Here is a 144,179-nt window from a genome sequence, read left to right as displayed (position 1 = left end):
GGCCAGGGGTGTAGAGGGAGCTATTTGTTTAAGCACCGGATTGGCAAAACAGGAGAGTAAACCAGTCTGCCTTGATCTATGAATTAATGTCCGGGACTCTCACGGTATCTGCTGCCCGCAGCTGTTTTATAGAAGGAAACCCTCCTTCACTTCATGATTTGGCTGCAGCATCAGGAGGCAGCGGGACGTACTCGGTAAAGAGCTGTGCCTTTTTACGCACCGCCTTCGCTGTGTTTAACTTAATCAGAACAGTTTAAGAGTGACTGCAGGCTGCTACGTGTTAACCACACACACATCTACACACATCGAACTGCCCGATTACTCCCCCTTTTATTAGTTTTATGAAGGAGATGTCCAGTCAGTCACCAAGGCGCATGTGTATGTATGTGCTCTGCTCAGCTCAGCTCTGTGTGTTCGGTGTGTTTGTGTCTGTCCGACACCGGCATATATGCGGCTGTTCCCAAAATAAATGAGTTTAATCTTAATCTCGATGTAGTGCTAAATGCTGTCGGGAGTGCACCGGAACGAACGACACTATCATAATATCTTCTGAAAACAAATGCCAGTGTCACACACACACACACACACACACACACACACAGGCGACCGGAGATCTCCTTCATAATGCGCCTTCTCCTCGTTTTCCCAGCATTCACTGGATTATCCGTAAATCATACAATCAAAACCAAAACGTTGATTTATCTGTTTTCCCGTTTTGGTTTAAAAACTGAATAACGTCGGTTTTTTGGTTTTCCGAAAAACCAAAAAACAACACCGGTTCTTTTTTAAACTTTGTTAATATTTTTTCGATGCATATTATTCTAGTATTTGTTCAGGCTGTTACATACAATTAGCCTCTGTTGCTAAAATTGACAACCGGTCCGCGATTTTTTTTTAATGTATCTACCGGTCCTTGGCACAATAAAGGTTGGGAACCCCTGTACTAACCCATCATCCAAGGGTAGTTTTCACTATAAGTAAAAAATTATTTTTGGACGGACACTATAATTTACAGTTTTTTACTATGTAAAATCTGAATTTTCTTTAAAATAAAAAACATCTATATTGATTCTGACACTTCTACATCCAACTCACAGATGTAACCTTGCTTTGATAAAATAAATTATTCATATAACCCTTTTAGAAGTTAAGTTGTAGTCATTTGTTTTGGGCATGTCATTTTCGAGCCTGAAACATGAAAAACAGGCTTGGTGCTTAACAGGTTAACCTGTTAAGCCCCACGGACCCGCCGAAGGGGCTGAAACCACAACATCTGCAAGCAACAGTGTCCGAGGGCTTCTTAATATTTAATAAACTATGAATGTTTTATATCCATGTAACGGGAAGAAACTCAGCTAACTTTTTTTTTTTTTTTTTTCAAAAAAAGCCACAAAGCTAGTGCTGAGCCTTACTGCACAGAAACTCACTCATAACCAGTGTTGGGATTAACGCGTTACAAACTAACGCGTTACTGTAACGCAACTACCTTTTGCGGTAACTATTATTAATAACGTTACTAGTTACCTATTCCCATTCAATAACGCCGTTATAGTTACTGTGATTTAAATGGGTGCGTTACTGCGTTACATTATGTGATCCAACTGAACCGAATCTCCCTGCGGATGTAACTTACAGGCGAATACAGTGATGTCCTCTCACAGTACCATGGAAAAGTGAAAGTGACCAGAGAGGAGTGATGATTGGTTAACGCGGGGTAACATTTCAGGGTAAGCCAATCAGAGACAGAGTTGGGCGGGTCTTGCCTTATGGGGAAAATACACAGACACACAAACACTTGCTAACACACACACATACACGGCAACGCCCACCACCAGCACACACACAATGGCAGATGCAAGTATCAGCGAGAGCAGCAGCGCATTTACAACTTGGAGATATAACCACTATTTGTTACGACTGAATTAACGGGTTTGAACTCAAATGCACGACTCACACAGGTTTTAACAAAAAAGGTTTATTTCAAACCAAAGCTCTTCTACAGAGGTCAAAAAACAAATGACTCTTAACGAGGAAAAACAGTTTCAAAACAAAGTCACTCTTAATGAGGAAAAACACTAACAAAACAAATCTCAGAAAACAAGACGTGGCTCAAAGCTCTGCTTGAGATTTTACCTGGCATGATACACTTGTGGTTAGTCACAGGAAACGAAACGAACTGGCACAGGACAAAGGGAGACGAGGACAATAAATACACCAGGTAATGGGGAACAGGTGGAAACAATCAGGGGCGGGGTCGACAATCACAGGTGTGGGAGACACACAAGGAAAGGAGGTCAGAGTATCTGAAACGAGAGGGAAGGTTACTATTAAAAGATAAAGGGGAAAATCACTAGACAAAGACAAAAACACTAAACTAAACTAACATAATTTGCGAGAGATGACAGTACTCCCCCCTCTAGGGCCGACTCCTGACGGCCCAGGAACCTGAGGGTGCTGGCGAAAAAAGTCATTAATGAGAGTCTGATCCTCGACAAATCTTGATGGGATCCAGGAGCGTTCTTCTGGTCCATAACCCTCCCAGTCAACCAGGAACTGTCTCCCTTTGCCTCTGTTCCGGACCTCCAACAGGCGCTTGACCGTATAGACCAGGCCGCCGTCGAGCATTCGGGGGGGAGGAGGGGGTTTGGCTGCGGGAACCATGGGGCTTTCCTTTAGCGGCTTCAGTCGTCCCACATGGAAAGTGGGATGAACCCTCAGAGACCTGGGTAGACGAAGACGGACAGAGACCGGGTTAATGACTTTGGTCACTGGGAATGGGCCTACGAACCTAGGTGCCAATTTTCGTGACACCACATGAAGGGGAAGATCCCTGGTAGAGAGCCAGACCCTCTGGCCGGGTCTGTATTCCGGAGCAGGACGACGCTTCCGATCTGCAGCCACCTTCATGCGTTCCCCACTCCTAAGAAGAGCCCTGCGGGTGGCGGACCAGATCCGGTGACAACGCCGAACCAGGGCGTGGGCGGACGGGACTGTGACTTCCTTCTCGAGATCCGGGAAGGTAGGAGGTTGATACCCATAGGCAGCCTGGAAGGGAGTCAACCCAGTAGGGGCCGTGGGGAGCGTGTTGTGGGCGTACTCTACCCATGTGAGATGCCTGCTCCAGGAGGAAGGATTCTGGGAGATGAGGCAGCGGAGCCCAGTTTCTAATTCCTGATTAAGGCGTTCGGTCTGGCCATTGGACTCCGGATGGTACCCGGATGACAGGCTCACCGACGCCCCGATGAGGTTGCAGAACTCCCTCCAGAAGCGTGAGATGAACTGCGGACCCCGGTCCGAGACAATATCTTTGGGGAAACCATGGATACGGAACACATGCGTCATCATGATCTCTGCCGTCTCTTTGGCAGACGGCAGCTTGGGTAAGGCAATATAATGAACCATCTTAGAAAAACGGTCCACCACCGTGAGTACGGTGGAGTTACCTTCTGACACCGGGAGCCCCGTGACGAAATCCACGGAAATCTCAGACCAGGGCCGGCTGGGAACCGGGAGCGGCCGGAGCAGCCCCATCTGTGCCCTGGAGGATGTCTTGTTGCGGGCGCAGACAGGACAGGCCTCCACATACTCTCGGACCTCACGCTCCATGGATCTCCACCAAAAACGTTGCTTGATAAAGAATATGGTCCTCTTGATCCCAGGATGGCAGGTGAGCAGCGATGAGTGAGCCCAATGGACGACCTGTGGACGTACAGTAACAGGCACAAACAGACGGTTTGGCGGACAACCACTAGGTGCCGGGCTCTCACCGTTAGCTTGCTTAACCACAGACTCTATTTGCCAAGTGACCGCCCCTACCACACGGTTCAGTGGCAGGATGGATTCAGGCTTCTTGGCAACCGGCTCGGGGTCAAACAAACGGGACAGGGCATCCGGCTTGGCGTTCTGGGACCCCGGCCTGTAAGACAGAGTGAAGTTAAAACGGTTAAAAACAGAGACCATCTTGATTGGCGAGAATTTAGTCTTTTAGCCTTCCTAATGTACTCAAGATTCTTGTGGTCGGTCCATACTATAAAAGGAAGCTGAGCCCCCTCCAACCAATGTCTCCATTCCTCCAGAGCAATCTTTACCGCCAACAACTCACGGTTCCCCACGTCGTAGTTCCGCTCTGCAGAAGAGAGTTTCTTGGAGAGAAAGGCGCAGGGATGAAGTTTGTTGTCTTCCTTGGACTGCTGTGACAGGACAGCCCCCACCCCTTCATTTGAGGCATCAACCTCCACCACAAACTGACGAGTTGGGTCGGGGATGATGAGGATGGGGGCTGAGGTGAACCTCTCCTTGAGACGGCGGAAAGCCTCCTCGGCCTGAGGAGACCACACAAAAGGCACCTGAGGGGACGTGAGAACATGAAGGGGAGAAGCAATGGCACTGAAACTTCTGATGAAGCGCCTGTAGAAGTTCGCAAAGCCCAGAAAACGTTGCACCCCCTTGCGGTTGTCTGGCGTAGGCCACTTAGCCACCGCACTGAGTTTGGCTGGGTCCATCTGGATCAGACCAGGAGCTATGATAAACCCTAGGAAGGATACAGTCTTAGCATGAAACTCACATTTCTCTGCCTTCACATACAGTTTGTTCTCCAGGAGTTTTTGGAGGACCTGACGTACATGGTGAACATGAGAGTCTTTGTCAGGTGAGTATATTAAAATATCGTCAAGATATACAAACACAAAACGGTTTAAAAACTCCCTTAAAACATCGTTGATGAGAGCTTGAAAAACTCCTGGAGCATTGGTGAGACCAAATGGCATGACGAGATACTCATAGTGCCCTGTGGGTGTGTTAAAACCGGTCTTCCACTCATCCCCCTCACGAATTCTCACCAGATGGTAGGCATTACGCAAGTCTAACTTGGTAAAAATGTTAGAGTCTTGAAGTTGTTCAAAAGCAGTAGCCATGAGGGGGAGCGGATACCTGTTCTTTACTGTAATGTCATTTAAAGGAGAATAATCAATGCATGGCCTAAGGGATCCGTCCTTTTTTCCCACAAAGAAAAAACCCGCCCCAGCCGGGGAGGAAGACGGGCGGATCAGACCTGCACGAAGAGAGGTGTCAATGTACTCCTTCATAGCCTCCTTCTCAGGACCCGAGATGGAGTATAACCTACCCTTCGGAATTGGAGCCCCAGGTAACAGATTGATGGCACAATCATACGGCCTATGAGGAGGAAGGGAGGTGGCGCGCACTTTACAAAATACCTTGGCCAGGTCATTGTAACAGGGAGGAACAGAAGTTAAATCTGGGGTTTGAGTATTAGTAACTCGATCGGTACTACGTTCCCCAGAAACCCCTCCAACTGCCATGTTTCCCAAACACTTAAAACAATCCTGTGAACACTCCTGCCCCCACCCCTTAATTTTACCTGACCGCCAATCAACATAGGGGTTATGCTTGGTTAGCCAGGGAAAACCTAGGATGAGAGGATGTTGAGCAGAATTAAACAGGTGAAACGACATGAGTTCACAATGATCATCAATTATGATAGTGACAGATTCGGTCTTGTGTGTGACATGAAATAGAAGTTTGCCATCCAGAGCACTGGCTTTCAAAGGGGATGACAAAAGTTCAGTTTTAAGTCTCAGTTCATGTGCTAATCCCCAATCCATCAGGCTTTCGTCAGCCCCAGAGTCAATTAATACTTTTTGAGAGTTACTTATTCCATGGCAGATTACCTTTATGTTGGTCAACTTGCGGGAAGGAGAATCTGCCGTAGAAAGACGGCTCACCAGTGCCCTCCCTTTCACTGGTGAGCCCCGTCTTTTACCGGGCATCCAGAGCAAAGATGACCTTGTTGGCCGCAGTAAAAACATCTTCCCTCCAGCAGGCGGCGCCGCCGCTCCTCCATAGACAGCTTGGCACGTCCCAGCTGCATTGGCTCCTCGGCCTTGTTGGGAGACGCTGACCTCTGGGATGGAAGGAAATAGGAATGTGGCATGGCAGTCTCCTGAGAGTGAGAAGAGTAGGGGTGCCCTCTAGGGTGGAAATAGGGTAGTGCAACCCTGTCCTTCTCCCGTTTCCTCTCAGCAAGTCTATTATCAATCCTAATGGACATGGCAATGACCGAGTCTAGTTCCACAGGCAGCTCCAAGGGCGCCAGCTGATCCTTAATAGGGTCAGAAAGTCCATTAATGAAGGCATCGAACAAAGCAGAAGAATTCCAGCCACTATCGGCCGCAATGGTGCGAAATTCCACTGCGTAGTCTGACACACAGCGTCTTCCTTGACTTAACTTGTAAAGGACCCGAGCTGCTTCTCTGCCTGGGGATGTGTGGTCAAAAATGTTCGTCAGGGAGTCCGTAAACTGTCCCAAAGACTCGCATATCGGCGAGTCACGTGACCATTCAGCCGTAGCCCACGCCGCCGCTCGTCCGGTGAGATGGGAAATCATAAAAGCCACCTTGGATCTCTCTGTGGGAAAGGCTGTCGGAAGTTGACTATAATGTAGGCTGCAATTCACCAGAAAGGGACGGCAGTCATGGGATTCCCCGGAAAACTTCTCAGGCGGAGCCAGACGGATTGACACGGTGTGGGAAGCGGGCGCCGGGTCCGCATTCGCTTCGGGTCCGGCCGGAGGTGGGGGTGAGGGCTCAGCCTTGAGGTGAGTGAGCAGGTGGTGAACCTGCCCCGCCAGGTGGTTAATCTGGTTTGTTACAGATGACTCGAACTCCCTCTGGCTGTCTGTGACGTGCGATATTCCCTGCTGGATGGCCGTTAAATGATCCTCCTGTTGAGCGAGGCGGCCTGCCTGAGAGCGAAGCGCTGATTTCAGCTGTTCAGAGTCGGCTGAGTTCATGTTTTGGCCAGTTCGTACTGTTACGACTGAATTAACGGGTTTGAACTCAAATGCACGACTCACACAGGTTTTAACAAAAAAGGTTTATTTCAAACCAAAGCTCTTCTACAGAGGTCAAAAAACAAATGACTCTTAACGAGGAAAAACAGTTTCAAAACAAAGTCACTCTTAATGAGGAAAAACACTAACAAAACAAATCTCAGAAAACAAGACGTGGCTCAAAGCTCTGCTTGAGATTTTACCTGGCATGATACACTTGTGGTTAGTCACAGGAAACGAAACGAACTGGCACAGGACAAAGGGAGACGAGGACAATAAATACACCAGGTAATGGGGAACAGGTGGAAACAATCAGGGGCGGGGTCGACAATCACAGGTGTGGGAGACACACAAGGAAAGGAGGTCAGAGTATCTGAAACGAGAGGGAAGGTTACTATTAAAAGATAAAGGGGAAAATCACTAGACAAAGACAAAAACACTAAACTAAACTAACATAATTTGCGAGAGATGACACTATTTTCAATTTGTGGGGATAAAGGACGCAAAAAATATTACGGTCAAATGTAAACTGCAGGACAGAAAGCATTGTCCACATCGAATAATAACAATGCCAATCTCCTGAAGCACCTAACTAATGTACATGGGGCTATAAAACTAGTCTTACTGTGCCACAGAACAATACAAAAACTTGTATTTTTATTGTTATTATTTTTAAAGTAAAGTAAAGTAACTTGTTACTAGTTACTTTTATAATTTAGTAACTAATAAAGTAACTAGTTACTTTTTTGAGAGCAGTAACTATAACTATTACTAGTTACTTTTTAAAAGTAATTTGCCCAACACTGCTCATAACACCCTTATTACTTATCTTAGCTGCACGTCCAACCCATCGATTTGCATCGTGAGAAGACACAGAATCGATCGGTACCTACATTATCATTCCATGATAAGAACTCGCGACTTTATAAACAAAAACAGACATCAAAACATGTGGCGCTAGGTTGCTAAAACGGCTAAATGGCTTACCTTTGTCGTTGTCTGGTCAAAAGTGGTCTTCAATGGCATTAAAACGATAAAAACGCTGCTGAAGTTGATCCATAGGTTAATCCAATGTGTCTGTGTCCCTTTGAAATGATTTCTGATAATCCATAAACAATAAACCGACTTTCCCGTTTTCAGATGATGTACGAGAGATAGGTTCGCTCTGGCCAAAACTGCATGCGCGAAGCCCCCACTTTTTTTTGTTAACGTTGGTGTGTATGTGAAAATCCCCCTTCGATTCTATTGGTTCTAACAGTTAAAAAGAGATGTCAATCACCAAAATCGACCAATGGGTTCCAGAGAAACGGTAAAAACGCCCTTTTCCACCCAAATCACCTCAGAGGTGGAGTGTTTTTGCTAAACCTCTCTAAAAAGGTCAAATGTAACTTGTTTTGCATCAATCTTGATACAGGGTACTTATTATATGTTGTACTTTGGATTCCTAAATCTTTTAGTCTACCATCCCATCATTCAAGGGTGGTTTTCACTATAAGTAAAAAAGAATCTTTGGACGGACACTAAAGTTTACAGTTTTTTACTGTGTTCAATTTGAATTTTCTTTCAAATAAAAAACATCTATATTGATTCTGACTTTTCTACATCCAACTCACAGGTTTATCATTACTTTGAGAAAAAAGATTATTAATTTTCCCCTTTTAGAAGTGTAGTTATGGTCATTTGTTCTGGAAATGTCATTTTCGAGCCTGAGACCTGAAAAACAGGCTTGGGGCATGGACCCAGCGGTCTAGTAGTTAATAAAAAACAATAATATCAAAACAAATTATTACTACTAACTTTATTGTGAAATTAAAATAGAATGGTAAAAGAATAGTTTCCGGTCTATTCTGAGGCCCGATCTCTGTAGATAAATAAAGAACTACGACAGATGTGTAATATTTAATGAAGTCAAACCATTTATTACAATGCATTCATGTGGTGACTTTCAAAGAGTAAAGCAAGCACTGCTGAATAAAGTATGATTTTATCTTTTACGAAACGTTTTTTTTTATATGGAATGCAGTTGGAGGTCAACCAATCACAGAGCTTGAGGACTAATCACGGGGTTTGTCGAGCAAAGCGGAACGATAGCTGAGGATTCTGGGTAGTGTAGTGTCTTCGGCCATCCTAAACTCTGAACAAATATTTGTTTCTCCGAATCGAAGGGGAAAAACACAAAAGCATTGGACACAATTTAAACCAATCAATGTTGTGTAATTAATAAAGATAATCTGGTGTTTTTGAGTTGATGAGTAGTGCAGATATCACTGTAAAATCAATCGACAGTAAGGAGAATACTTACTTCCGGTTGTAAAATCCTCCGTTATCCAATGGGAATGGACGCTCACATTGCCTTTAACTGCCGCCGACATGGACCGATGCGGTGCTTCCCTGAGCGTCAAATACCGCCGCCGATGGGAATACATTGCAATCAGTTGAAAGCTCTTTGCGTCCGTTTATGAAGCTGAAGGAGACTCGGCGCGTCACAACTGCACGCCAAAGGACCCTGACCAAGCGTCGCTCCTGGACGTTCAGGGAGTGAGAGTGTGTTGGAAATGTGCAGAATATGACAGTTTAATGGTGGAGGTACACATATTGATAGATGTCTTGTAATGCACTGTTGAGGAACCTGCAACCCAAGTTTTTCATTCATTGCATAACTACACCGTAGTTGTGTATATGATATGTCAATAAACCTTAGAAAATCTTGAAATCTTGAAAGGGATGTGCAAAATAGACATTATATACAGTCTTTAATGAACGATTAGAGAATAACGAGTAATGAATATGCTTTATAGGGATCTGCAGATAAATGTTTAGTCTTTTAAAGCACCAACTATCAAATATCTCGCCTGATTGTTGGCACTTGACAATCACCTCCCCTGAATTTTACTCAGGTGTAACTAAAGTCTGATTTAAGGGTTGTTTATATTTCACATCATTCATCAGAATCTGCAAAGTAACTAACATAAATGTAGTGGAGTAAAAATACCAGGTTAACCTCTGAATTGTAGTGGAGTAAAATTACAAAGTAACAATGAGCTGTCATGTGGGTATATATTAATGCTGCCCATTATGGACACAAGCGATTTTCACCCATTTATTAATTATATGTTTTACATTTGATAACACTAATGTGATTAATACTGGCAACTTCTAATTGTGGGAAAAACGAAAACGTTCCCAGCAGAGACGTCCCATAGAACATTTTGCGAAATACAATAGCCAGCATGTGTAGTTTTGGACAGTCTGCCGTGGTTTCGTTACATTTCAAAGAGCTGTTTGACGCTCGGCGTAACCTTGGCGCACTGCCACTCCAACATCCAATCCCAAAACTTGAAGATTAATCACGGGGACTGTAGTCCCAAACGATAGCTGGGGATTATGGGTAGTGTAGTGTCTTCGGCCATCCTAAACTCCGAAATGTTTTTCGGATTTCATATCGCATTAACACCATATCCCAACATCCAATCACCGAGCTTAAACCATAGCTGAGGATCTTGGGTAATCAGTTCAGTGGGTGTGTATCACATGTCTGTTTCCTGTTACTTAATTTGAAATTCAGTTCCTGACGAACGCCAAAAAAGCCCGAGATTATGGAATTAAACAAATAAATAAAAACAAGGATAATTGTGTGTTATTGTTGAGTAAATAACAGTGTGTTATTTAGAAAATAATAACAAATTAGAAGGAAAAAAAGATTTAAAAAATACAGATTTCAGTATTCTGAGGCTCTGAGCCCCATTTATTTTCCTCACAGACGGCAAAAAAAGTCCGACATTATACGATTTAAAATAAAAACAATAATCGTGGCTTTATATTGAGTAAGAACATGTTTTTATGAACCACACAGCTTCCGGTCTTCCAAGACCCGACCGGACAAAAAGACGTGGTGCAGGCACGAAACATACTACCAATAGAAATACATTGCTTTTAAAATCGTTCTGTGTGACACGAAAAAAAGGGGAAAATCGTGTTGGTGAATACGAATCAATAGATTACATGTCGTGACTATAACACGAAATGCCGTGAGACTGGGTTGGAACATACAGACTTTTCAAGCTTCCCGGACAGCCACATGATTTAACCGCAGATTGAAAACTTTGCAATGAAAACTAACATTTGTTTTTACAGCAACAACTTAATCCTGTTAAATGTCTGGCTTCTTCACACAGGAACATCAAATCCTCTTAAACACTTGAGTGCATTTCCACCAAGATGCCAGGAAAGGGTTTTTATGAGCTTTACAAAACAATAACCGCATACTTCTGGACTTTTTTAATCTCCCATCTCCGGGTTGATGGGTACATGAAACATGTTTGTTAATACCTTTATAATTGTATTTGCTTTGAGCTCAGAGAGAAACCCAGACAGTCTTTAATGCAGTTAAGACAGTGACGTCTCAGAGGATAATATGCTGCACAAGAGATTTATTTGTGTTGTTTTTATTTGAATCCTATGTGTAATAAGGATTAAGACAAACGTGTTGTTGTAGTTGCTTCCTCAAAGGCATTACCAGGCTTGATGAGATATTTGTTTATCCCACAATGATTGTTTAAAAACCAGTGATGGAAAATGTGATAGGGATGTCACAATACCATAAGTTAAAAGGGCCCTTGTTATGTTTATGCATGGGTTTTGTTGTTGTTGTGTTATTTCCTGTTGTTTGCTCCTTTTACCCCTCACTACTCTGTCTCTCCTTCTCTGCAGGGCTGGTGTGTGACAGGGGGCGTGGCTGGTATTCTCCTGGCTGCAGAGGAGGCACACCTGTTCCCACTCACATAATCACCTGCTCTTTAAGAGCCTGGCCCTCACCTCACTTCTCTGCCAGAGAATTCAATGCTGTTCGACGATCCAGAGTGCCTTTCTGCAGCCTTGAGTCTTGTTTTGTTCACTTTGCAGTTTTTTGAGCAACTTTTTGAGTTTAGCCTGGGACGTTTTCCCTCTGCTTTGTTTTTGGACCTTTCTGCAGCCAGCCAGCTCCCTGTCTTCAGTACCTGCCTTGGCTTATTATTTATTAAACACCTTGAGCTTTACTTGTGTCTGTCTCTGCTTTGGGGTCCAAGAATCCATACGTCACAGCCCTATTATGATCATTTCCAGGTTCATATTTGCATTTAGTTCCTCTACTGTGGCATGTCTCCATGCTTTATTGTTCAAAAAGCTTTTCATTTTTCTCACACTGCCTGTGCTGCAGCACCTCTTTTCACCCTCTGTCTGAAACCAGAGCCCAGTCTGCTCTGATTGGTTGACTGCTTAGTATCATGGTAAAAACAAAAAAATAAATCCTATGTACTTCAACATACACAGTTAAAAAGGCCATAATTGTCACGGAAAGCGGAGCAGGGTGGACCCAAAAGCAAGACACAGAAACACTTGGAAGGAAGACTCATGCCCCTTATACACCAACGCGTTTTCAGGGCCGGCTCGGAGCTAGAGCCTGAAAAGTACCGTTTTTTCCTCTTCACACCGCAGCGGCGCCGCCTCTTAGCTCCGGAATCCGGTTCGTTTCCAGCTCCAAAAAATTGTCGGTCTAGAAGCAAGATTCCGGAGCTAAGAGGCGGCGCCGCTTACGTCTCTCTTACGTCGAGGCGGGGGCAGGGGCATGGGCGGGATCAACCTCCTGAACAACAACAAAATGCCTTCCATTTCGTTTCGTAAGAGCATAACCAAAGCGAACAGCGCTTCAATACAATCGGCCATTGTTGTTGTTGTCGATGTGAGGGATTTCGGCGCGGTTTGGCTTTTATGAAGCAGGCACGTAAACGGTTACGTCATGACGCAAACGATGAGGCAATGACGCAGTACCACCCCGGCTCTGTGTGGTGTGAACAAAGCGGGAGCACAAAAGGGAAACCGGAGCTGAACCAGAAAAGCTCTAGCACGGAGCTAGAACGGGAAAAGCGCTGGTGTGAAAGCCGCATTAGACAAGAATATACATATATTTCAGGAATCAAGAGAAGGGCAAGGCAAGACAAAGCAAAACCAAACAGAACGGGACGACTTACAAAGATCTGACAAAGGCCAACAGAAGATAAGGACTTAAGTACAAGCAGAATTATTCACATTGTCAAGACACAGCTGGAGAGGCCATGTGAATCAGGGTGGGGCAGACAATCACACAGGCGGGAAAACGCAATTAGAAGACCTATAAACAATAATGACAAAGACAGATCATAACAAAATATATTCATCATTAATATCCTTTTTTTATGCTGTGAAAACTACATTTACTATTCAAGTTTCTCACCATTTATGTTTTAAAAGACTACATTCAAAAACACGTCATAATATATTTTTAAACGTACATTTAGGAGACTTTATTCAAACACCTGTGCATTGTTTTATTTTGTGTGTGGAGACTTTTGTAGGACGTGTCCGATAAATTAGTCAGTACTTTTAAGTCTATTCTAAAACTTTGTTTGGAAAGTTTATCCATGATTTAAAAAAATTATATATATTTATTGTTTAAAATTATGCCCTTCATGTACTGATAATCTCTTCCATTCATGGTTGTATTTAATTATATATTTATAAACTTTTTGTATGGAAGAGGATTAAGGCCAAGTGTGCATTTTGTTTTATATTTGACCAAACGTTTTTTAGTTATGAGATTAAAGTCAGAATTATGAGAAAAAAATGTCAGAATTCTGCGAGAAAAATAAATAAATCATTAAAAGAAAAATTTGCATGAGGCACTTTCTACTTCACATTAGTAAGTGTTATATGAAAAGTTAAAAAGTAAATTTTTTAATTTTGAGCTATTTTGAGCTGCAGATCTTATGGAAACTCTCTAAGTGTTAAAGGCGTAACTCTACTTGAGTGTAAAACACGTTTTGACTAGACTTGTATCATGTTCAAAGTCTAAGACATGTCTTTAGGGGGTAAAATATGATGAAAACAAAAGTGTGGGTGGTGAGGATTAATCAAAAGTGAAGTGAGAACATCATGAATAACTAAAGATGTCACACAGAGTTGAAGTTTTTTGGGGATGTTTCTTGGGGCGAAGCTGTTGATGATGGGGAATATATAGTTTCAGGAGCAAAGTTTCCGTCAGATTGATGCTTAGAGGAGCGGAACACAGCTTTGAAGTGTGGACCCCTGAGAGAGGAGGTGAGGACGTGAGACGAATCAGAAACAAAGTCACTGAGTCAGAGTCATTCCCCGCACTCACTGATCACAGCAAGAAAAAAACACACGACAATAACACAAGTTACTCATCTTTATGGCATGACCAAAGCTTTGTATGCATGATGACAACTTCAACTGACATCGTTACAAACAAATCTGGAACAAAAGTGGAATTAACGTGAGAAAATCATGAGCAAACAAATTCCACGACAAAAAAGAAGTCATGATTTCTTATACCTGCCAGTTTCCCTTCAAAATTGAGTATATGAATATTGATGTTTTTTTAATTTAAAGGACACCTATCATGCTATATTTAAATGATATATTGTAGGGCCATACCTATATAAGGTATATTTATAAGTTTCTGTTTTCAAAATACCAAACAGATCATTCATTTTAGCCAAGCCTCATTTCGCTCCATGTGCTGTTCTCCAGCCCTGTTTTTGCAGGGGGCTGATTCTGTGAGCTGCAGCTGACCACGCCCCCCTGCAGGAGAGGGGAGCGTGCTCTGATCAAGTCAGAAGAGGGGGAGAAAAATAGATCTCCGTCCTCCGTGTTTTATTATATTATTATATAGAGTTGTTATTCATTTGTTTTAAAGCTCAATAAATAACAAAGAAGACCTTTGACCGGCACTTTTCTAATTTTGTCCGGAAGATTTCAACTTTAACGGACATCTTGACCGGCGAAAGAAAACCTAACTGAAACTCTGCCGCACGGTCCCCTCGTTCCTTGGAAGAGGCGGAGAGGTGGGTGTTTGTCATCTGCTGGTGGACTAACCGGAGAGAGTTACAGTGCTTACCTCGACGGGGAGGGATTGCATTGAATTACAGCAGCAGGAGCAAACACTTGCCTCGGGGAGGGAGAAAAAGAGCCACAGCGGAGAATAAACAGAAGGGGAACCATGGCAACCATGCACGGGAAGTCTTATTCGCTGCTTTTGTGGCAGACTACAGCGCCACTTACAGGCCTGGCATATGTACTACAGCGTCTCCAGCGCTTTCGAGCGGCAATGGCCGGCCGTGGCCCAACCCCACATTCCCCTGATAGGTGGAGAGTTGGCCCAATAGCCGTAGCGCCACTGTCCTGACGTCAGGACAGTGTTCAAATCTGGATCAGTTTTTATCAGATCCGTTGCAGCCCCTTTTTTAGAGATTTGGGTATGGAGGAAAATAGAGAGGGTTGTGTTTTCTGACACTTGGTGAGTTCCCTGGAACACCGGGGACACATATTCATGTATAAAAGATGTACAAAAGTGCATTTTGCATGATAGGTCCCCTTTAATTATGTGAATTATAACTTTCGGATGAATGATCCTCCATCATTTAGATGTTTGCTTATAAAACACTTTGATACGTTTTGTTATACCATCTGTCTGAATAAACAGCCTTTTAAATGTCACACAACAATACCCATCCACTTTTGTTTGCACATTATTTTTCACACTTAGGCGGTAATGTTTTCCCAGAGTGAAGCTCCAAGTTAAATCCCTCTTATGTTGACAAATGTTACACTTAAGGGGCAGGGAAGAGCAAACCGAGAATAAAAACCTTTGCATGAATTTAATCATGCAGATAGGTTCATATCGAGCGATGAAGGGTGAGCAGAGGATGCAGAAACCAAGTGTGGCTGCAGGATGACAGTCACATGAAATTAGACCTGAATGGTTATTGTCTCATTTCACACGGGCCATTAAGGTTAATAACACTTAATCTGCATAATACATGAGGCAAAGGCATTTTTAATTATCTCAAGTTGTAGTCATTAATAATTAACAGGTTGCTGCACGGCGTGAGATCATTTACTGTCTCAGGATTTTACTCTCACTTTTGTCTTGAAAGTAAGAAAAAACATAAAAGCTAAATGTAGCTACAGTTTGAGGCTACAGTTAGAGGTGTTAGGTAATTTAGTAAATGTACTTAAATACAAGTACAATTGAGAGTCTTGTACTTTACTTGAGTATTTCAATTTTTTGCCACTTTGTACTTCTATCCCACTACAATTCAAAGGTTAATTGTGTACTTTTACTCCCCTACATATATTTGTCCCTTTACTTACTTTACAGATTTGGATTAATGATGTGAAATATAATCAACTCTTAAATCAGACTTTAGTTCCACCTGGAGTAAATTCACAAGCTACCCTGCAGTATACAAAGTCAAACTAGCTGCACCTTTACCAGCTTTGAGAACACTTTCATGATCAATCATTATAAAACATATCATATATATTATTCTGAAATGGACCAATCTGCACAATCACTACTTTTACTTTTGGTACTTTAACTATATTTTGATGCTAATACTTTTGTACTTTTACTCGAGTAACATTTTGAATGCAGGACTTTAAGTTGTAACAGAGTATTCCTACACTTTGGTACTTCTACTTTTACTTAAATGTCACCTATTATGCAAAATCCACTTTTTCATATCTTTTACACATAAATATGTGTCCCCTCTGTTACGGCCCGGCTCTGGGGCTATAACATAAACCGGAGAGTCGAGACGAGGTTTGACAATATAACAATCGTTTATTGATAATAAACAAATAAATGAACGAAGCCAGCAACAGGTCCCCCGAGGCTGGCATGGAGAGAGTAAGAGCGAGAGCCGAATCAGGTTGGGCTCTCTTCTAGTAGGCTTCTAGCAGGTGCAGCTCATCAGGCAAATGCCGGCCTCACAGCACTGGATCCTGCAAACACACACACAGAGCCGACGGCACCCCTCGTGGTGTGGAGGGGTCGTCACACTCCTCCCATTAAGAAATGAGTTCCATAGGAACACCGTCGACCCAGGCTACCCAACAGGACCCTCTTCACACCACAGTGAAAATCTGTTAACACAACACATTTATTTTACTTTTTGTATTTTCATCTGCACTCCAAAACAGTCACACCGACAACTCCCCACCCGTAGTTCTTCCACCTTCCTCCTCATTTTCTGATTTAACCTGCTCAGACTTATTTTTCACTTTTTTATTCTTCCATTTCTTCTTCTTTGTGTTGTTACTTTTGTTTTAGATTGTTCCTAATTCACTTCCATCTTCTTTACTATCAGCTGACTTTTTCCTCTTTTTCACCTTAACCTCTTCTCCCTCTGGTGTTTCTAACATGACCCCACTCTTTTCCACTTTGGACTTTGTCTTTTTTTTTTCACCATCTACAGGTTCTATGGTTTTCTTTTTCTTTCCTTTAACTTGCTCCTCAATCTCCTCTGTGCTTACTACTAAATAATGTTTTCGCTTCCTGGCTTTCTTCTGCAAATGATCCTTTACACCATGCTGTTCTTCCTCATGCGACAACCATTTTCTCACCCTGCAGCAGATAGCCCCCGGTGGCGCTATTTCCATCCTCGGTGGAGAGAATCGCATCAAAGAACTGACTGAGGGACGGATCAGCTCTCTGCTCCATCACTAACTCACTGCGACACACAGATAACAACGAGTCAGGAACAACTACAGAATCCACCTCACTCACCTCTTCACCCTTCTCTGATTCCTCCGGTGCACGGCTCATAGCCTGTGTCCCAGCACAAGCTACAAACACTTCAGGGAAGCACTTAGCGTTTTCATCTGGGTTACCAGTCACAGTGGGTGAAAAAGTTACTATAGGAGGTGATGGACCCTCAGCCCACACACGACTGCCAGCCAGGCCGTTCCCAAGGATTACACACCTTCAATCGGCAGTACAGGACGGACCCCCATGATGACCTCACCCTGCACCAAACCAGAGTCAAGCACAACAGAATGCAGTGGAACAGGTACAACCTTCATTCCCATACCTCGCATCCGGACAACGTCCCCAGTTCCAGAACTGTCCGAAAACGGCAACACAGAGCTCAGAATGTATGAATCATACGCAGCAGTGTCTCTCAAAATGTTTACCGGCACGCTGATGTCACTTCCCACCAATGACACGTATCCGTCTTACACAAATGCAGAAAAATCAGGTTCCCTCAGCTTGCATGGCTCGCTAACCTGCTGACAGGGAGAGATGACAGGTAAGGGTATCACAGACACAGCACAAGCAGCAGAGTTAAACTGGCCCCCATTCTTGCCCCTTCTGGCATTAGCTTTGGGGCAGTCAGCTTTCCAGTGCCCTCTCCCCCTGCAGAAGTTACAGATCTCCGATGGGTCAACTCGTGGCTGACCTCGCATCGCACGTTCAGCAATACCCAAGTGTGCATGAGCTTTCTCCTCCCATCTACCTGCTGCACAATACATAACCTTAACTGTTTGGATGTGTTCACATGTTCCAGTCAGGATTTCGTCCAAACCACAGCACTGAGACTGCTCTTGTAAAGGTCTTCAATGACATCCACTTAAACACAGACAGTGGCAGAACTTCAGTGTTAGTATTATTAGATCTCAGTGCTGCGTTTAACACTGTTGACCACAACATATTACTAGACCGACTAGAAAACTGGGTGGGACTTTCATCAACAGTTCTAAATTGGTTTGAATCCTACTTAAAGGACAGAAACAACTTTGTTTCTATAGGTAAATACAAATCTGAGTTGACAAATATGACATGTGGGGTTCCTCAAGGCTCCATCTTGGGGCCTCTTCTCTTTAACATCGACATGCTACCACTGGCTCAGATAATGAAAAACAACAAAATAAGTTACCATAGCAATGCGGATGACACACACATTTACATAACCATTTCACCAGGAGACTATTCTCCAATTAAAACACTGAGTAAGTGCATTGAACAAATCAATGACTGGATGTGTCAGAACTTTCTCCAATTAAACAAAGACAAAACTGAGGTAATGGTTTTTTTGGGAGCCAAGGCAGAACGTATAAAAGTTAGCACTGAGCTTCAGTCTGCAATGTTCAAAACAACAGATAAAGCCAGAAATCTAGGTGTAGTCATGGACTCTGACCTGAGTTTCAACAGTCACATTAAAACAATTACTAAATCAGCCTACTATCACCTGAAGAACATATCTAGGATTAAAAGACTAATGTCACAGCAGGATTTGGAAAAACTTGTCCATGCTTTTATCTTCAGTAGACTGGACTACTGTAATGGTGTCTTTACAGGTCTCACTAAAAAATCTATTAGAAAGCTGCAGCTGATTCAGAACGCCGCTGCTCGAGTCCTCACTAACACTAAGAAAGTGGATCACATCACTCCTGTTCTGAAGTCTTTACACTGGCTTCCTGTGTGTCAAATAATTGATTTCAAAATACTGCTGCTGGTTTATAAAGCACTGAATGGTTTAGGCCCAAAATACATTTCTGACCTCCTGCTAAATTATGAACCATCCAGATCTCTCAGGTCTTCAGGGACTGGTCAGCTTTCTGTCCCCAGAGTCAGAACTAAACATGGTAAAGCAGCGTTCAGTTATTATGCTCCAAATATCTGGAACAAACTCCCAGAAACCTGCAGGTCCGCTGCAACTCTTACTACTTTTAAATCCAGGCTGAAGACTTATCTTTTTGCCGCTGCTTTTAATTTAAACTGAGCGGTTGTGTTTCGTTTTTGGTTAATGAACATTTGGGGCTAGCCCAGGGAATCAGTGTCTGGGGACTTTGTCCTGGCTGATTTTCTCTGTGTATGCTGCTCGGGACGTATGTGCCATACAAGCGCACACAGCTCATGTTCGGAGAAACCTTAAAGAAAGGCATCAGTAAAGTGGAACTTCTGTGTGAACTATTCATATCTTAAACGGCACTGTAACTTTTGATTCATGTACTTTTTATTCATGTATTTTTTCTTTTAATGTTTCTTTTATTATCTTTTCTTTTTAATGACTGTTTTTAAATGCCTTTGTCTGAATGTCTTTCATTTTTGTATAGCACCTTGAATTGCCTTGTGTTGAAAGGTGCTATATAAATAAACTTGCCTTGCCTTGCCTTGCCTTGCCTTGCCTTACTTTCAAACAGCCCCAAATCCGTCAGATTTGCTTTAACAATGCCTTTGATATTTTCCTTCATCCTTTTATCACCCACCTCCAAGTTAAAATGTTCGGCAATATGGACCAACTGCTCACGTGAAAGGCCCTCTAGAAGCTCCTCCGAAGGCGGTCTCAAAAACTCCTCCACACTATTCATCAGGACCACACTAACTTCCCTACACCGTGAAACTATTACGCGACAACACACTGCGCTGCACGCTACTTACACAGTCTTGACGGCACCGCGGTCCGTCCCTCTATCTGCCTCACAGGAAACTAGCTAAACTCACCCCCAGTCTTCAGGTGTTACAATTTTTCTCGATTGCTAACACACATTTTTTTTATTGATTGCTCAGTTTCTCAGAACACTAAACACATTTCACAAAACCCCACACCCAAATTGCAAAACACCTCATGTCTCCTGCGAAATGAAGAACTGCACTCAAAACTACATAAACACTTACCAAATGCAAACTTTTGCACCACATATAACACACTTCATTCATAATACTAGATGGTTTGACCACCCAACTACACACTGCTGAGCATAATCTAAAGCACTTTCATCTTTTATGGGCTATGCTCTGTACATAGAGGTTTCTGCACAGAAAGATTGCTTGAGTATACAGAAATACAGTAAATGAAGAAATACAAATGAGTTGTTGAATGAAATCACATTTTATTCAAAAATAACATTGTGTAACATGCATCTCAGCACATAGTTACTATGCTTCGGATCTCTCTACGTGTGATGGCATTGTTTGCCAAAACCCAGTTTGTAACTGCTGCTTCCTGTGCCTCATTGAAAATCCGTAGCCTTCCACCTGCACCTCTTTTTTTCTCAGTCCTTCAGATAAACAACAAAGATATAGTGGTTGGTCAGTGTCTGTGTTGCATAAAAGTAAGTTTACCACAGTAAATTGTGCAGGATCTTTGTAAAGTTATAGTATGCAACATGCCAACAATTCAATTACAGTAATGAAGTAAATACGTTTCACACAACAGATATAAGCACTGATATATCATGAATTATGCAGAGCTAAAAACTGGTAACTAACCTGTTTTCAAGTCTAAGTGTCCGGATTACAGAGGCAACAGTACACCGGCTTAGATTAGGCTGAACCCTCTGTCCAGCCTCTCTCATCCTCAAACCATGGTTGATAACATTTCATTTCATTAGAGAGTATTCTTCTTTGTCCACGTCCTCTCCCTCCAGCTCTACCTCTACCTCTCATTCTTCCTCCTCTCACTCTCAGCCCAGCTCTTCCTCTTCCTCTTGCTCTTGCTTCCATGTTGGCTTTCATTGTTGCTGTAAGAAAGTATTCACCTGTGGTCTTTTTATAGTGCTAACATCCTGATTGATGAGCCAACAATTATGCTATCAGGTGTTTGGTCAGGTGGAACGTGTTTCTTGATCATGTGTGAGGCATTTTGAATATCAGTGTTTTAAACCTGCTAACACGTGACTTTATGTCAGATTCCTGTGTCTTACGTGGAGAAACGTGTGCAGTGGTTTGCAAAAAGTGCCATGTTGATTTGCAAATTGTGTGAAAAGCTGAAAACGTGTTTAGAGTTTTGGAGATTTGAGCCGATGTTTTGCTCTTTGAGTGTCAGTTAAAATAATTGTGCTTTATGTATCATTTTTAGTGTGTTAGCAATCGAGAAAAACTGTAATTGTGGCGGGTATTTACGCACTAAAACCCACAGGCCCGGCGAGGCACCCAGCATCTGGCCACTCCACCCGCAGCCTTGGACGTGCTCCAGAGCTAATAGCTCTAACCACGTTCGCACCCCAAAGGGAGATCGTACTGCAACCTAACAGGGACAGAAACCAACGGTAACTAAAGTGACTGTGCTTGTACTCGCTGCCATAAATAAATTCCCCGTGCATTAGCTTTACATTACATTGCATGGCGACACAACAAAACAACTGCTTCACCTATCATACCGAAACTGCAAAGCACTTACCCTTGTCCCGCTACTCCCAAACAATCAGCCGCACTACGCGACAACAGCTGTGCGTCTATAGTACATCCCCAACAACGGACATCCATTCACAAAACGTTTTCCCAGGTTCAAAGCAACGAGCCCCCATATGTTACGGCCCGGCTCTAGGGCTATAACATAAACCGGAGTCGAGACGAGGTTTGACAATATAGCTGTAGAGGCTAAGCCAACGCTTTAAGCCTCTGGGGATCCGCTATGTTGGCGTAATTGACGCACATAAAGTTTGCTGCTGAATAAAAGTCCGAAACAAAGTTTCCAGTTCGATACAGTCCATTTATTGCCTTTTCACTGGTTTCCATTTAACTTGCTTCTTTCTCTCATTCACCATACACGATATTACGGTTCACACAATACCTTTTGCAAATGTTTGTAATCCCGTGTTTGTGTGTGTGCTCCGTGTGTGTGTGTTCTCCGTGTCTGGTCCGTGTGTGGTCAAAAACTGTATGGCCTTCCGGCGGAACCTCTAACCACAAACATAGGTTCCTACCTTTATACCCACAGTGTTAATTGGCTCCTACAATAACAATCGTTTATTGATAATAAACAAATACATGAACGAAGCCAGCAACAGAGGCCTGTACTACGAAGCTGGTTCAACCTAACCTGGATATGTTTGAGTTAGCCGGTTGGCCTAATCCAAAACAGAAATAAATGTTTTTTAAAATATTATATTAAAGCAGAAATGAAAACCAATTTTACCGTCTTATCACCAGATTAGCTCAAACATTATCTAATAAACAGTCTTATTGTTATGCGTCTCATTTATTTATCATACACTGTGTACACTGCACTTTTGGGGACACACTTGACTAATATAAGCCTCTCATGTAAATGTCAATGATTTTGAACTTGTCTGCGTGGGCTCTCTCTCTTCACGTTGGCAAGAAGGAAATGTATATGCTATATATAGCTGCTTCTGAGTTGGAAAGCACACTAGCCAATTTCCTCTTATTTTGTTATGTGACAGAATTTGTATGTGTATTTAAAAATCATAACCTCTTGCACTTTATCATCCTGCATGAACACAGTTTTGTTTTAATGCAGCTGTCACCAACCCACTCTCAGGAAACACAGCTTTCCTTAAAGGGGCCCTATTATGCCCATTTTAAAGGTCAAATGTCATGGCCATTTCTACTGATCATAATTCCATTGTTGAGGTCTACTAGAATAGATTTACATTGTGCAATTTTCCAAACTCACATTGGTTTCTCATACAGCATCTCTGTATAGTATGGGTATTCACTCTCTGTCCTAAACGGCTTGTTGGAGCTCCTGCCCCCCCTCCCTGTGAGCCCAGTGTGCTCTGATTGGTCAGCTCGCCCACTCTGTTCTGATGAGTCCACCACCCTTACAGCGGAACATCAGTGATTATGTGTTACAATGGCGTTAGCAACCAGAAATTGACACCAGTAATGACAAACAGATGAGGGGGGTCTGGGTGCCGTGTTGGCGGGACGTTGCGCGGCTCGCTGCTGTGAGGAGGGGACAGTGTGAGCTCTATTACTGGTGTTGTTTCCTGGTTGCTGCGTGGGGTCTGCGAGACAGCGAGACATCGCGAAACTCAGCCTGAACTCATCCTGAGCACCATGGACCCCCCCCGCACCCCCAAACGCGGCGCACCTACAGTGTAAGCGCGCCACAGTTTCGCCGCTGCGAGGCTCCACTAGCCTGAGAGAGTGTGTGTGTGAGGAGCTTTTTGAAACGTACATGTTTCAGTTAAAAACCATGAATTACTGCTGTGACAAGTCTGCAGGCGAAAAACCTTTTAAAATGCGTGTTTTCTGAATGGAGATCGGATCGATCAGGATAAACTAACCTGTAGCTGCCCCGTCCAAACTCACAACAACGGTATACAGACATAAATAAAGCAGCGACTGTATTCACCATGACACAGACAGTCTGTGGTTTGTTCATGTTTAACTTTTGTCCAGTTTCTGAACAGATATGAGGAGCTGTGAGCTCTGAGTGTTAACAGCTAACGGCTGATGTTTCGGGACATGTTGCGCTGTTGGGTGCTGACCAATCACGAAGCGTCATTTCTTGACTGGCAGCAAAAACAACCAATCACAGCAGTGCTTCTCTGGCTGGCTCTGTCCAATCACAAACAAGAAGTGTTCTCCCTAAAGGAATACCCTTTCCGTATAAGTTGAAATGCTGTGGTGTTTCCTGAAATGCTGTTTTGACTTGCACTTCAGGGCCACCGTACAAAGGAGTTCAATGGAGGTGTTTCAGGGGGGGGGGGGGAGAGAAACTCCCTCTGGAGGGAACTTTGGAATTTTAGCCGACATTGTGCAGATTTACATGCACAAAAACCTAAAGCACACTACAGGAAAGGGAAAACCCAAAAAATAATAATAGGGCCTCTTTAACATAATAAAAAAACATCTCAAAACCTGCTTTTTATATAACAAAGTGTTACTTTATTTTACATAGGAGAAGCTTTCCTCTGCAGGCTCGGCTCCAAGGACCATTAGCTGGTGGAGAAGTGCTCCATCTGGGTTTAAAAGCAAAGAAAGCCAACACCGCAGCAGCAGGTTATTTCTTGTTTTTTATTCATCACTGCGCTGGCCTGCAGGGCTCTTATATCATGTTAGACTGGAGATGGAACGGATGAAAAATGAATAAAAAAAGACAGGTTTCCCGTACATTTCACATGCATGGGTGGAGAGGAGTGTGTGGGTGGATGGGATGATGGGATGCAGAGAGGAAGAGCAGGAAGAGGAAGAATGGATATCTTTCTTTTTTTTTTAACGAGGGGTTTCTTCACTCCAGGGACACCTATCCGTCTGAACACGGGAGAAGAAGAAGAGGAGCAAAAGGGTTAAAAAAGAAAAACAATAAGAAGAGGGGGGTGGAGGAAGAATGGATGGAGGTCCAGATGATTTCCTGAGAAAAGAGTAGTAAAAAAAACCAGTGTGATTATCTGTGTGTTGGATGCACACATGTATCATTAGGCGTCATTAAGCACAAATTACACACAGGAAGAAGGAGACAGATGCTGCTTGTTGGCACATTATTTTCTGTCTTCCCCCCCCCCCCCCCTGCAATCTGCAGCCGGGGGGGGGGGGGGGAGGGGGAGGGAGAAGTGAGGGAGACTTAATCTAATACATGTGTAGTGTGATTAAAGCACCACTGTTGACATTTCAGATGAATGTGAGGCTCAGGGAAGAGGATATTAAACGCAGGGAATCGGAGAAAACGAGGCAGGAGAAGAGGCAGAGAAAGGGTTAAAAAGTCCAAATCTATCACAGGGAGATCTCCCTCCCTCTCTCCCCCTCTTCCTCTCCCCCCCCACCCTTCCTCTCTCACTGCTCGCTGCCTCTCTCTCTCCACCTGTTAGTGCGGACCCCTTCACATCCACCTGTTTGTGTAGGAATCTGCTCCACTCCACATTCAAAGGTAAGGCATGTTTTATTGTCAGCTGGAGGGATTGCTGCTCTTTTACCGCTCTGCTTTTCCTCTTTTAAATCACTTGTCAGAGGAATTTGCTTTTCTTTTATTTATCTGTCTCCTCCTTTATCTCCGTTCTCGAATGTTATATGTGCAATTCAGCAGTGGGAAGTAGTTCTTCTACTCAAATACTGCACATTGTAATGCACTTTACTTTTCAGTGCTTTTTCTGTTCATTTTATACTTCTGTTTGGAAAAATGGACCAAAATTGTTTTCTCGTCTTAAAACAAAATGCTATGTTTGTTATCTTATCTTAATTTATAGATTCAGCATTTTTACAATTGCTTCAGGTATTTGGTTGTTTGTTTTGCCTTTATTATGTTGTATTTTATTGTCTTGATTGTGATATATTTTTCTCTTTTTGTGTGGATATTTAGTCGGTTTTTGTCATTCTTGTGTTTGGTGAGTGTATTTTCTTTGCGCCATAAAGGGGTTTATCCTGAGATAATACATTTCTAAATGTACTATATTCAGAGGCAAATTAAGTTCCTCCACTACAGTTAGGAAGCAGTCCTAAAAGTCCTAAAAGTCCTAACAGTGGCTTTTAGTCATAAATCAGCTTAATTGTTACGTATTTCCCGATTCATTAAAATTATCTGTTCGGCTGATTATGTACAACTGTTGGTTGAGTGGGGCCATTTTCTCATAGAATATATGTAATTCCCAATATTTACAGGGCAAGGTTTCTTAAATAAAACTGATAGGCTACGTTTGCAAAAAATCCAACTAACTGTTTAACCAGAGGACAATACAATGTATTATGTATTGTGTATTATGTATTATAATGTAAAGATGTTGTAAAATGTTGTAATAAATGTAAGTCAACAGTATAAATGTATTCCACTAGCATTGAACAGGTAGACCAGGGGGCACGAGGAACAGGATAAGAAACACAGGTAGTACCTCAGGGAAAACAGACGGGAACATAGACGGGAACAAATACAACAAACTGGAAAAGAACTCAAGGGAAGACAGGCCTATAGACCAATCACAGAGACAAGACACTGCTGGAGGGGAGGGGGGGTGAAACACAGCGGCAGCAGGTAGACACAATCAGACTATCAGGCGGGAAAGCACAGGAAGTAAAACCAGACAAGGAGAAAAGGCATTTCAAAATAAAACAGGCAACAAAAACACCAAATCATGACAATACCAACTACTAAACTACTTGATAAAGTGTTTACAGCTCGTTTTGCTGCCTTTAAGACACCAAAACAACAACCATAAAGAAAAAGCAGTAACATCTTATAGTGCAGCAATAGTCTTTTATATGAAAGTGAAAGTAAAGGACTTTCTGCTGAATGTCTTTATAGTACCAAAAGCTAAAGTATGTTGGGTTTATTTCTTACATTTGGGCATTTACACTTTGAAATTGACTTCCTTTTTAAAGCCAGCCTCAAGTGGCGATTCAGTGAACTGCAGTCATTTATTTTGACTGTATAAAGTGGTATTTTCATATTTTTGTAGGCGACTCTGAATTTAGCATCTCTCTGGTTCACAAAAATCCAATAGAACTTTTCCATTGGATTCTGGATTATTGCAGATAATACGCTATACATGTTTATCATACTTACACGTTTTTCAGCAGGATCATTTCCACATACAGTATTAACACCACTTTTATGATTTTTGAAGCGTTAATGCAATCTCCAAAGCTAACATTAAGGTACTACTTGACAGTCACATGATCTCACGTCACCACCGCTAAGCTAAAAGCGGCTAATGTTTGGCGTGATGAAGTTTAGACTCAAAACTACACTAGGCAAATATATAATTTGTTACATTCCACCACTAAATACCAATGCAACATATTTAAAGACGATATATTAAACAATAATCAGGCAGAGGCATTTTAACATTTCCTGGTTGTTTATTGGTTTTCTGAAGATCTTTTCATTTCTCAGAAAATACCTTTGACACTTTCTCCCTTTCTCTCGGCGAATACCTCTTGAAACCAGCCGGTACCATCAGCTCTGGGTCACTGTATTGGTTTATATGCAGCTGTTGCTTGGTGTGAATTGTAATGCGCTGTTTTTGTGACTGGAGGGGTTTTTAAATTCCAGGGACAGAGAAAGGTTTGGCAGGAGAAGTGAATTAAATTCTATATTTTTTTCCCTGTGTTTTCTGCAACACCTGTGGTTGATTATCCATTGAACCAAACAGAGCAGTGTGTGGTCTGTCAGCTCTCTGTGGACAATTACTGTTTATAACTAAACTAATTATCACCAACAACCTGTCCAAGGTGTTCCCAGTGCATGCTGAAATGAATGAGTAATATTAATCTTTATTCATGTAATATGTCTTCAACTAAAATGAAATCTTGAAGGAGTAGAAATCACTCAGGTTTTTACAGAATCCCTAAATCCCTTTTTAGGGAGGATTTAGGCTTCCAGGGAGGATGAATTGATTCAAATTTCATGTGAGTCAGATGGATTTTGCAGTATTATGGTGCAGGCGTCACCTAAATTAGGTTCCAAAAATGTATCTAATTTATAAAGGTTACAGATAGAATATCAATAATGTTATATTAAAGATTGGGTCAAAGTTATTTTAGGCAGAAACGGCTGTTGTTTTCATGGATGTTGGGATATGAACAAATTGTGAGTTGTATTACTTTTACTGATACCTCTCTCTGGACTACGGATGTAGTTTGTACATCCCCCGGGTTTACATACAGTGCTATGAGAATATCATATGACAAACAAGTTGAAATGATTTATGACTTACTTGTTAAGCTGAGTAGGAAGACCGTTTTTCACTCTCAACTCTTTGCCTCCTCTGTCAACGAGCCTCTTTTACCTGGTAGTTTAAAAAGGGACTACCTGGGGTTAGCTTCTGTTAGCTATTTTGTTGCAAAGTTCTCAAAGGCTGTGGTGCAGACTTTTATTTTCCTTAAATGGAAAACATGACCTGCCAGCATGCTGCATATAGTGATGTCCTGTAGAGATGGGCGAGTCCTGATTCATCCGGATCATTAACCCGGATCCTAGAAATGAGCTGGTCGTGATGAGTCTCCCCTCTCCATTAACCCGAGTCCTTGAGTCCCACACTTGGTGTGACGTACAAATTAAAACTATAAATTGCGTCACTCGCTACTCTCTTTATAACATGTAAAATCACATTACAACGTACCCCAGTCCATCTGCCTACCCTTTAGCAAGTATACAGGATAGCTGCCTGCCAGAAGTTATCGTTTGGCTCAGGGGAGGGGACGCGGATCAGTGTAACTTCCTGCAGACTCGTGGGGACTCAGAGGAGCCGACGGCTCCTAACCGTAATAGCATAGCAGATCCAGAGATCCATACTCTTCATGTGCACGAGCATAGCCCCTCCTCCAGCACCCGGCTCCCGCGCTATCAACAGCAGACTCGCAGACTCGCAGATTCGCAGATTCGCAAATCCTGACTCGCTGTGCAACACACAGCAGAGCAGACTCGTGCGGACTCGGAGCCGTAACCATATAGCAGCAGATCCAGAGATCCAGCAGACTCGTCCTCATGTACGAGTCAACAGCAGACTCAGATTCGCAAATCCTGACTCACTGTTCTGCAACACACAGCAGAGCGGACTCGGAGCCGTATATAGCAGTAGATCCAGAGATCCAGCAGACTCGTCCTCATGCACGAGTCAACAGCAGACTCAGATTCGCAAATCCTGACTCACTGTTCTGCAACACACAGCAGAGCAGACTCGTGCGGACTCGGAGCCGTATATAGCAGTAGATCCAGAGATCCAGCAGACTCGTCCTCATGCACGAGTCAACAGCAGACTCAGATTTGCCAAATCGCAAAATAACCCTTTTTTTTGTGATCAACATTTTTTATTAAAGCAAAATACACTGTGTAGCGGAGGTTAATATAACGTCAGTTTAATAGATAGATAGATAGATAGATAGTACTTTATTGATCCCAAATTGGGAAATTGTTGTTGTTACAGCAGCATAAGGCATTTTACAATAAAACAAAACTACAAAATATACAAGAATAGAAAGAAAAATAAAATAAATAATAATAATGTCGAAATAGAAAATATACATGCAGATATTACATATATATATATATATATATATATATTAGGGCTGTCAAGTTAACGCGTTAATAACGCGTTAACGCAAAAAAAAATTAACGCCACTAATTATTTTAACGCGATTAACGCATGTGTATTTTTTGTCCTCGGCCGCCGTAGTTTCAGAGCGCATCGAGTGTAAAATACCATCTACAAGCTGATGCTGACAGCCCCGCTCCTGCCGCCCGCTTGTGGCAGACTACACTTCCACGCTCACTGGCAGGCCCGGACTGGCCATCGGGAGGACCGGGAGGGAGGGGGTGTGTATGTGTGGCGCGACTCGCGCGAGCGAGGCACACCTTACGTGTTGATGTTGTTGTTAGCATCTGGTGCTAGCTAGCTGCGCTAACGGATATAAGGAGCTGTTTCAATGACATTTCGCCGACAACTGCGCCGAGCACTTGACTTTATGCAGGTAGCCAGACAGTGGGACATTGTACGAAAAGTCAGCACACTCAGTACGCGCAACATGATTGCAGCGTCCAGGCAGCTCCCATTCGAGCATATATGCCTTGAGCTGCACATAGCTCCAACGATCCATCACAGTGTACACACACACACACACACACACACACACACACACACACACACACACACACACACACACACACACACACACACACACACACACACACACACACACACACACACACACACACACACACACACACACACACACACACACACACACACAGTATTATTGTATGAGAGAGGTTCCAGGTTGAATTGAGGCGAATATTTGTAATGTTCAGAGGTTGTTGTGTTTAATATTCATGAGAATATTTGTCATTATTCAAATGATAATAAACAAACATATAAAGCATATTTGTCCACTCATATGTTGATAAGAGTATTAAAAACTTGAAAGATATCCCTCTAAGGTACATTTAGAACAGATAAAAAATGTGCGATTAATTCGCGATTAATCGCGATTAACTATGGACAATCATGCGATTAATCGCGATTAAATATTTTAATCAACTGACAGCCCTAATATATATATATATATATATATACAAATATATATATATTCAAAATATATGGAATAATAATATGCTCGTGAAATGCAACAACTTTTCGGTTTCACCGATAGGATTTCTACGGTCTTGGTGATGCTGACTCATATGACTCAAATGACTCGTATGATCCGGATCTCTTCAATGACTGACTCAGAAGACCCTGAGTCCGTAAAAGGATCCGGATTTGCCATCTCTAATGTCCTGACCAAGCCCCCAGGAAGTGAGTCAGGCATTGATGCAAATGTGTTGAAGTGGACAAACGGTGGTACTACACTTTGTGTCAGTCCGTGACTCCATTTTACATATGGGAGAGAGATGTCTGTAAATCGGCAGATTTCTTGTTTACGTAGATGAACTACCCAGTATGAACCCTTCAAATAGCCTTTATTTAAATCATTAGGGTCTAAAATGTTGAGCCAAGAAAGGCCGTGACACAGTGGATTGGAGGCGGGGCTTCAGGAAAACGTAAGTGCAGTGCACATACTCTATGGACCCCAAGGATCCGATGGATTGCCGCATGAAGTATTTTTGTAAACTGACCTGGAAGTTAGCGTCAAAAATACAAAAACCAATGGGATTCCCTCATTGGATTTCTGTAGACTGCAGAAACGTTTATGATACGTACCATGTTTTTGTTCAGCAGGATAATCTCCATATTTTAAAACCACTATGACATTTCGGACAGGTACTGTAAATGTAATTTGCAGAAATAAAAAGCTAATGTAATGTTATACACAAACTACATGCCGGTAGCATGGCTGCACATCACCACCGCTAAGCTAAAGGTGGATGGCGTTTAGTAGTTTATTTAGTCACTTGTTAGCAACCGTGGTTTTTATGACCCTTTGAAGCTTCGGACATTCACGAGTATCTAATGTCGTAGAGCAAAATGTGAAGATCTCCTAAACTTGTTTTAATCACAGACCTTATTTCAGGCTTCTAACCACAAACACTTTCAAACAAACATTGACATTGAGACAACGAAACCGGAAGTGGAAAAATGCTAATTATTTTCGGATCTTAGGACTCATTACAGCACCACTCTTTACATCCATGGTGCAGACCAACTCTTTTCACTGTACAACTAACTTTGGGTTGATACATGTAATCCTTTCCAACCTTTCCGAGTTTTGCATATAGGAGGGCATCAGTTTCTACGTGACACTCCGAGATACTAGCAATGCTACTATACCTGCCCCTTAAACATTTAATACAGATATTATTTTACTGGTCTATTTCTCATGATGTTTGCGTAAAATGTAACCTAGGTCTGATGTCACCTCTTTAATTGTTTTATTTATTTATGCCCTGCCAAATTTTGTGATGGATTTATCAAAGTCATCCAATCTTAGTGAGCACTGTACTAGAATGGTTTACAGCTCCTGTTTGTATCTGCATCTCTTGTATTTTTGCGAGTCACTAACCAGAGGTGTGGACTCGAGTCACATGACTTGGACTCGAGTCTGACTCGAGTCACCAATTTGATGACTTTGGACTCGACTTGACAAAATCACAAAACACTTGCGACTCGACTTGGACTTGAACACTAATGACTCGGGACTTGACTTGGACTTGAGCCTTCTGACTTGAGGTGACTTGATGATTTAATTCAGGGGTCTCCAACACGCCGATCGCGAGATGCCGCTAGAAGAGCAGACTCCCGTCGGGGAGAGCAGAATCTTCAGCCGCTGCAACTCTTGCTGAGAATCCATGCAGGCAGGGGCGGGACTTTATTTTGCTGAGCCACCATGCGGCCAATCATATGCGAGGACACACTAGGATCATACCATTATGTGAAAGAAGGGTGGGGGGCAGACGCTCCAAAGACAGCAGGTGTAGTGGTACAGGCCAGCTACACAGAGCCACGGGGAGACGGGGAGCCGGATTTAAATGCAAGCGCGTCGGAAAAAGTCAAGAAATTTGCGAAAACCGAAAAGCATCTGGCTGCATTTCAATGATATTGGAGAAAGCAAAGCTGAGTGCAGGATTTGTAAAATGAAAATAACCTTCAGAGCAGGGTTTTTTTTTGGTAACCACTCAGGATTTATTGCCAGAGGTGGGAGAAGTTCAGATCTTGTACTTGAGTAACAGTACCAGAGTGTAGGAATACTCGGTTACAATAAAAGATCCTGCATTCAAAATGTTACAAGTAAAAGTACAAAAGTATTAGCATCAAAATATACTTAAAGTACCACCTGCAGAGGGATCTAGATTCAGGTGTTCTTTTCCCCATAGAGACGCCTCGCTGCACATTATCCCTTGCATAAAGATAGATTGTGGGTCCCTTATAACATGCTGTACACGGTGGAAATAAACATTCTGGTCACCTTAACATCAGGGATCTTGTACATTAAACTCCTTCTGAATCAAACCGTCACGGTAACCTTACCTTACTGATCCCTCTTAAAATAGAAGAAAAACACGTTACTTTACCAGCAGAGAGAAAATGGATTATTAAATTATTAATGTGACTAATAAAGAGCAGTTTGATTATCAAGTATTATTCTGTTGATCGATGTCATTACATTTGTTGAAAAGCACATAAGGACTTGTTTAAGACTCGTTTTGTCAAAGTTTAGGACTTGGACTTGACTTGAACTTTCCCATCCTGACTTGAGACTTGACTTGGACTTGAGCGCAAAGACTTGAGACTTGACTTGGACTTGAGCGCAAAGACTTGAGACTTGACTCGGACTTGAGCGCAAAGACTTGAGACTTGACTCGGACTTGCAAAACAATGACTTGGTCCCACCTCTGTCACTAACTACTATATATTGCATTGTGAACCGAAGTGACATGATGCGCCGATGAAGATGGCCGCATCGTCTTTGTGCTCCTCTCCAACTTTGCCCATTTTCGTATTTTGTACATATTTATTTTACTTTTGCCATTTTACTTTTAACATGGTTCGCAACATGCTAGCCGACCGCACCTACTCTGCCATACAATATAGCAGAGAGGAACTTCTTCAATTGCGAAACTTTGTGGACAATAATAACCCTCCGACAAACAATGGAGATTCACCATGGCTACCTGTTGCTGTTCTACCTGAGAGACGCAAGAAGAAGACAAAGCGCGGGTGCCGGGCCGGGCTGCTGGTCAGACTGAGGAAACGAGAGAATCGACCCCCTCTTCCGAGTATTCTTCTGGCTAACGTTCAATCCATTGAAAATAAGCTAGATGAACTCAGAAGCCGGATTGCTTTTCAACGGGACATTAAGAACTGTAACGTGTTAATTCTCACTGAGACTTGGCTCAACCCCGCTATCCCGGACTCCGCCATTGTCCCTGATGGATTCTCTATTTTTCGTCAGGACCGGACTGCTAACTCGGGGAAAAGTAAGGGAGGCGGTGTGTGTGTAATGACTAACAACAACTGGTGCTCAGATGTGAAGATTATTTCATCGGACTGTTCCGCACATCTAGAGCACCTCATGATCTCATGTCGGGCCTTCCATCTGCCGAGGGAATTCACATCTGTTGTGATAACAGCAGTGTATATCCCCCGCAGTCGCTCGCCGACAACAACACGGCACTCGATCAGCTGTTTGGGATTATTGATAAGACCGAGACTTCACGGCCAGATGCGGCGTTCGTTGTGGCCGGAGATTTCAACACCGCCAACATGAAGAAGGTTTTGCCAAAATATTACCAACACATCAGCTGCCCGACACGCGGGGGAAACATACTGGACCATGTTTATTCCCCTTTCCGGAATGGATATAAGGCTCTCCCTCGCCCTCCCTTCGGCAAATCAGACCATATCTCACTACTGTTGTTGCCTGCGTACAAGCAGAAACTTAAAAGGGACAGACCGATAACAAGGACAGTACAACGATGGAGCGAGGAGTCAGATGCAGCACTGCAGGATTGCTTTGCATCTACGGATTGGAGTGTGTTTGAGGACAATAACATCAACACACACGGACACTGTCATCTGCTACATTGGGAAATGCATCGATGACGTGGTACCGAAGGTTTCTGTACGGACATTCCCAAATCAAAAGCCCTGGATAAACTCCGATGTGCGCTGCAAGCTGAAAGCGCGCACTATCGCGCACAGAGCTGGAGATTTGGAGGAGTACAGGAAGTCTAGGTATGATCTCCGGAGAGCAATTAAAAATGCAAAGAGACAGTACAAAGAGAAGGTGGAATCTGACTTCAAAGGCTGTAACACTAGGAATATGTGGGCGGGACTAAGGACAATGACTGACTACAAAGGAGCAGCGGGGGGTGCTGCGGGAGTGTCTGCGTGCGCATCTCTCCCAGATGAGCTGAACAGTTTTTTTGCACGCTTTGAGAGCAGCCGGGCTGTGGAGGTACAGAGGGTCCAGGAGCTACCCTGCCCTTTTGTTTTAAATAGGGCAGATGTGTGTAAATCCTTTAAAAGGGTTAACCCATACAAGGCTCCTGGACCTGATGGCATCCCTGGCCGTGTTCTCAGGGTGTGTGCAGTTCAGCTGGTAGAGGTGTTCACAGACATCTTCAACAGGTCCCTGCTGCAGTCTGTAGTCCCCACATGCTTCAAACATTCCACTATCGTTCCTGTCCCGAAAAAGACAATCATCACCTGCCCCAACGACTACCGCCCAGTAGCACTCACCTCCACCATAATGAAGTGCTTTGAGCGGTTAGTCAAATCATTCATCACCTCCTCCCTCCCTGAATCTCTGGACCCCCTGCAGTTTGCCTACAGAGCAAACAGGTCCACAGACGACGCCATAGCCCTCACCATCCACACTGCCCTCTCACACCTGGACCAGAGGAACACATATGTGAGAATGCTGTTCATTGACTACAGTTCAGCATTCAATACCATTGTGCCCTCCAAGCTGGCCATCAAGCTCAGAGACCTCGGGCTCAACAGCGCCCTCTGTGACTGGATCCTGAACTTCCTGACGGGCAGACCCCAGGCAGTGCGGGTGGGAAACATCACATCCTCCACCCTGATCCTCAACACCGGAGCCCCTCAAGGCTGCATGCTCAGCCCTCTCCTCTACTCCCTGTTCACCCACGACTGCGTGGCCACACACAGCTCCAACACCATCGTGAAGTTTCCTGCTGACACGACCGTCATCGGCCAGATCACCGACGATGACGAGACGGCGTACAGAGAGGAGGTCGAAAACCTGACATCTTGGTGCCAGAATAACAACCTCCATCTCAACATCAGCAAAACAAAGGAGCTGATTGTGGATTACAGGAAGCAGCAGGGAGAGGGACACGCCCCCATCGCCATCAATGGGACTACGGTGGAGAGAGTCAAAAGCTTCAGGTTCCTTGGGGTCCACATCACTGAGGACCTGACATGGTCTCTTCACACCACCACCATCACCAAGAAAGCTTGACAGCGGCTCTTCTTCCTCCGCAGGCTGAGGAGGTTCAACATGGACTCCAGGATACTCTGCAACTTCTACAGGTGCACAATAGAGAGTATCCTGACTGGCAGCATGACGGCCTGGTACGGCAGCTGCACCGACCTCGATCGTAAGGCTTTACAGAGGGTGGTGAAAACTGCACATCACCAGGACGGAGCTGCCATCCATGGAGGACCTTTACTCCCAGCGGCTCAGGAAGAAATCACTACGGATTATCAAAGACCCCCATCACCCCAGCCACAAACTGTTCTTTCTGTTGCCGTCTGGCAGACGTTACCGCAGCATCCTGGCAAGGACAAGAAGATTCGGAAACAGTTTCTTCCCGCGGGCAGTGAGACTGTTAAAAAATTGAACTGTTGAAACAACTTCAAACATTCATCTGCTACTCAGTAGTATGTATCTAATACCTAATATATATATATCATTCCAATAACTTGTATATAGACTCGTACTGCACTATTCCACATCATCACTTTATTTTATTTTATAACTATTATTCTTTTTGTATTGCTCTTGGTCTTATTGTTATTATGTTATTATGTTGCATTGTTGGAGAAGCCTGTGACATAAGATGTTCAACTACATAATTACTCTGTAGCTATGTCAGATTGACAATAAAGAACCTTGAACCTTGAGGCTGAAAGGGACCCAGTCTAAATGCAGATGGGATCATTATTCTACAGCCATTACATTGTGCAATCAACATTAACTTGATAATGCTAATTTCAAGCAAAATATGATTTCTGGCCGCTTTGAGTAATATTCAAGTACTGGCATGATATGTGAGGATGTGATCCTTTAACCACTTCTCCTCACCCTTTCCTCACCCATCCCTCTCACAGCTGTCAGTCAGTGTTCAGAGGAAGAGGACTCACGGAGTAATGCAGAGAGAAACATGGAGACATGTCTGCAGACAGGAGAGATGAAATTAAGGGAGACACAGAGAGAGGTGGGGGAGACAAAGAGAAAGGATGAGATGAGTGAGTGTCAGGTGAGATAGACGGGGGGTGAGGATGCATTTCATGTCTTCATTAGCATAAACTCCACAGTGCTTTCCCCTCAGCTTAACACTCCACTGCTGAATCTCACAGTAATCCCACAGAGACTGAACATCAGTCACTGGACGGACTCCGCGTTTCACTTTCAAGAGGGAGAATGTTGCCGCTGATAAACGCTGCTGCATGAATTAAACATGAACACAGCAACTCTACACCTGAAACACCCACCATAAATAAATGCACTCAATGAAGTCATGAATAATAAGAACAAATTCAAAGTTAGGAGACATATTGATAGAACATTCTAGTTATTGGTTTATTGAAAATACCTGTCCATCTTTGCTCCTACCTTCACCTATGGTCAAAGAACGATACAAGTGGATGAAATGGGTTTCCTCCGGAGGGTGGCTGGCATCTCCCTTGGGGTTAGGGTGAGGATTTCAGTCCTCCAGGAAGGAGAATAAAGCTGCTTCTCCTTTAGTAGAAAGGAGCCAGTGGAGGTGGTTTGGGCACTTGGTATGGGTTCCTATACCCCGGATAAGCGGTAGAAGATAGATGGATGAATTTTTGGAAATGACATTTTTTATATTAAATGTTTACAACATCTTAACTTTTGCATATTTTTGGAAACAAAGTTTAGAGAATATTGCAATGTGTAACCTAGCTTCAGATTTGCAACTTCTTATTCAGCAGTTTAGGGAAATGTATGCTAAGCGACTGATCCCACTTTTTGCAGCTTTTACTGGTGTAAAAAAGCATGTTAGGTAACACCTTAAAGAGCAACTTGCAGGTTGGAGACCCCAATGAATAAATGTGTAGGAAAATGATGTATACACACTAGATTTTCCCAAAAATATACATAAATATACTACAGTGACATCTGGCGTCGTTTTTGTAAGACATTTTTACTTCCGCATAAAAAAAAGACCACCCGTGTGTGACGTCACATCAGAGAGAGCGGCCGGTCTAACGTATTAATAAACATGGATCACAATGCTAGTTTTGACACAGAAGAGGTTGAAATATATATTCGTATGCATATGACGGACCACAACCTTATAATTATGAGCCTGCTAGGCATCCAAGAGATCAGGAGCAGCCAAGGATTAGAAGAAATAACGGCCATCTGAGAGAAATGGAGCTGTGGTGTGAGGAGAACCAGTGGAGAACTGGGCAGCTGTCTTGGTGAGTGACCGGCGTTAGCTACAGTTAATGTTAGCTAACGTCGGTCACATCACAACATTGTAAAGTTAGCTATCATATATCAGGCTATAACTAAAGTAGTATTGATAATATAGTAACGTTACTGGCAGGACTGTTGATACTGATCCATAACAGAAACTAATGCGCAAGTATCAGCCGTATCTCGCGTTACCTAATGCAACTCCACACTACGTCTGTGTACCGGAGGGGAGAGAGAGAGGAGCGAAGGGGGTGAGAGAGATGTAATACGGTTTCCTGATAAACGTTTTGTTTGATAGGTGCTTGTGTGGGAAATGCCAGCCCATGGCCTCAGCTGTGGAGAGTATGTGCTGCAGGGAGGTGGATGCACCTCGCACAACGCACCCAGGAACGAAAGCTAGCTCCGGTCCTTTTCCTGTTAGGGACACTGTGGACTCGATGTCCTGACAGGCTGGAGTTTATGCAACCTGCACAAACACAATAGCTCACCATGATTAAAAATGGTGAAATGCAATGTCAAACTACCGAAAAAATACCAGCTCACTAAATCACAACCGCTCAAACCAACTACCAACTACTACCGTGAATTGGGCAGAGAAGGAGTCCGAGAAAATTGCTCCCCTATGTGACGCGTTTGACGTATGACGTTAAAAAAAAACTGTTTTTAGTAGCAGAGCTCAAAACGGCTACTTTCCCCTCTGAATTCCTGCCCTTATGTCTCGTAAAACATATCAAATCCTGCATTAACTTTTTTAATTGTAATTTTCAGGCAAGGTTAAGCATACATTTAGTTAAAAAAAACAACCTGCAAGTTGCTCTTTAAGTCTGTCTAAAACCAATTTTTACTTTACTTTATATTTACGTAATTGAAAAAGAAGGGGGATTACACTGCTGTTTTTACATGTGGAACACATTGGAACAGGTCCATGTTGAAAAAATATTATACGTCTGGATTAGAATTTCTCAAAGAGAATAAAGGTTTTCTCAAACCAAGTTTCTGATTTGTGGAACATTGAACCTATTTTTGAAATGCAGAAACGGGAGAGCTGTCAGAAACTTAAAAGTGGGTTTCTGACAGCCTTAAGTCTTAACTTAAAATGTCTAACATTCTTTTATATACCCGCAAGACATAAGGCAGGATCAGTTGCTCTTCATTTCAAAGTTCATTTCCCTTAACTGCTGGATAAGAAGCTGCAAAAACAGAAGCTAAGTTAAGCGTTGTGGGAACATTAACACCTCACTGCCGCGGGGTCCTGGATTGGAGGGAAATTGTCAGATTCACTACCATCACTCCCACGCCCCTCTTACGCCAAGCACGGCCTGCCAGGGACAGATACAGTATGTCGTTGCTGCTCTTCTACCTCAGTGACTTCAGATCAACATCAAACTGCATCTGGATTCTGTAATAAACCTGTGACACTATCACTAATCTTAAAAGACAGTAAAGACGCCCACAGGCTCGATGGAGAAAAGTCATTCAACTGGTGAAGGGGAAATGAATCGGAGAATGTAAAAAAGATTACCAAAATGAAGAGGTGTGAATAATTGGGTTATTGATTTAAAAGGGATTCTGGATTCAGTACGTTGAGTGGAACATTTCAGGATATACTCCAGTCCTGTGCGCTTATAAAAGTGGCGTTGCAATACAAAAACAAATGTTTTTTTTTATACCAACACAGGTGGAATTTAAAACATCTATTTTGTATCGAGCCACTATTGCCTTTATTGAAGTGAAAGCGTTGCAAGGGTCCCCCAATACAGCGACCAATCCCCAGTGTATGGGTCACCAGTTCCACCAAGTGAGCTGTATGTCTGCCAGAAATGTACGATTCTTGTTACCAAATTTATACCATTGTAAAACGAGAACAATAATTACAATGTTATGCAAAATACTCTCCAGGTACCCCTGTAGGGTCTGTTTTAGACATGACCGGGAACATGTTGCCACTAATAGTGTAGTGTCTTTTCAAAGTGAAATTTACGCCAAAAAACTTTATTTTCTTAAATAACCCTCCGCTTTGAAATAAACTCCCAAATGCTGTCCTGGGAAAGAATAAGACATACAGAAACATAATAAAAAACACACACTGCAAAGCAACAAGCTATTTGAACTATTCACTGCTTTTAAAATGTTTTATTCATAAGCAAAAACACAGTTTTAGGGAAAGATTGTGGTTTTCAATTTGACTGCCATTGTTAAAGAACTTAGCAAATGAAGGTCAAATACGTCATACATTGCCTTTGGGTTTCACATGGTACACGAACAACAGACTCCTTGCTGATAGTCCAGCATTTGTCTACACTCCCACGCGCCCTTAACTGACTTTCTCACTCATATTGAACATCTGTTCTCTGAACGTTGGATAATGATGCAAACAGGAGGTACATTGGCGTTAGTTTAAAGCCTGGTATGTCTCACACAGACTCTAGAGCAGTGGTTCTCAAACTTCTTCTGTCATTCCCCACTTTGAATAGGTGGGCCTTTTCAAGCCCCACCTGTTCCTCATCGCTCCAATAAAATGGTAGGCCAAGCTTAAAATTGTCAAATGTATCGTTCTATAACAGGGGTCTCCAACCTTTTTTAGGATGAGAGCTGCTTTCAAAAAATAAAACAAGTCGTGAGCTACTTTTACTCCTCTTTTTTGTTTTTTTGCAGTGTATATATTTAGCACATTTTAACATTATTATATGCTTACCTTTAACCCGTTTTCAGTGTTTACTAAAAGAAAATGTATGCAATTTAATTATTTTAACCTGCTTTATTTGGGGGTGGACCTAACCTCCTTTAGGGGGGTCCGGGGGCTTGCACCCCGGGAAGATTTATTTTTAAATGTTGAAGTGAAATGCATCAATCTGGAGCACAACATGAATTGATGGATACAGCTCTCAACACTCAGATGAAAGGGAGCTGTATACTTTTCAATAATCCAAACATCTTTAGAATATGATCACAACCAATAACAAATCATTTCAACTTGTTTATTCTTATCTTATGTTACCTAGTTAGCATTCTTTCTTTTTATTTATGCATATTTTACTAATCACTCTCCTTTTAAACAGTTTTTTTTTTTTTTACTGTCCTATAGTACACATTGGAATGATTTCTTACTTTATTTTACTAGGCTATATTAAATAGATAAAGGTGTGCTCTCTAGCTCTCTCTCTCTCTCTGTCTCGCTCGCTCACAGAGGCTGTGTGCTCCTCCGTGGCGATGACGGCTTGCGTTAAAGAATAATAATAAACATAGACCTATTTGTAAAGTGGGGGGACACAAACGGGATTTCAAAAAGTGTCACGGTTAAACTCCTTATGAAGTGGTGAGGTGCCGCTCCACATTGCTTTTCTTCCCGACTGCAACGCTGTTGTGTGTGTGTGTGTGTGTGTGTGTGTGAGAGCGTTTCACATGTGTGTATGAGACATTTGTACATATGTCTGTAAATGATTTTGGTTTCAGTTGTGTTTGTGTGAGCAGGCTCGGATTGGCCATCGGGAGATTCGGGACTTTTCCCGGTGGGCCGCTGCCGTTGGTGGGCTGCTGCCTTCGGTGGGCCGCTGGCTCTGGCATAGGTGGGCCGTGGACTTTCACAGCGCCGCTGCGCTAGTACCGCATCCGCCGCCGCAAACACAGCGGCGCTGTGAAAGTCCACCGCCGTTGCCGATTCCGGCCTGAGGTCCAAATAAAAAAAAAAAATATATATTAAAGAAAATATATTTAAAAAAAAAGAAAGATAATCTCCCGTCCATTCACGACCCACCTATCACATCTCTGCGCCCCACCAGTGGGGCACGCCCCACACTTTGAGAAACGCTGCTCTAAAGGGTGCGTGCATCAGCATCAGACACCAAGGGGCACAGAACATTTGTGGTTAATTGAGTTGTGAGTAAGAACAGGTTGCAAAGGTCACACACTGCAGGAATTATTGTTTGTTGAGAGTTACTCGCAAAGGGTAAAGAGTTTCTTATTTAGAATTATGATTCAGGCAGAAAGCTGGAATGGCAAATTACTCTGCTGGAATATAAAAAATAATGGAATCGTAAAACTTTGTAACATGGACGGTGATTTAAAAAGTTGTGAAACAAAACAGAACGTTGTTGCATTAAAGTCCGAGGTTATAGTATAATATTTTTTTTATAGACCTTGTTCTGTGTCGCCAACTGCTTGTAGCTGATTAAATAATTACTCTTGTAAACTTTCATCTTGGAATACCACGAATCAGCTCTTCTGCTCAAAAGCCCATTAAAACCCTTTGAGGGAAGAATCCTGCAAAACTCAGCACGTTGTTTTTTTTAATAGGGTGGGTCACTGATATAGGAACACAAACTAAACGTTTTAACCAACTTCAGGCAAACCAACATGCCTTTCTTTGTCCTCAGTGTTAAAAATGCATGCGTAGGAGACTGAAATCATGCATAAAAAGATACTCGAAACGTGAGTCATTTTCAGTTTCCCACTCGCTCCGTTCACACTTTGTATTTTAGATATACTCCAATGCTCTGCTTGAGCCTCCCTGCTGAGCTTTTAAACAGTTGCACACCAACATCAGCGTCTCCCACTGTTTTAAATCGAATATTTCTGAAGATTTGTCATCTCCTGCCAGTGAACACGAACCAGGCAGAGTTTAGGAGGGAAATCAGGCGAAAAGTCGGATAATTGGAAGCAGCTGTTTAACCTTTTTAGCTAACGAGGAGTCACTTGTCATCTATATTAACATGATCAGTAGAGAAGAAAATACTCAACTCAAATCTACCTTTTTTATATTGATTAATCATTTGTCAAAAGAGATCAATAGACAGAAAAACATTTTTGGTGATGTCTCAAACATAAATATATGACATTAAGGACATGAGGAAGCAGTGAATTCCAATAAATGGAGTCCGGTAACATCAAATGTTTTCTTTCCCCCTCAAACTTAATCACAGGAGTAAGTATTCAAATATTTAACTTAAGAACTAATTGTGATACTAGGGTAAAGAAATACTCGAGAGCAGAAGTCATGTATACAAAATCTTGATTTAGTACAGGTAAAAAAATCACCAAATGTTACATTACGTAACTAAAGCAAAAGTATTTGTCAGGACCTCGACACAAACTGATGAACCCAAATGCACGACCCAGAGACAAAGTCTTGAATGTAATGAAAAAAAGTGTATTTATTTTTAACAGATCAGGTAATCCCTCTTAACAGAGTAGGTAGTGGAAATAACAAAGGAGGAAAAAACTAACGTAACAAAAAGAGGACTTAATAAAAACGTAAGCCTAACAAAATAAACAAACATAACAAAACCTGACATGAGTGAAAAGCAATCCTTTCAGAGCTGAGGCTTGGCACGATCATTCGGGGAAACAAACAAGACGAACTGACACAGGACAGGGGAGAGACAGGACTATTTAAACATGAGGTGAGTGGGAACAGGTGGAAACAATCAGAGGCGGGGCAGACACTGATGATGGCGGGAAAAATACACAAGGGGAGGAAGAAAACAGGTCCTGAAATGAAAGACAAGAGGTAAATACAAAATTAAACAGGAAATGACAGACAAAATACTAACACATTTGACGAGACACTACAGTACCCCCCCCTCTAGGGAAGACTCCTGGCGGCCCAGGCTGATCAGGACGACGATCTTGGAAGTCCCTGATCAGAGTCTTATCAATGATAAGTGCGGGAGCTACCCATAAGCGCTCCTCAGGACCGTATCCCTCCCAATCGACCAGGTATTGACATCCCGGCCCCGTTTGCGGACCGCTAGTAGCTTCTTGACCGTGTATACCGGGCCCCCGTCGATGATCCGGGGTGGTGGAGGGGCCTTGGAGGCGGGAACCAGAGCGCTCTCCTGAACAGGCTTGATTTTGCTGACGTGGAACGTGGGGTGGACCTTGAGAGACCTGGGGAGTCAGAGACGCACCGCGACAGGGTTTATAATGTTCTGAATTTGGAAAGGACCCACAAACCTTGGTGCCAACTTCCTGGAAGGAACATGTAGGGGCAAGTCTTTAGTGGACAACCAGACTCGCTGACCCGGTCTGTAGACGGGAGCCGCACGGAGGGAACGATCTGCCGCTGCCTTCATCCTAGCGGATGTCCGAAGGAGTACCTGCCGAGCTCCGGCCCAGACCTTCCGACAACGTCGGACCATGGCGTGCGCAGACGGGACTCTGACCTTCTCCTCATTGGCTGGGAACAGCGGGGGTTGATATCCATAGGCGCACTGGAAGGGGGAGAGACCTGTAGAAACTGAAGGAAGAGTATTGTGGGAGTATTCCACCCAAGTGAGTTGGTCGCTCCATGACCTCGGGCTCTGGGACACGAGGCATCTGAGGCAGGTCTCGAGGTCCAGATTTAGGCGTTCTGTCTGGCCTGGACTGGGGGTGGTAGCCGGAAGACAGGCTGACGATGGCGCCTAGGAGCCGGCAGAATTCCCTCCAGAAAACGGAGATGAACTGCGGACCTCGGTCGGACACCACATCACTGGGGAAACCATGAATCCTGAATACATGGGTTAGCATGACCTCTGCCGTTTCCTTGGCAGAGGGAAGTTTAAGCAGAGGGATAAAGTGAACCATTTTGGTGAATCGGTCTACTACCGTCAGGACGGTAGTGTTACATTTAGAAGGTGGTAGTCCGGTGACAAAGTCCAGCGAGATATGGGACCAAGGCCGTTGGCGCACGGGCAGAGGCTGAAGAAGACCCATCGGAGCCAGGGATGAGGTCTTGTTACGGGCACACACGGGACAGGCAGCCACATATTCCGTCACCTCCTTCACCATGGCTGGCCACCAGAAATGCTGTTTAATGGTGAACATCGATCGCCGGATACCTGGATGACATGTGAGCTTAGAGGTGTGAGCCCAGTGGATTACCTTGGAGCATAACGACTCAGGGACAAACAGACGATTATTCGGACACCCACTAGGTGCTGGGCTCACAACATTAGCCTGCTTCACATCATTTTCTATCTGCCAGGAGACCGCCCCAACCACACAGTTTAGTGGAAGGATTGCCTCTGGTTCCTTGGCAGTAGGCTCTGGCTCATAGAGTCGTGACAGTGCGTCTGGTTTTCCATTCTGAGTACCCGGTCGGAAGGAAATTGTGAAGTTGAATCTGTTGAAAAACAGAGACCAACGGGACTGACACGAGTTAAGTCTCTTGGCTTTCCTGATGTACTCCAAGTTCTTATGGTCTGTCCAAACAATAAAAGGTTGCTCCGCCCCCTCTAGCCAGTGTCTCCACTCCTCTAAAGCTGCCTTGACCGCTAGCAACTGCTTGTCACCTACGTCGTAGTTCCGCTCAGCTGAAGACAACTTACGGGACAGGTAGGCGCAGGGATGCATCCGGTTGTCCTTGGTGGATCTCTGGGACAACACTGCTCCTATTCCCACATTGGAGGCATCCACTTCCACCACGAATTGTCGCTGGGGGTCTGGGACGGTAAGAACAGGTGCCGTGGTAAATCTCTCCTTAAGAGTCCTGAAGGCGGTCTCGGCCTGGGGACTCCACTGAAACGAGACTTTGGAGGAAGTGAGATTATGCAGGGGAGCGGCAACAGAGCTAAAGTTCCGGATAAACTTTCGATAAATGTTTGCAAACCCTATGAACTTTTTCTTGTTGGTTAGTGTGGGCCAATTAGCCACAGCACTAACCTTGGAAGGGTCCATCTGTACCTGGTTGGCGGTTACAATGTGTCCCAGAAAAGAAACGGTGGCTGCATGAAACTCACACTTCTCGGCTTTGACGTACAAGTGGTTTTCTAGTAGCTTCTGGAGGACTTGACGAACCTGTGGAACATGGGTTTGACTGTCTGGGGAAAATATTAATATGTCATCCAGATATACATACACAAATACATTCAAGAAGTCTCTTAGAATGTCATTGACGAAGGTCTGGAAGACAGCAGGAGCGTTACATAATCCAAAGGGCATGGTCCGGTACTCATAATGTCCACTGGGGGTATTAAACCCCGTCTTCCACTCGTCCCCTTCTCTTATCCTGACCTGGTGATAAGCATTTCTGAGGTAGAGTTTGGTAAAAATCTTAGCGGACTGAAGCAGTTCCAACGCTGATGACATTAATGGCAGGGGGTAGCGGTTCTTTGTGCTAATGGCGTTAAGTGGGCTATAGTCAATACATGGCCTGAGTGAGCCATCCTTTTTACTCACAAAGAAGAATCCTGCTCCTGCCGGTGAAGAGGAGGGACGGATGATTCCCGCTTTCAGGGAAGACGAGATGTATTCATCCATGGCCGCTCGCTCTGGTCCGGAGATGGAATAAAGGCGTCCCTTAGGAATGGGTGCGCCGGGTAGCAGATCGATAGCACAATCAAAAGGGCGATGTGGAGGTAGTGACAGAGCCTTGGTTTTGTTAAAAACCTCTCAGATCGTGGTAACATGCAGGGATCTTAGACAACTCAGGATACTCATCATAACCATTAACTGGTATATTCTGAGTTTTTACCGGACATGATGACTGGGTGAAGTCTGATCGCCGGGGTCTGCGTTATAGCAGGGCGAGGCGGGTTAGGAACACTACAATTTTGCTCACATTCCCCTCCCCATTCCTTAACTTGGCCTGAGCACCAATCAATGTGTGGATTGTGTTTTTTTAACCAGGGGAATCCTAATACAAGTGAGTGCTGAGGGGAATTAAATAAATGAACGGTTTTCGGTATGATCAGTGATTTGACACATTAGTCTGCCGTCCAAAGCTCTGGCATTGATGGGGTGGGCCAAAGGAATAGCCTTAAAGCTCCCATGTCATGCTTTTCCGGTTATTACCCGTCCCCTTGTGTGTTATGAAGGTTTTTATGCATGTAAACGGTGTGCAGAGTCAAAACCCTCAAAGTACACCCTGTAGCGAGTAAAACTCTAACACAGAAAATACCTCCCCAAAACGCCTCGTTGGAGATACGTCACTGCCCATTTGATTCTTCCGGGTACCGCCTGATGTCATGCGGTACCCGGAACGAAATGGACCAATCCCGAAGAGCTATGGCCACACCAGCAGCGGCGTGTTCCTCCTCCAGAGGTTCGAAGAACCGGCATTTCACAGACGAAAGCTTCCAAAACATTGCCCAGTTTGAGGCCGGATATGCATAGCTTGTTTGGACCGTTTGGAGCAGGGGAAGATCTGGGTATACAACCTGTAAGTTTGGATTGTTATTTGTGTATTTATCAAACAAGACTGTTTAAATGTGTAAACTGTGTTGGACTGCTAAGCCATTGACACAGTGCTAACTGTGCTAACTAAGTTGCTAGAGTTTCCATATATCAACTCTAATATCAGCAGATGGCCTTGCATACATGTATCTCATAGCAGGAGAATGTCTGCATTCACACACACGGAATACTCATACAGTATACTGTACTGTGATTTACCGTACATTGTGACCGTACATATACTGCATGTAGCTAACGAGGCTAGCTGTATGCTAGCGCAAAACAATGTATTCATGCAAGTTACATAGTATGGTAGCAGAATACCCGTATACGATTGCAATTATAAACACGTTATTGCTAGCCTAATATGAACCACTAGCTTTTGTTCATAGTAGTTTTATTACACTGCATTATAGTTGCCTTTCCTCCAAGCTAACGTTCATATCGTGTTAGCTACCAAGGTAAACAAAGCTAGGTTAGCATATTAGCAGGCAAGCTGTTCATTACACAACTACTACTAACGAATCTAAAACAACTAAGTTTCTCTAATATTTTGTGATTTGCATTTGATTTCGTCCAGCCAGATCGGACAATCCATGACGTGCTAAAAGGCACTTCTACTACTACTGAGGCGTCGTGCTAAAAGGCACCGCACCGACTGTGCGCAGGCAAGATGCGAGGAGGAGGAATGAATGATATACCGTGTATATATGTATATTTATGTTCATTTTGTACATTTCTAAAAATAAAGTTTAATGGAAATACTTAGTAGGCCTATCCTTTCTTCCCTGAATTCATATATAGCAAACCATGATTTGATTTCTCATCAAACAGTAGTAGTTTATAACGGGTAAAAATAACTTACTCTTTGTTATGAGCGGCTCGTAGGCCACAAAGACAAGGAGACATACACGAGTTTACAAAACCACGGCACATTTATTGTGGTAAATGCAGAGATAGGTGGTTGAGAGGATCGCAGAGTTAGTCTTCCTGCAGCCGCTTTGGAGAGAGACTGGGGCCGTAGTGTCCGGAGGTGTCCGTGATCGTGCTGATTAGCCTCTTCAGCTCCACCCCATCGTAAGACAAAGGCCCTGGGGCCGTCACACTCTTCTATAACAACAGTTAAAAATATATATGTATATAAAATATACGGCTGTGCCGACGCCATGATAAGACTGATGTTACGCTGAGAGCAGCCGGGAAAAGCACTGTTAGACATGGGCGCAGCCTCTCTGGTGGTTGACTAATCAGAACGAGTGGCCGAGCTGACCAATCGGAGCACACTAGGCTCACAGGGAGGGGGGGGCAAGAGCTCCAACGAGTCGTTTAGTGGAGAAAGTGAATACTGCTGAATACACATGCTTGACAGAGATGCTGTATGCGAAACCAATGTGAGTTTGGAAAATTGCACAGTATAAATCTATTTTAGTATACCTCAACAATGTAATTATGATCAGTGGAAATGGCCATGACATGGGCCCTTTAAGGTTAAGTAGTTTGGCTAGCTCCCAATCCATAAGACTCTCGTCGGCCCCAGAGTCAATCAGTGCCCCTAGTGTGTGTTCTTGGTTACTATCTATGAGTGTTACCTGAGTAGGTGTGCGTGGAGGGTATTTCGAGGGGAATTTGCTCACCAGCGCCCTCCTCATAGCCGGTGAGCTTGTCCTTTTCCCGGACATGCGGGATGCTGGTGACCCGGAAGTCCACAGTAAAAACAGCTTCCCTCCTGTAGTCGGCGCTGTCTTTCCTTTGGGGAAATCCTGGTCCTTCCCAGCTGCATGGGTTCCTCCCGTGGCGCTGTTCCTGGAGTTGCAGAATCCGGCGGAATCCGTGAAGAAGAATTCCCAGGAAAACGCCCCTGGTGACTTGGAGGTCTAGGTGTGGCTCGACGCCTCCCTCTCCCTCTCTCTGAGACGATTATCCACTCGAGTAGCCATGGAAATTAATGTTTCCAGGTCTTGAGGCAATTCCAACGGAGCCAGGCAATCCTTTATGGGATCTGACAGTCCGTTCATGAACGCATCTATCAATGCGGGAGTGTTCCAGCCACTGTCCGAGGCTGCGGTCCGAAATGTTATGGCATAATCTATGACAGGGTAGGAGTGCTGATTTATCTGCATAAGAGTCCGGGTGGCCTCCCTGGAGGTTGAGGTCTGATCGAACACCCGGCTCATTGTGTCGTAAAAAGCGGAATACGACCTGCATATGGGAGAGTCTCGAGCCCATTCAGCCGTGGCCCATGCTGCGGCTCTGCCGGTGAGGTGGGAGACCATGAAGGCGACCTTGGCTTCTTCGGAAACAAACGCTGCTGGATTGTGTTTCTAATGTAGATCACACTGGACCAGGAACGTTCTGCAGTTTCCAGACTCCCGGAAAACCTCTCTGGTGATGCCAACCGAAGTGGAACAAATGCTGAGCGAACCTCGGCCTGGCCAGCTGCAGGATCGACGGGAGGTGGCGCCGTCGGCACATCTGGAATCTCTAGACGGGTGAGGATCTGTTGAAGCTGTGTCGCCAGCTGATTGTTAGCTGCTCTTGATGCTGGTGAATTAAACTGCCTTGGGCAAACAAAGCAGTCTGGAGCGCTTTTGGGTCGGCTGGGTCCATTTTTGGTAAGTTTGTTCTGTCAGGACCTCGACACAAACTGATGAACCCAAATGCACGACCCAGAGACAAAGTCTTGAATGTAATAAAAAAGTGTATTTATTTTAACAGATCAGGTAATCCCTCTTAACAGAGTAGGTAGTGGAAATAACAAAAAGCGCTCACAAGGAGGAAAAAACTAGCGTAACAAAAAGAGGACTCAATAAAAAAAGTCCATGAAGGGATAATGTGTGAGTGGATGGGAATGTCGAACAATATTGGACTTTCATCCAGGAGTTTGAGTCTAATACTCAAAGTCCACATTGACTTATTTTAATGTACATCCAAAATGGGGAAAAAAGTAAATGCATATGGGTTTCAGACAACTTTATTACATGGATCACGTACGAATGGATTTTGTAAGTCGATTAGATCACGTATAAATTGTGAGTAACATGTAGTTAGATTGAATGGGTTGCAATTGAATTGATGACAAAGGTTACATATGAGTTAATTACATAGGTAGCTTAACATTTTATTTAGTGGGATAGATACAAATTTAATTATTTGGGTACACATTTTCAACACAGGTTACACAAATTCATTACATGTGTTGTGTACGAATTGATTATGTGGTTTACGTACACGTTATTTACATTAGTTACAGATAAAATACGTTTTTTTTGCTTCTCTCAAAAACAAGATGCAGTTATAGTTACATACACTTTTAGTTTAAAACAACAACCATTTCTGTTTTCAGAGTTTGGTGCACTTTACGTAAACGCCTCTTGCTGAGTTTAATGGCTGTTACTGCAATTGTCATTCCTAATCAATCCAGCCTCTATATTTGTCACACATATTCAATTTATTTCCTCAGTCTTACTTGTCAGACACTCGGGTCTCATTGGACACCTGCCGTCAGTTTTCTGCTGCGGGACTCAGAGGCTGCTGTGGGGATAAATTATGTCAGACTGATTCAGGAAACAAAAAAAGATTGATGTGGGTTTCCATTAACATCAGGAATCATTGGTGGAGTCAGCACAGTTTAACCATGAAGACTCCCTAGAAACAAAGAGGAGACGATAAATTGTCAGATCAACACAAAGTGATTGCTTATGTGTCTGCCAGCTTGATTCTGAGCTCCAAAGCACAATACTAAATGTAATGTTCTGTCCCTAGGGGTCTCTGTATTAAAACTATACCATACAACTCAATTTTTAGTGTACATATCTATTTATATTACTGCTTAGTCTTTAAACTTGAATTTTGCAATCTTTGTATAACCGTGGATTGACCGCTTTTTGAATACAATTTATTAATTTCATAAAAAAGGACCAATAATCCCAACCTCTGTAGACTGTAGATTGACTCTCTAACACAGTGGTTCTCAAACTTCTTCTGTCATTCCCCACTTTGAACATGTGGGCCTTTTCAAGCCCCACCTGTTCCTCATCGCTCTAATAAAATGGTAGGCCAAGCTTACAATTGTCAAATGTATCGTTCTATAACAGGGGTCTCCAACCTTTTTTAGGATGAGAGCTGCTTTCAAAAAATAAACAAGTCGTGAGCTACTTTTACTCCTCTTTTTTGTTTTTTGCAGTGTATATATTTAGCACATTTTAACATTATTATATGCTCACCTTTAACCTTTGTGTGCTGTTTGGGTCTGTGGGACCCGTTTTCAGTGTTTACTAAAAGAACATGTATTCAATTTAATTATTTTAACCTGCTTTATTTGGGGGTAGACCTCACCTAGGGGGGGTCCGGGGGCTTGCACCCCCGGGAAGATGTATTTTTAAATGTTGAAGTGAAATGCATCAATCTGGTGCACTTTGAGCACAACATGAATTTATGGATACAGCTCTCAACACTCGTATGAAAGAGAGCTGTATACTTTTCAATAATCCAAACATCTTTAGAATAACAAATCATTTAAACTTGTTTATTCTTATCTTATGTTACCTAGTTAGCATTCTTTCTTTTATTTTATTTTTTTACTGTCCTATAGTACACATTGGAATGATTTCTTACTGTATTTGTTACAACTAGGCTATATTAAATAGATAAAGGTGTGCTCTCTCTAGCTCTCTCTCTCTCTCTGTCTCGCTCGCTCACAGAGGCTGTGTGCTCCTCCGTGGCGATGACGGCTTGTGTTAAAAAATAATAATAAACATAGACCTATTTGTAAAGTGGGGGGACACAAACGGGATTTCGAAAAGTGCCACGGTTAAACTCCTTATGAAGTGGTGAGGTGCCGCTCCACATTGCTTTTCTTCCCGACTGCAACGCTGTGTGTGTGTGTGTGTGTGTGTGTGTGTGTGTGTGTGTGTGTGTGTGTGTGTGTGTGTGTGTGTGTGTGTGTGTGTGTGTGAGGCTGAGCGTTTCACATGTGTGTATGAGAGATGTTTACATATGTCTGTAAATTATTTTGGTTTCAGTTGTGTGTGTGTGAGCAGGCTCGGATTGGCCATCGGGAGATTCGGGACTTTTCCCGGTGGGCCGCTATAATCTCCCGTTCTTCACGTCCATTCGCGACCCACCTATCACATCTCCGCCCCACACTTTGAGAAACGCTGCTCTAACAGAAGATAAAACATGCAAATACTAAAAGTGAGACAACAAGGACAATCTGTTATTTTCTCCAAGTATGGGTCTCGGAGAGAAATCAATTTGTAAATCTAGAGTTTAGGGTAGTGGTGGAGCAGTGTGGGATCATGGAGGGTTCAACAGTCAGCTTCTCCCAATTAGGATTAAGGAGGAGTACTCCCGGACACCTAGCATGTGAAAATGTTTGCGAAAAACGTGTGTGAAGTGTCCAAAAACTGAGCTATGGCTGTGAATCTGGACGTCAGGACAGTGTTCAAATCTGGATCAGTTTTAATCAGATCCGTTGCAGCCCCTTTTTTATAGATTTAGGTATGGAGGAAAATAGAGAGGGTTGTGTTTTCTGACACTTGGTGAGTTCCCTGGAACACCGGGGACACATATTCATGTATAAAAGACGTACAAAAGTGCATTTTGCATGATAGGTCCCCTTTAAAGTAATACAAAGTCAAACAACACAACGTCACATGTTCTTGGAATGCTAGCTCGCCGTCAACTCTCATCTGTAGTATAAATGGAACCATGTGCACGTTCAGGTAATAAGGTTTACACACACCAGACGTAAAGCACATTTTTTTGTGCAGCGCAATTAAATATGAAGTAGTTATTACCTTAAACATTTTGATATGTTGTCACAAAAAGTGATGGTAAAATAACTAAGAAAATAATAGATGGTAGATAGAAAATAGAAAGAAAAGATGACTTGAGCTGCACAAATAGATTTAAGTGCTTTGTTTTAACCAACAATTGTGCAAAAAAACAAAATCACTTGGATGTCCACACCAAAAACAGAAAGAAAAAATATAGATATATACAGCTAGCTAAAACAAAGTTTCTCGGGTCTCTTGTCTGCTATACAGCCGTCGTCAGACTGCAGTGGGGTTTTGAACCTGTGCTCCCCTGATCCCAACACCAACACACTAGTCCACTGCGCCACACGCCTCCCTAAATCTGTTAAGGAGAGGAATATTAGGTTACTCTGGTACTTTGGAAACCATTTTGATGTTAAGTATGATTCAAATATAAGCTATCTTAAACTTTAAAATGAATTTGAGCGATTATTTCACAAAATTGTAGTGGTTGCACTCACCACAATTACTACAGGCATTAATGTGTGTTTGAAAGTATTGTACTCAGTGTGTGCATTTCACCATGTGCCATAAGCAAAATAGTGACAATGTCTTCATCACATGTAATTAAAAACAAAGCAAAATGTGTTATTTGGGGTTCATACCGCTCTGGAAAACAAGATTGATTCAGCTGACTTGCTGAGATTAAACAAATGTGTTCGGTTTCCAGTTGAAGTAGGATTTTTGGCCATGGTTGATGAAACATTGTTGGTATCTACATCTCTTCTCCGGCACAACTGTGTGACAAGTGAGTGAAGTGGTACAAAGGGAAAATTAGTTTTGCAACTGGCGGGAACACATCCATTAAATGTTTACATACTCATCAAAGCAATACCTCTCTTTATATTGTCTTCAGCTGATGAAGTTCATGTCAGATGATAGAAAGCCACTAAATTGACCTGGTGGTGACACATTGGGTAAACTTGTGTTTGTTTACCTTTAGACTCTATGACGTTGCGGAGAGGAAAGAAGCTCAGCATCTCCATCCAGGAACACATGGCCATCGACGTTTGCCCCGGCCCCATCAGACCCATCCGTCAGATCTCCGCCTACTTTCCCCGCCTGTCCCCCACCTCCCCCGGCCCCCTGTCCCCGAACCCCCCCACCTCCCCCCTGACCCTCAGCCCTGGCTCTGTGGCCTCGGGGATGGGCGGGACCCACCTGCTGTCCCCCCTGCTGGCCCATGGCCGGCCTGGGGGGGGCTGCTCTCTGTCGCTGACCAGCAGCGTGGACACGTCGGTGGAGATAAACAGCGACGACAGCGACGACTGCAGTGAGTTTGTGTGTGTGTGTGTGTGTGTGTGTGTGTGTGTGTGTGTGTGTGTGTGTGTGTGTGTGTGTGTGTGTGTGTGTGTGTGTGTGTGTGTGTGTGTGTGTGTGTGTGTGTGTGTGTGTGTGTGTGTGTGTGTGTGTGGTGTGTGTGTGGCTGGCTCTGCATCTAAACACACTTCGCATCTTATGCATGACTCAGCATGTCTTCATACTAGACTTACAGGAATGTTGTAAAGCAACTCTTTAAAATCTCTCTTAAGCCTGTGTTAACCACATACCTTATTTTATGGTAATAACCAAAAATCCATAAAAAAAACGAATTGACTTCGAGACAAAAGAACAGCTAGCGCTAAAATGCTGACTCATTTCAGGGTTTTAGGGTTAGGCTCTTTTCACATGAATGCAACTGGGTTACATATTTTGGTTTAGCACTAGCAGCATTCTAAGCAAGTATTCATATTTTGTGAACATTTACAGCTACACTACACAGTTCTAAAACATTAGAACCAACATTCATTAATGCAATGCAGGACCGCCCCAAATCAGGCTAAAGATAACATGACGGGTGGTGTTTATTCTCCAGTAAGTGCTGTTGAACTCCTGCAGAAGTAGAAGTAATGAGATATAAAAACATTTTTCACAAAAAAAACGTTAATTAATTAATTGTGACAGCCCTATAGAGTGGTGCAGTGATGACATATTTGTGTAGGTCGAACGGAAGTAAGCATTGCAATGGCTCCATAGACAAGAATCACAGGGATATCCCCAGAAAATAAACTGGTGGACACATGTTTATGATACTTACACATTTTGTTGAGCAGGATAATCGCCACATTTACACCAATTTGGAATTTAGACGATAAACAAACTACAGCGCGGTCACTTAATCACTGCTAAGTTTAAGGCAGCTAATGTTTGGCTGGATGACGTTTAGACATTTCAATTAGTCATTTGTGAGACGCAGAGGTGGGAGAAGTATTCAGATCTTGTACTTGATTAAGAGTAGAAGTACCAGAGTGTAGGAATACTCTGTTAGAAGTAAAATGTTTCAAAGTAGTTCAAAATGTTACTCAAGTAAAAGTACAAAAGTATTGGCATCAAAATGTACTTAAAGTACCAAAAGTAAGTTGTTAAAGTTTATGACGTTCACCAAAGAAATAACACTTCAGCTCTAAAACAGAAGTACCATCACAAAATTATGCAATGCGGAAGCGGCCTGTATAATGCTAAACATTTAGATGAATAGTTGCGCTTGTTGTCACGGCTATTAACCCTGCAAAGGTGGAGGTGATTAAATGATATTGTTATTTTGTCTGCTATTGTGGCAGCTCTAACTAAACTTAAAAAATATATTGAAATTAAAAACCATTTAGACACAATTTATTTTAACATAAATTGAATATACAACATTTTGAATATTACATTTTCTCTTTAAATAGTTCTAAAATTGGACAGAGTTTGGTTTGTCTCCCACGAAAAAGGGATATGCTGTTCTTTGAATAAGAACATAAATGCAAAGCGTGAGATACATTTAAAAAACAGCCAACTGCTCCACCATTACGCCAATCACCATGTGGAGGTTCTATTGGCCGGTTGGTTTTTAATCTCAGAGGATGGAACGATGCTGCAGTGGGATCGATAAAGAAAAACAAGAGTCCAATTTATCTGACCAGCGTGGACACAAACAACCCCAGACTTCAGCTCAGGGAAACAACTCATGAATAACACATGCCTTTAAGTCCAAATAGCATGAATAATGCTCACAAGCACACATGTGTTTCAGTGGGAATACCTCCACACCTGGGGGGGGGGGGGGTCACAGTAAGACGAGGCAACAGATAACATGATGCCTGCTGCAGAGACTCTGGAGTTACAGCAGTGTCTTTGTGAATGACTGAAGTCCAGCAGGGAGCAAATCACTCCTTCTGTCTCTCTTTGTCAAGCTGCTCCAGAATCTCAATCACATGGAGTCCAGATATGTGATTGAGATCCACTAATTAAATAAATAATGGATTTATTTCTTTAATCACAGGCATTCATTATCAGATTAGTTCTGCAGTCGCTGATACACACACGACAAGACAAATATACTCGATTTTGAGTTTTACACTGTAGGAGAAAGACTCCCAAATAAATGCGTGTGTTTTGCGGCTCTGTTGTGATTGCCTCTTGGTTGTTTTCCGTCTCTTTGTGTTTTTTGTGGGGGTTTTTGGCATCTTTTCCTGGTCGTTTTTTGTCTGTTATTAGTCGTTTTGTGTCACTTTGTAGTCATTGTGTGTCTCTGAGGTCATTTTGTGTCTACTTGGTGGTTTTGTTCCTCTTTGTAGTCACATCCTTGCTGCTGTTTTGCATCGTTCTGTCTCTTTGTGTCGTATTGCTTTCGTTTTTCAGCTTGTTGTTGTTTTTATAATAATGTTCATCAGAATTTGACAGTCAGTCATATTACTGGAACTAGTTGATCAAATCAAATACACTAGCAAAGAAAAAAAGATCTTTTCTTTTTATTAGTTTGAGTCCTTGGTGCAGATATGATTCCTTTAGATTTCCTCTGCAGTCTCAGATGTGATCACTCCGTGTGGTGCAGCGCTGCGTTTGTTGGTGCATGATGTTTTTACAGCAGATCCAGGCTGTTAGTGTAGGTGGGAGGAATTAGGAACATAAGCATGCAGTGGAAAGTGCACTCACAGCTTTTTGTATCCCATTTTGTGTAGAGCACTGCAGTGGAGTCAGCAGAGGGAAGCAGCTTTATCTCTTATTGCTGCTGTTAGATGAAAATCAGACGTCTGAAATGCATTCTTATCTGCAAAGCACTATCATTAGCATGATCACTTACACTACACGTCTAATAGTAGTACGTGAATACTGTCTGCAGTGAGGGGGAGGATATTTGACATCTACTGTCAATACACACATTTCGTTTTTTGTAATTTTCTCTTTGCCTTTGGTTAGATATAAAGTCATACAATAAAACACCCTAATACAAGCATAGACACAATCAAACTGTCTCCGAAAGAACAAAATGGCAATTAAGATCAACAGCAGGGACATCAAATATGCATGCTGTATAAATCCAGCGTCCCACTTTATCTTTAATTCAACAAACAGTCTGATCTGGTGAGTCACAGCAGCATCCACAAGTGACGTGGAGATGTAATGTAATAGTGGTATAACGCTTCATATAGAGGGATAACAAGTACATAAACAAATCAACTTGAACTGATGATTAAGTGAATGCATTTAGTAATGAGATTAGTTAGTGTTTTCAGTAAGTATGCCCCAGATAATGCTGCAGCTCTTTTTAGTAGTTTTGTGTCTGTTGACTGTTGTGTGGCCATTTTGTTTGTGTTTTCTTTGCTGCTGATTTCTGTAAATGTGCCCTCTGTGTCACTTTGTAGTTGTTTTTGGTCTTTGTGGTGTTTCCTGTGTGTCTCTTTGGTATGTGTTATTGATGGACATTTATTTGTAGTCACTTATCCTATGCAACAAAAATGTAAGAAAAGGACCTCACTAGTGTAATTAAGAAAAAGCTACTCAAGTTAATCCAACGTTTCTTTTCAGATGGAGACACACAAATGACTACAAATGTCTTTTGTCTTTGTCTCAGTCACTCAGTAGCAAAGTATTTCATAACGTTCTGGATGTTTCCGATGCTGGGGGTTTTGCCTTTCTTTGTACATGTTTTGCATCTCTTTTTGTGTGTTTCTTTGGTTGTTTTATGTCTTTTTCTTTTCTTTTTGTAGTTCCTTTGCATCTCATTGGCATCTCTTGTGCCTTTTTTTTGTGTCTGTAGTTATTTATGTAAATGGTATGCATTTTATAAAGCGCTTTATCCAGTCTTTGCGATTCCTTAATGCACTTTACACTTGGGGTTACTTGGGGTTAGATGTCTTGTCCAAGGATACATCGACGTGTTGACTTCAGGGGCTTGTGTCTCTTTGTAGTCATTGTGCTTCCCTTTAGTTTAGGCCTTTACACAAAAGTCTTCTTTATTATCTTATTTTTTTCACATATTTTTTCCACACTGTCTTATTGGCAAGAATACTTTCCCGTAGAATAAAAAACATGTTAACATAAATGACAATTTCCGGAGTTTCACAGCCCTTTGTGGTCATTTTGCCTGAATTTGTGTTGCGTCTCTGTGGTCACTTGAAGGACTCTCCAACCAGAAGTGAAACAGTCCCTTCAGATGCTTCTGGCCCTTTCTCATTTATCTAATTCCCCTCCTCGACCCCTATCCTCGTGTCTTAGTATTTTATTATGTGAAGCACTAAATGGTTTTAGAAAAATATCGACTCTTTGTTTGTAGATATCTACTAAACTAAAGCAAATAAAGAGAGTAGGCCTGTTATATATATGATGTGATATATATTATACACACTGCTCTGCTTTCTGCACGGACCTCACAGCTGTTCTCTCTGTAAACATCGCGTTGCGATGAAAGCAGTTAATAAAATAATATCCAGGGGATGCATGCAGAGCTGTCATTGGCTGAGATAAGTCCGGCCGTGCGTCACGACTCTTTTAAACATCACTGTTGCTGGAAATACATCCGTGGAGCATCCGCGGACTGGCGCGGAGGACCCATCAGTGTATCCTCGTTTATAGCTCCTCCAGAGAGCCTCCTCGACGCTCGATCCTCGGTCCTCGAAGTGCATTTAGAGAAATGAGATGTCCTTCAACATGGCGCTCTGAAATCCAGGTCACTACCGGAGGGCCGAGGATTCGAGGAGTCGAGGAGGAGAAATGAGTGAAATGAGAAAGGGCCTCTGTGTAGGATAAACAGAATCTGAACAGGAAGTGGGCGAGCCTCCAGGTTGACAAACACACCGCAGTGTAAAGAAGATTATAGTTTAGCATAAGAATACAATGTGTTGAGTAAGCAGAGGTTTGTTGGTTTTATGAGAGCTGATGCCTAAAATAAATGTTTTAATCCCTGTGAATCACATCCTGTATGTGCGCTCTTATATAATCCACTGGAAGAACACCAGGTTGTGTTTGATGTATGAGTTTATACATTTACACACAGTTTGTGTGCATGTATGTAAGGCGCCCTGACACATGTGTTTCTTCTTAGAGGATTTTCCGTGTTGACATGTGATGTGTTGTGTTCAGATCCATGTGGCAGCTGCTCCATTAAATTGGAATTCTCTGTTCCTGCTTTGATTTTATTCCGACTGATTTTTCATATCTTTCTTCTGATGCAATGCTTTTTTCCTTTAATGAGTTCTGTCCTTCCTTTGTTTTTCCTCCTCAGCCGCTCTGGGAACGCTGGAGTTTGAGCTGAGGTACGAGCAGAGGTCCAGTGAGCTGCACTGCAGGCTGCTGCGCGCCAAGGTAACACTCTGAAGAGATGAGTGAAAACTGCTTCTGTGAGCAGGGATGTAGGTTGAGCTGCAGAGTGGTTTGTAAACCTTGTTTTCCAAGTGGTCTGGAGTTCCTCCATTGGACATTTTTTATTGCATTTCCCGCAATCGTGCACAAAATACTGTGACTGTATAGTTGATAAAAAACACAAAAGGGAAAATGATTCGATAGTCTCAGCATTTTACATTTTAAAAGTGTTTGTTAGAAAAATATCACTCATCACCGGCAAATCAGGATATATGTATTTATTATCCTCTCAAGAATGGAAGTAGTCATCACATACAGAGCATTTGGTACAACTAGTTCCTGAAAACAGTGTCCTTCACATGCTGATATACATATGTTTATATACAAGAGAGGGAGTTACACGGTCACAAGACGGAGGACTACCGGTTCAAAGCAGTATACAATGTTTAGTTCAGATTAGCTCCACGTCAGAAATGATCATGCTTGTCATATGTCTATCTCCATAGAGGCTGAATCATCATGTTAATCACATAGCTATGATATGCCTAAAACAGTCCTGATGCTCTTCTAGGTAATCATACATCCTGTCATGTTCACAGCTACAGTTGGGATACCTTTGTTATCATGTGTACTCTGATATCGGATGAGTACATTCAGAATTTCCCCAACAGCACGGTTTTACATCTAATTTTGAAAGTGTAACGGATATAAGTAATACAGGTGATCTGGAGTCGCTCACTGAGAATATTTTGCCTTTTTAATGCATTTCCTGCAAGTCTTCACAATATGCTATCACTATAGTGGCATATTCATTATTCCCCATAATTACTTTGAATCTTGTGCTTTATACTTGCTATCATTGTGGCATAAGCCGTTTCCTACTTTACTGCCGTATTTTTCACTATAGTCCATCTTCCTTTTCTGATATTACAACTTGTGTAGCCTATATATTAATGACACATGACAGCTGGTATAAAAGAAAACAATTAAAAACTATAAAAAAACAGAAAAAGCTTACTCCGCTGAAGCCTATAGTCTGCTGCCAATAGTGAACAATTGGATAGAAAACGTGTGGTTAAAAATAAACATGTTACAAGTATGCCTGGTTAAATCTGCATGACGTTTATAAATACATGTGTGGTCGCATTCGTAGTCACTTTGCGTTCTTGGCGCTCCTGCTTCTGTAATAACTTTCTACTCTGACAACTTTCCATTAACTGTTATTGCTAGGTTTATCTTGCCCTAGCCTCTGGACTAAGCCTTCCCACGACTCTTGGTTCCTGGTTCTGTCCAGAAGTAGATAGTTGGGACCGCAGTTAGTTGGACCACATTTTTGGGCCAAGTGCTATTGCCCCTGCAGCTAAATCATGAGAACTGGTCTGCATTCGGGGATTGGATCCAAACCAGTCCAAGAACCACCTCTGTGGAAAAGGGGCTTTGTAGAGCAGGTGCAAATGATATCTTATACAATGCTAACACACATGAAGTTAATATTACATTTCAGGAGGGGGGTGACATTTTTAGGTATTTTTTAAGTGGTAGGGACGGATCCCCTATCTTTCCTACCGTATATCATGGCCATAGTTCAACAGCCTTGATCTGTACATGTACCAACTACCTAATGTTTATACATAAAGTAGATCTGAAATGAAAACACATACAAAATCAATTATTAAATTATGTGACACCACCGTCCACAAATTAAGCATTTCTTCTTTCATTGTGACATATTAAACATATGTTCTGCTGTTTGCCCTAACGATTGCTTGGTCGCATGGCTCCTAAGATTAGCATTCACGAGAAAACCGTAGTTATGATCCACTACGTATTCTCAGGTCCAGGTATTTGTTTAACTGACATTTCATTTTACTTTTTTCAAATCATTATGCTCATCCGATTTTATATACTGCACGTGTTTTGATCAGCATTTGCAATTTGTATCTCGTATTAGTCATGGACGAACATTTTGTTAACCAACATATTTATCTAGTCCCTAGTGTCTTAAAAGATACCTTATTAAGCCTCTCTGGACTTTAAATCTGTTGTCGATTTGCTAAAATACATGAACCGTGTGCACTCTAGTAAACCTCTAGTTGAATTCCTGTTTGTTTACCAAAGATGTGCGGAGTCGGATTCAACACATGAGAAAAGATAAGATCTTTCCATTGTTTTGGGATTTTTTTCCCCACTAGGTGGTGTTTTCTTTAACACCATACCTAACCCTCAAACCTGTCTTTGAGCCGGTCTTTAATCAGGCACCTCGCCTGAATCCCAATCCAGCTTTATTTGATTTTGCAGCTTCAAAACAAGCCTTTCCACCACAACAAGGTAATAACACTGGCACGAGAGTCATAATTCAGAGAAAACTGCACCACAGCCCGAATTTAAGTGTCAGAAACAATATAACTGAGCACTGTTAGGAGACAACAGGCTGCGCCACCATAAATCTGCAGCTTAGGGACAATTCTTCAGTGTGTGTGTGTGTATATGTGTGTGTGTGTCTGCTCCGTGGTGATGTCTGTACCATAAAATGGACACCTGCTCAGAAGCTCTGCTGTTTTTTATCCCACCTGCAGGAAAGCTCCCTCCACCTGCATAAGTACTGTCACATGATTTACAAGAATGAACGGTCTAACAGGGTACAATGCTGTTTTTTGGTTGAAACAACAGGATCTTATTATCAATTATTCTGCTTATGCCCTGAGACACTATCAGGATTTTATAAATATTTGACACTAGAACCTCCTTCAAACGTCACTAGGTGGAAGGGATATAAAGGAAATGTCATGTCTACCCATCTCTTATAATTTTCTAATCATAAATCTATCGATCATAAATCTATCTATTAGATTTATGATTAGAAAATTATAAAAGTAGGGTAGACATGTGGAGATTATCCGGCTGAACAAAACGTGATCCGTCTCTTAAATGTGTGTCAACCACAGACCTTATTTCAAGCTATTTTCCAAAATCCTATGGAGAAATTGCATTGCGTTTTTGTCGAAGGAACCGGAATAAGTTTCTTTCGGGTTTTAGGACGCGTCACTGCGGTTCTCTATGGAGAGAAAACGTTATTTAGCCATTCCAATGAAAAAAAACGTTATTTAGCCATTCCAGTGGAGAAAACGTGCCCTTTAGGGAGTCCTTCTTTTGATTGGGAAAACGCAATGCACTGCCATACATATACTGCTGCGCTACATGCTATTAAACCTTCTGTGAGCTAACGACCCATTCCCATGCAGCTGGTGTCATTATTTTTCCTGCCCCTCAAACAGCCTCAGTCCCCCACTGGTTTGACATGTAGAGCTTCACAGTGTATTAGAGAGGGTCCTGAACGAGAGTCGCATGTGACAATTATCTCATATCCTTTTCATGCTTTCGACACATGAACTTAAACAACTGACTGTTTTCTTGCTCTATATATATATATCCCTTTATGTGTAGTGTGTATGATTCTGTCTGTAGGTGTGTGTGAGAGGAGATAAAAGGGAACTGTGTGTTAGAGGTTGAAGGATTTATATGCACGATCCCATGTGGATTTAATCATGTCCTGCAGGGGAAGTGAACAGAGCACACACCATCTATAGTTTGTTTGTAGTGTGTTTCTTTGAGGATCCACATGGTGATTACACTATGTCTTTTACATTAGATTAGATGAACTTTATTGATGCCAAAATGGGGAAAACAGTAGGAAGATACATTAGAGTTTTTCTCAATAAAACAATATAAATGTAAAAAATAGGTAATAGACCAACAATTCAACAGACACTGGAATGGAATAACTGCCCTACATGTAGAAATTGAGTTTTAAGAAAAGTTTGGAGTGGTCTCTTAATTGTTTTTCAAGTGTGCAAAGTAGATCCAGTTTTTAATTCAAATCTGAATGGAGTGAGGGAGGGTACAATATGTGCAAAAACATCATGGTTAATGAAAGGGAAAAACAGAATGTAATCTGCAGTGTTACTGACACAAATACAATGAGACTCAGATGTTTTTTCTGCAGTTTATCACAAATGGAGTGCAATAGAGCCACATTACAGAAGTGATCCTCATTATCTGGGAGAACGGGAGATAATCTGAGCGCCCGCTGTCCCCGAGCTTTGCCTCCTTTGTCTCCTCCTGTGATTTCTTTATTTGAGGAGCTACTTACATGGTAATGATCTCCCTCTGTGTTATCGAGGGAAAATCGTAGTTTCAGACCCGAAGGGTGAGATTAGCTCCACCGCCTGCTGTGAGGAGAGATTTTGAACAGTTTATAAATGAAAGCTAATCTATTTTTCAGCTCAATATACTGATAATATAATGAGGAGACTTTCAAAGGATTTCATAGTTTCTTCCCCTGGGTCAATTTGTTGAAATATCTACACTTCATACAGTATACTGATCTTAATCTTCTTAATATGTGCACGTTTTCTTGACATTTATATTTCAATTATGGCTGTACGGTGGCCGACAGGTGCAAACAAGTGATGCACACAGCCTGGGACTGAAGTGTTTGATGTTCAGGGATTATAAAGTTGTCACTGTTTGCAGAGTTAGCCTGTTTCATAACTAATTGTTTTGTCAGTATATTTGAAATTAGTTAGCTTACAGCAGATCTGCAATAAAAGCAGAAGGAATCATGACAGTGACAGTTGGCCTCGAACACCAACTTTTTAGTGTCCCTCCCTATAACCAATGTGTTTTGAGTTCTTGCAAAAAAGATGTGCGGCGTTTTTGAATCCGCAAAACGTCTCTCCATATGGAAGTGTTTGGGGCCGTTATACTCATACACTGAACATTCAAAATTGTTTCCCTCAGTCGGGTGGGGTCAAAGGGTACAGATGACCGCGGCCCTAGGCCCATGGAGGCCCATTATGGTGATAATGCTACTCTGTTAACAACAAATCAGTGTTTAAATCGACAGCTAGTTACCGTTAGCTGTTAGCATAACAAACCAAGGTTGCATTGTGTAACATGAGTTCAAGCTCTGTTAAGTAAACAAATTGTATTGGGCGATGGTAAAGTTGTGTTCAAATGTAATCTTGTAAAATGTAAAAATGTTTTGTGAACCTAATAAATGTCCATATGGCACAGTCATACTTGCGCAAAGTAAAAAAAGAGTATCCTGCATGTGGCCCTTTTAGGACATCTCTCAGTTAGACACCATAAGCCTCGCCAGTTGTAGTTTGAAATCATTTTTGACTTAAAGGGTAATGGCTGCCCTGACGCAAATCCCTCCAATGCATATCCAATTGATATCCTCCTCATGCATCAAAGGCATGGATCGCACGTCATCGAGATACTTTGATACCAAATAGTTTACATTTGTCTCCATATATCATGTTAATTAAGATATATAGCTGACATTTAGCATGTAACATTTAGCATCTTAGCAGCTGTTACATTACATTACATTTGTTAGGTAATGTGGAAAGGGTAGGACCCAAATGCAGACTTCAAAAAGGAAAAAGGTCTATAAACAAAAGGCGAGCTTTATTCCAAAGCCGATGAGCACAAAAACAAGGCATGAAAAAACATAGATAGCACAAGGTAGCGAATACAAACAAAACTGACATGGAGGGAGACCCCCGGCGGGACAGGTGTCGGCGGGACCCCCAACGATACTGGACGTGGAGTTGGCAGGACCCTCAGCGGAACCCCCAACGGCACAGGACATAGGGTTGGCAGGACCCCCGGCAGAAGAGTAGTCGGCGGGACCTCCAACGGGACAGGACATAGGGTAGGCGTCGGCCGTAGAGCCAACAGGACACGGGGGGCTGGCGTCGGCCGGAGAGCCAACAGGAGACGAGGTGCTGGAGTCGGCCGGACCACCGACAGGACACGAGGGGCTGGAGTGAGCCGAACCACTGACAAAACACGGGGGGCTGGCGTCGGCCGGGGAGCCAGTACTGGAGCCGAAACTGAAGCCGGAACCATGGCTGCTGGGGCCAGAACTGGGGCTGAAACCATGGCTGCTGGGGCCAGAACTGGGGCTGAAACCATGGCTGCTGGGGCTGGAACAATGGCTGCTGGGGCCGGAACTGGGGCCGGAACCATGGCTGCTGGGGCCAGAACTGGGGCTGAAACCATGGCTGCTGGGGCTGGAACAATGGCTGCTGGGGCCAGATCTGGAGCTGGAACCATGGCTGCTGGGGCCAGAACTGGGGCTGGAACCATGGCTGCTGGGACCAGAACTGGGGCTGAAACCATGGCTGCTGGGGCACGGGCTGGAATCCTGGCCCTGCGTCTCTTAGAGGCCTTTTGGAGACGCCGTGGACCTCCAACAGGACAGTAGTCGGATCCCAGGAAAGGGTTAGAGGCTTGAGAAAAGCTTCCAGGACTACATGTCAAATGTTGTAGCCACTCAGGCAACAAACCCCTGAGCCAGGGCTTGCGAGCAACCTCCTGGCGTGCCTCCTTCAAAGCAGCCACTCTACCCCGTATAGATGTGGCGTCATACCAGGTATAAAAAAGGTACTCTAGAGAGTACCCAAGACGTTCCGCCTGGAGAATAAAAAAATCTGAATCTGCTGAGTCCAATGTTGGTCGGTTCATTCTGTTAGGTAATGTGGAAAGGGTAGGACCCAAATGCAGACTTCAAAAAGGAAAAAGGTCTATAAACAAAAGGCGAGCTTTATTCCAAAGCCGATGAGCACAAAAACAAGGCATGAAAAAACATAGATAGCACAAGGTAGCGAATACAAACAAAACTGACCGTGACTGACATGGAGGGAGACAGGAAAAACCAACAATGAACCGACAAGGCACACAGGGGAAGACAAGACTAAATACAGAGAGGGGTAATCACAAGACAAGACACAGCTGAGGCCTGTACTACGAAGCCGGATTTTCGCTTAGCCGGCTGACTTCAGGGAAATCTCGGGCTTTCCGGTCCTACGACGCTGGTTCTCTTTTTAGCAGGCTAGATTTCCATGGTAACTTATGCTGAGCGGCTAACCTGCTCCGGAGCAGGTTAGGTTGCAGGCTAAGAGATCAACTCAGTGAAAACACCGCCTGCTGACCAATCAGAGCTCCGTGTGCGGAGTTTAAAGCGATCAATTCATATTACAGGATAGAGGAAATACAGAAAAACTGCCGTTGCAGGAAAGACGGCCGGCCAAAATCAACTGACTGTGTGAACGTGAAAATTAATAGAATATCCCCTCCCATCTTCAGAGCAATCTGACTATTATAACATTAGCGTTAAGAAAGCTTACTTAAATATCTGCCACAACATAAGTAACCGGATCAGAGTAACATTAAGTACAGTCCGCGGCACTGTGAGTGCAGACGTCGATGTGTCCCATTATCATTCATATCATATCACATCATAATGTATCATATATTTCCTTATTTGAGTCAGTTTCTTGAGCCGTATCTGGCCGTGCAACACTCACAGTGTCACATACTGTATGCAGAAGTATTATTTTAAGCAACACATTAAGTTGACGAAACACTCGAGTCAAATTCTCCTAATTAAAGTCAGATCCACTCGTGTATTGGACGGGGCAGTGATTTCATAAACCTGTTAATGTACGCATTCAAATGCTTTTTCTTTTACCAGCTGTATTCACCTTGCAGGTGCAGCTATGTGGCTTTTATCCTGGATAAAGTGTTTAAGTCATGGATGTTTAAAGTTTAACTTCTTCATATTTGACTAATATTAAAGTTCACTTTTCATTCAGGAAGTATGACGCTGCGCTGTCAGTATGCTTGTCCGTGTTTGAGATTGGTCGAATGCTCCAAATACCACCCCTTTCATGTGAACGCGCACCTAACTAGATAGGACACGGCTGGCTTGAGCGATCCACTTGATAACCAGCGTCGTAGTACAGTTTAGCCAGAGCGCGTATATTTTGGATTGGGCCAACCGGCTAACTCAAACATATCCAGGTTAGGTTGAACCAGCTTCGTAGTACAGGCCTCTGGGGTAAGGGAGGCAGAAACACAAGGGCAACAGGTGAACACAATCAGACACACCAGGGAAACTAACGACAGGAAGGCAAACACAGGAAGAAGGATCAGAGAAGACACAAGGAGGAAAACATTTCAAAACAAAGGTGGAAAATGAAAACATAAATACAAAACCGTAACAACATTGCATTTAGCTGACGCTTTTATCCAAAGCGACTTACAATCAGTGCATTCGACCAAGAAGATACAAACTTGAGGAAAACAGAATCACATAAGTACATCTGAGGCCTGTACTACGAAGCCGGATTTTCGCTTAGCCGGCTGACTTCAGGGAAAACTCGGGCTTTCCGGTCCTACGACGCTGGTTCTCTTTTTAGCGGGCTAGATCTCCATGGTAACTTATGCTGAGCGGCTAACCTCCTCGCGTCGTAGTACAGTTTAGCCAGAGCGCGTATGTTTTGGATTGGGCCAACCGGCTAACTCATATATATCCAGGTTAGGAAAATCCGGCTTCGTAGTACAGGCCTCTGGTTTCATAGAGCCAAAACATTTCAAGTGCTACTCAACTGGCTTTAGATAAGCCAGTCCTTTATTAGTATATAAGTGCTTTGTTAGCAATTCTATCACTCGAAGTGGAGTCGAAAGAGATGCGCCGGAAGATATGTAAGCTTTCTGCTGTCCTGATGTCAATGGGGAGCTCATTCCACCATTTTGGAGCCAGGATAGCAAACCAACGTGTTTTTGCTGATGGGAACTTGGGTCCCCCTCGCAGTGCGGGTGCAGCGAGCCGGTTGGCTGATGCAGAGCGGAGTGCACGTGCTGGGGTGTATGGTTTAACCATGTCCTGGATGTAGGAAGGGCCAGATCCATGTTGAACTAAAAAGAAAGGTGAGACTAATGATGGATACCAGAAAAATATCAATTTAAGAAATGTTTAAAACCACTGCAGGATTATTATCATATAGGCTCTTTATTATTATTATTATTATTATTATTATTATTATTATTATTATTATTATTATTATTATTATTATTATTATTATTATTATTATTCAGTTAATTTTATTTTCCTTATTGTGTTGGACATTCATTTGGCATTATATCCCTGTTTTCTTTCATTTTATGGCTATACCATTTTCTATATAAATAAGTAAAGGCCTGTCATGAATGAAAGGGTGCTTTTTTGAATAAAAAAACAAAATAATATAAACGTGTTCTAGCTCTAACATTACAATTCTCCTTGGATGTAGTAATACTCCAAATAAATATAATTACATGTAAATATCAACATACTATTACCCTACTGTAGGTAGGTGCTTATTCCAGCCCTGGATTTAATGGTACATTATACTGTATGATAGTTGTGTATGTGAGATTATGAATACACACACGTCTGTAGGTCACAGTCTCTACCTGCGGTTCAACCTCATTAAAAAAATATCGGCGGAAAAATAAATCTGTCTCTCTGCCACCGCTGCAAATGTCAAAGCTGTTGAGATGAATTTGGGAGTAATTTCTCAGGATCATCTCAGTCCCGCTGATGTTTGATCCTGCGGTCATAGTTTAAAATCCTCTGTCCTGCTGCTTTATTCTTTATACTGAATTATTTACACACTTATTAACACGTCATATCAGAGAAGATCGGGGGGGGGGGGGGGTCAGGAAACACAGAGGATGTGTAGTAATGTGATTCATTATCATACGTTACCTTTTTATTACTATATTCATTATCAAACACGGCAAATATAGAGAAAATATGAGGTTAGAGTTAGCTTGAATTACCAAATGTATTACTTTTTACTGCATTTATCTGACAGATTTAATAAGATTATTCAGACTATATTGAACTAAGAAATAATTATGTTTATTATAGACTCTTATGTACATTGTCTTGTTTTATATGCTGCTGCAACGCAAACATTCCCAAATGGGACAATAAAGTGTCTATCAGCCACTATCCATCTCATCTATCTCGATCTATCGAGGAGCGAGCGATCGAGCCATCTGAGCCAGCGAGCCAGCGAGCGAGCCAGCTAGCCAGCGAGCCAGCGAGCCAGCGAGCCAGCGAGCCAGCGAGCCAGCGAGCCAGCGAGCCAGCGAGGAGCCAGCAGCCAGCGAGCCAAGCGAGCCAGCGAGCCAGCGAGCGAGCCAGCGAGCCAGCCAGCGAGCCAGCGAGCGAGCCAGCGAGAGAGCCAGCGAGCGAGCCAGCGAGCCAGCGAGCAGCGAGCCAGCGAGCCAGCGAGCGAGCGACCACGAGCGAGCCAGAGAGCAAGCGAGCGAGCAGCGAGCGAGCCAGCGAGCCAGCGAGCCAGCGAGCGAGCCAGCGAGCCAGCGAGCCAGCGAGCCAGAGAGCCAGCGAGCCAGCCAGCGAGCCAGCGAGCCAGCGAGCGAGCGAGCCAGGCGAGCAGCGAGCCAGCGAGCAGCGAGCCAGCGAGCCAGCGAGCCAGCGAGCCAGCGAGCGAGCGAGCCAGCGAGAGCGAGCCAGCGAGCCAGGAGCCAGCGAGCGAGCGAGCCCAGCGAGCCAGCCAGCGAGCCAGCGAGCCAGCGAGCGAGCCAGCGAGCGAGCCAGCGAGCGAGCCAGGCGAGCGAGCCAGCGAGCGAGCCAGCGAGCAGGAGCCAGCGAGCCAGCGAGACAAGCTAGAGCGAGCAGGCGAGCGAGCCAGCAAGGCGAGAGCGAGCCACGAGCCAGAAGCGAGCCAGAGAGCCAGCGAGCCAGCGAGCCAGACGAGAGAAGAGAGCCAGCGAGAAGCGAGGAGCCAGCGAGCCAGCGAGCCAGAGCCAGCGAGCCAGCGAGCAGCGAGCCAGCAGAGCCAGGAGCCAGCGAGCCAGAGAGCGAGCCAGGAGCCAGCGAGCAGCGAGCCAGCGAGCCAGCGAGCGAGCGAGCCAGCGAGCCAGCCAGACGAGCCAGCGAGCGAGCCAGCGAGCGAGCCAGCGAGCAGCGAGCCAGCGAGCCAGCGAGCAGCGAGAGGAGCCAGCGAGCGAGCCAGCGAGCCAGGAGCGAGCAGCGAGCGGAGCAAGCGAGCAAGCGAGCAGAGCCAGCCAGCGAGCCACGAGCCAGCGAGCCAGCGAGCCAGCGAGAGCCAGCGAGCCAGAGCAGCGAGCGAGCGAGCCAGCGAGCCAGCGAGCCAGCGAGCCAGCGAGCCAGCGAGCCAGCGAGCCAGCGAGCAAGCGAGCGAGCGAGCCAGAGAGCGAGCCAGCGAGCCAGCGAGCCAGCGAGGAGCGAGCCAGCGAGCCAGCCAGCGAGCCAGCGAGCCAGGAGCGAGCCAGCGAGCGAGCCAGCGAGCGAGCCAGCGAGCAGCCAGCGAGCCAGCGAGCGAGCCAGCGAGCCAGCGAGCCAGCGAGCCAGCGAGCCAGCGAGCCAGCCAGCGAGCCAGCGAGCCAGCGAGCGAGCGAGCCAGCGAGCCAGCGAGCCAGCGAGCCAGCGAGGCCAGCGAGCCAGCGAGCCAGGCGAGCCAGCGAGCCAGCGAGGAGCGAGCCAGCGAGCGAGCCAGCGAGCCAGCGAGCCAGCGAGCGAGCCAGAGAGCGAGCCAGCGAGCGAGCCAGCGAGCGAGCCAGCGAGCCAGCGAGCCAGCGAGCGAGCCAGCGAGCCAGCGAGCAGCGAGCCAGCGAGCCAGCGAGCCAGCGAGCCAGACAGCGAGCCAGCGAGCCAGAGAGCGAGCGAGCCAGCCAGCGAGCGAGCCAGCGAGCGAGGCCAGCGAGCCAGCGAGCAGCGAGCCAGCGAGCCAGCGAGCCAGCGAGCCAGCGAGCGAGGCAGCGAGCCAGCGAGCCAGCGAGCCAGCGAGCCAGCGAGCGAGCGAGCCAGCGAGCGAGCCACTGAGCCAGCGAGCGAGCGAGCCAGCGAGCAGCGAGCCAGCGAGCGAGCCAGCGAGCCAGCGAGCAGCGAGCGAGCCAGCGAGCCACGAGCCAGGCGAGCCAGCGAGCCAGGAGAGCCAGCGAGCCAGCCAGCATCAGCGAGCCAGCGAGCGAGCGAGCCAGCGAGCCAGCGAGCCAGCGAGCCAGCGAGCCAGCGAGCCAGCGAGCCAGCGAGCCAGCGAGCCAGCGAGCGAGCGAGCCAGCGAGCGAGCCATCGAGCCAGCGAGCCAGGGAGCGAGCCAGAGAGCGAGCCAGCGAGCGAGCCAGCGAGCGAGCCAGCGAGCCAGCGAGCCAGCGAGCGAGCAGCGAGCCAGCGAGCCAGCGAGCCGACGAGCCAGCGAGCCAGCCAGCGAGCCAGCGAGCCAGCGAGCGAGCGAGCCAGCCAGCGAGCGAGCAGCGAGCGAGCCAGCGAGCCAGCGAGCCAGCGAGCCAGCGAGCCAGCGAGCCAGCGAGCGAGCCAGCGAGCAGCGAGGCAGCGAGCGAGCCAGCGAGCCAGAGATGGCCAGCGAGCCAGCCAGCGAGCCAGCGAGCCAGCGAGCCAGCGAGCGAGCGAGCGAGCGAGCGAGCGAGCGAGCGAGCGAGCGAGCGAGCGAGCGAGCGAGCGAGCGAGCGAGCCAGCCAGCGAGCCAGCGAGCGAGCGAGCGAGCAGCGACATGGAGCGAGCGACCGAGCGAGCGAGCGAGCGACCGAGCAGCGAGCGAGCGAGCGGCAGGCGAGCCAGCGAGCGAGCGACAGGGGACGAGAGACCAGCGAGATCGAGCGAGCGAGCGGCGAGCGAGCGAGCGAGCGAGCGAGCGAGCGAGCGAGCGGAGCGAGCGAGCGAGCCAGCGAGCGAGCCATCGAGCGAGCGAGCGAGAGCGAGCGAGCGATAGAGCACCAGCGAGCCCCAGCCATGCTAGCGAGCGAGCGAGCGATCCGAGCATCTCTCCTATCTATCTATCTATCTATCTATCTATCTATCTATATCTATCATCTATATCTATCTATCTATCTATCTATCTATCTATCTATCTATCTATCAAAGTACCCAGCAGCAATTACATTTTGCTAATTTACCAGCTGCAACATTTGTAATTGTGCTGCAGGTCTCCCTTGAAAAAGAGATCGTTGATCTCAATGGGATTTTCACCTGCAATAAAGGCTACAAACAAACAATGAACACAATAATGCCTCAATAATTATGGAATAACGATTACTTTTATTGTAAATTATTTGGCAATTTGTCTAGAAGAAAATGTTAGAAAAACATAGAAAAATGTCTTGTTTTGTCAGTCCAAAACCCAAAGGTATTCACTTTAATCTGATATTTAGAAAAAGTGTTTTACTTTTTAATGCACTACATGAATTTCAAACTTGAAGTTACTTTTTCCGTAAATAATATGACTACTAATTCACTAAATAGTTGACAAATATCTAACCTTTGCTCCACATTGACCATATTTAACATAAAAAAACCTTTTATATGTATTTGTTTTTATAATTATATTATGATACTATATAATAAAAAAACGCCACTTTGAAAATAGAGACATTCTACACTATGAATAATTTATTTTTTATAATTTAAGTACATTTTGCGTATAATACTTGTACTTTAATTAACGTTTTTTAGACTGAAGTATTACTAAGACTGACTACCTTTCCACCCCTGGTACCCGGACCAATGAACCTGCTCACCTGACTTTGCCGTCATAATTAATCTTATTTTAATGTTTTATTTTCAGGGTCTGAAGCCGATGGATTTCAACGGTCTGTCCGACCCGTACGTCAAACTGCACCTGCTGCCCGGAGCCTGCAAGGTGAGACTCTGATACTCATTAACCGAAAATCAAATGATTATATTTCAGTTACCTTACCCCATGTTACTCTTGTGTTTGAGTATTGTAAATGAAATAATTCACATCCTTTTTCAGATAAGATCATTTTAAAATGCCATGAAATTCAATCTTCCTCACCCAGCTGCCTGGTGGAGCATACAGAATAACTGGAGAATTGACTGAAAGGATTTCTCTGCTGCTCTGTTTAATATAATATAACACTTTTCTATGCTGTATCTGGGGTTTTCCCTTTCTTGTATTGTGTTATAGTTTGTGTGCATGTAAATGGTCTGCAAAGGCTAAAATCCCTGTGTTCCCTCCAGAGGGAGTTTCTCTCCCACACTCTCCCCCCCTGAAACGCCTCCATTGGACTCCTTTGATTACTTATATAACATAGTGACATCACTGCGTAACACTCGCACTTCTATTGGCTAGCGCTCCAACACATTATACATGATTGGCTAAGGGGCGGAACATCTCACCAATCACAACAGCGCCGGCCAGCTAACCAATCAGAGCAGACTGGGCTCTGGTTTCAGACAGAGGGTGAAAAGAGGTGCTGCAGCACAGGCAGTATGAGAACAATAAAGAGCTTTTTGAACACAGTAGAGGCACAACATACTAATATGAACCTGAACATAGAGCACAAAATGTCCTCTTTAACAAGATGGCTTTTACACACAGAGAATACTGTCAACAACCGTTACATTTTTTATTTTATTTGTGTTTTTAGTAATAAATTTCTCTTAAAATCAGGCACTGAATGATATTTGAATACAGTCCTCTGTAGAAAGCTTCAGATAATAGAGAGCAATGAAACTGGAACGTTTGGTGTATGTCAGTGCTCCTGAAGTGGAGATTTCTGGTTCAGAAAACCTTCTTTAAATATATTGTAAAATCCATACATTTTGCACACACTGCAGACACAATTATTTTTGTTATTACAAGTTTTCTGGAATGTAACGCTTAAATATGCAAATGACGCATTATGTGAAGGTGGCTTCTATTGAATTGATGAGAAATGTGCAGACACAAATAGAGAATTTAACTTAAATATACACCTTAAGGTGGATAATGTTTTATATCCACTGACCGGTGCATAATAAATCACATTTATGTATGTGTCCTTCAGGCCAATAAGCTGAAGACGAGGACGATCCGTAATTCTCTGAATCCGGTCTGGAATGAAACGCTCACTTACTCCGGGATCACAGAAGAAGACATGCACAGGAAGACGCTCAGGTGTGTGTGTGTTTTTGCACGTGTGTGTGTGTTCCCAGTTTGATCAGATCTCATTTCAGACTGATTACTCTTACAGCGATTAATCAGGCTCTGGGACATCTTGACATTCAGATATGAAGCTCAGTTGTCCTCTTCCATTAATGTACCTGTCAGAGCAGGAAAAAAAATAAATGGAGCTCAGGAGGAAAGTGATCTTTCCCCCGTTTTCTGCATGTAAACACACACAATAACCACCCTTCAGATTGGGTTTAATTGGAGCGTAATCAGAGGTGGCGTTTGATGAAAATTGCTATTTTTAGTGTGGATTTCCAACATGCTGCAGCTCAGTAATGATGAATGCATGTTTGTTACCATTGAAGGGGGGGGGGGGGCACCGTCCATAATCAAAATAAGTGGAATAACAGAGCGGAAAGACTTTAATTACGGAGCTCAGGAGCAGACGTTTAATCTTAACTAAACATGAGGCAGAGGCAGCGTGAACAAACCTAATGGAAAAATATTATATATATGAATCTTTGACAGAGATATTAGAAACACTTGGCTTCCGTACATATACACAGTTTGCACGTACACGTACACAAACACACTTACCGACAACGGCGACCCTCGTGTCCAACATTTATATCCAATAACTTGTAACACTCACATGTTATTTACATATATTTGATGTATTTTATAAAAGAACTGCTAGAACATTCTGGTAAATCTAGAAAATGACAACACAGATAATTTCAGGGTTTAATGCAAGTGTTAAAAGTTCTGCTGCAATAAGCACCGCTAACATGCAGATAATGAAACAGCAACGTCAGGTTAGACAAACAATTATTTAATCGTTTATTTGAACCGGGACAGTGCACATCGATGAACACTTTAAAACAAAAACAATGCTTACAAACGTAAATGAGCCGGATTTGAGCTTTAAGCTAATTTCCATCCGCAGTCCCCTCGCATACAACATACAAGAACATGACATTTATATACATAGCAAAATAAATACATGACATGCAGAAAGAGCATGAGCAGCATACAAGCATTTACCACATGGCAGTACAATGTAGCAGCTATGATATATAAAGTGCAAGAGAAGATAAAAGTGCAAGAGGAGAGACCCCTGTATTAAAGTGCATTTAGCGGTGATTACACGTCTGTTTGTTTCTCAACCATTCTTTAAGTTGTCCTTTGAAGCTATTGAGAGAGGGACAATCCTGTATCTCAGTTGGGAGGCTATTCCACAATGAGCTGCCTTAAACGGAGAGGACATTTTGTCCAAAAGTGGTCCGTCTGTGGTGGACTTCACAGTCTCCTCTGGTTTCTGACCTAGTGCAGCGTCCAGTGTGTTTTCTGTGGATGAATTCCCCTAAGGGAGGGGGGGCCAGTCCATGTAAACATTTATAAAAAAAACACATACTTTTAAAAGACTTAAAATGGTCAAAACTCAAGAAATGGTGTTTTTCAAGGATGGTACAGTGGTGGTATGAATAAGGCTTTCTGTCAAACACCTTGATAGCTCTCTCGTACAGCTGTTCTATGGGTTTCAGGTTTGTGGCACAAGCAAACGACCAGTTTGTAAAACAGTATTCAATGTGGGATAGAATCATACAGTGGAGGTATGACTTTGCAGCATTGACAGTTAAGAAGGGTCTAATTTGTTTAAAATGTTGCAAGTTGAATTGAATGGTATTGGATACTTTCTTAATATGTTTCTTAAAAGTCAAGTTCGAGTCCAATATGACTCCAAGATACTTGAAGTGGGGGACTATTTCTATTTCTACTCTGTTTAAAAACACATTGGATCCTTCGATTTTGACTGGTCGTTTACTGAACATCATGCATAATGTTTTTTTTACATTTAACTGTAAGCAAATGTTGTTCAGCCAGTGTTGAACCTTGTCCAAAGCATTTGAGAGACATGATGTGATTATTTCAGTGTTTTTCCAGTGTACAAAGATGACCGCATCATCGGCATACATTTGCACATTCAACTCAGCACATACATTAGGCAAGTCATTAATGTACAGAGAAAACAGTAATGGTCCAAGAATGGAACCTTGTGGAACCCCAACAGGGTTCACAAGGTAGGGGGATTTGGTACCGTTGACCAAAACACACTATTTTCTGTTCGATAAGTAAGATTTAACCCACTGTATAGAAACTGCAGAAAAATTGAAATAAGTCAGCTTTGTAAGGAGCACTTGGTGGTCAACTGTGTCAAAAGCCTTACTGAGATCAAGGAAGACAGCACCTACATATGGGCTCGTGTCCAACATACATTTAACCTTTTCCACAAAGACACAGTAAAGCACGAAAACCAAACTGCATTGGGTGGAGTGGAGCGAAACCTTTGTCTAAATGTTTGGTGATTAGTTTTGACACCCATTTCTCAGCTACCTTAGAGACACAGGGGAGGATGCTGATTGGTCTGTAATTGGACATCATTGCCTTATCCCCAGATTTAAAGATCGGTGTCACCGTGGCCACCTCCCAGGATGATGGAACTTCCCTCGTGCTGATAGATTGATTCACTAGCATACTAATTGGTTTTATTAGACCGTCAATATGTGTTTTTATAAAGTTGGTGTCTAAATCATCTGCATCCCTAGCCTTAGAACCTCTTAACCCTAAGATTATATTTTTTACCTTAGCCTCTGTGATTTCCTCCAGGTCAAAAACGGGGTGTGTATCCACAGTCGGGCTAGGTGAGACCTCAGATGGCGGGAAGAGCTTTGTAATGTCCAGAGCACTATTTATGAAATACTCATTAGAGAGCTGGCCAACACTGCATGGTCTTTTATCAGGGCATCATTGATTTTTAATTCTAGAGCATTATTTTCCTGTTTGGTATGTTTACCTAATAGTTTATTTAGGATTGCCAAACGTTTTTACCGTTACCTTTCGCACCTTCAATTATATTGATGAAAAAGTTAGCTTTGGCCTGTCTTATTGTTTGTGTTACCTTGTAGCATGAGTGAATTTCTGTCTGTCAGTGGATAGTCCGGATTTCAAGCTCTGCTTCAGTAGGTGGTCTCTAGATTTCATTATATTCCTGCACTGTAGATTCAGCCAGGGAAGATGATGTTCCTTCCTGTCCCTAAGGCACCCTCTCCTTGAGAAGGAAGACATTGTATCATTCATTTGAGATATAAACAGATCACTGTTTTCACCAATATCTTCAGAGGAGAGAGTGTCCCCCCAATCAATCATTTTCACTGCATCCATAAAACGTTGTTGCAGATTTTTGGGAATGAAGCGTGAACCCAAGGCAGGGGTTTTAGGTGTGGCCATAAACCTTTTTTTTGTGAGTTTCCTGGCAAAAAGAACAAGATTATGGTCAGAAAGACCAGTCAGGAAGTTGAAGGTTTTAACTATTCTGTCAGCTTTGTTTGTAAATAATAAATCTATCATATCATATGTGTTGATGACAACAGTAAATAATGAGTCCTGCAGCGTTCTGCATACTAACGTGTGTGTTTGAAGTTTATGAAGAGGAAATACAAACACCTCCTCACTTTATGGCAGCAATTGTATTTCCTCTGAAACGCATTTGTCAAAGTGAATTAGTGATGTTCGTGTGAATGTAGCAGAGAGCGTCTCCCTGTCCTTGCTCCACTGCCTCTTCAGAAACATCCTCCTCTGAGACTCACCCTGCTTTAAAACAAGAGAAACACATTTGGTGGTTTTACCTCAGACCTGGAAGTGTGTGTGTTGTTCTTTCACACTTTAAGAGTGTTCTGGAAAGAGAAGGCACTTTTTAATTATTTTTCAATGGGCTTATTCATACGGAAGACAAACGATGCTATACTACAATTAAATAATAATTTAGCAGTATCATATTTGTATTCCTGAATGTGTAAGCAGTTTGTTTCGAATACTAAAATATGATTAAAACTCAATTATACTACAATCTTAGTGAAACCTGTCTTTCAGATGATGCACACCAGCTGGAGATGATTATAGTTTATATTTAATTTTGGAGAATTTCAATTTCAGATCAAATTTAGCTTCACACAAATTGAACGCAAACCAAAATGTCAAGTATTCTTAATAACTTTGACATGTATTTTTAAATTCAGGTATTAAAGTCTCCAGACAGTTCAAAATAAATACAATAAAAAAAATAAAAAAATCATGAAATAGATCTAGAATATATTAAAGAAAATGTTGCCGACTGGACGTTTCCCTGACATTCAAAGGGAAAATAAATAAGAAAAATAAATGTATCCATTATGAAAGGATAGAAAGCTGCTGACCTTTGGACACGTTTACCTCAAACGCCATCAAATCTCATTCTGATTCGCTTCATAAATAATAGAAATATTTTTCTCTCGTGCTGTATGAATACATTTCCAGTGACGTTTGATGTTTCAAAGCTTATGTTTGTGTTCTCTGTTCTCTGCTTTGTTCCACACTGTCTGCCTCCACATGTAAAGTCTGTTTGTTCTGCTGACGCTGCTGTCAGCTCTGTGGCTCTGAAGCACAAACATGTTTACTGCTGTACAACCTGCTCTGTTTCCTCTCCTTATTTCCTGATTCCTCTCTCCTTGTATCCAGTTTTTTTCTTGTTCCTTTCGTTTTTGTTCCCGTTTCCTCTCTTGTTACCTGTTTATTTGTCTGTTTCCTCTCCTCTCTTTTGTTTCCTGTTTTGTGTTTCCTCTCTTCTTTTGTGTCCCGTTTCCTCTCCTTGTTTCCTCTCTCCTCTCCTATTTCTTGTTTCATCTCCTTATATCCTCTTCTGCTCTTGTTCCCCCTCTTTTATATTGTTTATTCTCCTTGTTTTCTTTCCTGTTTTCTCTTGTTTCCTGCCGCTTCCTTGTTTTCCTCTCCTATCTTTGTGTCCTTGTCTGTTCCTTGTCTTTCCTTCTCATTCCTGTTTTCCATCTTATATTATATATTATTTCCTTTCTTTTCTTTGTCATCTCTCTCCTCTCTTAATTCCTGCTTTGTGTCCTTCCGTCACTACCGTTTACTTGTTCCCTCTCTCCTTGTTTCCTCTCCTGTTTCCTTTTGTCCTTGGAAAACCTCTTAATCCATATTGTTTTCTCTCTTTAAGATTGTCACTTCTCACTTGTTTCCACTGCTGTTTTTTTCTGTGTGTTTACTTTCCTATTCCCTCTCTTGTTTCCTCTCATCTCTTTGTTTTCCTCGGTCCTCTCCATGTCTTCTCTCCTGTTTCCTATTTTCTCTCTTCTTTTTGTCGCCTCTCTCCTCTCCTGTTTCCTCTCTTAATTCCTGTCTTGTTTCTGCCCATTACTGTTTCCTTGTTTCCTTTCTCCCTTTTCCTCTTCTGTTCCCCCTCTCTTCTTTTCTCAAATATTTGTTACATTTTCCTTTTCTCTCCTTGTTTCCTCCCCTGTTTCCTCTCCTCTCTTGTGTTTCATTGTTCCATATATTTGTTTCCTATCTCCACTCCTTTACTATTGTCTCTCTTGTTTTCTCTTAATTCTTGTCTCCTTGTTTCCTCTCTTCTCTGCTTGTTTCCTCTTGTCTTCTTGTTTTAACCTTCGTGTGTCCTTGCTTCCTTTCCTCCGCAGGTTGACAGTGTGTGACGAGGATAAGTTGACTCATAATGAGTTGATCGGAGAGTCCCGGGTGCCTCTGAACGTGGTGAAAACCCGACCAGACGAAACATTTCCACACCTGCCTGGAGCACCCGCCTCCGGTAAGCACGTACGCACGCACGCACTTTTTTTTTCTTTCGGTGGCCAACTCCAATTTGGTTGGTCGCTGTCGCCTTTTGGGTTTTTGGTTGCCGCCATCTTGGTTAAATGTGTCACCAACGTGGTTTTTGTCCAATGCCATCTTGTTTTTCGTAACCAGAAGTGACACAAAAGGTGGGACTAAGTCTAACCTAATTCTGAACATTAGGTAGCCGATCAAAATTGTTACATTAACTTTAATGAAGGGCAATTTATTGAAGAAGACTTAAAACTAAATACTAGTACCATAAACTAATCAGGTTACTGTTTACTAATGTAATAAATCAAGTTAGAAGGAGTGCCATTTTCACATAGTCTTCTTTCTTTGGATAATAGAGAGAATAAGTCTAGTTGGCAGCTCATAGAGTTTTATTGTGAACTACAAAATGTTATGATAGAAATATATACAGCACATAGAAACTGCCGGAAGCTAACTTGCATATGTTGGGAAATGTCCACTGTTGGAATAAGCTGCGTTTTTAAGCATTAAAGCCTATGTGGACAATAGTTTAAAATGGTTTGGCAGATTTGGAGTGGTTTGGGGGGTTATTGAGTACAATACAATACAATACAGCTTTATTTATAGAGCACTTTAAACCTCCAGACCAAAGTGCTGTACAGTCAAATAAACAAAACAAAACATACAAAAAATAACACAGCACAGCTCACACACCATAAAACAAGTACAAGTAAAAACAATAAACAATTTAAAAGCAACACTCTAAAAGATGTTAATACGCTAAGGAGAAGAGGTGGGTTTTAAGAAGCGATTTAAAAACAGGCAGTGTGGAGGCCTGTCTGATATGCAGGGGCAGATCGTTCCACAGTGTGGGAGCCGCTACAGAGAAGCAACGGCCCCCTCTGAGCTTTGACTTGGTTCTGGGCACGTTCAGGAGCAGTTGATCAGCTGACCTGAGAGGGCGGTTGGGTGTGTAAGGGTGTAGCAGCTCAGAAAGATATGGTGGGGTCATGCCATTTAGGGATTTAAAAGCAAATAAAAGGATTTTTAAATGAATCCTAAAATGTATTGGCAGCCAGTGGAGCGAAGCCAAAATGTGGTCATATTTCCGTGTGCCAGTTAAAAGCCTTCCTGCGGCATTTTGCACCAGCTGCATGACGTTTATAAATGCATGTCCAGGTGGGCTGATTTTGATACATTTTGCATCGATTTTGAAGTTTTATTTTTTGATCATTTTGATTGGAAAGAGTGCTTATTTATTTGAAATAAAATTCATCCAGTGGTCGCATCCCTACTGATGGTAGTCAAAATCAGCCCACTGGGAGTACAAATATGGCCACTTTCTGGTTGAAACTGTACCCGTAGTATACATTTCTAAAATAAAACTTTTGCTGGTACTAAACATTGCCGGGTTCAAAGTGCTGGCAAGACTAAATGCAGGTTTAAGGCACTTGTGCATTGGCCTCACTTTTCAGGCCCAAAGGACGCCACTTGGTTAAAGGACACAACTCATTGTAGGTGACAATGCTGCAGACAATTGGTTCTTAAAGGTCATCCGAGCTACTTCTTTTAAAAGTATTAGTTGAGTTTTTCACATTGTGGTATTGGTCTCTACACAAAAGCCTCACTTTTCATTTACTTTCTTTCCAGCTCCCCTCTCCGACCACCATGGGTGAAGCCCTTCGAGGAATATCCTGCTACTTAAGAGAGGTAAGAGTCCATGTTTCTGTTTATATTTGGTCCTACTTCCTGTGTTTGCCTTCTTGTCTTTAGTTTCCCTGGTGTGTCTGATTGTCTCATTGTGTTCACCTGTTGCCCTTGTGTTTCTGCCTCCCTTACCCAGCTGTTTCTTGTCCCGTGATTACCCCTCTCTGTATTTAGTCTTGTCTTTCCCTGTGTTCCCCTGTCGGTTCATTGTTTGTCTTTCCTGTCTCCCTCCATGTTGGTCACGAATCACGATCGTTTTTTGGGTGATGTATATTCCTTGTGCTACTTATGTTATCCATGCCATGTTTTTTGCTCATCAGCTTTGTAAATAAAGCTCGTTTTTGTTTCTAGACCTTTTACCTCTTTTTGTAGTCTGCATTTGGGTCCTACCTTTTCCGCGATCTTAACAGAGATCATAACAGAGATCATAACAGAGATCATAACAGAGATCATAACAATTACAACTTTAGGTGCAAAAGTAAAATTGCTGGGCTGTCGATTTTCTAATTTGTGTGAAATTGTGCATTGAAACAATGTCAGCAAACAAAGTGTCCTTAAAGCAGTAGTTCTCAAACTTTTTCTGTCATTCCCCACTTTGAACAGGTGGGCCTTTTCAAGCCCCACCTGTTCCTCATCGCTCCAATAAAATGGTAGGCCAAGCTTAAAATTGTCAAATGTATCATTCTATAACAGGGGTCTCCAACCTTTTTTAGGATGAGAGCTACTTTCAAAAAATAACTTTTACTCCTCTTTTTTGTTTTTTTGCAGTGTATATAATTAGAACATTTTAACATTATATGCTTACCTTTAACCTTTGTATGCTGTTTGGGTCTGTGGGACCCGTTTTCAGTGTTTACTAAAAGAAAATGTATGCAATTTAATTATTTTAACCTCCTTTATTTGGGGGTGGACCTCACCTCAGGGGTCCTGGGGCATACAACCCCGGGAAGATTTTGTTTTAAATGTTGAAGTTAAATGCATCAATCTGGTGCACTTTGAGCACAACATGAATTTATGGATACAGCTCTCAACACCCATATGAAAGGGAGCTGTATACTTTTCAATAATCCAAACATCTTTAGAATATGATCACAACCAATAACAAATCATTTAAACTTGGTCAAAAAAATAAAAAAATAAAAAGAATCTCCCGTTCATCGCGTCCATTCGCCACCCACCTATCACATCTCTGCGCCCCACCAGTGGGGCGCGCTCCACACTTTGAGAAACGCTGCCTTAAAGGGTAATACAACTGCAATTAATTAGTTATGTTGGCCGGTCCTTGTAAACAGTCGAAATAAGTTTAAAATCAATCCTAAGAGTGGGTGCAGAGTTCTGAATGAATTGCTTTTCGATGGATTTTTCTTGGAGGAGTGCATTAATGTAATTACATTTACATGAAATAAATGCATGAACAATGTTTTGAGCATCTTGTTGGGAAATGAAAAGCGGACTTTGCATATATTTCAGAAATGAAAAAAGAAACTGATTAGCCCGAGATGAAAACACCAGACAAAGGGCATTATGTTACAGATATCAACAGGTAACAACATGGCTTCTTTACAGCAGAGCAGAGGTACTTCCCTCTGGTGTAACATTTGATGAGTGTATGGCTTAAACTCCTACATGTGCAACGGCAACTAATATTTACTCCTTTAGGTCTTGTGTCCACATAGCCTGTATTTCTGTTGGTTTTTCTACCGTTCGTAAAATAGAATCTGTGAGGTAAATAGGAGAACGCATGAGCAAATGGTTACAGGCCTGGGAATGAACGCTGCACTGAGACGTTTATTTGAATAATTTAATTATCATTCATTTAATTAGTTTCTCATTTCAATTTCAATTTGTAATAACTATTACAATGTGTAGTCTTTCAGGAATCAGATTTTATCAAATCTAATTGAAAACAATTGTATTCTTGCGGGATCTTTGCCTTGTATAGCAGGAGAGGCTCAGGTGTAATATAACATTAAGATAAATATATACTTGGCTTTCTAATTGCAACAATATGTTGACGTAATTAGTTGAAATGCATTTGATTTGAAACCAAGTGGCTAAATGGGTTTTATCTGGCCTGTTTCACTGTGTGGAAGTGTGTACATATTCATTCTTTCATCAAAGTCAGATATTGTCATCCACCGTTAGTTAGGTCACTTATCACATACTCTTGAAAGACAGAGGAAATATAATATTCTTTAGTTTTTATTGATATTTGACTCTAAAGGTCTCTGGATTCTGTCACCATCAGGGTTTGTGGCCGTAACATTATTGGAATTTTTAACCATCATTTTTTTTTGGATTTTGACCAACGCAATCTACGTTTTCAGCTGTGAACGCTTTGGTTTTAAGGGCAACCAAAATGTTATATTGTTGGTAATATTTTACTCTAAATGTCTTTGGATCCTGTCAGGTTTATTCGCATAAGACTGATTTAAAGATGCCCTTTTATGCTTGATGGCGTTTCCCCTTTCCTCTGGTGTGTTATACTGTTTTTTTGTGCATGTACTGTATGTGGCCTGCCAAGGCTAAAATCCCAGAGTTTCTCGGCCGGACATATGTGCATTTTATACAACGATGGATAAAAGCCATTGTAGATAAAAATGACAGAGATGGGGGTAAGGGATTGAGGAAAAATAAAACATAGGGCCCTATCCTATTGTTCTTTTTGGGGTTTTCCCTGTCCCTTTCCCCTACTCCCCCACCTGCCAGAAACGCCTCCATTGGACTCCTATATTTACTTCTGTAAAATAGTGACATCATTGCGTAAGACTTGCGCTTCTATTGGCTAGTGCTCCAACACATTCTCGTGGGGCGGGACATATCTAAGTGGTTGACCAATCACAACAGAGCCGTCCAGCTAACCAATCAGAGCAGACTGGACTCTGGTTTCAGACAGAGGGTGAAAAGAGGTGCTGCAGCACAGGCAATATGAGAAAAATAAAGAGCTATTTGAACAATAAAGCATGGAGACATGTCACAGGAGAGACACATACCATTTTAATGAGCATAATAAGGCCCCTCTACAGTAAGTTACTCTCCTGGTTACCGTTCTTCTTCTGCAGCAACAAGAAGACATTTAACACAAGGATCTTTAAGATATCACTGCAGCCGTCGTTCGTGACTTTATATTCAGAAGTAGCATTTTATCAAATGTATTCAGGTTGAATCAGAACATGTGCAGTGTGAAGGTCAGCACTTGAATTTAGACACTTTATACAATCTGTGATCCAAACGGAGACGGAAAGATCAAACCACTACACGGTGACCTCGCATCAATATACATCTGCTCTTTGAGCACCCTTACCTGTTTTATTGTTTCAACCTATTCCCTTAAATTGATTCTGGCTCTCTATAATTATAATCAATGCAGCTGGAAATTTAGATTGAAAACCCATTTTTGTGAGCATGATACCTCAGGAATGCATTTAGGGAGAATAAACTGATAACTCAAGAATTCATTTTTTTGTACAAAATGTGCAACACAATACCTTAACTTCAATTCTCACATTTTTTAAAACTTCCTTTTGGAGTGGTCAAAAAAGCAAACTGCTTCATTAAATGTTTTAATGGAATTATTTTGAACTTTTATGTTGTAACCTGTAGTGCTGTGAAAATATGTATGGTAAAAACGCTTGTTGGCATCTTGGGAAAGGAATATGCGCTGCAGCTTCAGAAATTGTGCAAATATAAAAACACAGAAATGCCAAAACACATGCAAATGAAGAAACACTTTCACCAACTTTACAACACATGCGCAGCATTTGGAAAACATTCACTAACTTGACAAAACATGAGCAGCGTTTACTAAAAGCGCTGCATAAACAAAACCGGCAAACACAAAATGCCAGTGCTAAAAAGCACTGCAAAAGGCTCTTAAAGGTGGTGTAGGTAAGTTTGAGAAACCGGCTCGAGATACACTTTTTGTTATATTCCATGCAATGCTCTTAACATCCCGATAGCAATGAATATCTTAAGTGCTTTGACACAAAATCCATAAAAAAATGTCATCTGTGGAAGCCGTAGTACTGTAAAAAGCACGACCAATCATTTTAGCCGGCCCGGCTAAAATAACTGGATGGCCTACCTGCCGGTCAGCCTTCCATCTGTGCACAAACTTATCTCGTGCCCTCATTGGTCATGTGCGCGTTCGTGTGTGTTGGAGGAGGGGCTCTATAAGGAAGTGGCAGATTTTCTCCGGTTGTGTATTTTCAAATTCTAGCGATCTCGAGCCGGTTTCTCAAACTTACCTACCCTACCTTTAACCCAACAGAAACGTCAGTTTCGTCAAGTGAGTGGATGTTTTTCTAAATGCTTCGCATGTGTTGTCACATTGGGGGAGATTTTTCTTCATTTGTATGTGTTTTGGCTCATTCCTGTTTCTATATTTGCATTGTTTTTTAAGCTGCAACGCTTTTCTCCTAATGAAAATGTTCTGGGCCAATGTAGTGTGTTTGCACCTGTCAGACACCTTTACTTCAGGCACCTGTATCGTATATGTGGTGATAAACACACACCTAAAAACATATTTTAATGTTTACCTACAATGTTTACCTAGTAATGTAATAGCAAGAAATGCTAAAGTCAAAGTCAGACCGGGCTAACCAGGTTTTCAAAGTTTTCTATTGAAACGCTGATCCAACAATCTATCGCATGCCACTGTACTCCCTCAGTCTCTCAGCAAAACACACGCCAAGCAGGAAGTAGATTGATTCAAAGGTTGCCACAATAATTGAAGTTCGTATACACACACAGACGTCTGTCATCATACAATGATGAAAGGAGCTGATTTGTCCCGGCTTTCTTTTCTCTGCTCTAAGATCAAGCAGACATTCATTACAGCCTGACATGCCTCACAGCTTAATGCGCAATCTGACACAAATTGAAAACCAAGAATTCATTAGAGTTGTCTCACACAGCGTGACACGATCCCTGTTGTTTAACCTGGTTCGAGATTAAAGCCAGGAATCCATGCTGTTGGCCTCCTCTGCAGCTGTAGTATAACCAGCGAAGGTCATTTATTAATTATTAGTCTAATTAAATTCTCCCAGGTAATGTGATGCACGCACCCCTTTCAGGGAAGAATTCAGAGACCGGCCGTGTGGATCCAGGGACACAATGTCACCCAGCAACAGATTTAATGTTATGTTATCCAGATGTGACTGAGGAATAAATCTGGTAATATCATTTATTTTTTCATTGTAATCAACCCTTGTGCCTTCCTTTAAGTAGTTGCTTCTTAAAGGAAAAACACTTCTGTGGAAAAGGAAATTATTTATTGACATTGTTGGGAATAACCTTGTGTACCCCAAAGTAACCCTAACAAATGTTTTAAGGTACATTTCTCATAAATAAAAGAAAGAATGACCTCCCCAGCTTCAGTTCTAAGCAGTTTCCAGACTGTGGTGTTGGTTCTGCATTATCTTTTCTTTTTGCTAGTTTCCATCATAATTTGCCTAAATCTGTAAAGCATGTTGTTCACTGCTGGGCATAGTGAAGCAAAGACGTTGATGGATTAACCTGCACTCGACCCAAGGAACTCAGCGCCCCTGACTTGCTCCACTCATTATCAGTTAATGAGAAGCATGAGGTGGGCAGCTCGAAGTAATCTATTTTGTTATATCGCCAATCAGAGACACTTTGGTAATTCAACAGCGGCTCCAGTTCGCCTCTGTAAGCTGCTTCATCACTTTTGCTGATGAGTCCCACCAGTGCCGTGTCGAACATGAGCTTTATGTTATGAAGAGGCGGTGGAGTTGTGAGTTAGTGAGGACTGCAGTGGGCTGGCACACATCCCTGGGGGACGCCACTGCTGATTGTGAAGGCTGTAGAGGTGATGTTTTAATGTGTACTTTTTGGACGAAGAATCTAGCTACAAAGAGAGGTGGGGGACAAATCCAGAAATATAATTTGTTGTGCACATTGTTTGTTTAGCCTAATCCAACAGAAATACAATAACTGACCAATAATTAAGGGTTGTACAAAGGAAATTATTGTTGGCACCATTTCCAGTGCCATTGAAAAGTAAATTACATTTTGTTGATGACTCACAAATTCGTAGATTAGAATGATGAAGTCGTAGTAAGAAAGATGGGTCTGATGTGTCATTTAAAGGATTTCACTTAAGACCACTGTTTATGACCAATATATCACGTTGACTGTTTAAAACACATTAGCTACGTAAGTTTAGTTGCTAGAAAAACTTGAAAACACACAGGACTAATCACATTGACAAGATACAGCTGGAGAGTGTAGGCAAAACCACAAGGGCAGCAGGTGATTAGGTGGATAAAATCCGGGCAGGGCAGACAATCCCAAAAGCGGAAAAACACAAAGAAAGGAATTAAAACAAGACAAAACACAAGGAGAAAATACTTTTTTTAAATGAAATAAATAAATATCATGACAGCATCTGTGTCTCTTCTAAACTTACATTGCATTGCTATTTTTTCATTGTGCAAATGAACAACCTTATTTGTTAGTGAACATTTATTGTGCAATCTAGCCCTAACCACTCTGGTTTCAACCCAAACCATGATCTTCTCTCTGCTAAACCTTACTAATTATGTTCTCTGAACCTACATTATTTCAGTTGTGGGAGCTTTCATTATGCTGTTATATTAAAGTTTGAAGTCATTTCCCGTGGATCAGGATAATTATATTTTTTGTGGGGTGGAATGTACATACACATCTTCAATGTACGGACGTTTAGTTGTAGTTTACCAAAAACATCACTTTAAACTTAGTTCAAGGTGTTTGAAGTGACCATCAAGTGCAACATTTCTAAAACAGTGAGGATAATTTAAAATGGATTAGGAGAAAAATCCCTAACCTATTGGTTTTAATAGAAGAAAAAGCAAATTTTTGGGAAAAATAATCAGATGTTTTTCTCTCGTGTGACCAAAGATCTCCAGCAGTGGATGTTGAAAGGGTCTTGATGTTGCAGGTAATTTGAGATATCATTTATTCATCAGGGTCGATGCTACAGGCCTGGTTAGTGTGTTGCATGTTAAACCACGCTTTATAATTGATGGCTGCAGGCTATTTTATATATATGTGTGTGGATCAAAGACATTTATTAATAATAATAATAATACATGACACTTATGGTGCATTTCAACTACAGGGCCTCGCTCGGCCTCGCTCGGTATGGCTAGGTCTCGTTAGGCCTTGTTAGCCGGGGCAGTAACTATAGAAACGCAGTGTTGGCGGAGCCGTGACGTCATCTTCAATGAGAACCACAGAAAAACGACATCAGCCGTTAGCTGTTAGCACTCAAGCTCACAGCTCCTCATATCTGTTCAGAAACTAGACAAAAGTTAAACAAGTACAAACCACAGACTGTCTGTGTCATGGCGAATACAGTCACTGGTTTATTTATGTCTGTATAGGCCGTTGTTGTGAGTGTGGACGGTCGGAGCATATACTGCGTTAGCTTAGCCGATCTCCATTTAGACAACACGCATTTTAAAAGGTTTTTCGCCTGCCGTCTGTCTGCAGACTTGTCAAAGCATTAATTCATGGTTTTTACTAACCGGTATCAGTATGTTGTTACTTCGGCATCATTTTGAAACGTGTTTTACAATTAAATCACGGTCCTCCAACTCATACGACCAAATGTGTCGTTTGTTCAAGCGCTTAATACGACCTATGGGGACTTCCGGTAGAGCGATGAACTGGTAAGACGCACTCGCCAGTTGCTCGCACATATTTCGAGTTAAAACTCAATTTTTCGACGAAACCACCAAATTTTAGACGTCTGAAAAAAATCGATTAGATCTGTGACACTAAAAGGAGAAAATCCCGTTGTAAAATGCCGAAAAAGAACATTGTAAAATCCGACCAGAGCGGCGAACCAGGCCCTAAAGAAGCCTCGGGCTCAACTAACGAAGAGGCCTCCGGAGTGGCTGGACGGGCAACGGACGACAGTAGCATACTGGGGGCTATAGCGGCACTCCATGCAGAGCTGACGCTAGTCAAGTCGGAGATTTGCCGTAAAATAGAGACTGAGATTTCAGAGGTAACTACTACACTGAGAGGAGAGATAACGGCTCTAAAAGCCGAAAATGACGCAGCGATAACAACACTAACAGCCCAGATAGACTCACAAAAGCAAACGTTAAAGGAGCTAACCGAAGTGGCAAACGGCTCATCAGATATAGTCCAGGAGCTGGAAAGTAAAGTCAAGACACTCTGTGAGCAAGTGGGAACTCTCTCAGAAAAATGCCTCGACTTGGAAGGCCGTTCGAAGAGGCAAAACCTGAGAGTGGCCGGAGTAAACGAAGGGAAAGAAAATGGACAGAGATCAAGGCTTTTTGTGGCAGAACTGCTGAAGGAGACGCTAGGCTTGGAAAAAGCACCCGAAATAGACAGAGCCCATAGAGCCCTACGGAGACGCGCTGGGGACAACGAACCGCCGAGACATCTGATCGCTAGGGTACACTATTGTCACGCTTTTGAAGACATCATGAAGAAGGTGATCTCTACCTGAGACCTGACATTCCAGGGTCAGCGGATACAGATCTTCAGGGACCTCCCGACTGAAGTTGTTAAACGCCGAGCTGCGTTCACCCCAACCAGGAAAATGCTACGCGACAAGCCTGGAGTCAGATTCGGGCTACTATACCCAGCCAAGCTACGAGTGTCACACAACGGCTCAGAGAGGTTCTTTACGGATCCGGAGGAGACTCGGCAATACGCGGAACGTCTCTTCGGGTCTGCAGCGGAGGAGCAAGTTGAGTGCACTCCATTCCGGAGCCAAGACTGAAATACTTTAAAATTGATTTTCCAGAGACTGACCGAAAATAAGTCCTAACGTGAGTTTCTTATAAGTGAACTAAATGTGTGGCTCTTGCTAACGGGTGTTGTATATACAGGTTTTCAATACAGGTCACTCAGGGGTTTTATTACTAACCAAAGTTCTGCCCTCTTCTGTTCGTGGGCCTAGGTCTATATTTGCCTAATACTGCTCTTAATGAGCTGATAAATATGAGGAGGCTTGCACTAGGTGGAAACCATGTTAAATATACCTCTGTTTTCGGTGTTGTTGATGTTGAGGCTGTTTCTCCCTGAGGCCTCAGTCTCGTTCTATTATATGAGTACACAACTATACACTCCTATAGTGAACAAATCTGACAAGTTCCAAGTCCGACCTAACAAAGAAAAAAGTACAATCAATCTGAATAGCCTATTTCTTTCGTTTATATATGGGCAAGGCTCAGTTCCATGAATTGCTGAGCTTATCTGAACACCTTATGTGGTGGTTTTGGGTTTATTATTAAGGTGGAGCAACAGTGGAAGGACAGTATGATAGTGATTAAGAACTGGGGGATATGTAGCTGCAGGAGAATTTGGACGTCTTGGGGGGAGGGTCGGCCCCACTCCTTAGAGTTCAACTGTGGTCGTGCAGAGGATATGTATGTTTCTGTTTTGGTTTGTATTTTCAAACCTTTTTTTACTTTCTGTTTATTTACTTTATTTTTTACGGGGGCAGATTTGAGGCTGGGTTGGGGTGGGGAGCAGTGCCACTGCGGTTATATCACTGGAGGGAGATGTGGAGGTTACATCAAAAGACACAATCTAAGAGACCCTTTTATGCCTTATGGCGGTGACAACAGATCAAATAAGTGGTGATACAGGTAAAGGAGAGGATTTAACTTTTTGCACATGGAATGTGAATGGGATCAATGAACCAGTAAAACGGGGTAAAGTACTGTCCCATCTAAGGGAGCTTCATGCAGACATCAGTTTTTTACAAGAGACACATTTAAATAACAAAGCACATAATAAAATTAAGGCTAGATGGATAAATCAGGTTTATCATTCTACGTTTTCGCCAAAGGCTAGAGGTGTGGCTATAATAATTCGCAAAAATGTCCCATTTTTACACAAATCCACAATTGCAGACAAAGAGGGGAGATATATCCTGGTCACAGGTGAAATACAAACTATACCAATTACATTACTGAACATATATGGTCCAAACAGGGACGATCCAGAATTTTTCAGAAAGATTTTGTGAATACATTAAGACGCATATAGAGGTTTTTTTCGAAACAAATGATAAAGATTATGTTTCACCAACATTGTTATGGGAGACTTTTAAAGCGTACTGTATATACTGTAAGAGGGTGTGTTATCTCTTTCCAGGCATCGCAAAGAAAACGGGACTGCATTAAACAATCACAATTAGAGGAACAAATTCAAAAACTGGATACAGAAAACGCCACCCTATCATCTACTGAGTTGCACAGTAAAATCTCTTCCCTTAAATATGAGCTCAATCAAATACTTTCTGAGAAAATTTCTAAAGCCTTTATTTTTACTAGTCAGACATATTTTGAGTTTGGGGATAAACCACATAAACTGCTAGCGAGACAGCTGCGGAAGAGGGAAAGCGACAGGGCCATTCACAGGGTAAAATCAGAGGAAGGCACTCCCTTGACCTCTCATAGGCATATCAATGACATGTTTCGCCGGTTTTATGATGATTTATACAACTCTAAGGCTCATGCGCAACCTGAAGTTGCGGATCAGTTCTTGGATGCGTGTGACCTGCCCACATTAGAACAGAGGGATCGTGACTCTCTTGAGAAGGACATTACATGTGAAGAAATCAAAAAGACAATTAACTCACTAAAAAATGGCAAAAGCCCGGGGCCAGATGGGATGTGCAATGAATTCTATAAAAAGTTCAGCAATATGCTGGCTCCTATTTTGTTGAGGATGTACAGGAAAGCGTATGAGGCTGGTATGCTGCCGCCAACACTAAACGAGGCAACTATAACAGTGATTCCAAAAAAAGGGAAGGATTCAGAACAAGTGGGATCATATAGACCAGTCTCCCTTTTAAATACAGACCAGAACATTCTTGCTAAGACCTTATCGAGGAGACTCAGCCTCTATATGGCTAAACTGGTACACCCTGACCAAACTGGGCTCATCTGCACCACTCTGTTTTTTGTTTTTCACAATTATTTTTTTTTTTTTTTCATTAGATATATACTTTTTGTATGTTCTTTCCCACTATGATTAGGTATGGCATTAATCATGCTATTCCTGTCATACTATGTTTTTTCTTCCTTATTATTTCTTGCTGGCTGTTATGTTTGTCTTCTATGTTGGAAAAAAGGAAGCATGATTTCCACCCCAAAGAATATATACTACTACTGCTTACACTTGTATGCATCTTCTCAATACAAATATTTGAATAATAATACGACCTATAATTACGTTTTAAGTTTTCGCCCTCTAGTGCTCCCGTTGAATGCAAACGTTACAGATGGTCGTTTATTCACAAATAACCCTCTCTGTAAATTCCTAAATTGTAGGATAGTTTGGCCATTAAAACACTTTTTGATTAGATTTCTAGCGAGAAGTGTATATTGTACTTTTATCCACGTCCAGTCGATATGTAGGATCTATAGTTTGATAGATATTACGAAGATGATTTGTGGTTTCGACAGGAGAACGTGTATATGCGGTAGCTTCCATGTAAAGTTACGGGTTGAAAACAGTATTTCCGGTCTCGACGTTTTCATAATAAAACCAATGATCAAATGATTTAACAGTGATATCTGCAGTACTCATCCACTAACAAACATCAGTTTATCCTTGTTAATTATACGACATTAATTGGTTTAAATTGTGTACAATGCTTTTGTGTTTTTCCCATAGGTTTTTCTCTTTCGATTCTGAGAGACACATTTCTTTTTTCAGAGGTTTTGATAGGCTAAAATGACGCCGCAATGCACGTCGGGATATGGTGTTTATGCGATATGAAATCGGAAAACATTTAAAAAAAAGAAATAATACTTTATTCCGAGTGTTCTTGCTTTTCTCTTTGGAAGTCATCACATAACGGCATTGTAATACACGGTTCGGCTGCATTAAATATTACACATCTGCCGTAGTTCTTTATTTATAGAGCCCTGATGAGAAGACTTCTGGACAAACAGGAAGTGCCACCGAAACTGAAAACGTGACGTGAATCATAAATATATCAGCAATTACACAACATCTTACATTTCTCTTCACACAATACGTCTCCTTGCAGTATCAATACTAATTCGGCTGACTTTTATATTTGATCCAATTGGTAGATAGGTTATATTTACACCATAACGGTGCACAGCTGATAGAAAGGGACACCTAGTAGTTAAAAAACGTTATTGAATTATTTTGTTGATATTATGTTATATTTGATGAAAAAAATATTAAGAGTACATACTTTCATAGGGGGAAAGTAGAAGGTCAATGATAGAAATATAGAATAGATAATATCAAGAAGATACTGTAGTGATCTCTACAATAAAACAGTTTAGTGCAGGACGTCCAAAGATATTAATAGGAGGATGTGCAAAACAGACAAACTAATAAGGCTTTATTTAAACATGGGCTGGACCCGTCCAATTCCAGTTTTGGAAAGTCTGCCGTGGTTCCATTCCATTTCAAAGAGCTGTTGACGCTCGGCGTAACCTTGTCGCACTGCCACTCCAACATCCAATCACAGGGCTTGAGGACTAATCACGGGGTTTGTAAAGCAAGGCGGATGTTGTAGTCCCAAACGATAGCTGGGGATTCTGGGTAGTGTAGTGTCTTCGGAAACTCTGTAGTGTCTAAACTCAGAAAATACTATTTGTTTCTCCGAATCAAAGGTTAAAAACACAAAAGCATTGTACACAATTTAAACCAATCAATATTGTGTAATTAACAAGGATAAACTGATGTTTTTTAGTGGATGAGTAATGCAGATATCACTGTGTAATCATTTTACAGTGAGGGGAATACATCCGGTTTTACTATGAAAACATCGAGACCGGAAAAACTAGGTAGAGGAGTACAGCACTTCGCGATTGTCAACGGGGGGGGGGTGGTAGAGGAGTACAGCGCTTCGGTCATTAGTGATTTTGAGGAGTGCGGTTTTAGGTACTGTGGTTTGAGCGGGAATTCGGAATTGAAAAGTTTCATAGAGGTTATTGGCAGAGAGGTGATGCTTGAGTTGTGATGCTACTGCACGTTCCAGAACTCTGGACAGAAAGGGTTCGAGATTGGTCTGAAGTTATTGGGTTGTCAGGGTTGAGTCCAGGTTTTTTCAGAATAGGGGTGATAGCAGCAGGGCCGCCCCTGGCCAACTTGTGGCCCCACGCAAAGTTATAAGCCTCGCAGCGGTAAAACTGTGGCGCGCTTACAGTAATTGTGCCGCATAAGCGCATAAAGGTGCGCCGCATTTGCGCTTCGGATGAGGCTCCCTCCGCAAGATGAGGCACCCTCCGCGAGGTGAGGCACCCTCCGCGAGGTGAGGCACCCTCCGCGAGGTGAGGCCCCCTCCGCGAGGTGAGGCCCCACGCAGTCTGCGTGATCTGCGTGTAGGGAGAGGCGGGCCTGGATAGCAGCTATTTTGAGGGATGGTGGGACGATGCCAGAAGACAGGGAGGAGTTGATTGTTGCAGTGATGAGTGGAGAGAGAGCAGGAAGGCAGGCCTTGACAAAGCTGGAGGGGATGGGGTGCAGGTTTAATCACATTGAGTATGTATATTAGATGTTTCCTCAAGGTCCTAATTTGTTTTTAGTGTGATAATGCAAAAGTCTGAAAGCAGAGGGAAACAGCTAGCCTTTGTCTCTTTGCCAGATTTAACGAAATATGCTTCTTAAAGTCTTGACTTGGGACTTGTCAGCCTTCATCTAGGTCTTGACTTGTGCATTGTTAAACTTAATCTAAGTTTAGACATGGGACTTGTTAATGTTGACTTGGGACTTGTTGGTCTTGATTTAAGTATTTTAATGTTGTATATCTGACAATTCATATAAAAGAATAAACGTACATGGTTGACCCCACCAACGTACTTAAAGGATCAGGAGGATTGTTGTATTTTATTGACTTGATTTCGTAGTGATGTGGTCTGCGCCAGATAGGGGAGTACGGCATACTAATTAGAAGCACAAAAGACATCCACATACAAAATTATCATATTGACCTTTATCTTGACACTCAGTACTTAAGTTTGCCTTAAACGTTGCTATGTTTATAGTCTATTTAATGCTAATATTCTATCCATGAGAGAGGAAAGAGCTTCTCATTCTTCTAGCCCCCTTAAAGACTTCTTAGAGTGTCTGAACTACATATTAGAAAAACTCAAGCCTCAGTGGTGGCTCGGGCTCATATACACAGCCAATAAAGTGAAATAAATTCTGGACTTGGACTCGAGTTTGAATATGATGATATTAGACCTGCTTCATACTTGATGGTCTTGACTTGTTACTTGTTTGTCATTTACTGGTTGTCCTAACACTCAAATGGTTTGTTTTTAGCCTGCTGCTTTCAATTTGTGTCTCCAAGTACAACCTATAACTCAACAATCCTGTTTGACTCTTTTGGAACGAAAATAATTGATATCCTAGCAAAGTCTTGTAACAAATTGACCTTCACCTGCAGCGTGCTTTAGCCTCTGCCTCTTATTTGTATAAAACAAGACTTCAGGGTCCAATTAGTCCCTTTGAAAGGTCTGTTTTAATATTCCTGTGTTTAGCTGTGTGTGACGCAGGTAGAGTTTTACTTCCAGTTGGTGTGTTTTATTAAACTCTCTGTGAGCTCATCAGTGCACTGCCTTCACCTCAGCAGACCCACAGGTGTTTAAGCAAAGACGGATGTGTTTATTCTCGGTGCAATCCCTGCAGTGTTTTCAGCGTGTCGACCTTGCTGTGGGGACAGACAGGAGTTTTACATACATGGCCTTTTCTTGTGTGTGTGGCTGGAAAACACAGCTCAGTCTGATGAACTGCTTCTTTGTTTGTAAATGTGGGATTGCGGGGTTTGTTGTAATGATAAAGATGGCTGCCATAATATCTGCCCAGAAAATCCAGCATTGTTGTTGTTGTTGTTGTTGTTGTTCATGCAAATTTTAAAAGTGGACTAGGTATGCAGGAAGGCACTACTGGTTCTGTATTTCTTAGTGCAACCTTGTATAATGTCAATAAAAGAACCTTGATTAAAAAGACAGCTCCATCTTTGGTAAATATTCAATAATAATCTGCTGATACGGGCAATATGTTTTGTTTCTTTCCGTTAACCGTCAAGTGGGAAATAAGTATTTTTTGTGTTTCTCTTAGTATCCTAAGATACTGTTATGTTTGGCTGTGAAAAAAAATTATTATGAAGGGCAGACCATCTATTTCTATTTATTTATTTTCGCTCTATGGTGTGTTTGTAGAGACATGTTTTGTTGGCAATTATTGTATATTGGGTTTTGCGTACCATGAGCGGGACAAATAAAAATGAAATGAAATTTTTCTCATACTGCCTGTGCTGCAGCACCTCTTTTCACCCTCTGTCTGAAACCAGAGCCCAGTCTGCTCTGATTGGTTAGCTGGCAGGCTCTGTTGTGATCAAAAGATTAGAGATGTCCCGCACCTTAGCCTATCACATACAATGCGTTAGAGTGCTAGCCAATAAAAGCACGAGTGGTACATAGTGACGTCGGTATGTAAGGGAAGTATACTAAAGGAGTCCAATGGAGGCGTTTCAGGAGTGTCTGTGAGAGATAAGGGAACATATGATATCTATAAATCTTTTGGTTTTTGGGAGTTTCTTTTTGCAAATGAACCAGTGTAATGTCACATTTCTTCTTTTAAAGGTGGGGTAGGTAATTTTGGAGAAATCAGCTCGAGTGCGCTAGAATTTGAAAATACACAGCCGGAAGAAATCTGCCACTTCCTTACAGAGCCCCTCCTCCAACACACACGAACACGCACATGACCAATGAGGGCACGAGATAAGTTTGTGCACAGATGGAAGGCTGACAGGCAGGTAGGCCATCCAGTTATTTTAGCCGGGCCGGCTAAAATGATTGGTCGTACTTTTTACAGTACTACGGCTTCCACAGATGGATATGTATTTATTGTCAAAGCATTTAATATATTCATTGCTATCGGGATGTTAAGAGCATTCCATTGCATATAACAAAAAGTGTTTCTGAAATAAATTACATACCCCACCTTTAAATGTACCACTTAAATCTATATTCAGACTATTTCCCTGAATATTACCACTTTCCCAAAACTCAGTAACTTTGACCTACTGTATAGCCCTGATACACTGTCGTATAAAAAGCACGGTAAGCTGGATAAAAATAACATATTTCTTTGGGTTATGTAAATACATGACTAATAAAAATGTATCCAGTCAGTTTGGGCCTTTTTAAATATTTTAATGCGGAAATGACTAATTTCTTATCAGCAAATTCCAACTTCCTGTGAAGTCAGCAGTCCGTCTGCCCCTCACCTGGAACACAATCAGTCTGATGACATCTCCTCCTGCATGTTTACCCAAGCGTGGGTTGGAGCAGATATCTCTCATTTCATTTCCGCCAGAATAGCAAACTTTCTAAAAAATGAGCTGAGCTGAAATCTCCTCCAGTGCAGACGGGCTTCATCTGCAGGAGGGGGGGGGGGGGGGAGAAGTCCTGCAGAGCTGTGACGACTAAAAGCCATCGATCGTCTTATTTTATGACCTTTCTCCTTGTTTCTCAACTGCAGGTTGATTGTGAAGGACGGTGGGAAGCTTTCTGAACACCCACTGAATTTCTAAAAAACATTCATCCAAAAATAGAATAGCTTTTACCATATATTCGAAGTACAAGAGTATTATCAGATAAATATTTCTTTTAATTTAAGTACTTCAATATCTAAAGCGTAAATACACAAAAATGTACACCATTCCTTCTTTACACATTTTTCTAATAAAAGGCATTTTGTTTAATAAATTGATGCACAAAAAAATAAAACCAAGTATTGGGAAATTCATGAATAGGGAAAAGTCGGTCTGTCTTTGGCTCTGCTGCTGTAGAAGTTAAAGGGGACCTATCATGCAAAATGCACTTTGTGATGTCTTTATACACAAATATGTGTCCCCGGTGCGTCGGGGAACTCACGCAGCGTCAGAAAATAAAACCCTCTCTCTTTTCCTCCGTACCCAAATCCTTTAAAAACGGGTGTACAACGAGCGGATACAGATTCCATCCGAACTGACGTGTCCATCCGCTGTGACGTCGGCGGACCCACAGAAAGTTGCTATCAGAAACAATGCCTGACGTGTTTTGGACGTAATCTCGTCTTTGTTTACATTAGCAAGCCACGCTAACACTCACAGCTAACCTGTACTGTAGAGCACATGTGTTTAAAAAGCAGGAAATAACAAAATAACTCACCTTGTGATAAACCTGCAAGAGAAAAGGCATTTGAGCTCCATACTGTTTCACAAATAATCCTTGACGTGGTTTAAACATGATGGCGTTTTATCACAGCAGAATTTAACTTTATGTCCAGTAGAATTCTGTTCAGGCATTAGCTCCGCCTCGTCTTCTTTCTTTTTTTTCAAGCTAAGGACCCAACATCCGCGTTTTTCTAACAGGGCTGCAAAAGAGGGGTATGAGCAATATGAGGCATGGCTACAATGGGTGATCTGTTTGGTATTTTGAAAAAAAAAATTCACAGACATGTTTTGTATAGGTATGGCCCTACAATATATTTTTCAAATATAGCATGATAGGTCCACTTTAAGTATCAAAAGTAAAAGCACTCAAAATGCAGAAAGGCACTTTTAACACTTATTTATTAATAGAATGTTATATTTTCCTATGTTTACTTCGTACAATTATAACGACTATAGTGTACAGTCCTGCATCATGTCATATTTCCAGGTTTGGGAGGGTAACTTTGAAAATAGATTTTTGTACAATTAAGACTTGCACGTAAACATTTTTTAACTGGAAACCTAATCTACTGTAAGTATCAAAATATAAAAGTAATGTAACCTGATCACTTTTTATTACTTTTGGATTAACAAATGAAGTGTGAGACTTCAGAACAATGTAACCTTAAAAAAGAAGAAATCAAGATATTTAATATTAAAAAAATGTGTCCTCTTAAATTAGGCCTAAAGAATAGTAAGGTTTACAAATGATGTTTTAATTAAAAGCAAAACATTTTGTATTAGATGCGTTTCCCTGTTTTATTTGGTTTAAGTCTTCACTGTGTTTTGTCTGTTTTCACTTCCTGTCTCTGCGTTTCCCCTCCTGTTTGATGCCTGATGGTGTTCACCTGGTGCCCCTGTGTTTCTCTGCTCCCCCCCCCCCCCCCCCCCCCCCCCCCCCCCCCCCCCCCCCCATAGTTGTTGTAGCTGTTCTAACTTAAAATAAAGGACTTGTATTTAAAGTGACTTTGAGTCCTGAACTCAGGTCCTATGCTCTCCAGCATGACATGTATGGGCGTCACTTTGTTAGAAAAAGTGGTGGGGGCACTGTTTTCAGATTTAAAAAAAACACTACTGCATTAAAGGCCCAATGCAAACAATACATACATACATACATACCTACATTTGTTTACTATCATTTTTCTGACAACTATTGGGCAGTAGCTATGCTATGCTGCTGCAAATCGGGAGCAACCATTGATTTACTATTCTCTTTTCAACTATTACTAATATGAAATGTGTCGCAGGTCCAAATTGCACCACTTGGGTTACCAGCAATACTCCAAAAAGTGTGAACAGTCCTCCAGACTGTACATGTTCTCTTGTGCAAGTAAGCCTCTCACAGTGTACAATTCTTTGTGCATGCTATTTTCAGAATGTTTTATTATAAATGATCCTAATGCAAAGAGGTCGGCACAAAATTGGCCATTTCCAAAAGTGGTGGGGACATGTCCCCAGCGTCCCTATCTTAAATGGTGGCATTAGGTGTCCAACTACTGAATAATTACATTTAAAATAAGGAAGAATGAAAGTAGCCGAAATAAAAACCATGAATAAATTGAGGCAGTACGTCTGCCTATAATATATTGATCTTTATTTTCAAATGTATTGTAGCATTGTAATCCTGCTCATCCCAATTATTTTTAAATGCAACAGTAATCTGATTACATATTTTTGTATGTAACTGTAAAGGAATACAGTATTTGTATATCCTGATTACCTAATGTGTTCAGTTACTTCCCAAGCCTGCAAAGCATATCTTTCATAGCTGCTACGAAACCCCCCCCCCCCCGCGCGATGACTATAGTATTTTTATATCATGCGTTCTAAGAAGGGAGTAGGAAGAGTGAGTGGGCGAGACATGAAGAATTAAAACTATCGATCTTCTCCCCTCTGCTGAGACTCGACCCCGAAGATGAAATAAAAGACGAGCGGGGGGGATGAGTTTTAATGAACACCATCAGGAGGAGGTGTGTGCGTCTCTGATCTCCTCTCTGTGGGAACCTTTTGGGATGAAATTAAAGTAGAAAATGGGATTATAGCTGCAGTGAAAGAGCTCGACTCCCACACTCTACTGTTCTGTTTTTTAGTTGAAGCTGAACGCACATTTAATTCCTTCATCATCCAGTCATGAGCAACACTTAAATGAGTTAATCACTGGTGCCTTCTAAAGGTACAATATGTAACATTTCTTTCATTTCATTTAATTTCAAACCTTTATTTATCCAGGTTGTATCCCATTGAGATAATTGATCTCTTTTTCAAGGGAGACCTGCTCAAGTAGGTTCCACATGAAACATTAAAAACATAAACAGAGCAACAAAAGGACATCATACAGTAGCATTACAGGGATTACAATTTACATAACTATCCACATGAACAGGTACGAACAGCTTCCGATTCAGTAGCATCCAACCAAGCTTTAAAAACATTTAGTGGCACCAGATTGCTCAGTTTCCATTTCAATTGCAGACTATTTCAGGACAGTGGAGCTGCGCATCTAAATGCTATCTTCCCTAAGACAGTCCTAGCAGTTGGCACATTTAATAAAACCACAGCATGCGATCTCAGGCAGTAGCCACTTACAATTCGCCGTGAGATCAGGGAGCAGATGTAGGATGGAAGTTTCCCTAACATGGCTTTATATATAAAAATGTACCAGTGACTGAGCCTCCGTACAGTTAGCGAAGGCAAACCAGCCCTCGCATACAGGGTACAGTGATGGGTTAATGCTTTACAGTTTGTCACAAATCTCAGTGCACTGTGATACGCAGCATCTAACTTGACCAGGCAATTGGCAGGTGCATTCATATAAATCAAATCACCATAGTCCAGCACAGGTAAAAAGGTCACAGAGACTAGCCTTTTTCTGGCCTCGAGCGAGAAACAGGACTTGTTCATGTAGAACAGGGGTCGGCAACAGGCGGACCGCGGTCCGGATCCGGACCCAGACGCCGACCTATACGGACCCGGACCTATAATCAATACATTAATAGGGGATTTCAATTTTGACGGGGCGATTCTATTTTAACCGCTGCCGACAGGGGGCGAAAGAGACGAGTGAGCGATACAGGGAGAGAAACACAGAAGAAGAGACGAGCTGAGAGCGGCAGAGAGAGAAGCGGAGAGGAGAGTGAACAGGCGTGTTAGCGGCAGACTGGGAGAGACAAATAATGACACATGGCGCTCTCCAAGAAGAGGAAAGTGGACAGTGAGAACAGAGCTTTTAACCCTGAGTGGACGGACTCATTCATGTTCATCCTGCCCACTGGGAGCACAGAACCAGTGTGTCTCATTCAGAGACCGTGGCGCTCATTAAAAGTGCCAAAACGCCTCTATGAGACAAAACACAAAGTGTTTGACCAAACATTCCCTCTCAAGTCAGAACTGAGGTCACAAAAAATAAGCAGTCTCAGAGCCCAATATGATCAGTCCACCAGGATCAAAATTAAAACTAAATATCGTTCCAGGTCAGGCTAACCAAGGCTAACCAATGAGCACCTGCATGTGTGTATGAGAATGGCCCTGACACCATTTCAGCCCAGATTTAAACTCCTGGCAGGACAAGCTCAAGCTCAATTCTCGCACTGAATTAAAAAAAAGTGAGTGAGGGACTGCAATATAAGAGGGAAAGAAAGAGAAACTTTAAAACTGTTCAATTGTTATGATGTGTAAAGACTGATATTGTTCTATAATCGTCTGAAACTGTTAGGTCATGATGTGAAACGGTTAACAAAGAAAAAGGGAAACTCAAGCTGCTGCTACACTTTATTTTATTGATCTAAAATTAAGCACTTTTAAGATGCACATATTTTCAAAAGCTATTTTATTTATTTTCTCCTATTTTATTTTTAAATGCAGCCAGAGAGGAACATTACACATATCCACAGTATTTACTGTATATCTGTATAGTTCAATGTTAATTGACAATAAATATTGTTGTTTATGAATTGTACTTTCTTTATTTGATTGGCAGTCAGTTGTTGATGACATGCAGACGTTGATAAAGCTACTTCAATATATATCACACTAATTCATAAAGCAACTTAGACATTTTGATGTTCCGGACCTTTGCATGGGGAGATTTTCTCTAACTGGACCTCGTTGAATTTTAGTTGAATACCCCTGCTGTAGAAGAAACCTAGCCTAACCCTCAGTTTTTTAAGCAGGTTATTGACATGACGTTTAAAAGTGAGACAATCATCAAGCCAGATACCAAGGTATTTGTAACAGGCAACCACTTCAAGTTTTATTCCTTGCGTAGTTACAATATCTAAAACAGGCTCTGGTGTCTTTTTAGCTTTTGAAGAGCATTACCTTGGTTTTATCAACATTTAAAAGAAGCTTTAGTTCAGAGAGCTGAGTCTGAATAATGTTAAAAACAGCTTGCAATTCAACAACAGCCTCCTTAATGGAGGGACCTGCACAGTACATAACGGTATCGTCCGCATAAAAATGTAAGGTTGCTCCATCGACATTTTCACCTAAACTATTGATGTAGATGGAGAATAAAGTGGACCTAAAACAGAACCTTGAGGAACACCATTAGTAATGTTTAACCACTCAGAAGACAGCCCATCAAAATGAACACATTGGGACCTTTCAGAGAGGTAGTTCACAAACCACCCCACTGCATGGCTGGATATGCCAATACTGAGTAGCCTCTGCTTTAAGATGCGATGATCGACGGTATCAAACGCTTTGGAAAGGTCAATAAATAGAGCTGCACAGCTCTGCTTATTATCTAAAATACTCGCCACATCATTCACCACTTTCATTGTGGCAGTGATGGTGCTATGTTGCTTTCTGAAGCCTGACTGATGTTTAGACAGGATGTCATTTGTACATAAAAACACCTTTACCTGCTCACTCACTAGGCGTTCAAGAACCTTAGCCAGAACTGATAATTTAGAGATGGGCCTATAATTATTTAATAAAGTGGCCTCCCCACCTTTTAGTAGAGGCAGGACATACGCTGACTTCCACAATTTTGGAATTGTGTTTGTGCTGAGGGAGAGGTTAAAAAGAGTAGTGAGAGGTGGAGCAATAAAATCTGCAGCTATCTTTAAAAAGAAAGGTTTCTACGTTGTCCGGGCCGGCCGGTTTCTTAGGATCTAACTTGGTTAAAGCTTCACGAACAACATCAACAGTAAAAGGAGTAAAACTAAAAGGGTTTTCCAAAACACGTTTTTCAGAGTCACCGACTGTGGTGTTCACAGTAGCAGAGTTAGTCACAGAATCAAACAGAGAGCCACAGGACACAAAATGCTCATTAAAACAATTGAACATAGTGGCCCTGTCCGATATAGTGCCAGATGCTGTGGTAATGCACGGAGGTAGCTCATTACGGATATCACCGGTGGATATCGATTTTATGGCTTTCCAAAATTTTCCAGGATTATTCAGGTTCTTTGTGGTAACTGACAGATAATACTTAGACTTAGCACTTTTTTATTTGTGATGTGAAGCTATTTCTTAGCTGCCTAAAGCGTAGCCATTCTACCTCTGAGCCTGATTTCCTAGCCTTTGCCCAGGCCTTGTTTCTCTCATGTAGGAGACTAGATAAGTCAGCAGAAAACCAAGGGTTGTCTCGTCCCTTCACTCTAAATTTACGCAGGGGTGCATGTCTATCTATAATTTCCATAAAACCAAGATAAAAATAAGACCATGCAGTTTCTACATCAGCACACAGATCGATTTTACCCCAATCAAAATCAAACAGATCATGTACAAAACCCTGCTCCACAAAATGTTTTTTGTCTCTCTTACTGATAATGCGAGGTTTAACCTTTTGGACTTTTGTGTCCCTAATTGTGGCTACAACACAGTGATCACTCAGATCATTTGCAAATACTCCCACAGATAAGTATTTATGGGGAACATTAGTTAAAATGAGATCAATAAGGAGGATTTATTGGGGACTTAGGGCGAGTAGGACTGTCTATAATCTGAGTAACATTCAGAGAGATACAAAGGTTTTTAAAATCCTCTGACACAGAAGTTAACCAGTCCCAATTAAAATCACCAAGCAGCACTACTTCAATATTTAAGGCTAAAAATTCTAGTTGTTTACTAATAGATTTGGAAACCATCTTGGTTACACAAAACTTATTTTTCACATAAATGGCAACGCCACCACCTTTTTTAGGACGGTCGGTACGATATACACTATAACCATTTAAGTAGATGTCAGAGGCCAAAAAAGATTTATCTAGCCACGTTTCTGATAAGAAATGTTTTTTAGTTGAAGCTGAACGCACATTTAATTCCTTCATCATCCAGTCATGAGCAACACTTAAATGAGTTAATCACTGGTGCCTTCTAAAGGTACAATATGTAACATTTCTGCATTAGATGTGTAAAAACGACCCATTTTATACTGTACATAGACTTGTGTACTTATCCCACACAGAATGGTGCGGTATCAAATCCATTTTAGGCACATGAAAAACAGAGATAGGGGAGGGTAATATTCAGATCAGAGATTACTAGGACAATACTGAAAACAATGTATTTTTAAGGAAGCAAATTGCGTTCTCGCAGTGTGTTTAGTAGGTTTTTGTGCATGTAAATGGTCTTCAAAGGCTAAAATCCCTGTTCCCTCCAGAGGGAGTTTCTCTCCCACTTTCCCCGTTCATCATGTTCATAAATCTACAAAGAAAAGATCCAAATATGTATGAGGAAACTTTAATTCTTTGAGATAAAAATTACTAAGTTAAATGAGAGAATACTCAAAATGTATTTTTTTTTTTTTTAAAGGATCATAGCTTTCTAATAATGCAAGTCCTCAGTTGTATCTATACATAAACACATGTCTAGTTCATTTTACATTTTAAAGTGTTTGAATTTTCTGAAGAAGTATTTTGTTTATTTGTTGGTTTATTTGATAGGGACAGTGCATGTTAATGAACATCATAATACAATACAAGATGTCGAAATGAACAAAAGATTAACAAAAATGCTGATTTACATCTGTAGTCCCCAGGCTGTTAAGACATTCTGAAACTTTAGAAGTCAAAATATGAAAGAACAAACACACAATCCTGAGGAATTCCCTCGTTGAAAAGTGTAAGTCATTCCCATATCTACTTCCTATTTCCTATCTATTTGATTATAACAGCTGAAAGTCCAGAGAAAGTTAACACACAAACAGAAATCTGCTCAGCGTGGATCCTCGGAGGAGTAAATCCTGGGTCTTATTTCTGTGTCTCCTCACTCTGATGGCTGATTTTTAAATAATGGAATATATTCAATTAAAACGACTGAAGCAAAACCAGCAGAAAACACTAAAGGGATCCAGGTCCTGCTGCCATCAATGAGTCTTTAATAAACAGCCAGAAACATCAGGAAAAGCATCTGAAATGGAAGCCATACTGATTAAATGTATCTGACGAAACTATTCTGACTACATTTATTTGAATAAAGTTAACAGTGTATCTGATTAAACTAATCCGACTTCACTTTTCCAACTCAATGTATCCAACTAAAATAATCTGACATGCGGCTTTCACACCAGCGCTTTTCCCTTTCTAGCTCCGAGCTAGAGCTTTTCTGGTTCAGCTCCGGTTTCCCTTTTCTGCTCCCGCTTTGTTCACACCGCCCAGAGCTGCCGCTGCTGCGTCATGACGTCACCGTTTACATCGCTGATTTTCTCCCCAACGGTGCTCACAACAACAACGGGGGACTGCGTCGGGTCGATGATCGTGTTGCTTTTAATCATACGAAGCCAGATTAAATTAAATAACGACTTCTCCAACATTATACTTTTCTCCAGAGTGCCGTGGTTCATTGTTTATTAATGTGTTTCAGTGGCATTTACCGACCGCTGCAGTGCTGGCTGCTCTTCAACGGGAGTTTATTCTCCCGTTAGCTCCGGGTTAGCTCACATGGCAGCGGCCGCTCTAAAGTATTCACTGTCTGACTGTCACACAAGCAGCTGATACATATCCCCAGTTCCCCTTAAGTGAATGTGTGTCAGTCTGAATTGACGCTGTTTGGCATCACAACGCTGTTATGAAAGTTTCTCTGGTATAACATGGGTGATGTTTAGCATAGCAACCGAAGCTAAACTGACTACTTGCTAAGCCGTTTTCTACAGGCACTTTTTACCGACGTATTTTTCATTATGATTCTACTTGTGATAGTCGGACATGACAACCTGTGCAGCCCATGTATTGATTCCATCCGATAGCTGCTATAATAACAAACAAAACGTCTGCCTGCTCTCCACAATGATCAATAACAGCGAACGGATGGTCAAAGTAAGGTACAAATAAACAGAATCACACGAAGCCTGGTTAGTGTTGCCTGACTTTATAAAGTGTGTTTTTTTTTATAAGTGTGTGGTTGCCTTCTAGTCACTTTGCTCAGCGCTACTGCTTGTAGGCAGGCATGACGAGACTCTTCAGTCGACCCATGTTCAGGGGAGGTGGGTTTAGTTTCCTGCACGCCTCAACGTAAGAGAGACGTAAGCGACGCCGCCTCTTAGCTCCGGAGTCTTGCTTCTAGACCGACAATTTTTTGGAGCTGGAAACGAACCGGATTCCGGAGCTAAGAGGCGGCGCCGCTGCGGTGTGAACAGGAAAAAACGGTACTTTTCAGGCTCTAGCTCCGAGCCGGCGCTGAAAACGCGTTGTTGTGAAAGGGGCAACAGTGACATCACTATATAGCACTTCCCAGTGGCTAGCGCTCCAACAGATTGTACATGATAGGCTAAGGGGTGGGGCATCTCTAAGCAGTTGACCAATCACAACAGAGCCGGCAAGCTAACCAATGAAATGTAGAACATTAGAGCATGGAAACATGTAACAGTAGAGGTACAAAATACAAATACGAAACCAGAACATTGAGCATACCCTTAACCTGAGCTGCCCAAAATAATCCAACACATTTTTTCTCATTTAAAGGTAGGGTAGGTAAGTTTGAGAAACCGGCTCGAGATCGCTAGAATTTGAAAATACACAACCGGAGAAAATCTGCCACTTCCTTATAGAGCCCCTCCTCCAACACACACGAACGCGCACATGACCAATGAGGGCACGAGATAAGTTTGTGCACAGATGGAAGGCTGACAGGCAGGTAGGCCATCCAGTTATTTTAGCCGGGCCGGCTAAAATGATTGGTCGTGCTTTTTTACAGTACTACGCTTCCACAGATTACATTTTTTTATGGATTTTTTGTCAAAGCACTTAAGATATTCATTGCTATCGGGATGTTAAGAGCATTCCATGGAATATAACAAAAAGTGTATCTCGAGCCGGTTTCTCAAACTTACCTACCCTACCTTTAAGTACTCTGATTAAAATCAACGACTAAACTAATATGACTTCACTAAGATTACCTATTTAACTAAACACATTTTTACAGCTTTTTACTAAGCAGACAAAGGTTATTCTCCCATGCTATATCTTTTATAGAAATCAGAGAAGACCTAACTGGCAGTAAATTCATAGAAAATTCAAATACATATCAGTTTGTTACTTCAGCTCCACAGACAGCGCCAGGACTTTCTCTCAAATTCAGAAAACTGCCATGCTGCTTTTGCTCCACAAAGTTTCTTCCCCACGCGGGATGGAGAGGGACCAGGTTAACAAGGGAGGATGCATTTTTCACTAACAAGTGGCATGGCATCCCCCCCTCATATCACCTACTGTGTTTCGCTATCTCTACTCATGTGACCACACCATGTGATTACTCTGTCCGCAGTGGGAGAACGAGCAGCTGCACAGCCTGGAGGAGCGAGGCCGTCTTCTTCTCTCTCTGCAGTTCGTGCCTCCGCTCAGTACGGACGAGCCAGATGTGGACGGAGGTGAAGGGGAGGGGGGTGAGGGGCGTCGCAGCGGGGGTCTCTGTGTGGGCGTGAGGCGCTGCGCCCACCTGGCAGCCATGGATGTGAACGGGTTCTCTGACCCCTACGTCAAAATGTAAGAACTGTTGAATCACTGCAGGTCTATTTAATTGATATGGCTTCAAATCACAAGTTTTCTCTAGGGGGGGTTCACAACCTGTACAGGACTGCGTTATTCTGTACTTGGTATACTGTTAAAGCTCATGTAGTAAGAGATATCAAAGACACAGTAAGCTGTAAATCTGCAGTCAAAGACGATATCAAACTGTTTTAAATGAGAAAAGAGATAACTTTGCTCTTTTGATATATAGAAAATCGATTTTTGAAAAGTTGATAAATAAAATGTGAAAGGTATAACCAAAGGGCCAATACGATGCGTTTGCTACATTCCTCTGTGGTAAAGCAGGAGCTGTCGGTAGTCAGCATAAGTCATTAAATCACATGGCAGCCAACAGAAAATCAACAAGAACAATAACAGCACAGAGTACCTGCCAATAAGGCTAATCGTTTGTGCAAATATCTCACCAAATCAGAGGAGGCTTAGCCGTTATTTAACGAAGAGCAACGTCAGTCCAAGTCATGGTTTTTGTAGCCAGCAACAAAACCCTGTGTCCCTTATTCAAGTAATATATACCATATACATATTCTGCTCATTTTCAGGTTCATATCAGTATTTAGTGTCTCTACTGTGACATGTCTCCATGCTTTAGTGTTCAAAAAGCTCTTTATTTTTCTCATACTGCCTGTGCTGCAGCACCTCTTTTCACCCTCTGTCTGAAACCAGAGCCCAGTCTGCTCTGATTGGTTAGCTGCTCTGATTTTTGGATGGTCAACTTTTCCTTTTTCTCCCAGTATTATGGCGTATTTTACAATTTTCTCTCCAATTTCCCCCTGTTTAGATATTATCCCTTGTAAAAAATAAAACAGGAAAGGTAAAACCATGGGGCCTATTTCATGTTTCGCTACATTCCACTAAGGTAAAGCAATGGGCTGTTCAAGGTTCAAGGTTCTTTATTTGTCATACGAACATAGCTACAGAGTAGTTATGTCGATGAAAATCTTAGGTCACAGGCTTCTCCAACAGTGCAACACAAAACACAGATAAACAGAAAAATATAGTCAAAGTAAATATTAAAAAGTAAATACAAAAAGAAAAATAGTTTTAAAAAAAGTGAAATAGTGAAATAAGAGTCTATATGCAAGCTATTGGAATGATATATTAGATAAATAGATAAATAATTTCTAAGATGAATGTTATGGATGTTGTTTCAACAGTTCAGTTGTTTAACAGTCTTATTGCCTGTGGGATGAGACTGTCTCTGAGTCTGGTGGTTTTAGTCCTGATGCTGCGGTATCGCCTGCCAGACGGCAGCAGACAGAACAGTTTGTGGCTGGGGTGATGGGGGTCTTTTATAATCCTGAGGGCTTTCTTCCTGAGCCGCTGGGAGTAAAGGTCCTCCATGGATGGCAGCTCCGTCCTGGTGATGTTCTGTGCAGTTTTCACCACCCTCTGTAAAGCCTTACGATTGAGGGCGGTGCAGCTGCCGTACCAGGCCGTCATGCTGCCAGTGAGGATACTCCTCTATGGTGCACCTGTAGAAGTGCAGAGTATCCTGGAGTCCATGTTGAACCTCCTCAGCCTGCGGAGGAAGAAGAGCCGCTGTCGAGCTGTTTTGGTGATGACACTGGTGTGAAGAGTCCATGTCAGGTCCTCAGTGATGTGGACCCCAAGGAACCTGAAGCTGCTGACTCTCTCCACCGTAGTCCCATTGATGGCGATGGGGGCGTGACCCTTTCTCTGCTGCTTCCTGTAATCCACAATCAGCTCCTTTGTTTTGCTGACGTTGAGATGGAGGTTGTTATCCTGGCACCAAGATGTCAGGTTTTCGACCTCCTCTCTGTACGCCGTCTCGTCGCCGTCGGTGATCTGGCCGATGACGGTCGTGTCATCAGCAAACTTCACGATGGTGTTGGAGCTGTGTATGGCCACGCAGTCGTGAGTGAACAGGGAGTAGAGGAGAGGGCTGAGCACGCAGCCTTGAGGGGCACCGGTGTTGAGTAATTAAATCACAAGGATGCCGCTAATAAATCAACAAGAAGAAGAATAACAGAGAGTACCTGCCAAAAAGGCTAATAGTTTGTGCAAACATCTCACCAAATCAGAGCAGGCTGAACAGTTATGTAATGAAGACCAACAACAGTCCAAGTCATGCTTTTTGTAGCCAGCATAACACACAGTCCTTCATTCAAGTAATTATATTCAAAGTGTACTTCTTAAGTACCTATTGTAGGAACTATTTAGTGTATATTATTTTTTGTTTGTGCCATATTTTTCCTAATACTCCCCCCGCTGCCATTGGACTCCTTTGTTTACTTCTGTACCATAATGACATCACTATGTAACACTTGCAGTTATATTGGCTAGAGCTCCAACACATGGTTGGTGCTAAGGGGTGGGACATCTCTAAGCTGTTGACCAATCACAACAGAGCTAGCCAATCAGAGCAGACTGGGCTCTGGTTTCAGACAGAGGGTGAAAAGAGGTGCTGCAGCACAGGCGGTATGAGAAAAGAGCTTTTTTGAACATGAAAGCATGGAGACATGTCACAGTGGAGACACTAAATTCTGATATGAAACCTGGAAATGATCAGAATATGTCCTCTTTAAATCTGTTTACCTGAGAGATTCTCAGAAGATACTCAAATGAGTCATACAGCATTCAAAAAGGAAGGATCGCTTAAAGAAATCTGTGTCAACACTGACCAAAACTAACACTTTCTTATCGATTAAGGGGAAGGCAAACGACATCACTTTAAATAAACGTTGTTATATTCCACCTCTGGACCCCAGCACTCCTGAGACAAATGAAAGAGTTTTGGCATCTTTAAACTGTGTTAATCAATGATGCAGTTGTGGTTTCCCAGCAGGAAGGATAATGAGTGGGGGGGGAAATTAGCAGTGTGTGTCAGAGTCGAGGATTTAAAGGCTTCTCCTGGCTTTTGTTCCCTTGAGGGGACACCGGCTTTGAAGAGGAGCCGTTTTTTTTCTGTCACACGCCGTCTGAATACAGAGTGAGTGTGAGCCAGAAGGCGGGGGCGCTGACAGCTGAGGGGTCGAGGGATATCACAGAGATTCACCACATTTAGAAATCACAGCAACGTCTCAGCAGGGCTCCGTGCAGACAACACGTCGCGTTAAAACGGGTCAATATGCATTTTAAAAAGTCCAGTCAGTGTCCACATGCGCTCTAATTAGTCTGGCTTTATTTGATCCTTATGATGCAGTTTTTATTTTTAAGCCTGAGGTGAAAGCTGAACGCAGGCTGAATTGTATTAGACCGTCTCAGGGGGCAAATTCACCAAAGGATCATGGAGCTTCTGTGGTCGCAGATCCTGGACAATTAAGACAAAAGGAAACGTCAAAACAACTCAAAGCATAACATACACTTCCCAACTCTGCTCCTAAGCAAATGTGGTCTCAGTGATCTTGATTATTTTGCAAATGAGTTTATATTCTGATCTTTTTTCACACATCAGCGCTTAATGCCACGTGCAGTTAAAGCAAAAGTATTACCGTCTTCAGAGATCTTTTGGTAAGTGAGGCACATTTATACATATATACGTATATATAAGGGGGTCACACTCACTGAGTATGATATCATTGAATACTATTTTTTCAAATCATGCCATCTTCTTTCACAGTGTGTTGGTTTGAAATCACAATATATATAAATGTATAAAAAAGAAAGAAAGACAAAATGTAAAATAATAATAATAACGTATTATGAGTACTAAATGTTATATTATAATTTTTTGTTGTTGTTATATTACATAATTACTTTGTCAGGGTTACATCCTGTCCTTAAATGTTGCCTCTTGCTTTCGGCTGCCAACATGCTAATATGCTAACTCATTTCCAGATGTCAGCACTCTTTCTTGCACTGTTATATACACAAATGTTATCATTTTCTAGCAATAAGTGGCTTCACTTTTCAGCAGCGGAGCTTGATTTCCTCCGACGGAGGAACACCTCTGACATAAAAAAATAATAATTGTAAGCATTGTGTTACTATTGGGACACACCACTGACATTGCCACTTAAACGTTGACATTTTTGCTCATATATCTGCCGCCGCTAAGGATTGTGGGTCATTAGCCAGAAACACATAATGGAAATTGGATCGGATGCAGGAGAACATACTGGTACTTTTGACTAAATATTTTCTATGCGCAGTCAGTTCCTCCGTCGAGGTGTGTGTGTGTGTGTGTGTGTGTGTGTGTGTAGTGTGTGTGTGTGTGTGTGTGTGTGTGTGTGTGTGTGTGTGTGTGTGTGTGTGTGTGTGTGTGTGTGTGTGTGTGTGTGTGTGTGTGTGTGTGTGTGTGTGTGTGTGTGTGTGTGTGTTGTGTGTGTGGTGTGTGTGTGTGTGTGTGTGTGTGTGTGTGTGTGTGTGTGTGTGTGTGTTGTGTGTGTTGTGTGTGTGTGTGTGTGTGTGTGTGTGTGTGTGTGTGTGTGTGTGTGTGTGTGTGTGTGTGTGTGCGCTGATCTAAAACTGACTCAGTGTGATTTATTATGAATTCCTGTTTTCTTAATGATGAGTTACATGATTTCATCAGACTGCAGGATGAGAAAGATCCCGCAGGTAGCCGATGGGTTTCCTGAGGAGTGGAACTGTGCTTTAATGAAACACTCCGCATCACTTCCACTGCGCTGTGTTTGTGTCTAATTAGTGGCTTCCTCATTAGGCCCACAGCAAAACATGATGCAAATATTCAGCTTTTCATGAAAGTCAAATATCTGCAAGTCACTGCTCTGATGTGAGCAGAATCAATTTGAATTCATTAGTCATGGCGTATATTAAATTATACAGTTGGAAAAGATAAATAAAAACAAGTCACAAAAATCTAAAATAATTACAAGTTAGAGAAGAAATACACTGCCAGTCCAAAAAAAAAGTCACGACCTGGATTTAACTAAGCCAAACTGTAAGAGCCTTCCATTGGAGATATGCAGTGAATAATATGTTTCAGCTGGCAACAAGTTATTTAACCGTAGCTGATGTGGGGAGTAGCTTCTCATTAAACAATCCTGCGGTCGTGCAAACACCAGCCCACCTTATCACCTGAATCTCCTCCAAGAGCACCACTGTGTTTTTTTTTTCTACAAATCATCTCTCAGAGGGGCGTGGCTAGCAGCAGCTCATTAGCATTTAAATATACAGAAATGTAAAGCTGAAAAAGAAGGGTATATGGCATGCTACAATGAGCTGTTTGGTATTTCAAACACTTCAGAGACATGTTTTGTATATATCTGAGATCTATAATATATTGTTGAAAAAGAGGATAATAGGGGATCTTTAATACACAATATATAAAACAAACTGATGTGCTTTTTCTTCTTCTCTGCTCCTGCTGTAAGATACCTGAAGCCCGACATACAGAAGAAATCCAAGCACAAAACAGCTGTGATGAAAAAAACCCTCAACCCTGAATTCAACGAGGTAAGACCCCTCCCTTCTGCACCGCTGCATGATATGGTTCTAAAACCACAAGACCTCTCTATCTCCGATGTTGGTCCCACAAAGACTTGTGAGAAAAAATCTCAGAAAACACTTTTACATTTCCTTTACAGTCGTCCATGTCCCTTCGAATATATGTAATCACTGTGAGCTGTATAAACCAGTGCTGCCCAACAGACAGATGAATATCGGAGTACACTAGCTAGCTGATAAGTGCAAGAAGCCTATTATTTCTTAACCAATCAAATAATACATAACTCGTAAACCTCCTGTGATTGGTTACAAAATTAACTGCTCCATCGTTCCCTTTAAGAGGTTTAAATCTACAGGTCTGTAAAACTCGTGAAATAAAGCAGCTGTTCAGTGTATTTTGTATTTTGTAGGAGGACATTTGTTGGGGACTATTTCCTGCGGTGCATTAATCCACATTTGTCGGCAGGATGGGGTGTGTGTGATTGGGTAAAAATAAATGACAGTCTGTTCATGGTAATGAAGGAACATGTAGTGAAACAGTGTGAGCCACACGCTGATTTAGCATCTGTTCACCAAACTCCATTAGGAAATCAGGCATTTTAAGCTGGTACTCTTGTCTGAAAGCCAACGGTCATGAAAGAGCATAAACTTTATATGTTGCCTTTTATAATATGATCTTCTCAATAATTCTGGATAGAAAATATTCACGAGGGAGGGGGAGGGAAGGCGGGGGCGCCCAGGTCTAGGACAGAGTTGCTCCCAGACAATTTACTGTTATTACTTTTATTTATTTTGATTTATTTATATACCCTTAATCGTCCCACAGAGGGGACATTTACATTCTGCATTTGACCCATCCTAGTGTTAGGAGCCACTGCTCCTAACACTAGGATGGGTCAAATGCAGAATGTTGCCATTATGTACGGCCTAAAATTTAACTAATTATGACACAGGATTGATGACATGTATTGTATTAAGAAAAACTTTATTTTCCATACTGTAAGTTTCATGTTTAGATTTAATTCCGGATAATATATATATTTTTTTTTAAAGTTTTTGGGCAACAATGGAGCTCCATAGCACAGAGAAAGGAGATTTAACGGGCTTTGATACAAAAACAGTACAGTATAGTAAGTCTGTACAGAAATTACTGTATTAATCCCCAGGGGGAAATTTTATTTCTTAACAGTTACCCCATAAAATAAAATAAAAAGTGCCATTGTACTACTACTAATAATAATAATAATAATAATAATAATAATAATAATAATAATAATAAACGTTATGCATATAGCACCTTTCAAAACATAGTTACCAAGTGCTTTCACATAAAAATACGTTATATAACATATACACGTAAAACACATAGAGAATAATAAACCAAAAATACATAGATCAAGAATAAATGAAAAATAAAATAAGACTAAAAGTCAAATCACATTTGAGTTTTTAATAAGCGACTTAAAAGAGCTGACAGATTTTGTAACCCTGATCTCCTCAGACAGGTCGTTCTAAGATATATGAAAACAATAAACGTGTATAAAGATGTGTAGAATATCCCCGCACATTGTCTTATGGTTGACCTCATGGTGTTTTTAAATCTGCCTCTCCCTGCAGGAGTTTTTCTACGAGATCTCGCTGTCGGAGCTCTCCAACAAGTCGCTGGAGGTGACGGTGTGGGACTATGACCTGGGACGCTCCAACGACTTCATAGGTGAGACCCCGACCGTCACAGAAACCTAGGGAAACTCCCTCTGAACCAGGAGGCCTCTTTGAGAACAACAAAATGTTTTCATGCAAGAGTGCTGAACGTCTGAGGAAATGATCACAAAACAAATCTGTAAATATTCATGAACCTCTCACACGTGGCTCGTTAGTGTCAGCAAAGCTGTTCAGTCGAAGCATTTCAATGTTTACTATGTTACAATCTGCTCCTCAGTGTCTGGTTATTATCATCATAATATTCTTGTTAATTATGGGAATAAAGAGCCCTGGAGGTGCTGATCGTTTCAGTTCAGGTTGAATTGAACCTGCTTGGTCAGTGTTTGGTCTCCTGAAGTTTGAAGTGACAGACTACAGAAAGAATATTGACTGAAAAGGTGTGACTTAGACTTTTGACATCCATTATTAACCTGTTTAGCCCTGAGCCTGTTTTTCAGGTCTCAGGCTTGAAAATGACATTCCCAGAACAAATGACCATTATCTTCACTTCTAAAAGGGGTAAATTAATAATCTTTTTTCTCAAAGTAATGATAAACCTGTGAGTTGGATGTAGAAGTGTCAGAATCAATATAGATGTTTTTATTTTAAAGTAAATTCAGATTGAACATAGTAAAAAAAATTAAATTATAGTGTCCGTCCAAAAAGAAAACATTAGTTATAGTGAAAACCACCCTTGAATGATGGTAGACTAAAAGCTTTAGGAATCCAAACTATAACATATAATAAGTACCCTGTATCAAGATTGATGCAATACAAGTGAAGTTTGACCTTTTTAGAGAGATTTAGAAGAAAAAAAAATACTTCTGGGGTCATTTCAGTGCATTTTCCATATCTCTGGAACCCATCGGTCGATTTTGATGTTTGACATCTCTTTTGAACCGTTAGAGCCAATAGAATCGAGGGGAAGTTCCTAAAATCCATCTAAACATTACCCATTGGTGAATGAGTGATGCGCAGCCAGAATGCCCCGGAACCGGAAGCTGCGATACACTCTGGTGGCTACCATTAGCAGCTAATATGAAATCTCCGTTTTTTACATAAAAATGGAATTATGGATTATCAATAATTTTTTCAAAGTGACAGACACATTGGATTAACCTATGGATTAACCTTCAGCCGCGTTTTTATCGTTTTAATGCCATTGAACACGACTTTTGATCAGAATAACACCTAAGGTGAGACGATCTCCCGTGAGACGATCTCCCGTGAATGCTCCGTAAAGCTACGTGTTGTGATGTCTGTGTTTGCTTCCCCTGTCGCGAGTTCTGATCGCTCAGTGATAATACTAATACCTATATAATCTGTGGAATCTCACATATCTAATCTGATATCTTGTATGTGCAGTTACGATAAGTAATAAGGATATTTTTACCTTGAGTTCCGTGCTAAGTGCGTTAGCATTTTTTCGCTCAGGGGTCATTTAGACGCTTCTTAAGAGACTTGTGTTTTGTTTTGGTATAAATGGTTCGTATTGTCAGTTAGCTGAGTTTCTTCCCGTTAATCTGGTATGACACATTAATAGGTTTTTTAATATTAAGAAGCCCTGAGACCAGTAGCGTGGCGTGGGGAAAAATGTAGGGGAAGCCCATTTGTTTGGGTTGGTTGGGGGGGGGGGGGTCAATAACGTAACCAGATGAGTGATTACAGCGCCCGGTATCATTTTACACACATTTGTATCACACAGATGCAGGACTTGCACACGCCTGTTATCTAACCGACAGGTCCGCACGCACTCTCCAGCCGAAACTCTCGTTTTATTAATTTAAGCATTTTCTTATTAATTTATGCAGACACACCCCCCCCCCAAATGCAATACCTTATACCAGCCGCTCAATGCGCAGTGCAGATTCGGTAATGAATAAAAAAGAAGCATTCATTCACAAAGTAAATCAGGAGACCTTTAAAGTTTTATGTACACATCAAAGTATCAGTAGGCGTGTATGAATGAACAATTATGTACAGAAACATTTGCATGCGATAGTCCACCTTCTCTTCCCTTCCCTTTCTAACACACGGCAAGTGCAGCAACAGTCCTCGTCTCTGTAATTAGCTCAGTCCGTAGTCCAAAAGTAACTAAAAAATATAAACAATCTCATCTATTCAGGTGAAATCACCAGCCGCCTCTGAAGGGAAGCCAGAGCCAGCTGGCTTCCCTTGGCATGGCCCTGACCAATCACAGGTTGGCAGGGGCATCACGTGGGCCTCATCTGATTGGTCAATCCCTCAATTTTTTTCACCAAGGGAAGCCTGATCCGACTGGCCTCCTCTCGCAACAGTGAATGCAATCTACTGTTTCACCATAACATCTAGAGGGCCGCTGTTTGTTTCACTCTTTGTAAAATACTCAATGAGAGTGGGGGAGAGACGGGCCGGCAGCAACACACAGCAAAGGAGAATTATCGAAACAAAACAAAGTGTTTTTATTTATTTATTTAAATTATAACTACAATCCGAAAAAACAGGGGAAGCCTGGCTTCCCTTGGCCTCCGGGAGAAAACGCCACTGCCTGAGACACAGTTTTGTGAAAAAAAACCTGCAGCCCCCTCTACCGGGGGCTCTCGGGCTAAACAGGTTGATAACACTTATTAAATGCATAACTGGATGAATTTTTTTTGAGAAAACTAATGAAAGTTTGGCATTATTGATTTGGATGGAAGTTGGTTCGAAAAGGGAAATCTTTAATTATATTTTTGTGGCATTTTTTATTGCAATTATTTAAATTACAATTTATCACTTATTTTTCATCCTGCCATATTTATACATTTTTAACGACAACAAAAAATTAAAGAAAGAATGGAAATAAAAAAACTTAATACATTATTTAAAATGTAATAAAAGTAAGAAGAGTTTTGTCTCACTTTTAAAAAGTGAGACAAAAGAGATTATAAAGTTTTTAAAGTAATAAATTGAGTTATTTACCACCAATGACTGTTGACTTCTAAAATAAAGGTAAAGATTAAAGCTATCATGTAATTAGAAACTATAAATTATATACAATAACTAGATATTACATTTACATTTCTACATCAATTAAAACATTTATAAAAGAAAATAACAAATTGAAGGAAAGATTGAGTTTACAGCTGGCAGGGTAATTTAATATATATCATATATTATATATTTAGAGATTATTTTTAAATGTAAAACAATATTTTTTTAAATATCTTTAAAAATAATAATATTTTTTTATTTTATTAATTAAATGAAGTTGGTAACCTTCCCCCACTGGCTGTAATAACAATTCAGCTGTCCTGTGAAACTGCAGACGAGTGTTTCCTGACACCAACACTCCTCCCTCTGTGTGCAGGTGGGGTGTGTCTGAGCGGACACTCGCAGGGCGACGGCCTCCGTCACTGGACCGACTGCCTGAAGAGTCCGGGCCGGAGGGTTGAGCGCTGGCACGTCCTGAGCAACGAGCTGCCCCGCACCCTCAGCCACGACTAACATGGGGGGGACGGGGACGCTCTGCAGCAGCTTCACCACGGGAAGCCGCAGGAAATGAGAGGAAGTGATGGTGTGCCTTCATTAATGAGAAGAAGCTCCATGAACATCAGCAGCAGATATCACAGGGTCAGACACTGACGCACACGTTCGGAGAAACCACAGCTGCAGAAATTCAAATGCATGTTTTGTTTAAGAAAAAGCTTTGATTGAACTTTACATTACATTTCATTGAGCCGACGCTTTTTCCAAAGCGACTTCATATAAATGCAACCAAACATGAAGATACAAACCTAGAACAGCAAGAATCCTGCAACATTAGCTTCAAATGAGCCAAACCGTTTTAAGAAGTACACTTCTTTTATTATAGTCCTTATGTTCATGGTGCATTCAGGCTATAGAGTGATGCAGTGATGATGTATTTTTGTAGGCTGACCCAAAAGTTGGCATTGCAAAGGGTTCCCTAGACATAGAGCAATGGGATTTTCCCATCGGATATTGGTATGTTGCTGAAAATAAGTTCTGGGGCAAACACACATTCATGATACTTAACACGTTTTGTTTAGCATGAAAATCTCCACATTAACACCACTTTGTGATTTTCAAAGCATAAATGCAATCGGCAGAAGTAAAAAGCGAACGCTAGGCTGTTAACGAACAACGTCACGGTCGCCATGCAGCGCATCACTAATGCTAAACTAAAGTCGGTCTCATTACTGCTTGAGTAGGCTGATTACTGATGTATTTTATGTTGTAGAACAAATCATGAAAAACTCTTGTTTTAACCACAGACCTTATTTCAGGCATATAACCACAAACACGTTAAAATAACCGTTTACTCCGAGACAAGGGCACCAGTGGTAAAATTACATGTCTTCTCTGGGTTTGAGGACTCGTTTCTGCACCATTCTATAGCACCCAGAGTTTATCAAATCTGGTCATTAATTCTGCAAGTAATCTGCCAAGTAACTGGGATCAACAGTTATTAAATACAAGTGGTGGAGTATAAAGTAGCAGACAATTTAGAATGTGTACTTAAGTAGGCTACAGTACTTCTGTACTATTCCACCAGTTAAAAGAAGCAATACTATATTGTAAAAATACTCTGTTAAAAGTTAACATCCTACATTCATAATCTTACTAAAGTAAAAGTACTTGACTTCAAAAAAGACTAAAGCACAACCTTCTTTTTAGAACAACATTCATTATATTGTTGATTGTAACTATTGATGCATTAGTGTTCATAACTTTAAAGGTTCCCGATGTAAAAGGAGTAGCTTTATTTTATTCTTTTTACTATGTATACTGCTGTATTGGCATTTAAAATACACTTAAAGTACAAAAAGTAATAGTACTAATGTGTAATGGCCCATTTCAGAATCATAAATGTCAAATTACTGGATTATAATTGTTGATGCAATAATGTGTGTTCTGTATCACAGCTGACATTCTTTTAGCAAATTTGAATTACTTTACATACTGCTGCTGGATAATTTATCTTAATTATATTTTAATGTTTATTTACTAGTTTATTAAATGTTTGTATTAGCTAATAATCTGAATATGTAAAGCAACTAAAGCTGTCAGTATACATGTAGTGGAGAAAAAGGTATAATAATGGCTTCCAAAATGAAGAGGAGTAGAAGTATAAAGGAGCATAAACATACAAATACTCAGGTAAAGTACCTCAAAATTTTACTTAATTACAAGACTTGTGTAAATGTACTTTGGTACGTTCCACCACTTCCAATATAATTTTTCTCTCTATTCAAATAGATATATTTGATATATATTATGTCATGGCCAAATATCTATTCAAATAATTATATTGTTCTTCCGGTTATCACAAGCAGGATTATAAACAATACATTTTATTTGGCATTATTTACAGCTACACTGCAGTGAAGGAATGGCTTTATAGTTCCACATCCATCCTCTGTCATTTGTCATTTTGTCACATTATGAAAATGGCCCAAAATCTTATATGAGGAAATTTTTTAGGACTCTTTGGTGTCTTTGGGTGTAGATGGCTCATCTACTAGAAGCCAGGATAAATACCCAAGCACAAGTTAACCTATAGAGCAAATTCAATTAACCAGTGTGCTATTTAGTTAGCGAACGTCAGCTATCTAGTGAACGTCAGCTAACTAGCTAACGTGTGAGCATTAGCAGTCATCTATCTATCTATTTATCCATTTATCTATCCAGCGTCAGAGAACGTGAGCAAATACTGAACAAGCAAGCTAAAGTTAGCTATTTACTTTACAAGCTAGCTATCTAACCAGTTAGCTAGCCTACATGAACTACCCATTGAACAAGCAAGCTAGCTAGTGAATCTACTGTAAGCTACAGTATCTTGCTAACTATGCCAAATTGGTGACTCTCATAAATGAAATAAGAGTTATTATTTAACACCCTATGATAGAATAGCAGTGCAGACCTGTGTACACCGTTTAGGTGTTAAAGTAATTATAGAAACATTGTTCTCATGCGCTTTTTGAAGCAGACCGGGATGTTGGGAAAAGCTGATATTTTTTTTTTTTTTTTAAGTTTTCAGTTACACCTGTTTGAAAAGATGGAGGGTCTTTATGATGCTAACAGTTAGGGAATCTCACCTGTGTGTGTTTTTGTTTAAATGTTCAACAATATAAAAAACGTACCACACACACAGTAAATTCTTGAAATTGAATGTTCATCGAGCCCCGCCTACTTCATTTTCAATAATAATAACATAGGTAGATTTACCATTAAAACATTGATTAATATTTCAAACAATGGTTCCTTAACTTTAGATAGAAGTAGACAATAGCAGCCAGCGACCTTCAATTTTCCCGCCACAAATGACAACTGACAAATACATGTATACCAGCTGTCCTTAGCACGCTAAGCAAGCTAATGCTAGCTCCATGAAAATGTTTTCCAACTGACTCCTTTTTTAAATTGAACACTGTGAAAGATATATATGATCTGTATAATGAGTACTAAGTATATGTTGATGCTGATACATTTGTACTTTTAAAGTGGACCTATCATGCTATATTTGAATAATATAGTGTAGGACCATACCTATATAAGGCATATTTATACTTTTTTTTTTTTCAAAATACCAAACAGATCATGCATTTTAGCCATGCCTCATTTCGCTCAATTTGCACTTTTTTAGCTCTGTTTTTGCAAAGGCTGATTCTGTGAGCAACAGCACCATCTAGAGGCCTGGCATATGTACTACAGCGTCTCCAGCGCTTTCGAACGGCAATGGCCGTGGCTGTCTCCTCCTGATTGGTGGAGTTGGCCCAATAGCCGTAGCGCCACCGTCCTGACGTCAGGACAGTGTTCAAATCTGGATCAGTTTTTATCAAATCCGTTGCAGCCCCTTTTTTAGAGATTTGGGTATGGAGGAAAATAGAGAGGGTTGTGTTTTCTGACACTTGGTGAGTTCCCTGGAACACCGAGGACACATATTCATGTATAAAAGACGTACAAAAGTGCATTTTGCATGATAGGTCCCCTTTAAGTAAGATTGTGAATGCAGGATTTTACTAATAACGTGTATTTCCTCACCTAAGTAGTACTATGTTTACTTAAGTACTAATACTAACACCAGGGCCCAATAGACTAACATTACAAGTAAGATATGTTTTATAAAGCATTAAACATCAATATATTTTAACATCAATGCACATGATGTAAAAAGCTCATTTTACGTTAAAGTCAGAGAAATATTTAAAAGAGTTATTTGTTCACCAATGCAAATGATATTGAAAAAGTAATAAGTAAATATGCTTTTTTTTTTAACACCAATGCACATTGCATGGGGAAAGTAATATTAAGTTCTATTGCATGTTATGTTAAAAAGTGTATGAGTAAAACAATTTTTATTAATTCACATTTTTATTTTATTTGCCAAGTTACCTTTGCTAAACATGATTGTATGATAGCTGTTTTGAGCCAGGGGCATAGCCAACGTAAACATATATTAAACAGTATTATAAAATATTTCTCATCTGCAGCATCCATTTAAACCTGTGCAGGTGTCATGTTGCTCATTTGGGTCTAAACCTGATATATAATCTGAGTTTCCTTCATATTCCTCCTCTAAAGAGTGAAAACAGACGTTGTGCATCCTTTTGTTGCCATGATGCTGATGATTTATGAATAAAGTGGTTCTTCCTTGGTGTTGCATGATGATATATGTTGATATTTATATCTCTATACTCATGCTGCCTGTTTTCTAATTGTTGAGACATGATGAGGCATTCAGGTACATGTTGGGATTCTTCTGTTTACAGTGTTCTTCTTCTTTTATGCACGACTGTATGAATGTACGAGTGTGGCTTTCTATACGATATCTATATGAATATACATATCGTAGAACTGTTGTTTACAATGATCTTGTGCTTTACAGTTGTTCTTACATTTCTATCAGGTGTTTTATGTACGATCAATAAAATACATTTGGAATGCCAGTCTAGTGTGTCACTGCTGCCCCCTGCAGCCGGAGAGGAGCACTGCAGCTGCACCAAAACACTTAGCAAGCATTGGAAAGGTCCAACAAAAGCAGCTATTTCGTTCAAACTTGTGGCAAAAAGCATATATGTTTCAATTAATAATGACAGAACAAAATACAGCTTTTCATATGAACTTTAATTTCTGCTTTATGTCTGTGCCATTTGTCGATACTGTTTAAATAGAAAAAGTAAGAGTATTTTGGTCTTTTATTACAACATTTTATATTTTTTGGGGGGAAATGTATTGTAATAATATGTGCTAGACAGGAAATACATTTCTCACAGCAAAAGCAGTTTCCAAGTAAGAATTTATTTTTTAAAACAATTCGAGACTTTAATTAATTCAACTTTATTTTCTCCTTGAAGCAGTCCTTATTTAGTTTTTGTATTTTAAATCTGCAATATTAATAATTTATTTTTCTTTCTGAAACTTGAAAATGTAGAACGTTTGGTTTAATTTTTGGAAGAAAAAAAACAAGACATAAAAAAAACGTGTGCTATAGAACAAAATAATAGACAGGAGGAACAATTGTTGATGGATTAAATACAAATGATCAGTACTGAACCTTAAGTGAGTGAGAGTATCAAAAGTCAATAAGGTAAAGTGATCAGTGTGCACGACTCTAAATGTAAAACTTTATTAGAAATCAACTTTTTCGAGAACAGTTTGACTGAACATTTATTTTTCTAAAAAAACATAATTTTTACCGCAATACAAAATACTAATAATCCCACAGTAAATATCTACACACATAACCGTATCTGCTAACACAGGTTTTCTGTTTTTTCTGTGAAATACCACAAATCTACTATCTAACATCATATCTGCATTTCCAATCACAATCTCCAAAAAATAAATATTGTGGCGTGAGATCAGACATAGTTTATACATTGATAAAAAATAAAGGAAATAAATAATATTTTTATATTCAATGTTTTAGTTGTGAAGCAACCGGTGTGGTGTTACACTGGAGGGTCCCAACTTAAGAAATAAAAATAAATAAATACATATTAATGCAGCGACTGTGTAGCTGCCTATAGACTACTTCCTGTCTCTTTCAGAGTAAAACCAAACAAAGTGCATTGAAGACCCTCAGCAGGAGGAATCAGAGAAAAAGTAAAGACAGGAATGTCAAATTAATTTCATCATCCGGTGCATCACAAGCCAGCAGGATGGATATGTAGAGGCTATATATTCAATTTACAGGTACGAGTACTTCACTCAAATATGTTCTTCCTTTGCTATTTTATCATTTAAATAACGACGTAAAAAATAATTAATTGGCAATTCTTTGATTGTTATTTTCTTTTTGATGCAAAATGTGAGGGTCAGTTTTATTCTTCTATTCATTATTTTATTTTTAAATGTTGTAGTTGTTATTGATGAGTTAGTTACTTGGCAGATTTTAATTATCAATATAAAATATGTTATACATCAAATAATACATAAATATATATATTTAGAGATCCACCATTTTATATATCCGACTGGCTTGTAATGCTTACGTCCTTTACTTAGAATAAATATATATAGAGAAGTGCAGGATTCATGTATTTTTGTAGTCTGACGCTGAAGTTAGCATCTGCCTGGTTCCCTTCACAAAAAGACAATGCAAAAAATTCAATCTGTGACCAACAAATGTTATTGATACTTACACATTTTGTTAAGCAGGATAATATCCACGTATTGACATGTTTACGATTTTAAAAGCGTAAATGCAATCTCCAGAAGTAGAAAGCTAATGTTAGGCTACAAAGGAACTACAGCACGGTCACATGACTTCAAGTCACCGCCGCTAAGCTAAAGGCTGCTAATGTTCGGCGTGATGACGTTTAGTCGTCCCATTTAGCAATTTGTTAGCAACGGCTGTTTTTAAGGCCTTCCACGTGAATTCATCTAACTGTGTTTATGTATGCAGCATTATGCACCACGGCAAGGTGAACATGTAAATTAATCTTTTTAGAAAAAAATGAGAACAGGAAGTCCTAGAATGCTCACTAAATTCAGGGATTAAGGACTCATTCCTGCAGCACAATATGTGCATGTCTTTGCTGTAGCTGCCCATCAGGTGTTAGCTGCGCAGCGCACATGTCCTTCTTTAAGTGTATATGCAGCCCACTGGCGCTGGTAAAGGATTTGGCGCATTGCTCGCAGCTGTACGGTTTCTGCCCTGAGTGCGTGCGCTTGTGCTTCTTCATGGTGTCTCCGTCGCTGAAGGTGCGGCAGCAGTAGGGGCAGCTGTACGGCCGCTCCCCCGTGTGGATGCGCAGGTGGCGCCGCAGGTTCCCCCTCTGGCTGAAGCTCTTGGAACAGAAGGTGCAGCGGTGCGGCCGCTCCCCCGTGTGCGTGCGCAGGTGGCGCCGCAGGTCGGCCGACTGAGCGAAGGACTTGCAGCACCAGTCGCAGGCGTAGGTCTTCCTCTTCTGCTCCAGGTGCAGTCGCAGGCTGCCGGCATGGCCAAACGCCTCGCCGCAGCGGGGGCAGCGGTGGACGAGCTCAGGGATGTAACCCGCAGCTGCACCTTCATCTCCTGCGAGTCTCTCCGGAGAGCACTTCCTGCTTCTGTGAGCCTCCTCTCTGTCCACACGCACCAACACCGTCCTGCTCCTGACAGCTGCCTGCTCCTGCACAGACTCAGGTTCACTCACTGTGTGGTCCTCAGGCTCACTTTTAATCAGAGGCAGGGCCTGGGGCTCCTCTCTCAGCAGAGGGACTTCAATTTGGATGTTAGGGGCCGAGGAAGAGTGACTTGGAAGGGGTGAGGCATCCTTTGTCTGAGGGTCCGGCTTCAGTGTGGGCTCCAAGGCATCAGCAGGTTTCCAATTTTGCAGGGGGCACGTCTCCCTCTGCACAGAAACACCCTGCTGGTTCAGGGGGGAGTCGGGCTCCTTGGAGCGGGGCCGCGGCTCTGGATCACAGCTTCTCTGCTCCGGAGACTCTAACCCAAGACTGGACCCGGTGGACCCTGGAACCACAGAAACAAAGATTGAAGATAATAAAGAAATGCTTACATTTGCACCACAAATGTAAGGGAATGTATGGTAGTGATAACAACCTTGTAAGGTTAAACCACTAAGTCCCTCTCTCTCCTACTTTAACTAGTCATCTCACACTAGGCACTCATTTCGTGTGCTGTTCAAATTATGAATAATCATACAAATATGCATATAAATAAAAGCAAATCTAATAAAAGAGGTGTGTCCTACTTGTCCAGAGTAGTAATACAACACTGCATTGATTTTAAGTCGCCTGGGGCCTCATTTATAAAGCCTTGCGTAGGATTCACGTGGGAAGGTTGCTTACGTAGGACAAACCAAATAAATACGCACTGACATTTTCCGATTTATAAAACACTGCGTACGCCGGTTTCCCTTTATAAATCACAATCAACTCGTAATGCGGCGCAGCTTTTGCAGGCTTCACGTAACGCCCATATTTGCCTATAAATAGTCAAAGAAACGCCCATTCATTCATTCATTTTGACTGACTGCATGAAGAAGATCGCAGGAAATGACGGCAGAACAGCTAAAAAAGACATCTCACACCGTGTCAGATTTTGGTTATTGTGGGGAGGTCGAGATAAATCATATTGTTTGGTGGATGCAGTTTGAACCAGAGTAGCAGCATGGAGGTCGGATCGTCACCTAAATAAATAAATAAGTGGTCCGAAAAAAGTTAATGACAAAAAAAATACACATAGCCTAACCCTTCCTTTGGCAGTGTGTCAGTGTGTTTGTACCGGGGACAGGAGACACCCCCTTGATGAGACACTGTAAGAAATGATCGGGGAATCCCTCCGGAGTGGAGTCATGACGACTGGATCTGAATTATTTGTTTGTATTTGGTGGTTTGTGTTCCAGCTGTCAATCAGCTGTCGATCAGCTGTGCGCAGCGTCTCCACTGCAGCCTGTGCATCTCAACCCGCCCCCCCCCCGTAGCAACTCTATATCCACCAGTTCAAGGAAATAAAACGTATGTGTTGTGTTATATTAGCTGTACGATTTACCACATATGGTGTTCTTAGTTTCCATACCTCCTGTGTTTTACGAGCGACTTATCAAGTCTTGGCGAACGGCATTAAACATGATTAAACATGATAGTATATAAAACCATGCTCGTATCTACAACCTATAGAAATGCAAAACGGCGTCAGTTTAAAGTAATTCTGTCCTCCTGCTTACCGCATCATTTATGAGAATACATTTCTTAACAAGAGAACATAATCAAGGGGTGATCAATAACATTTCCGTATTTATTTATTTCTCCAAGTTATGTTTTTGTGTGCACTGAGGAGTCTCAAACAGGCGTTTGTTTAATCATTTTAAGATTGGCTTTAATCAATTTGTGAAAATGAATGCTTTATATATGATACATGAGAGGTAACATTTTATTTATGGTATTATTTCCACATATTTCTCTCCATTCTTCCTTCTGCCAACGGTGTGGCAGTTTCTCGTCTCTCCTGTTTTTGTGCGTAGTGCGTATGCATGGGTCAGAGTTTGCGTGGAGGACCGCACATTTTCCCGTCAAGTTTGTTTTTTATAAATCGCAAACATTGCGTAGAAACTGGCGTACGCCATCTTTTGAACGTACGCACCGTTTATAAATGAGGCCCCAGGTCACATGACATGGAAGCTATTAAAAATACTAATAATCTGCTATTCAAATATTTTAGATAAATTCATGACACATCAGTAATAAAATATTTGTGCCACACAAGACACAGTTATTATAGTTGTTTAAGCCTAGTTTTCAATCATATGGGGAAGTTAATATAACATTTGTTTTCTGTCATTAAAACAAATCATTTGTTGACTGTCCCTAAATGAAACCCTTTGAGAGAGTATTAACTATCGGTCCTCTGACTGTAGATAGGTAAATGTGTAAGGAATTCCCCTTTAATAAAACAAGAATAACAGGCAGTCAGCTGGGACTCTGAATGTTTATTAAGCAACTTAGTAAGGCACTAGCACCAGAGCTAAATACCTCCTGCGTGGAGAACACCACGCCAGACTCTATGCTATCATCTGGCAATTAAAGGTGATGTTGTTTTACGTTCAACATAGAGCACTATAAGCAAAGGGTTGTACACATTCTGAAAAATATATTTCAAACGTTAATCCGGTTTATTGTAAATTGATAATCCAAAAAGCAGTGCTTCTTCATTTCAGTATTTACCTCTATTTTCGGAACCAAAACTGTTACTAATGTGAAAACAGAAAGTAACGGCAACTGGCTGCTACAAAAAGTAATATTTGTCATACCATTTAGCCTAGTTGGTTCATTGTATATGTGCCGATTTAAATATGGCACTTTAACTGCATGGTAACATGTTAACGTGTAGATTTTAATATTAAAATGCACATATTTTTCAGAGCGGTTTGGAACGCTCCATCACAGCTCTCCTGTAAAGCTAGCGGACTAGCTCGGCCCTTACTCAGCCACTCTGTCTCGGCCTCCAGCAGCAGGATGTCCCGCAGCTGCCTCCGGAGGCTCTCGTTCTCCTGCTTGGTCCTGGCGGTCTCCTCCCGGTACTCGGTGACCGTGTCCTCCACCACGTCCAGGATCTCCTTCACCACCACCGTCAGCCGCTCCGTCAGGTAGGCGTTCAGTAGCTGCAGTTTGGTCATTTTGGATGAACCATAAACAGCTGCCGCGGCTGCATCCACACCGGAAACAGAACAGCACAACAACAAACGAAACCGGATACAGTTTTCTTTCTTTGATGTTTATTGGCGGTTGGCAAACCAACTTGTAGGTGCATTACCGCCACCAACTGGACTGGAGTGTGGACAAGAGACTATGCAGAAAACAATAAACAAAAGAAATAAAACAAAACCAAACAAAAAACAACCAAACAAACAAACAAACAAACAAAAGAAAAAAGAACAAAAAAAATAAAAATAAAGAACCAAAACTCTAGATTATTTTAGATTTATCAATTTCTCTTAGAAACGTAATAATCTCACAATATTTATTGCCTGATGTTTTCCCTAACAGCCCTGATAGCGACAAGTCATGGAATTTTGCTTTCTTCAGTTACAGTTTTTTTTTCCAACAGAAGAGCATGATATAAAATAAGAATTAGAGTTATAGGATAACACACAAAAGAAAAATTACACCCAGGGTATAATACAACTGCGGTCAACTCAGCCATCTCTCGCGTTTGCTTGGTCAAATTACAGCTCTTCATTTTTGAGTGCGCGATTAATTGCGCCTTTACGGTAATTGCTGAGAAGCGGCACTGACGCTAGTACAAGAGTTAAATAATGCATGTTTGTTCTGCTTTATTTGCGATAAAAATAATTTGTACCATAAATTCTTAATAAAACTGGCACTGTTTGACTCAGTCCTAGTTTGACTGCTACCAACAATAAAATGAAGTACTTTTTCTGTGTACTTTTTGTGTAATACTCTCTCAAAGTAGAGAACAAAATCATGCCACTTCTGCTATATTTGATGAGAGATAAAATGATTTTTAGCCATAAGTTCTTAATAAAATTGGTACTGTTGGACTCAGTACTTGTTAGACTACTACCACAAATACAATGAAGTACTTTACTGTGTACTTTTTGAGTAATACTCTGTCAAACTCCCACAATAATGCATGTTTTCTGCTATTTTTGATGAGAGATACAATGATTTTTTGCCATAGGTTCTTAATAAAATTGGAACTGTTTGACTCAGTACTACTTGGATTACTAGCACAAGTACAATCAAGTATTTTTACTGTGTACTTTTTGAGTAATCCTTTGTCAAACTCCCCTCCTGAGTACAATAATGCATGTTTTCTGCTATCTTTGATGAGAGATAAAATGATTTTTACCCATAAGTTCTTAATAGAATTGGTATGTTGGACTCAGTACTTGTTGGACTACTACCACAAATACATTACATTTACATTACATTACATTTAATTTAGCTGACGCTTTTATCCAAAGCGACTTACAATTACTCTAAAGACTTTCCAAGAGGTAAAATGCTGCTGCTGGAGTACTGATCTAGTGGATCTAGTGTTGATGTCATGTGTCTACCATATCCTCTTAAAATAATCTGTCCAACATTATCAGTATTGTGAAGAATATTTTTCAAACGCTTATTAAATATAGCAGAAAACATGCATTATTGTACTCATAACGGGAGTTTGACAGAGTATCACTTAAAAGTTAAACGGTAAAAGTATTTCATAGTACTACTTGTGGTAGTAGTCTAACTAGTACTGAGTCAAACAGTACTCATTTCATTAAGAAATTATGGCAAAACATCATTGTATCTCTCATCAAATATAGCATAATACATTTATTATTGTCCTCGGGAGGGGAGTTTGACAGAGTATTATTCAAAAAGTACACAGTAAAAGTACTTCATTGTATTTGTGGTAGTAGTCCAACAAGTACTGAGTCCAACAGTACCAATTATATTAAGAACTTAAGGCTGAAAATAATTGTATCTCTCATCAAATATAGCAGAAATGGCTTGATTTTGTTCTCAGGAGGGGAGTTGACAGAGAATAACTGAAAAAGTACACAGTACTTCATTTTATTGTTGGTGGCATTTTATTGTTGGTGGCAGTCAAACTACTACTGAGTCCAACAGTGTCAGTTTTATTAAGAACTTATGGTAAAACATATTTTTATCAGAAATATAGCACAAAAACATGCATTATTTTACTCTTGTACATAGCGCTACATAGTGGTTCTCAAACTTTTTCTGTCAGGCCCCCCCTTTTGGAGAAAAAAAAAAGTCGGGCCCCCCCAACACAAATAGTCACGTAATGGGCCAAGTTAACATTTATTAAAATACATCAATATGAACGTGAGCATTCCTTTCAAAAAAATAAAAAAATCACTTTGCTAGAACAGTGATAATAAATCAATGCTCCATAAGTCTGTGTGCTCAAAAACATAAATACATAATACAACTGTGCAATCCCTTTGCTAGAACAATACGTTATAATATGCTGATATTTGGCCAAAAAGTGTGTCTTATCATTAGTGGCTGCAATGAGCCTGTTTTGCACTGCACATTTCTTCACAACGGGGTTGCAGGCTCAGTGGCGGCGCCAGAGATTTATTTTGGGGGTGCTGTGGGGTAGCTTGACGTTTCATAGAGGGTGCTCAAACATTTAGGGTTTCCCATTAATGTACCGGGCGCTACAGTTGAATTTTCTACTGCAACACTCCCCACACGCATATACACAGTGTACCCGCGACAGTTACAATGAAGGCTCGATAATCAGCTCACGGCATATAGGTGTAAGCAGGGGTAAAGTGGTATTTTTATAGGTGGGGAGTGGACCTCACATAGATCTATGGATACATCTCTCAACACCCATATGAAACTGAACTGTAAACAGATTTACTTTTTCTTTATGGATATTTTACAAATCACTCCCCTTTTAAACTGTATTCTTGTTTTACTGTCATATAGTATTTCATACCTGTTTTTCATTTATTCTCTTATTTTTTTATAACTATAATGATCATAGAAACGTGTGCCTCGGAAATATTTGTTTACATTAATCGTGACCAAAACGTTTGAGACCCACTGAGATAACTTAGACTAAAGTTAACTATCTAAACACTGAGAGAGTCCTTTAGTTCACTGAGCCTCTCAGTCTGACAGGAGAGGACTCTCCTCCAGCTTGTTGTTGAAAAAGCTCCTTTTGAATGTGGCCAAGACCAGAGAGATGGTCATTGATTTCAGGAGGAAGAGGACATCTCCTCCTCTGCCCCTGTGCATTCTGGGAGAGGATGTGGCAGTTGTGGAGGTCTACAAGTACCTGGGAGTGCACTTAGACAATGGGCTGAACTGGAGGATCAACACTGACGCTGTGTACAAGAAGGGGATGAGCAGACTCTATTTTCTGAGGAAGCTGAGATCCTTCAACGTATGCAGTAAGATGCTGGAGATCTTCTATCAGTCTGTTGTGGCTAGTGCACTCTTCTTTGCTGCGGTCTGCTGGGGGGGCAGCATCAGAGCCGGTGACACCTGCAGGATCAATAAACTGATCAGGAAAGCTGGGTCAGTCATCGGCATCAAGCTGGAACCCTTTGAAGCTGTGGTGGAGAGGAGGACACTGAACAGGCTGTTGTCCATCATGGATAACCCCACCCATCCTCTCCACCTGCAGCTGGACAGTCAACGGAGCTCCTTCTCCAACAGACTGCTGCAGCTCCCCTGTCACAAGGACAGATACTGGAAAACATTCCTGCCCACTGCAATAACACTGTACAACAAATCACCTCTGGCTGGAAGAGAACTCTCTGCTCCATAGTTTCTCTAGAAATAAAACCACCTTGTACATTTTACTCACACATAATCTGTTTCATATTTAATACTCCATAATTCCATATATTTTGAATATATATATATTTGTATATATATATATATATATATATAATATCTGTATGTATATTTTCTATTTTCTATTTTGACATGTATATTTTATATTTTATTTTATATTTTATTTTATTTTATTTCTATTCTTGTATATTTTGTTTTATTGTAAAATGCCTTTTATGCTGCTGTAACAAAAACAATTTCCCAATTTGGGATCAATAAAGTACGATCTATCTATCTATCTATCTATCTATATCCGTTAGCGTAGCTCGCTAGCACCAGAAGCTAACAACAACGATCTCCGGTACCGGTGCTCTCTCTCTCTCTCTCTCTCGCTTGCACACAAAATGCATACCTGCCAACCCTACCGATTTGGGCGGTAGTCTACCGCTTTTGACATGTTTCTACCGCCTACCGACTTAGCTGACTCTCCCTACCGATTTTCAATCTTCCCAAACAGTTCAAGCTCTAGCCAATCAAACGGCGTGTATGCTGGAAGAGATTCCAAAAAATGGAGGAGAAATTAGCGGTAGCAAATCAATCACCCGGTGCTTTATGACCAGTCCTACCGGGATATAAACCGGAGGAGCCAGGCATGGAGGGAGGTGGCAGAGACAGTGGTAGGTTTTCGCCTGTTTTGGGGAGTTTATATCCAGTTTACTTCGGGCTTTTTTGCTTCGTATGTCGCGGGCGGGAGATTCATGTGATTGGTTGCTCGCAAAAAATCCTCAAGCTTCAGATACGCCCACCTCCAAGATTTTTTTAACGCTGCTGTGTAGGCGTACCGTTAATGTCCTATAACATAATCTTCCTGTGCCAGAATAATGCACTTGAACGCATCAAAGCTTTGTGATTGGCGTGACCCCATGTATCGGGGCGTGGCTGGTAGTCAGTGGGCACTAGTAGTTTGCTGTGCAGTCCGCACACACAAGACCACAATTATAGCAGAAGCAAAAGAGCCCCAAATATATAATTTTCACTCCGAGTGGGAGGATGATTATTTTTGTATCTATTCCAATTCAAAGTCCATCTGTCTCTCATCTGCAATACGAGCGTGGCTTTATCGAAGAAGGGTAATTTAGGAGCGGCATTTCAAAACAGTGCACAAACGCTACGAGACGGAATTCCCTCCTAATTCTGTCCTACGCTCCCAAAAGGTGAGGGACCTGAAAGGACAGCTAAATGCACAGCAGTCCATTTTCACCAGGCCCAACAACAAGAGCAAGGCTGCTACCATAGCATCTTATCGTGTCAGTCACGTTCTTGCGAAACACATGAAGTCTTTCAAAGACGGCGAAGTTGTGAAAGAAGCATTCCTGGAGGCTGCCGACGCGCTTTTTGGGGACAGTACAAATAACAGTAGCATTTCAACAGGTTTTTGATATAATAAAAACTCAAGTTAGATACCGTTATTAATCAGCTGTAAGTTTTAGTTTGTTTGAACTTATTCATTATAATTATTGTACAAAATGGTATAAGAATGCAAACTTTAAGATCTGTTCCGTTTAAATTGATTATAGTCTATTATCAATTCAGGTTAAGAAACTAGTGTTGCTTGCATCCTATTTTAAAGGCATTTCTTTTTATACTCTACTAAAATGCAACAAAAAAAGGGTTTGATTCTATTAATTTTGTCTTTTTTATTGCACTTTGGCAGCAGATTCCTGTGTAGCTTCAGATCTGAGTTGTCTTATTAGTAAAACTAATTTATACTTTTGTAGCAACACTATTTTTATATAATGGCAAAGAAAGGGTTCAGTCTTTTCTTTTTTTCCTGTGTCATATGTGGCAGCACTGTTCAATGTTTCTTGAAAACATGACCCACTGTAGTATGTGACGTGTGAATAAACTCCAACTCTGTATCAACAACACTGTTGTGTAACTTCAGTTAAATACTTGTATGTGTGTAGATTAGAAAGAGGTAAGATAAAGGATCTGCAGTATTTTATGAAGTATTAATCGTACAAAGGTCAGTTTTATACAAGTAGAAGTGTGTATTTACCTGGTAGTAGGCTGTCAGTAATGGCTACGCCTCTCTATTTGGACTGGTAGATCTCGGCAGACTGGCAACTTTAAAAGTAGCTCTCGGTTAAAAAAAGGTTGGGCACCCCTGATCTACACTGTCAAGGTTCAAGGTTCTTTATTGTCAAACTAACATAGCTACAGAGTAATTATGTTGTTGAAAATCTTATGTCACAGGCTTCTCCAACAATGCAACTGAAAGAGGACCAGAAACACATTAAAAATATAATAAAATGTGGAGACTTTGGGATATTTATCTCCCATTCTTTTACTTTTCGGGCATTTTACAGACCAAACATGTCGTTGATGTCACTGTTTACCAAACTACCACTTTTTCTGAAAAATGCATAAAATGATGCAATATATGTTAAATACATGGTTTATACATGTAATTACTGGGGTTCCATTTCTTCTGATTACCTAATTTGGGCGTGCACATTTGCCGCGCGCAAACCTACCTCTTTTGGATTTGGAAAGGTTGGCATGTATGAAAATGGCTCGTTCCACACACACACACACACACACACACACACACACACACACACACACACACACACACACACACACACACACACACAGAGCCGAGCTTGAATGAAACACAGAGACCCAGACGTACTTGTACTGTACTGTATCATATTATTTTCGAATCAATAATTTTCCAAATTATGATTTTCTTTTCTTTTTTTCATATCCATTTTTCCTCCTGGTCTCTCGCGCCCCCCCCTGTCATGCCTCTGCCCCCCCAGGCGATAAATCGCGCACTCAAAAAGGAAGAGCTGCTCATTTGACCAGGCAAACGCGAGACGGCTGAGGTGACCGCAATATATAAGTATATACATACAGTAAGTATGTACATATTATTGGTTAAGTATAATAATGTTTGATTTTATTGAGTCTTTATTTCTATAAATACCATGTAGCAGGGGTTTACACTGCATGTTACAGATACTAACATTATTATTATTCAAACCACCTGAGAACAATATTTATATATATGATATTCCCGGTGCAGAATGTGTGTGTGGAGCGGGACTGGTGCATTGTTGGGGATTTGCTCGGTCAGCAGAAAAAGGGGAAGCAAGTAAACCAGTTACTGAGGCAATACAGGAAGTAGGCTAGTTTTCCTCCAAAATAAGAGCACTTTGTATAAAACATACTTTCCAATTACTTCAGTCTTTTCAATTTATCTTAAAAAATATGTTACAAAATATTTCTTCACATACATGACCAAGGTATATTATAGGCAAGTAAAGATGTCCACAATAACAAAAATACATATTTATATGTGTTTTATTTGTGAATGTCAAATGCAACATGTATGTTTTTCACTTTCAATGTGTCCATCTGAAGCACTTTATAATCTCTACTTATTATGAATGTATTTTTTATGGTTGTATTAATAGAATAATGGATTCCTTGTATAATTGCTATTTGCTACTATTAACATATGTTTATTTTATTATAAGTATTTGCTTTAGTTATCTATATAATATTAGATGAATGTGTTAATTAGCAAAAATAGATTAAACACCATTTATGAAATGAATAAACTAGATTATATGAAACCCACTTAAGCGTATAGTAAATGTGTTTAAATTCTAAAGTAAAACGTGATATATTATAAAACAGAAACTTAGTTTGAAGAAGATATGATTTTGAAAAATAAAAAAATTAATTGATTGTAATTTTTGGATTTTAACAAAGAAGCACGTTGTGCAAGTGAGATTAATTATTATTGTTGTTATTATAAATAACTAAAATAACTTTGGGGTTTAAAGGAGAAATATCACCTAAATAAGAATTATATAAGCACATACCAAAAGTCATATAATCAAGAAAAAGGAAAAAAAACTTAAACATAAAAGCAAAAAGCAAACACAGTGAGCCGAAAATAAATAATGTATTCAAACTTTAAGCGCAGGCAAAAAAAACAAAAACCCAGAGGCTTTTATTTTGAAATGTTGAGACAGGCTCTGCATTTGGCATCAGTGAGCTTTACTGTAGTGGGAGATGATGAAGCTACTGTACCACACACACACACACACACACACACACACACACACACACACACACACACACACACACACACACACACACACACACACACACACACACACACACACACACACACACACACATTCTTATAGCAGCCCTCCCTCCCCTTTTACCTCTTGCAGAGGAGGACAGAAAGCTGCAGCATCCTCCACTCTGCATCACCAGAAATCAGCAGAAACAGAATCAATCAAAACAGGTGCAGACTTAAGACATACTACACATTTTATTTCAAGATATAACAGGGTATTTAAAGCAGAATCTGATTGTTTGTTAGATATTTATTTCAAGTGCTGTTTCTCCACTCCTCCTTCTGGATCTGTATTCCTGCAGCAGCACGATGAGCCCCAGCCTGCAGCTCCCTGTGGACTAGCACCAGGTAAGATGAAAAACCTCTTTGATCTCACATGCATGTGTCTCCAAACTAAGGCTGGGAGCTGCTGGAGCCACGGGGCTCTGTGGGTGTGTCGGCTCCGGCTGCAGCACACTTTGCTGCTGCTGCATTTCTACATGATGTCAGACATGCATCCGTGTGTTCAATTATGTATCAAATTAGGCTGGAATCATATTTCTTTCAAGGCATCACATCCTTCTTTCTTTTAGCTCTGCTGCTCCACAGAAGAAGACAAAAACATTCTTATATTTCTCTGTTTGTATAACTGTGTGTTTCATCTTTTTATAAGAGCAAAGAGGGATTTTAGGATCCCTGCTCCATGATTTTAATATTCATGTCATGTCCCTCCTTCATGCTGAAAAATTGGAATATGAAATGATAACCTGAAGTTTTTTTAAATGATTTTTATTGAAGAATGTCTTGTTTTGTCTGAACAAAGGTATTATGAAATTATTATATATAATATTATTAATTCAACTTTATACGTATAGCACCTTTTATACAGGATATGCAGCATTACGACCAGAGATGAATAGACGTACATATAAAATATTGGCATCATTAATGGAAAATAAAATGTAGAAAATCAACTGTAAATAAGATATAAATAAAATAAAATAAAATGCACAACAAAGATGGAAAAGAAAACTGAATATTAATTGAAAAAACATTGCAGCACATTAACACCTCCATTCTCTGATCATCTTTACTACATCAGTGGTGCAGAATGAATAGTGCAGTCTCCACGGAGATGCTTTAACCAGCAGGATCATAAGGTATTTCTCCTCGACAGATTGCACGAGTGAATTTGTGTCTTCTTTTATCACTGCATCGTTTCTAAGGAGAATATCAAGTGTTTGAAGTTGTGCAATATGAATTCAGATGATTTCTGAAATGTCTGAGAAGAACAAATCACCTTATTTCCAATAAAGGACATGATTAGGTGACAGTAATTGCAAAGAATAATGTCATGCACTTGTCCATTTCTTTTACATTTGATCCACTTTAGTCTTCTTTCAGGCTATTGGGAGGTACAATCCACATGTTCTATTTGTGTGTGTAGATCTTACTAAATTCACCACACACGTTAGTGTTAGATAATGCCTCATTTGCATATTAAAGATAACAATTTAGAAAACTTATAATACAAAAAGTGATTGTCTTTTTGTAAGTGATCTACAGGGGAAGTTTCCTGGTGATATCTACTAGTTACATGTTCTACCCTGTTCACCTGTCGTGTGAACAACATGTATGCATTTTATAATACCTATCTTTAAAGGCAGGTTTCATAACGTTCGTTTTTTCTCAAAGTTTCACGAGAAATCTCCTCTTCAGTACTTACATACACCAATCCTTACTTTTTCATTCCTATTTATGTTCTGAAGCTTTCTACAGGGGGTTTGTCCACATTTCATTCAGAACCTGATTTACAGAGCATTTTATTACTAAAAACATGGAGAAAATTAAAGAAATGTGTCTGGATTTATGGAGTGACACAAAGAAAATCATCTCTGTAAAAACATTGGACTCTAATCTTTCAACAAAATGAAACCAGCATTTTAAACCTGGCTTTATCCAATGTGCACATTTCTGGAAACGTATGAGAATTAGCATCATATTTAATAAGATGATGCCTCTTTGGCATATTGTAACATTAAGTGTGTGTGTGTGTGTGTGTGTGTGTGTGTGTGTGTGTGTGTGTGTGTGTGTGTGTGTGTGTGTGTGTGTGTGTGTGTGTGTGTGTGTGTGTGTGTGTGTGTGTGTGTGTGTGTGTGTGTGTGTGTGTGTGTGTGTTCCTGCAGCAGAGGCTGAATCAGAGACGCTGGCAGCAGAGCGGATCTGCTGCTGTGTGCTGAAGTCTGTAATAAAATCTGTACCAAAGTTAAAGAGGTCAAACTGAACAGAAAGAGAGATTTACTGCATTCTGACGACGTCTTCTTCTGGAAGACACTGGAAATGTGATCTGTGTGTGTGTGTGTGTGTGTGTGTGTGTGTGTGTGTGTGTGTGTGTGTGGTGTGTGTGTGTGTGTGTGTGTGTGTGTGTGTGTGTGTGTGTGTGTGTGTGTGTGTGTGTGTGTGTGTGTGTGTGTGTGTGTGTGTGTGTGTGTGTGTGTGTGTGTGTGTGTGTGTGTGTGTGTGTGTGTGTGTGTGTGTGTGTGTGTGTGTGTGTGTGTGTGTGTGTGTGTGTGAGTTTTATTTTAAGAATCTGCTTTGTATCTTAGATCAAGACAAAATGACAAACCCTAAATGTGTGCATTCTTCTCTGCAGCCATTATCCAGTATTCTCTGACAGCTCAAACATTTAGTGTGATATTTTAATGGACGTGACTTTGCGCTAATCCCCCCGCCCCCCCCCCCCCCCCAACTCCTGAGAGGAAGCTAATCCTGAACATCCTGAGAGAAGAGGGGAACGGGACGGCGGGTTAATGGATGTTCACTTAACATCCCTCCTCAAACACCTGCCACCTTTTATCGTGTTCTGAGGGGCAAGGAGATTTAAAAATTAGGTCAGAAGTCAGATACTTAACTGTAGTAAAAATACTTAAACCACATAGTAGGTAGTTCTAAGAATAGGATTTAAAAAACCTAAAATGCATATAAAATACAATTTATGTTTTTTAGTACATAAAAAATAAATAGGAACATTACTTCATTCAGCTACAAAATACTGTATCTTAAAAATAAATGCGACAAATTATACAAGATTTCAGCATTCACATATCTTAAACAAATACAGTAAATGATTGACTGTTAATTATATTTATAATTGTAGAATAATCTTCTACCATGAGATACAATGTGACAGAAATATGGGACACTTTTAAAAACAGCTGTTCCTAAGTCCTTCCCAGCAAGTAATACAACTTTTTTAAAAAATGGAAACAGACTCAAAACATACAAAACAGAGTAAGAGAAATATAATAAACAGAACAGAATTAAAAGCAAGCGACACAATTAAAAAGAAAACTGCCTTTGTTAAGTCAGTTTTGTGGTACAGACTTAGCTGAACAGTGAGAGGATCAGATACTCACGTTTATTTTTCTGCATCATGATGTGAAATGCTCAATATCAGTAGTGTTCTGCAGCGCTCCTTTTCTTTTAGGCGTGGCTGTTTTAGGTAAAACTCCTGCGTGTGTGTGTGTGTGTGTGTGTGTGTGTGTGTGTGTGTGTGTGTGTGTGTGTGTGTGTGTGTGTGTGTGTGTGTGTGTGTGTGTGTGTGTGTGTGTGTGTGTGTGTGTGTGTGTGTGTGTGTGTGTGTGTGTGTGTGTGTGTGTGTGTGTGTGTGTGTGTGTGTGTGTGTGTGTGTGTGTGTGTGTGTGTTAGTGTTAGTGTATGCAGAGGTGGGAGAAGTACTATAACTTTCTACTTCGGGAAAAGTAGTAATACCACAGTGTAGAATACTCTGGTACAGGTGGAGATGTAGCCCATCGATCCACCAGGTATAAAGGTATAAGTATAAGCAAATATCATTGAAGTAACAACTACTTCTGTTAGTCCATGAAACATACTGTGTTAACCAAAGCCTAAACAAAGACCAAAGGTTACCCTGTTAGCTTTTTCCCGTATTTGTGAATGAAGCGCCATCTCATGGTAAAACCCTGCAATTGAACAAATGGGCGGGTCTACAGTGGAATCTAGCCCCGCCCTCTCAGGAAACAGGGGTGGATAAGTTAGGTTTCCGTCTGGTATTCAGTAGGTGGTGAGACACAAGCCTGGCATTCAACATTTAAAAAAAATATTACCATCAAAACATACTTAAAGTACCAAAGCTAAAAGTACTAATTATGAAGAATGCCCTTTTCTTAGAAGTATTCATATTTAATCACTGGATTGTAATTAATGACACATTAATGTGAACATCCTTTTAATTATGTAGCTTGTAAAAATGGAGATAACTAATGACTTTTTATACTGCCAAGAATATTAATCCATAATAATACCCCATAATTCACAATTCAATGTATTTATTTTTAATTAATAATATGTATACCTTCAAAGCAACTATCTAATCTTGTCAAATCAATAAGTAGTGAGTAAAAAGCACAATATTTAAAACAAAATTGTAATGGAGTAGTGTGAAGTATAGTATAAAACTGAAAAAAACGGTGTGTGTGTGTGTGTGTGTGTGTGTGTGTGTGTGTGTGTGTGTGTGTGTGTGTGTGTGTGTGTGTGTGTGTGTGTGTGTGTGTGTGTGTGTGTGTGTGTGTGTGTGTGTGTGTGTGTGTGTGTGTGTGTGTGTGTGTGTGTGTGTGTGTGTGTGTGTGTGTGTGTGTACTGAGATTTGCTTTTAAAAGTTTGATAGATGGAGGATAGATAAGTGAAGATAAGTTGGTGTGATTTACTGCATTAATTTCTTCTGCATTATATGACACATTAAATGCATCAACATGAAGTCTGCAGTGATGTCTAACTTTTCTACAGAGTTCCTCTGATTCAGCCCTCAGGCTGCACACAGAGGAGCAGAAAATAACAAAAGACTGCATTTGTCAGCTGAAGCAGCGCCGCAGCATTTGGCCCTCGGGAGGGGGGGAGGGGGTCATCGATCCAGCCTCTACAGTCCTCAGTGTGTCGCTTCATGCTGCTGCAGCAAAGATTCCTCCTAAATCTGCTCTCTAGGAAGCTGCCGGCCTGCGGGCTGTCGCTCAGATCAATGAGTCTGTTTATAATCTGCTGACAGACTCACAATAACATTCATTTATGATGAAAAGACGCAAGATCGATGTGATGGGATATTAAAGAGCTGCGGGAAGGCTGCGGGGGGGCTGCAGCACCGTGCTGCAGGAACATCTCTCAGTGCTGCCTCAGAACGCAGACAGGCATCGCATCTGCAGACAAAATGTCCCTTTAGTGGAAAATGTTCTGGCATATGCAAAACTGCTTGGCTGAAGAACAGAGGAAACTAAGCACAATCAGAAAAAACTAGGAGCACAATCAAGTATTATATAACAAATTGAATATCAATGATATGGACACATACAGTAGTAGTGCAGTGTAAAAAAATACAAAAAGACATAAATAATAATAAACATAATGTTTGCGCAATCCTGACTTTAGACCAATCATAACAAATGTCAAATATTGTATCTTTACGCAAATGCTATTTGCACCCAGGTGACAATAGTCAACAATGTTATTTACACCCCGGGTGAAGAGCTATGGTGTAGCTATTTTCAACTGGGTGCGATTAGACACTCCGTTATCTTATTCATACTAAATAAAACGCTTAGAGGTACAAATGGTTAAAAAAACAAAACACCCCCAAAGCATAATGTTTCCACCTCGACGGGGGGGGGTTATAGTCAGCATTTCTCGTCCTCATGCCAAAGATCAACATTTTGGTCTCATCAAAATTGATCACCTTCTCCCAAGCCTTCTCTGAATCATTCAGATGTTCCTTGTCAAACTTCAGACGGGCCGTTCATGTCCTTCTTGAGCAGGGGGCCTTCAGGCGCTGCTGGATTTGATCCATTATGGTGTGGTGTGTTACCAATAGTTTTCTTGGTGACTGTGGTCCCAGCTGCCTTGAGATCATTAACAAGTTCCTCCGTGTAGTTCTTGGCTCACCTTTCTCATCATCATCAATACCCCACGGGGCCAGATCCTGTGTGGAGCCCCAGACCGAGGCCGACTGATGCTCATTTTGTGTTACTTCCATTTAGAAACACACACATTATTCTTCTGAATAATGACACCAACAGTTGTCTCCTTCTCACCGAGCTGCTTTCTGATGGTCTTGTAGCCGATCCCAGCCTGGTGCAGGTCTACAGTCTAGTCCCTGAGGTCCTTAGACCGCTCTTTAGTCTTGCCCATGGTGGAGAGGTTGGAATCTGATTGATTGATTCTGTGGACAGGTGTCTTTTACAGGTAACAAGTTGATATTAGGAGTACTTTTTTAAAGGACTGTGGGAGCCAGAATTTCTGGATTTTCTTCTTGACATTCTTACTCTCACTGTTAAAATAAACCTACCATTAAAAGTATAGACTGTTCATTTATTTGTAAGTGGGTAAACTTACAAAATATGCAGGGGATCAAATACTTATTTCCTCCACTGTATATTTATATATATATATACATTTTCCACCTACACACCCGGAAAACCTTACCATGACCCTTGCCCACACAGACAAATCTGTATATTATATAACATATGGGTGTTTTATATTCATATTTGTTGCTCCAGGCAACAGATTCTTTCTTCTTTTTTCAGAAAGCAACATGTTGTCAGTGCTGTAAAAAAAAACGCTTTTCTTTCAGCAGCCATCGCTCAGATGCTATAGAAACAATGCTTATTTATTTATTTGATTGATCTTATTTTACAGATCCAACCACCTCTCTCCTGGAGGCCTTAAGGTCCTTGGCTGAATTTCATTATTTGTTTTACTTTGAACTATTAAG

General features: G+C 41.6%; 3 protein-coding genes across 4 annotated transcripts in view; 2 read left to right on the top strand and 1 right to left on the bottom strand.

Annotated features, from left to right (window-relative positions):
- The first annotated feature begins 25,193 nt into the window (after window positions 1-25,193).
- doc2a (double C2-like domains, alpha) lies at window positions 25,194-122,550 on the top strand. Its single transcript, XM_034143497.1, is given in 12 exon segments — window positions 25,194-25,287; window positions 53,895-54,224; window positions 59,478-59,557; window positions 73,027-73,101; window positions 74,252-74,361; window positions 79,890-79,965; window positions 79,967-80,017; window positions 81,664-81,723; window positions 108,671-108,888; window positions 114,228-114,309; window positions 115,918-116,014; window positions 119,330-122,550. Coding segments are annotated over 11 exon segments (1,311 nt in total). The 5' UTR covers window positions 25,194-25,287; window positions 53,895-53,899; the 3' UTR covers window positions 119,467-122,550.
- A 1,608-nt stretch (window positions 122,551-124,158) lies between these two features.
- LOC117493548 (zinc finger protein 835-like) lies at window positions 124,159-129,661 on the bottom strand. Its single transcript, XM_034144169.1, has 2 exons — window positions 129,410-129,661; window positions 124,159-126,937 (listed from the first exon to the last, which is right to left on the bottom strand). Exons 1-2 carry the CDS (start codon window positions 129,600-129,602, stop codon window positions 125,991-125,993), a joined length of 1,140 nt encoding a protein of 379 aa, XP_034000060.1. The 5' UTR covers window positions 129,603-129,661; the 3' UTR covers window positions 124,159-125,990.
- Window positions 129,662-137,520: 7,859 nt separating this feature from the next.
- Window positions 137,521-144,179, top strand: part of LOC117492297 (proline-rich transmembrane protein 2) — a 12,317-nt gene continuing 5,658 nt past the window's right edge. Inside the window, exons 1-2 of one of the 2 annotated variants that reach the window (XM_034142464.1) lie at window positions 137,521-137,587; window positions 137,722-137,767. The gene's annotated coding sequence lies outside the window, so the exon portion shown is untranslated. The remainder of the gene's footprint in view (window positions 137,588-137,721; window positions 137,768-144,179) is intronic. The other variant, XM_034142465.1, reaches the window with a different exon arrangement.

The sequence above is a fragment of the Trematomus bernacchii genome, unplaced genomic scaffold (genome assembly GCF_902827165.1).
Source record: "Trematomus bernacchii unplaced genomic scaffold, fTreBer1.1, whole genome shotgun sequence".
In the NCBI taxonomy this organism is placed as follows: Eukaryota; Metazoa; Chordata; class Actinopteri; order Perciformes; family Nototheniidae; genus Trematomus; species Trematomus bernacchii.
Note: the sequence above shows the minus strand (reverse complement) of the source record. Positions and strands in the feature narration are given on the sequence as shown.

Coding starts and splice junctions, on each gene's coding strand:
- LOC117493548 (XM_034144169.1), bottom strand. CDS start 129,602: ATGACCAAACTGCAGCTACTGAACGCCTACCTGACGGAGCGGCTGACG. Junction 126,938..129,409: donor GGCCGAGACAGAGTGGCTGA/GTAAGGGCCGAG, acceptor CTGTGGTTCCAG/GGTCCACCGGGTCCAGTCTT.